Below are 144,179 nucleotides of genomic sequence, written 5' to 3' on the forward strand. Positions count from 1 at the left end.
TCCTATGATCCAATAATTCCACTACTGGGTATTTACCCATAGGAAATGAAACGCTAATTCAAAAAGATACGTACCTCCTGTGTTTATTGCAGCATTATTTACAATAGCTACAATATGGAAGCAACCCAAATGTCCATCAGTAGATAAATGGAAAAAAGATGTGAGATATATATATATATAATGGAATATTACTCAGCCATAAAAATAATGAGATCTTGCCATTTGCAACAATGGATGGACCTAGAGGGTGTTACGTTAAGTGAAATAAGTCAGACAGAGAAAGACAAATACCATATGATTTCACTTATATGTGGAATCTAAAAAACAAAACAAATGAACAAAAAGCCAAACAAATGAATAAAAAGCAGAATCAGACACATAAATACAGAGAACTGATGGGTGCCAAAGGGAAGGGGATGGGGACGAGCACAATGGGTTAAGGGGAGGGGGAGATACAGGCTTCCAGTTACGGAATAATAAGCCACAGGAATAAAAGGCACAGCATTCGGAATATAGTCAATGGTATTTTAACAATGTTATATAGTGACAGATGGTAGCTACACTTGCGGTGAACATAGCATAATATATGGACTTGTCAAATCATTATGCTGTACGCTTGAAAGCTAATGTAACACTGTGTGTCAACTATACTTAAAAAGAATTTTTTTTTAAAGTTGTGACAGATACTAGCTAAGTAATCTCTTTAATTATTCCCAGGAATTCGGGGAAATTACATTTCCCAACCTCCGACGCAGTTAAATTTGGAGGCATGTAACCAATCCTGGTCAACGAAATGCATAAAGGAAGCCAGTAAGGCCACTTGCCGGTGTGGTCCTAAAACTGCATGATCATCTCTGCTCTCTCTTCTCTTCCACAGTGATCAGGGAAATCACAGCTTCAAAGTAATAATGCCAAAAAATTGAATGATCTAGGGGCTCCTGGGTGGCCCAGTGGGTTAAGCATTTGCCTTCTGCTCAGGTCATGACCTCAGGGTCCTGGGATTGAGCCCCATATGGGCTCCCTGCTCAGTGGGGAGTCTGCTTCTCTCTCTCCCCTCTGCCCCTCTGCCCCTTCCCCCCGCCCCCCGGCTTTTGTGCAGGCTTGCGCTCTCTCTCTCGCTCGCTCGCTCTCAAATAAATAAAATCTTAAAAAAAAATAGAATGATCTACATGTACCTGCAGACTGTGATAAGTGCAGGAAATAAACTGTTTTTGTATTAAGCCTCCAACATTTTGAGATTGTTATAGCAGTTAGTAATGCTTATCGTGCTTATGTGCTAAGAAAGTTCTGATTGTTCTATCTTTTAATACTGGCAAAACAAAAGGTAGTAAAAATAATTTTGAAACCTTAGCAAAGAATTATACAAATTTATAGCCCATGAAGTGCCAGGGCATATTTCAGGTTCTGGCAGAATTCCTGATATGACTCTCTGTTACTCGTTTCTGGTTCCGTACATTTGGCTTTTTCTTTTGAGAAGCCGCCAACATCCTTTTAATATCCTGAGTTTTTTAGTTGGTTGAATGGTACCTATTCCCCACCCCACCCCCCAAAAAAGGCATGTTCACAACCCAATCCCCAGAACCTGTGAATGGGACCTTACTTGGAAAGGGGGTCTTTGCAGATGTCACTAAATTAAAGATCTTGAGATATGATCTTCCTGGATTACCCAAGAGGATACTAAATCCGATGACAAGTATCCTTGTAAGAGATGTAAAAGATATATAGAGAAGACCACGGGAAGAGGGAGGCAGACATTGGAGTTAGGCATCTGTAAGCCAAGGAACACCGGGAGCCACCAGAAGCTGCAGGAGGCAGAGAAGGATTTTCCCTTAGACCTTCCGCGGGAGCATGGTCCTGCCAACATCTTGATTTCAGACTTCTGGCCTCCAGAACTGTGAAAGGATACTATTTAGCTGTTTTAAACTTCCGAGTTTGCGGTCATTTGTTATGGCAGCCTTAGAAAACTAATACAGAGTTCACCTTCCCCTAGAGACTGACCAGAGAGTATAATGCAGCATCCCCAGTTGCCCCTGACCTTCTTCTAAGGAAAATCTCATGGGCTCTTTTGTCCTAATGGTTTTTACTGTTAATGACTACTGGAAATAAGCCAGGGAAAACCAAAAGTAGTAACTTGGAGAAATTACAAAGAAATCCTTAAAAAGCTCTGTGTTCTCTGAAATCTGATTATATGGCACCCAGAAGCCTGGGTGAACCTCTACTTTCTACATTTATTTATGAGTCAAGCTCACCAAATAGCCCCTTCCCTCAGTGATCTCCAAATTTTTCTTACCATATGGCTTGTATTTGCTGGTAGTACTTTGAACACACATCCCCATAAAATGTGTGCCTTTGTTTACATTTTTATTGTTATAAAACATACGTAACGTAAACTTTACCATTTTCACTGTCCTTAGCTGTACAACTGGGTGGCATTAAGTACATTCACACTATGGTGCAACCACTTCCAGAACTTTTTCATCATCCCAAAGAGAAATTCTATAACCATTAAGCTATAACTCTCCATTCTCCATTCCACCCAGCCTCTGGTAACTTCTATACTTCCTGCCTCTGCATTTGTCTGTTCTAGGACCCGATAAACGCGGAGTAGTACAGGATTTGTCCTTTTGTGTCTGGCTTATTTCACTCAGCATGTTTCCCAGGTTCACCCATGGTGTAGCATGTATCAGAATTTCATTCCTTTTTTAAGGCAGAATATTAACATTCATCTGCTGATGGACATTTGACTATTTCCACCTTCTGTCTAACTGTGAGTAATGCTGCTATCATTATCAGTGCTTTGGGAGGTATGCTTAGAAGGTGAGGGCTAGGTCATATGGTGACTCTACGTGTAACTTTGTGAGGAATCGCCAGCATCACCCCCCAACCCCCCCAACCTCCCCACCTCCCCCCACCCCCGGTTGGCAGTTTCTCTACATCCTCACCAACACTTACTTTGTGCTCTTTGGTAAGAGCCAACTTAATGGGCGTGATCATTTCTTTTTAATACATGTATCCATTGTACTATAAGTCATTGTCAATTATGAAATGCAAAAATAGAAAATCTGAATTTTAAACTTGAAAAATATATATATAATCTATATTTTTAAGGAAATTTAAATTTTATTAATGCTTCTCGGAACATTGTTTATGCTTAAAATTTAACATCAATGATTTTAGTGAACATAAATGATTAAATAGAACTTGTTATGTTTTTAAAACTCAGTTGAACGTTTTTGTGATGTTGCTGAGTTTTAATGGCTATTATCTGAAAAAAAGCTCTTTACGCAGATATTTAGATCCACATGGAGAAACTATGTAATTGGTTGTAAATCTGGGAGTTTAATTTTCAGTGTTTTTCTGTTAAAATACCACTAGCAAATTTTCATCTTTCTGATATCAGTCTGTTTCTTTGTGAATGAATCAGAAAATATCGCATTTTCTTATTATTACCAAATAGTTTCAAAACTCACTCACACTCTCTACTTGAAGGATATTTTTAAACAGAAAGTTTAGATTGGAATTTTTTAAGTTTGAGAGAGGAAAATTTGTACTTGACACATTTACATTGTTTTTGACAATAAAATCACGTAACAGCGGGAACATTTCCAAACACCCATTTCAGAATGCTTTGTTCATAGCAGGAGTTTCTTTTGAAAAGCAATTACTTTCTTTTTCATTGTTAAAACATCATTTTAAACTTGGAGGATAGATTAAGTGTGTTTATATTTTCAAGAAATGTCTGTTGGGTAGCATACTATTGACAACCACTTGTCAGCACAGAAGAGGACAGCAAATTCGGAACACTTGTCATTGTGTTTTAAAAAATGCAAAATACATCTTGAAGTTAAACAACATTTTAGTACTTTGCCATGAGCAATGTAATGTAACTGTTAAGGTAGTCTTTTCCCATCTCATTACAAAATCCACTGTTTTGTTTCTGTAAAACTAAGTGTACCAGCATTCTCTGTATCATGGAAAAGGCAATACTTCAGGACAGGATTGTAGTAAATCAAAGAGACAGGGGGCAATATCTAGCCCACTCCTTGGTGGGATTCCTGCTTTAATAAAATGCAAAAATGACCACAAAATATCTCCCTCCTAGCCTTTGCAATTGACCTTGCAATTTGACTTTGCAGCTCCTTCCATCAAGAGATAGAGACTACAGTGGACCCTAGAACGACACTGGAGATTAGGGGTGGCCATCCCTGTGCAGCTAAAAATCCACCTACAACTTTGGACTTCCCCAGAACTTAACTAGTAATAGCCTGCTGTTGACTGGAAGCCTTACTAATAACATAAGTAGTTAATATATTTTGGGGGACGTCTGAGTGGCTCAGTTGTTTAAACAACCAACTGTTGATTTCAGCTCAGGTCATGATCTCAGGGTCCTGGGATCGCGTCCCATGTCGGGCTCCCTGCCCTGCAGGGAGTCTCCTTCTCTCTCTCCCTCTGCCTCTCCACCCCTCTCATGTGCTCTCTCTCACTCACTCTCTCTCAAATAAATAAAATCTTTAAAAAATTAAAAACATTTTTTATGTTATATGCATTATATATGGTATTTTTACCACAAAGTAAACTAGAGAAAAGAAAATGTTATTTTAAAAAAATCATAAGGAAGGGAAAATACATTTATGGTACTGTGTTGTATTCATCAAAACAAAACAAAATAAAAAACCCTGCACAGTTTAAAACCATGTTGTTCAAGGATCAAATGTATTTCCCCTCCCCTTGAATCTGGGCAGCCCTGTGACTTGTTTTGGCCGACGGACTACGGACTACGGCAGGAGCACCAGGGTGCAAGTTTCAGGTCTGGGCCCCTAGACACTGAATGCTTCTGCTCTTGCCCCTGGAACTCTGCCCCCAGGTGATCAAGCAGGGGCTTCTTAGAAATGCAAATCTCTCCTCTCCTTCCCCTAGAGATTCTGCTTCAGTGGGTCTAGGGATGCACATTTTTATCAAGCCTCAGAAGCAATTCTAATTAGGAGGTCTTCAGATAACACTTCAGAAAAACCTATGAGTCTTGATTATGGAACAGCCTCAACTCTGAGCATATTATAAGAATCAAAAAATACCTATGAACTGAGGTTCACTCCTAGCCTAAAATGTGTGCCATCTTGGCAAAATTCCTGAGTTCAAATCTGACTTTGCATTTTACTAGCTCCCTGATCTTGAATAATTTCCCTAACCTCTCTAAGCTTCAGTTTTCCTATTTATAAAATGGGAATTTTATTTAGCTCTTAAGTGAGTTGCAAGAATGAAACGAGATAAGCACTCAACACAGAACCTGGTGCACAGCAGATGTTCAACTATTTATTATTTTTATCTCAGTCTTATATTGTTATCTTTAAGTACCTACTCCTCTCAAAGGGTTCATTTGCATTTCTGGACACCTCCAAACCCCTCAACAAAAACCCTGTCTCACACAAAGTTAGGCTCTGGAATCAGTCACACCCTGGTTCCTGTTCCAAACCCCACACCTATTAGCATGTGACCTTAAGACTTAACCCAAATGTCAGTTTTTGAAACTGGGACAAAGGTGTTACCTCATACCACAGGGCTATGAAGATTAGAAGAGTTAATGTATGAAAAGCCCTCACCCAGTGCCTGGCACATTGTAACCCACAGCAAATACTGCCTGTTAGGGTTATTTCTTCAGGGCTCATCCTCAGACATCCTGAAATTCCAATCAAGAAAAGACACCTGCAGGGGCGCCTGGGTGGCTCTGAAGGTTAAGCGTCTGCCTTCAGCTCAGGTCATGATCCTGGGATCCTGGGATCCTGGGATCAAGTCCCATATCAGGCTCCCTGCTCAGCGGGGAATCTGCTTCTCCCTCTGCCCCTCAACCCCCCTTGTGCTCTCTTTCTCTCTCAAATAAATAAATAAAATCTTAAAAAAAGAAACAAAGAAAAGACACCTGCAGTTTTCCAAGAAACCACCTAGAATAGAAACTCAATGGTAAGGCTGCATCCCAGGTGTTCTTAGAATCTGATGGGAGTATCCCGTAACATGGCAGGGTAGACCAATCAGAAGCAGAACCCCCAGGGAAGAGGAAAAAGAGGGACCTCCTAGAGGTTTTCCTGAGGCACCAACTCTGAAAGCAGACACCTCTGGTATTTGGAGGCGCCACAAAAGGAACAAACTTGGTCTTGCTGGACTTGCATTGTCCAAAGCTCACCTGTGAGAACAGTGAAGGTAAAGTGTGTGTGGCCAGCAAAAACAGGTCACAGCTGCAAGGCCCAGGGAGTCGTTTGGGTCCATGGTAAAGGCATCCTCCCTTCTCCATTACTGCTCTCAACACCTAAGCCGGGCCTCCAAGCCCGCTGTGGGAAAAAGCACAGCCCTTTACCTGGTCCTTCTGCCCCTCGCTCTTCGGTTCCCCCTTTCCATTCAGCACACTGTGGCCAGAGGTATTTACCAAACCCCGATTGCCTTCTTTTACACTCGTGGGTAAAAACCAATAGTGACTGCTCCTATTGGGTCCGAAGTAAAAGTTTCGTTCTTACTGCACTCGGGCTTGACCCTTCACGTGTATGAAATGACTCTTACTAAGAACATCAGCAATTCCCCAACTGCCAGAGGCAGGCGAAGGTGATGCTCTCCCAACATTCAGGTAGCCCAAGTTAGACAGCTTGGAGTCCAGCAAAATGCACGCGTACCCTGACACCTTACATCTAATCTCATTGCATTCTAGCCAGAATAAAACAAGATCCTTTAGGATGTTTTAATATGTATTAATAATAAATCCGATGTAGCTGATCATCTTCCAATATTTTGGGTTTTTTCACTAGTGTATAACCAGTGACTTTTTGTGACAAGATTTTTTCTAACACTTTTAAATCGATTTCGTTTTTTAAGGAAGTTCCCCAAACCAGAAGCCCTGGTTATCATCAAAAGTCACTTGCTTGGGGAGAGATTCTCCATAATCATATCCTGTGTCTTACTTCAGGAATGGAGGGTGGGACTCTTCCACAAGTGATTCTTGGCAGCCAAAAAGAGGCAGTGAGCTGTCTCTAGAGGTAAAGGAATGTCCAGACTCCATGAAGTGTGACAAAGTTGCCTTGCATTTTCCCAGAGCCTGAGGAAAACTCAAAACAACAACAACAAACAAACAACGATGATGACAACAAACCCAAAAGACAAAACTATAACACTGAAAAGCTTGCCTCACGTGTGAGCATTTTTCTGAGACTGAAGTATTCCTTCTTCTCATATTTTATAACCTTTCCACTGTGGTAGAATTGCCATGGAGGGGTGCCTGAGTGGCTCAGTCGTTAAGCGTCTGCCTTCGGCTCAGGTCATGATCTCAGGGTCCTGGGATCAAGTCCCACATCGGGCTCCCTGCTCGGCAAGAAGCCTGCTTCTCCCTCTCCCATTCCCCCTGCTTGTGTTCCTGCTCTCGCTATCTCTCTCTCTGTCAAATAAATAAAATCTTTAAAAAAAAAAAAAAAAAAGAATTGCCATGGAGAAAGAGAGAAATACTGAGAGAATAGGAGAATGACGTGGCTCTGAGGAGAAAAATGCCTATGTTGTGTCCCTGACACCCCAGCTGAAAGTGCGACAGGAAACATTACACTATGTGGGGCTGCACGGCTTATTTCCCTAGCGTTGGAGGGTCCTCTATGGCAGGATCAACATTGGGGGAACCTGGAGATGTCTACAGATACCTCATAATGCCTGTTAATTTTTCCTTTTTTTTTTTAAAAAAAAGATTTTATTTATTTATTTGACACAGAGAGAGAGAGAGAGCACAAGCAGTGGGGAGTGGCAGGCAGACAGAGAAGCAGACTCCCCGCGCAGCAGGGAGCCCGATGTGGGGCTTGATCCCAGGACCCCAGGATCATGACCTGAGCCGAAGGCAGATGCTTAACTGACTGAGCCACCCAGGTGCCCTAACTTTTCCTTTTTAAAGATAAAATCTCATTTAATTGATTACAAAGCGTCCAACTAAGACAGATAGGGCCATCTAAGAGAGTGTCTTGTCAATTCCCAGATGGAGTCTTGCACCAAGCAAACTGCAAACACTTGAGGAGGTAATGTAGGATCCAAAAGAAAAAAAAAAGCCTTAAAAAAATGTTCTTACTGGGGCGCCTGGGTGGCTCAGTTGTTAAGCGTCTGCCTTTGGCTCAGGTCATGATCCCAGGGTTCTGGGATTGAGCCCCGCATCGGGCTCCCTGCTCGGCGGGAAGCCTGCTTCTCCCTCTCCCACTCCCCCTGCTTGTGTTCCCTCTCTCGCTGTCTCTCTTTCTCTTGTCAAACAAATAAATAAAATCTTAAAAAAAAAAAAATGTTCTTATTGTTAGTGGTGGTCTTGTTCTGTTCCTTAAAAAGATTACATGGGCCCTCAGTATTTCAGGAATCCCTGAGAATTATTTATGGGAAAGCAAATATGTTTTAACCTTTTAGCAAAGGAGAGAAACGTATCAAAGCCCTCGTTCAGGAGAAAATCATCCTTGCTCCTCCTCTGCCTCTAGCGGAAAATATGGCAGTTACTTTCAACTTAAATATTTCTTAAAATGTCCAAAGGATCAGGGCTTTACTCTGTGATTCTAAACAATAACTTCTTCATAAACCACACTTCTGGAGCTGATAATCAGTTCCAAAGCTTATTAAAGTCTTTAGTTGGAATGCATATCCAAATCAAAACATTTAACCTTTTAAACAAACCAATTCAAAAGAACTTTCCACCATAGCTTTTATGGAACCAGATATCAACCTGGAGGGTACATAAGAAGGACAAAGTACATATTTAAAATGCAAATCCCTGGCTTCAACCCAGAGATACCAACCCAGAAGACTTCAATACAGATGGTTCAAGGCTACAATCTGAAAAACATTTCTTTAGACTTTAGACAACTGAACAGAAATTGCTAAATACCATCCATCCTATCTTGTTATAGAGCTTGTCAAGGAACCATTCCTGTCTGCCTACTGGACAGAAAGAAAGGAAATTTTGTATGGCTAGCTGTGTCCTCTCTCTCTTAAGAGGAAAGCAAAGCCCCCACCCCAACAGAACTCCTCTTAGGTCTCCTTGGCCCAAATTGGTTCCCTTGGCTGATGAACGCTACAAGGGAGGCTGGAAAAGCTGACAACAAGACTGTCATGATCAATCTAAGTGCTTAATGACCCGTCCCCTGGGGCTCGGCACATTGCCACCCTCAACACAATCAGGACCCTGTCTGTAAAGAAGGTGGAATGAAGACCAGACAACTCCTAGTGTCCACCTCGAAAGGGAGGGAAGCAAACATATGCTGAATACCTACTACATGGAAAGTTCTGGAACAAGTACTCAAACATTTTTAAATATCTCATTTAACATCATAGCCCAAACTCCCCTGTAAACAGAACTCTTTACTTTCACCATATCCCCTCTGCTGCCTTTCAGAGTTATCACAGTATAAGTCCTCATTCTAGACCCCTTTCCAAAAAGATTGCCTTTTAAAAGTTTCCATTTAATGTAATTTTAATCACTCAAAACTGAGTTTTCAAGTTCGTCTCTAAGCTATATTATCTTTTTTTTATTGAGGTTCTTTGTTCTCTTTTATTTCTAGCAGTAAGAGAAAACTTTTCATGAAAACCTTGGGCACAATACTTTTAATCCATTAGAGATATGAACAAAAGGAACCAAATCCCTTCCCTATTGTTCTGAAGATTTAAAAATATAAGGAACTTAGGACTCCCAGTACAGCTATTATTTGGTATATGGTGATTGCCTTGAGATTGGGACATTAAAATGTTTCTTTTGTTCTAATTTTTTAAAAGGAAACTAAATGCAAAGAAAAATGTTAATACAATGCACAGGATACAAATTAAAACACGCAAGTCAGGAAATGCAAAGGTGAATGATCTCAGAGGAACCTTAGCTCGAGGACACTGACCCCATGCATGAGGATCTGTCAGCACGACACATTTGGTGTTCCTGCCAATAAAGCTGACATTCTGGCCACCAACCTTTGTGAATCTGTAATTGCCTGGACAGTCATTATAAGTGCAGAAGTGAACAAACTACTACTGGAATTATTGCTTTTTAAAATTCATATTTATTTGTATTCTCTGCATTTTATCTGCTTTCAGAATATAATTCTTTGTATTCACAAATTTTTAGTTCCAACGACCAGAAGAAATGTTGCTGAATCGACAGGAAGCTAAAAACTCTGGTCTATTCAGTGAACGGTTCAGTCAACACAGCCCTAAACTGAGTCAGACTGAATGTCTGACAGTTGAATTATTTGGACGTTTTAGTGTCATAAACAACCGATCTCCCATAATAGAAGGCAACTGAGCATACATCACCCTAATTTCTTTGACCCCGTGGGGTTAAATCTGCTGTAGGGTCTGGGTCTCCCATAATAGGAGGCAACTGAGCATACATCACCCTGATTTCTTTGACCCCATGGGGTTAAATCAGCTGTAGGGTCTGGGTCTCCTCCCCTTAGCCATCTCCCCCTGCCGTCCCATTGCCCTCCAAGTCAGAGAAGGGAATGAAAGGGTGAGATACAGACCAGCAATGGTGGGGCTCGCTCCACTCGCCAAGCCTGTCCCCTCCTCTAGCAGAAGCTCTGCTGTCAGAACTCCATGCTGTAGAAATAATGGTCAGGCTAGAGCAGGGGTTGACTAAGTCTTCCTGTAAAGGGCCAGCAAGTATTTCCAGCTTTTCAAGCCAAAAGGTCTCTGACTCAACTACTCAGCTCTGCTCCTGGAGCACAGAAGTAGCCACAGACAATACTTAAACACAGGTGCGTCGCCATGTTCCTACACAACTTGATTAACAAAGACAGGCCGCGAGCCAGGTCCTCGTTGGCCAGCTCCTGATCTGGGGAAACCAGCTTTTTTTTTTTTTTTTTTTGTATTTTATCAAGAATACCGTCCATTTTATAGCTCAGTAACTCAAACTGTTTTTTTTTAATATACCCTGTCGCCTAATTCTATTTTCTATCTTGTCACCACTAATCTAGTTGATTCTATAATTTACCCTTCTAATCGTAAAGCTTCTAGTCCCTACTCCAAATTCTTTTCTCTTTACCTTCAACCACAACCCCCATTTCCCCAGCCGTCATCCGCTGGGGAGTACAACTGAGTCAGCATATATGAGCTGTAATACCTGTATTAATTAGTGATTGCTGTATAACAGAGCACCCCAAAACTCAGTGGCTTAAAACAACCACTTATTATCTTTCATAGATCTTTGGGTCAGCCGGTGAGTTAAGTCTCCTCTCACTTCTTTCTCATAATTTTCCTGCTTATTCTTGGTAGTTATTATTCCAAGGGAACTAATAAAATGATTTCATCTAAAACCCAAAAATTCATTGAGGTTTTAATTGCCTCAAACACGTATTAATCTTAGGAAGATTGACATTCCTATGGTATTGTCTTTTCACCGAGTACCATAGTAAACCGCTCCAATTTTTTTAGAACTTGCTTTATATCTTTTCATAACATTTTATAGTTTTATTCAACTAGACCCTGTTCTTTTCTTCTTAATTTGTTGCTAAGTATTTTACAGGTTGTGTGGCTATCATCACTGGGACATTTTGAGTTCACGAACATGGGAATTTTCCGGAGAAATCGGAACCCAGCCCCCATATCGGGAGGGCGAGGAGAGGAGGAACGAAGAGGCAGGCCACCCCAGAGTGGGGGTGGCAAGTTTAAGGAGCAAGGGAACTTACCAAGAAGGCTTGTCTTTGCTGCCCAAAGACAAGTAGATCTCCACATCAGCCCACCAAAATCTTAAACGATTATACAGAGGCCTTAACAGGATACACTCACATATACCATCCTGATAGTCCCCAAACACATGGCTCTCTCAAGTCTGCATCCTTGAAAACGGCTCCCACTCCGGGAAGGGCAGGCCACAAAAGTACGTTTCAAAGCAGAGGGGAGGGGTGAAGAGCCTCCAGTTGCCCCGGGGTCAGTTCCTGGTTCAGGAGGTCACGGTCTCCCAACAACCTCCTCCAACAGACGTTATCATCTGTTATCAATTATTATTAATATGGAGATTCTTGTTTTTGCACATTTATCTTACACCCAACCTCTTTATCGAAGTTACCTTTTAATTTCTCTTCTAGCAAAATGTTTACTGGATTTTTATTTCAATTCTCATTTTTAAATTTTTGTTTTTCCCTTTTTTTTTAAACTTAGTATCTTTTTTTTTAAGATTTTATTTATTTATTTGAGAGAGAGAGAGAGCACAAGCAGGGGGAGCAGCAAAGGGAGAGGGAAAAGCAGGCTTCCCACTGAGCAAGGAGCCCGATGTGGGGCTCGATCCCAGGACCCTGGGATCATGACTTGAGCGGAAGGCAGACGCTTAATGACTGAGCCACCCAGGCGCCCCGCTCCCTTCTACTTTCTTAATATTCTTTGCTATGCCAGTTATTGTTATAAGCCCTAAACAAAATAATACATATAAAGCACTTAGCACAGTGTCTGGCAAATAAAATAGTAAGCACTCAGTAAACATTTGCTATTAAGATTTTGATGATGTTTCTATAAGATAAATTTAAATTTTATGCTATTTTTTATTCATCATCCTACTCTTAGCTATGAGATCTATTTTTTTTTTTAAGATTTTATTTATTTGAGAGAGAGAGGGAGCACAGAGGGAGAGTGGGAGGGAGAAGCAGACCCCACTGAGCAGAGCAGAGAGCCCGATTTAGGGCATGATCCCAGGACCCTGACTGAGATCATGACCGGAGCTGAAGGCAGGCTCTTAACTGACTGAGCACCCCTTGAGATCTTTTGACTATATGAACAGGAAAAGAATCCCTATGTGGAAAACTCTGGGTAACAATATACAATTTTGGACTTCATATTCCTAATACCCTAATACGTTATATCCCCAGAAGATGAATATAATTAGCTAGTACATGACGCACCATTTGTAGGGTAATTCTAAAAGTGAAATATATTTAAGATTTTGTGCTTTGATCAGAGGTGTCAAACAAGCTGAACTCAGCTTTTATATGAAAAGTGTAACGCTTGTAAATGCAGCTTTAATATAACTAACGACCACATTGATTAAAGCAGACCTTCCTCATTAATGTTGAGAGTAAACTCCCTTTCTAATCCCAATCTCACACTCATTATTTTTTTTAAAGATTTTCTTTGTCAGAGAGAGAGAGAGAGAGAGAGAGAGCATGCACGGAGCAGGGACAGAGGGAAAGGAAGAAGCAGACTCCCCGCTGAGCAGGGAGCTCAACATGGGATTCGATCCCAGGACCTCGGGATCATGACCCGAGCTGAAGGCAGACACTTAACTGAGCCACCCAGGTGCCCCCCACTCATTAAGACATATCTTTCAATTCTGTTTCCCAAAGTGCTATTTTTTCAATGATTTTCTTTCTTTTGCATTTGAATGAGTCTATGCTTTAGACAAATGTGTGTATTTTTCTTTTCTCTCTGCAAAAATGTACTTGTTTTCTTAATCTAGGAAACACAGGAGAAGTAGGACACAAGGAAAAAGTGAGGGGAAAAAAGCATGGCTGAACCAGGAACAGTTTTGACTGCCTTAGATTTGTATGTGACATATATGTGTATTTAGTCACTTTGTTCAGTGGGCTAGAAAACGGTATTATGAGGCAAAGATTACAAGGTCTCCTCTCAAAGATACTAGTATCACTGTGTTTCTTGGCCAAAAGACTACATCTTTACATATAATAATAATAATAAAGGAGCAATGCATTGCCTCATATAATTCCTGACTATAACCTTCACTCTACAGATAAGAAAATTGGGGCCTCATAAGCTGCAGGTCACAAAACCAACAAGGAATTGGTCAAATTTTATTTCCAAGCCTGAATTCTTAATTCCAAAACTGTACTCTCCCTTAAGCTTGTTCTTTGGCTTAAGCCAAAACATCTAGATATCTAAGTTTTTAACTTTTTTCTCACTCAAAATTCTTTAAGGGGTCCATGTGAGTAGCCCATTGGAATTAGCTCACAACATATCAAAAGTTAAATTCCTCCATCTGCACCGAAGTAGTACACATATACGTGTCCCTAGATCACACAAAATAGCACCAGCCAACTCTGAGGTTGAAAGTCTTTTATGGCAAGTTTTGGGTACCCAGGCGGTGAATCCAGAGGTGTCAGACATAACTCGTCTTTCTCTTGAATTCCTCAAACTCGGTTGGTTTTTCTCGAGGAGCTGATTGTGCAGCAAGGCCCCAGCACGTTTAACAGATGCCTACGTTCTTTTAGGCAATTGGAGTAGTTGTGCTCTTGGGGGAGAACAAACACTTTTCAAAGAGGATAAGCCGGAGCTGTTGTGAGAAATGCAGAGGAAGCCCATGTTCTAGCTCATTTCAGTGGGGATGTTTTCCTTTTCTTGACAAAGGCAGATCATTCTAGATGTTCAATGTTGGTGCAGGTCTGGGAGGTAAAGGTCCCTGACGAAGTTTTCCATGTTTCCTATTTCACTTCCTCAAATCTAGGCCCTAAATTCCCTGGGAATCTGGGGAAGCAGAAAGTCAGGACAAGGAGGTGGCTTCGATCTTAACACACCCTGCTTAATCAGCCCTCAGGTACATATCTTTAGGGAGGCTGGCTCTTACCTCGGTCCAGAGAAGACTGACTGGGAGTGAAGTGGGTAGGATGTTCTTTGTGCAATTTATATATAATTATATTCAAGACAAGAATGTGTGGAGCAGGGAATGGAATCCAGCAGAAGCATAACCAAAGAGGTTTGTAGGCCCTCTAAGAAATATACCACACACGTAAGAGGGCCAGTGGCAAATACTTCCTTATTTTGTGAGCCAACCCACCCCTGGATACATATGTGCTCATAAAAATAGACCATATGTGGGGAGCACGACTTCTGAATTTTCCTTGATAAAGTATTTGAATGCTGACTTCCAAGAGATAGACATAATTGCTCTCCTCTTGGATGAAAATGAAACTCAAATATGTGGTCTTGATTACCAGAGTAGAACAGAGAATTGACAGATTTAAAACATTATATTTCTGCCAAGACTATTGCACTTTCTTTTCCTTCTTTAAAAAAAAAAAAAAAAAAAGTTTTTTTCCGTATCCTTTTCCAGCTGATGGATAGATAAAAACGGCACAGAGACTTCCAAGACCAGTTGGCATTAGAGGTTTGGTAGAAGAGTTGAATGTTTTAAAGATTGGTTTGGACTCTTTTTTATGAAGTGGGAAGAGGAAAAATTAAATTAAATGTCTGCATATATCAGAGTTGTATATTAAAGACACACATACCAACCTGTGGACTAGCGGAAATCATTGGGTGCTTTTATTTTCTTCCCATCTCTCTGGAACACACAAGTGGGTGGCCAATCCCAACGGCCCAGGAGCCTAGAATCACATTTTCATCATGTCCCTCTTTGGTGGGCTGGAGGCCATGGGGCACAGTGCGGACTAGATTCAGAAAGGACAATTACATGATAGAACAGAAAGTTCCTTTTTAGACCACATTTCACTCTAATGTTGTTAATATTAACTTTTCTTCATGTTTTCATCTTGATTTTATGAGTACATTTTTGTAGTTTTGAAAGGACAAGTTTCCAAAATGCCAAGTCATTTAAAAAAATGTTTTCTTCTATATTTTTAACTCTTAAAATATGCTGCTGACATTTTAACAGTATCAAGATTTTTACATGAAATACACATTTTTCTTACATGTGCTTATATTATAATCAGGGTTCTTGGTGGCAAACAATAGAAACTCCAGATTAATTTTGGTAGCAAAGGAATTTATAGGAAGGCTATTGGGTATCTTATAGAACTGATGGAAAATGCAAGAGAATGATGCTTGGGAAATGGTCAGGAATGAAAGGAGGCTGGTATGGAGGACTCATCCAAGGTCACACCACCGGAATATTGTAGATAGGATACTACTTTTGCACGGGAGACCCCATCCCCAGGGGTTCCACTTGACACTAACAGCCCCCAGAATTGCAACTTTACCACTGCCACCATGAAACTATGACTCGTTTGGTCTCTATTATCTTGGCATTACTTCCTACACAGTCAACATTTTAGGTAGGAATTTCTAAATCAGCCGAGGTGCTGTTATACCCTTAGCTGTTTGTGGTTGGAGAGGGAAAAATGTATGGTGCCCTTCAACCTTTGTAGGCTTATATAAAGGAGTTCTCCCTAAATAAAGAGATCTAGATAATGTAGCACCAAAAACATATCAACTGTCGCCTCTAATTGTTCCCATAAACATATCCATCCATATCCTCTACATCACCCACTAATGAATATTTTTATTCAGTATCCACAAGTGAACAAACCTATTCACTAGAAAATATCTACTCATGGTATCCATTCTATTTATCAACTTTCTCACTAACTGAATCCCTGTGTAATCCATTTTTACTTTTTTTTGCATTTTTCCTTCTATTTCTTTGCCTAGTGGTATTTTACCCCCATTCACCTTAATGACAATATACTATCTCCATGTATACTCTGCCATCTCTTTTTAATGCTAAATTTTTAAGACCAGATCATGATTATTTCATAGAAAGTATGATTAAAAATAAAAAATACTGGCATCCCCAGGGTGCCTGGGTGGCTCAGTCAGTTAAATGTCCAACTCGTGATCTCAGGGTCATGAGTTCAAGCCCTGCATTGGGCTCCATGCTACCTAAAAAAAAAAAAAAAAAAATACTGGGGCGCCTGGGTGGCTCAGTTGGTTAAGCAACTGCCTTCGGCTCAGGTCATGATCCTGGAGTCCCTGGATCGAGTCCCGCATCGGGCTCCCTGCTCGGCAGGGAGCCTGCTTCTGCCTCTGACCCTCCCCCCTCTCATGTGCTCTCTCTCTCTCATTCTCTCTGTCTCAAATAAATAAATAAAATCTTTAAAAAAAAAAAAAATGCTGGCATCCCAACCAAAATTGTATATCCTGCTCCTCAATAAACATCTCCACTTGAATAGTCTACTTGAGGATATTCTGCAAAAGCAAACTTGATATGCTGCCCCCTCCCCAAATGGACTGTCATCCCCCTAGCTCCCTCTATCAGGTCTCTATTACTGGTACCACCACATTAGGTGTTTAAGAATATGAGAGCTATTTGGGAAAACTGGTTGAGTTTCTGGATAGACTGAGAATGCATTATCATTTTCCCACTTAAAAATTCACTATGAAACACAGTGTAGAAACTATTAGATTCCAGTAATGAAAGATGCCTGTATTGGGGCACCTGGGTGGCTCAATCCGTTAAATGTCTGCCTTCGGCTCAGGTCATGATCTCAGGGTCCTGGGATCGAGCCCTACATCAGGCTCCCTGCTCGTTGTGAAGCCTGCTGCTCCCTCTGCTTTGTTCTCTGTCAAATAATAATAATAATAATAATAATAATAATAATAATAATAATAATAATAATAAGGATGCCTGTATTTTCCCTCCTCCATCAGAAACATTTCACAAGAAGGAAAGGTTATATGTAAACAAAACAAAAAGTATCACATAAATAAGAAGCCAAAAGTTTAATGTTTCTGAATAAAGAAAGTTCATTCAGGGCTTACACAGATCGTAAGAATAGATTACAACAGCTGAGAGATCAATAGCTTATTGGAAGGAAAGAAGAAAGCAGTTTATATTTTCAATGTAGAAAAAGAAAATCTAATTGCTACAGATGTCTTGTAAAATTCCCAAAACAAAGTCTAGCCAAGGTTATTGTTTAGTGGATTTTTTTTTCCTTTTTTCAAGGGATGAAAAATGAGATTCAATGTGTATACTATTGGTTACAACTAATATAACAGCTTGAAAAAATCATAAGACAGAAGCATAAATATAATATAAAAAGACAAGATTTTAAAATTGTACTGTAGGAATATTAACTATAATAAGTGGAAAAGTACATTAAAACCAGCAGTTTTTACTGTTAACACTAGTTCAAAACAAAACTCATAAGGCAGACCAAAACTGATGCTAGTTAAGGAAAGTGGTCTGTTTTTAGGAAGTGTATCCAGACAGAAACCACCACAAAGAAATGCCAACAGTAATTACATGGTCCCCTCTTGTTACTCAGTGAAGTGTCAAAGGTAGAGTGACGGGGTCAACAGCTTAAGCTTTCTCCAAGGATTTGTAGTATTCCATCAGCACAGTCCAGGCTTTGGGAGCCATGAAACCTTCTGGAGGTTTCTGGCCTTCTCGTGCAAGTTTGCGCATTCGTGTTCCTGAAATAAATTCATAGTCTTCATGGCTGAAAGAGAAAAAAAAAGAAAATGATTTCCCATTTTTAGAATCTTAGTGAAACTTTAAAAAGCTTTTGTTCTTCTGTTCATGGTAGATAAGCTTAATGGAAAAAAAAATCTGAATAAAACATAGTACTTGTAAAATGAATGATTGATCTGATTTCAGATTTGCCACTGAACAAAAAACAACATGTTCTCAAAAATTACCCATTTTTTGAACTAGGAGACAAATTTTAATTGAAATTTTTACTGAGATCATTGTATATTCACATGCAATATTCACAGTGAGAGCTCATGTATCCTTTACCCAGTTTCCCCAACGGTAGCATACCTTGCAAAACTATAGCATAATATCACAATCAGGTTATCAGTATGGACACAACCTACCAATCTGATTCAGACTTCTCTAGTTCTATCTGTGCTCTGTGTATTTAGTTCTATACAATTTTATCACATATGTTGGTTCATGTATCCACCATAGTCAAGATGTATTAACAATTCCAAAACCATGACCATCCCTTGGCTTGCCCTTTTATAGCCATACCCACCTCTCCCCGCTTACGTCCTCCTCCCCAGCCCATGCCAACTACTAACTTAGAACTAGAAATTCACAAAAACAAAAAGGTATTAAATCCAATTTAGCTATCACAGATTGAAAACTTTTTAGGAAATTTGAATCTGAAAGGTTAAATGCATAATGGGACATTAAGAGAAAAATTATAATTGTTTTACAGCAAAAGCAAGTTAAGTAGCAATAATGGATACTATCCCACTGGTAAGATACCATAAAAGTTGTGTTAGTTTTTCTCATCTTCTTATATTCAAAAACACACAAAGGGGGCACCTGGGTGGTTCAGATCATTAAGTCATGATCTGCCTTTGGCTCAGGTCATGATCCCAGAGTTCTGGGACCAAGCCCCACATCCCAGCTTCTCCCTCTCCCACTCCCCCTGCTTGTGTTCCTGCTCTCGCTGTGTCAAATAAATTAAAAAAAAAAAAAAAATACACAAAGGCCCTTAAACCAGTAAGCACTGAGCACCTATGGCCATGGCACATACTGTCTACCAGTAATTTCATCCTCTTCCTTCAAACAAGGAGAACCAACCTACATAGCAGACCAGGACCCATCAAGAGCTCTGGATCACTTAGGTTACCAGATCACAGGCTGTGTTTACTCCTAGTTAGGAGCTCTATGTTCCTTCCCCACTTCATTATTTGTGGAGTTAACCTGGAGATCGTAAATCATAAACTGCCACATGCTTCTAGACAGGTGCCAAGTATGTTTTTTTAACTAATAATCACACTGCCAGGAATCTACACTAAGGAAATAACCAGATGCACATCAATGTTATGCATAAAGGGAGCTATCTGTAAGTTGTTTCGGGATAGTAAAATATTGTAAATGACCTGAAGGTTGAAGGTTCTAAATAAATTATGGTACAGCGCTGAGTAAAATAATCGGGACACAAAACTTTATGTGCAATACAAATGCAATTTTGTTAAAATAGAGTGTGTGGAGAGAAGGCTACAAAGAAATACACCCAAATAGTGGTTATTTCTGTATAGTATTATCACAAGTGCTTGTAATTTTGCTCATGTTTTCTGTAGTTTTCTACAATGATTTTTATCAATTATCAATATCAAAATTAAATAAAAAATATAAAATATCAGAAATTTTATAATGAGTTTTATTTTTAAAAGTTTATTTTCAAAAAATCTCTCCCCAAAGTGACTTCAAATAATTTTTAAAAATTCAACCTTAATCAACCTGAAACCTCCATCATTTGGAATACTGCCCCTGAGGAAAGCAGCTACATGAGCTGCTGCTATAGCATTATGCTTCCTATTCTGGTCTCACAGTAGTTATAATGGCTATTAATCCATACTTACACAGCAGGCATTGATTAACAATAAAGAGTATATCTGAATGGTGCGAAGGACAAAGAAATATTTACTAACCAGTGCTCGGATACTTTATTAGCTTTCATTTCAGGAACTCAATAAATATTTGGTAAAATATAAAAGAATGAAAAGGTGTATGTATAGAAAAATTCTATGTGGTTCAATACAGAACCACATACAGTCTTAAATGAGTCACTACTCTTCATCTTCTGGCAAAAAAAAGGGGGGACCACAGGATTTTTTATTGCTGTGGTGAATCTGAGCTACTTGTATATTCCCTTTTATCTAAATCTAGATTACTCACGGCAGCGACTTCCACGTGACCTTCATAATGAGCTCTTCCATAATCATCTCCAGATCTGTCTTCTCTCCGACCTTGCTCACCTCCACTTTAAGCAGGGGAACCCACATACCACCTTCCTAACCTGGTTCATTTACTCTACCCAGGAGCTCTCAGACTGTGGTCTCCAAACCAAGAAAGACCAAGTACTGTGATTTCCTCATGATCCAAACTGTGTACCGGTCTCCGGTCGCTCTTTCTGCTTTTCTGATTTTGTCTGTGTGCTCAATGACCCCACTGCTCGTGGGGCTTCTAAACCTTGCAACTGGTGGTATTACCACCAGGCTCTGTGTACCTCTTTCATCCGGCCTGGCCCTATGCCTGCCCACAACTGTTAGTTCCTAAGATCCACATGACTCCTGGTCCTGAATCAAGTTCTACCTCTTCGATTCGCTGTTGGCCCCACTCCCCAGTGAGATACCTGACTTTGGTGAATGCCCCAACCCTCTTTGAAACATATCTGAAAATTTTATTCTGGAATACTATACATGGAGGATAGGAATACAAAATAGTGTGACTCATTTCATCAGTCACAGGAAAATCATCTCTTACCATTAAGCAGAAAAGCCGTACTTAAATTTAGGCATGCAACATCTTCCCCTAGTCACCCTGCCTGCTCTTCCTATTCGAATCCTCAACTACCAAAAGGATAGGAAGATATACATATGCATTCAGCTCAACATTTCAACAGCTCTCATCTGCTTAAGTAAAACTAAAACCTCTTTCAAATGTTATATAAATTTTCAGTGATGTTCAATAAAAATGAAAGGTTAACAGATATTGCTTAAAAGATGGATCCAAACAGTTTCAATCTACGGACTATCTCTCACTTCTCTCATCTGTTCAATGTGCAAGACAAGTCAGATCTTTTATAACATGCGGGCCCAGGCACATGGCTGGTTCCCCCAGCTGACATGGGAAGTAAGCCAACATCTTTCTCTTATACAAATGACAACCTAAGGGGAGAAAAAGAAATTGACTGTATGTGAGATGGGCCTAGAAAAGAAGCAAGACTGCGAGAGGAGATTTCAAAACATTCAGTAAGGCTGGGGTTAGAAACAATCTGTAAATTTATCAACACTAAAATGAAAACTGAGTTGGAGAAAACGTTAGGTAAGCTCTCCAAAGAAAGACTCAGCAAAAGGAAAAGCATTTGTCAAAGGAGTAGGAGGAAAACCAAGATGATACGGAGGTCACAGAAGAAGAGAAGTTCTAAAGTGTTAAGGCCACAGAGAGGATGAGAAAAATGACCATGAGGAAAAAAACCCTACTGGACTTACAAATCAGAATTTAAATCTTAAATGAAGAGTTTTAGTAGATGGTGAAGAAGAGAGACAGAGTAGTAAATTGGCAGAGATACAGAGTGGAAAAAAGAGGAGACCTGTTTTTTGTTTTTTTTTTTAAAGGAAAAGGGGGGCTTTAAGCAAGTATACAGGTGGGAAAAAGACTGAGAAAAGGGAGGATGAAAGCCAGGAGAGATATGAAAGATGCAGAAGGAAGTCTGGCATGAAGGACATAGGAAGGGGGGCTTTGACAAGGAGGAGCATCAGGAATGAAGGAAAGAAGAAACAGTGATGATGTGGGGTTAGAAAAAGATGAGGCAGTTAATGCAGGATGGTCTTAACCTTCTCAATAAAGCTGTGAAGACTGCCTTCAAGGGTAACAAGAAGCTGTGTGGGAATGGAATAATAATAGAATCCATCAACACTCCTGACTTTGACTCCAGGCCAGCCAGGTTACCCCTGAGGGCAGGGCTTAGCGAAGCCCAGATCAGAGAGGAAGCCAAGAGGGCAGAGCGGTGCAGAGAGCTATCCAACTGTATCTAAACATCCTCACTCCAACCAGATGTCAAATCAGTTCGTTTAGCTCCGGAGGTTCACTTATCAGCACCCTAAATGAGCTTCGCTGAGGAAAATTATGACCCTAGAGCTTTATGGCCACGTAAATTTTAAAGTTTGATTTCAACAAAGGAAACCTTGTGTCCCCTGCCTCAAGTGCTCGTTCTGGAAGGCAATGATAAAGAAGTGAGGACTCAGCTTGCGGGATGACTCTGTCCTGACTATTTGACGAAAGGAAAAAAGCCAGACCAATTACAGCCCTTTCTTCCCCACCCCCCGCACCCCCCCAATGCCAAACTGTCTGGAATCCAGAAGTTTGTTTGCATTCCTTCTGAAATTGCATTTTAAAACCAAGGTCCCTGGGTACCTCTTTCCCGGACACTCTTTCACACTCCATCTGCCCTGCATGCCACAAACATTTCTTCATCACATGAAATGGGAGTTTCTGCTCCCACAGGGTGGTGGTTCCACTCCACCCTGGCTACAGAAAACACATTTATTTTCCTCCGCCTCACACTTGTACTGTCACAGAAGGATTTTGCTTTTTACCAGAAGCCAGGTGCAAGGACTTGGCACAAGAGTCACATTACCCATAATCAAATGGTATTTTTCACAGTTCATCTTTAATTAGACATCACCTTACATAAATAATTAAGTCAAGTAAAAACTCAGATATCTGGGGAATAATCTAAAATTAGCTCTCCACTTTACCTGTGAGTAATCAGGAATCTGCCAGAAGCAGAAAAGGCTACTAAATAAATGACCCCGGCCGGGGCTTTCACTACAAAGCAATTCTAATTACACTAGTTAACCAATCTCCCATGGCACCTGAAAAAGGAAAACACAAGTATGTTGGATTTTTTTCCCTCTCAAAACCACTTGGTCATAGATTCTTACAATCCACAGCTCTTCAAGAAACAAACGGGTTCGAATGGCAGGGAGGGGGGGAAAAGCACACCATCTAGCAAGCTACGTGGGACCCTGTGGGTCGGACCAGCCTCTTGTCCCACGTGGGATGTACTAACCACATGTGGCCAGCATCTTGACTAACTGCAAAGTACAATGACTCTTGGCCACTTGTTGAAGATTTTATCTTTACAACCATCTGCTGTCTCTCAGTCCACATATGTGGCCATCAGAGCCACCAGCACGAGTTGCTCAAACGGACAAGAGCTGGGGTCAGCAGACGGCCCATCAAGTGTATCTTCTGAAGGTTCATATTCAATTAGATCGGCTTTTTAAAAAATGCTAACTGGACAATAAGCAGAGAAGCAAAGGGGAATTTCTTCTCTGATAGAACTAAAAATAATAGTGGTAACTTACAAGTGAATCTAAGAACTATTCTGGGTCTAATTAACTTTTCATCCAACTTGAAAGCAGCTCATATATGATACTATGTAGATCAAAACACTAAGAATTCTTAGGCATGAGGTCAAAAGTCATCTCTTCAAAACCAGATAAAGTTACTTACGGCTTTCTTTCCAGGAACTAAAAAGTACCGGCTAGCATAGTGCGTGACAAATTTAACAATTTTTAGTTTCAAACCAAAGACCAACTGAAACACAAAAAATTTAATTATCTAGAACCTACTTATACCAAAATCCTTAATTCATCATGTTTTCCTCCCAGCACCACTATCTTATAAGTAAAAGCTAGAGAACAGCTCCTATCAGACATTGAGTCAAATAACAAATTTCCAAGATTGTCCTAAAAAGTGTACTGAAGTCAACTCAGTTTTCGTTACCAAAGACGGTCATGAAACCTATAATCTACCACAGAAGGCAAATGGAGGTCTTTAACTGAGTGCCAAAGGACAGGTTTCAAAAGGACCCAAAAATACCTTAATGGGCAAAATGGGGTTTCTGTGCTTTCAACTGGGAACAAGAGCATATCCATTTTCACCTGCTTCTGAAAGAAGCCTCTGATTACTCAACAGTGGATTCCAATTTTCAGAGAGCTAAACTCAGACGCTCTCAGATACCCATCATCCAAATGAACTTATCTGGTATGAAGTACATGGCTGAACTCTGGTTATACGAAAACTTCCTTTCAGCAGACTGCCCCGGCCTCTTCTGAGCAGCACATTGATGTCCCTGGGTCCTGCTTCCAGTATATAGCCTACTTAGTTGTAGGAGGTTACAGAGAGAGAAGTAATACATTTTCAAGGGGTTTTTCAAAATTAGTGACCTAAACAGCTTAAGCATCCATGAGTTAACCAGAAAATCAGGTAAACCCAGGACACTGCGAGATAGTAAGGACAGTGCTTTGACCATATTAAATAATTTCCTTTATACTTGTCACTTTGTCTTGTGATTTGCTTTCTACTTTTGAGACACATGTGACTATCCTCATTTATTTAGAAACCAGGACTTCTATTACACTCAAAACATCCAGATCAGCTCCAAATATGAAAGTAAAAAGTCTGGAGAGATTAAAAAAAAAAAAAAGGAGCGTATTTTGGACTTGTGACTAATGATGAAATAATTAAAAAGAAAATAAGTACCCAAATATGCCGATATTATTACAAATCTTTGATTCTCAACAGAGGTAATTTTGCAACCTCACCTCTCCCTCCCCAGGGCAAGCATCCTAGAATGCACCAGACCCCCCCCACCCAACCAACAAATTACCTGGCCCCATATGTCAATAATGCCAAGATTAAGAAAGCCTGCTAAACGGCATGTGGTTAGGAAAGAAACTGATTTGATATTGTTATAATAAGGAAATCTCAGTCCTACCTCCAAAAAGGCAGAAAACATAAGAAAAATGAGAAGATCCCGAAGTCACAGGAAAAAGAAAAGCAGATAGAAAAAAAAAAAAATCAAGACACTAAACACAATACTTGTGGCTCTTTCCTCCCGGAACTCCTTGCAGTAAGAGAGATCAGGGACAACACGGCACCGCTCTACAGTCTAAGGGGAGATCACAGCCAGGCCTCAACAGTGCAACGTCTGAAGGTCCAGATGTAGAAACACTATACTCCATGTGCGCTGGACAAGGGGTGCAAGAGGTGGGACCAGGTACGACAAGAAGATGCTACCTAAGGACACGAGTGAGCTATGAGGAAGCCTCTAGGCCAATCTTGCTCTGCAGCAGAGAGGGGCCTTCGGCACTTCCTCGCTCAGCCCTGTGCTGTGCACACAACCACGCGGACTTGTGGTTCAGTCTGGTACCAGAATGAACAGTAAGGAGCCACTGCAATGTGTACAGAGAGCTTCTAATCGCGTGAAAAGATGCTCATGAAAAGTAAATAATTAAAAGCAGGATAAAAAAAATTCTATGTTATAAACTCAAGTATGTTAAATGAATGCACAGAAAAAGAGTAAAATCAAAGCACAGGAAAAAAAACCAGTGATGCCATGAGTGTTATTTTTAAATTGTTAATATTGTTTTCTTCTCCTTTTAAATGCTTTTATAATTTTTTTAAAGAAACATGGGTCTGTTTGGTGTTTTTAATTGGTTGACCACTGCGGGAACTCATCCTTTTCATTTGTTACCACCCAAAAATGCGTCAAAATCAGGGTACCCCACTCACCCAGAAAGAAGCAACTTTCTAGGAACAAAGGTTTGAAAAAGTGAGCACACGTGACTGGAGCCTATTTTCCTTCCACCAGGCTGGGGTATTAAGAGCACCTTGTATTGCTCTACTGGGAAACCCAGATTACTCTATCCTAAGCACTAAGGGAAATACTTTCCCAAGGTCTGTCCCATTTGCTCTTCATACTTTTTCTCTAGTACTTATAGTTATGTCCATTTATCTCCTAAGAGTAGTCAAAACTGGTCAGGGCTTTGGGGTAGAGAGAAGGAGCAGATCTTTGGCCTTTTTTGGTTCAAGGCTACTTTGGTGTCCCTGGCATTAAAAAAAAATAAATCTTTCATATAGTCTATTCCAGCACAGCAGAGTTCTAATTGGGACCTTACATTGTTGGTTACCCTTCAATGCGTGGCTCTCTCTCCTTGCCCCTACCTCTTCTCTCTTTCAGAGGTTACAACTGATTAAAAGCAGGACATGAGTACTATTGGGTTTTATAATGAAAATACCACAACATCTCCTTAGGATATTCTATTTATTCCTAGTATTAACAATGAGAGAAAAAAATTACTTTTATTTTACTTCTAGAAAACATAAGCTTCTCACTTCTCCAGAATGTTTTCCAAAGAGGGGTCTATGAAAAAATGAAGACAAATAATGTTACTACCATTAGAGGTCATTTGTACCACAAAAGGGATTTTGCAGATGCAATGAGTTACACTAATCAAATGATCTAAAATAGTGAAATTATCTGAGTGGATCTAACCTAATTACTGAAGCCTTTTGAAAGCAAAGACTTTTCTCAGCTGATAGCAGAAGGGAAAGTCAGAGAGATTTGAAGTATGAGAAAGATTCACCATGAAGGAGGTTCTCTTGCTGGGATGGAGGTGTCCACAACAAAGGACCTAAAATGGCTTCTAGGAGCAGAGAGCAATCCTTAGCCAATAGCCAGTAAGAAGATGGGCACCTCAGCCCCACAGCTGCAAGGAACTGAATTCTGCCAACAAGGATCATCTTGGAAGTAGATTCTTTCCAGAACTTTCAGATAAGAGCCCAGCCTGGCCAAAGAATCCAATGTAATCCACCCAGACTTCTAAGCCACTAAATTTGCGGCCATGTGTTATGCAGCATTAGAAAGCTAACACAATTAGCAACTTGGAAACACTGAAGTAAGCGTAATCACACAGAAACCACTAGAAAAGATGAGCTTTCCTGTGGAAGGCATACAAAAGAGAAGGCTGTATGAAAAAGCCTTGAGAGACGCCTACAATTAAGAGTATTTTTTTAAATAATACCGATAATATATGGATTAAGATCTACTCCAGCATTAAAACTATGAAAATACTCTATTGATAATGTGAAAATAACCAGACCGCAAACACTTTCATCCACCTGTCTCTTCATTTACCCACTTCCACAAGACACTCTCACTCATGTGTGCTCTTTTTGTTGAATCGCTATTGCAATAACTGAAACATAATTTTGCATTTTTCTACCCACATACAAAGATTTACTGCATAAAGGAGAAAACATTACAAATAACTGAATTCTTGGGGCGCCTGGGTGGCTCAGTCATTAAGTGTCTGCCTTGGGCTCGGGTCATGATCCCAGGTCATGATCCCAGAGTCCTGGGATCGAGCCCCCCATCAGGCTCCCTGCTCAGTGGGAGGCCTGCTTCTCCCTCTCCCACTCCCCCTGCTTGTGTTCCCTCTCTCGCTGTCTCTCTCTCTGTCAAATAAATAAATAAAATCTTAAATAAATAAATAAATAAAAATAAAAAACTGAATTCTTAAAGTTTGTTTGTAATATCTGAAAGAATGGGGTTTAATTTTGTAGTCCTAAAAAACTGAATTTCCTTGAGTCACTATTATAGCAAATATGAACCCAATTAACTTCCTAAGTAAAAACAGATGATTTTTATCATAATTCCTATCAATATCTTGCTTGAAATCTTCATGAAGTTTTTTTCTCCCTAAGCCTTGTTTTACACTAGTATTAATTAAATCAAAAGCTACAAAATCATTAATTACATAAAAGCTGGCATTGAATAACATCCATTAATCAAACATAAGACAACCTCATATGTGCATAATTAATAACTGTTTTCTCACTACATCAAAGACTATCGCCTTTCCACAAAATTTTAATCACTTCCCAACATATTCCCATCAACTTAATTATATTTGAACACAAATATAAAAAAATAAGAAAACTAAGGCAGTTTTAAGGCTTCCCAAGTTACAATTTATTAAGATTTGGTAACTCAAAAAAATTCCAAGAAAATGAGCCACTCACGCAACTAATATAGAATTCATCACTGGAAAATCTTATGAGAACTGATGTAATTATTTAGCTTTTGAATGATTAAAAGAGAGATTTAAAGCAATACTACACAGATTTAACAAAACACGAAAGTTATCAAGGGCTTCCCAGCACATCAGTCAATGACACACAGATGGGCTCTGGGTCTTGCAGGTGACTGAATCACCTGATCATGCATGGAAAGAAACCACAGTCATGAGACATCAAAACAAGATGTGTAAAAGAAAAGCTCAACTCTAGTTAGTTTTGTTTCCTTAACTCATCAGCATGGAAACTCACCTAAGTTTTAACTACCTGGCCACTAGCAGAATGATTCTATTTCTCTTTTCTCACTCTGTAATTAATCATTACTTTCAGAACAAGATTATGTTCATAACGTCTTGTACACAAACTGATCAACTGTATGCTGGATGAGAAGTCAAAGGTTTCCCAGCCCAGCGTTTCACCTCGGACACTCTATATGTTATAAATTTGTAGAAAGCAATGCTACCCTCCATCAAGGGTTCTCGGCTGGGGAGTCTTTCAAAAAAACTGCCGGTGTGTAGGCCTCTCCCCAGAATAAGTAAATGAGAATCTCTGATGATGACCCTATATAATTTTAACCACAAAAGGACAGGACTATATTAGAAACTTTTTTTTTTTACTTTCCTTAATATTTAATTTATATTTTTAGTTTTAATCACCTTTTGTGATAATATAGTCCAAGGTTTACTAAAATTGCTTTTATTTTTCTTAAAATTCTCTTGTTAAAGCTTCCGAGGCATCCCTTTGGAAGAAAAGGCCCATTTGCAACTCTCAGCACACCCCTCCTATAGCTGCATTGTTTGTAAGACTGTGAAATTGCACCGTGTGTGTGCATGTAAGTGTATGTACACACTCATATATATACACATACAAACAACATACACAAACATATATATTCTTAAAAAAAAAGCACAACATGGCCACGATTTAGAACTATTTCTATGTGTTGACAAATGCTGGTCTTTTATAAAAGTAAAAATGGTCTGGATTATTGTAAATTCTTCTCTTCGTGTGGTTCAGAAGTACACTCGAATGTGGGCCATATTTCAGATCTTCAGAAAAGAATAGTCTAGAAGAGCTCCTGTCTTGAAGTCCACATCTAGGCCACAGGTACAGTTAGGAGTTGCCTGCAGTTATATAAGCCTCTTCTGTTCATGGACTCCTAAGATTTTCCCATATTTTAGCTATAGTTCATCACTCTGAAAAGCCTGCAATCACCTAAAATTGTGCATTTGTTTTTCTCCAGAATTATTTAGACCATTAAACAAGAAGCCAAAAAAATCCCTTGAAGTCTACTGTAAATAATAGTATTTCTTTACCCAGACAATCTATCATTTATCACAAAGAAATTCAATGACACTGAACTTTATGTTGCTTTTAGAAACAAGAAAATTTTTTGATCTATAAAAGGTTTCTTTTTCTTTCTTGTCCCCATCATTACAAAATGGGCCACACCAAATGAGGACACAGGGTCAAGATCAGCATTATTCCTGAATACAGAATTAACTGTAAAGTATCATAGAAGAAAGGATGAGGGCTCTCAGATTAAAGGTCATTAGACCACGGTCAATTTTCAGTTAGTACCTGTCAGTAGAAGTAAATGTAAGAAAACATATATAAAAATACCTGTTCTACTTGCTGAACATGAATTGTAATTTGTGCTAAATAAAAGTAGGTATACTAATTTTGTGCTAAACAAAAGTAGGTATATACTGTAGGTATATACAGATGTAATTTGTACTAAGTAAGTATCAATCAACAAAACAAGTATCTGCTAAAATGTAAAAATAACTAGGTGCTACAGATCATGGAAAGAAGTACAGATTTTATTTTATTTATTTATTTATTTTTTAAAGATTTTATTTATTTATTTGAGAGAGAACACATGAGAGGGGGGAGGGTCAGAGGGAGAAGCAGACTCCCCGCCGAGCAGGGAGCCCTATGCGGGACTCGATCCCGGGACTCCAGGATCATGACCTGAGCCAAAGGCAGTCGCTTAACCAACTGAGCCACCCAGGCGCCCAGAAGTACAGATTTTAAGCTAAGATGGAATCAACTCATCCGCTGCCAACATTTTAGAGAAGAAACAAGGCTAGACAGGCACAGGACTCTCAAGTCACCAGTCGAGGACAGGGCTAGAACCCCTAACTTCCTATTCTAGAGCCTTACACTGCCACTCTACATTTAGATTGACATTGTCTACAGATAAAGATTAATACAGAAGGGCCATAGATACATGTTTGACACTACCAATAACCTGTACTAAAAGTTTGTTAGTTTTTTGCCCCTCCTAAGATTTTTGAAGAAAGAGGTTGCGCTCTTAGCGGTCAAGAGCACCAGGCTCCAGAAACACTCTCCTTGGGTTCAACTGCTGGGCTGCCATTTACTACTCTGTGGCCTTATACAAGGTATTTGAATTCTGTATGCCTCAGCTTCCTACTAATCTATAAAACAGGGATAATAACAATACCATAGGATATTGTGGGGAATAATTTGATACCTATAAAGCAATTAGGACAGTGCCTGTCACATAGGGATTCCACAAATATGAAATTCTCTCTCACTACATAGATTTTTCTGGGCTTACCGGAGTAATCATCACTAAGTCCCTGGACTCCTTTTATGTGCTCTGTACACAATACATAGATACGTAGATACGGCAGACACAGAAATGTCCATACTGCCCCGAAGAGCTCCACGACAAAATTCCTGAAATCATGAATCATGAAACCAGATTCAATTTTTATTTCTACTTCTAACTGCTAGCATATTGAGAAGTTAGTTTCCTAGGTTTGGCCTTTCTATGAAATGGGTACAACAAAGCCTGCCATCAGTCAAGTTACTATAAAGCTGAGACAATATGCCCTGGGAGCAGCTTAGAGCACAAGGTGTTTCACAGATCTGTGAATATAAAACTTACTGTTCAGAGTCATAGTAGTCCATACGCTTCTTTTTCTTGTTGTAAGCTGCAACTCGGAAGGGAACTATTTCCAAGGTGATTAGGCCAGGGGCCATTGTCAGCACTTTGGCACCATGAGTTGGCTCATAAAGATCCTTCCCTGTTTCTGGATGAGGCATGCCAGCAGGGTCTCGTCCAACAATGTAAAAATTGGCTCCTGCAACCATCCGTGCTCGGCAATGCCACTGGACCTAGAATAAAAGTTTTCATATTTGATAACTATGCTTTTATGTCAGTACTTAGAAGTAGTAAATGGATAATAAATGCATGCATACAGACGGCCCCAAACTTAAGGCCCCCAACTTTATGATGGTGCAAAAGTAATACACACATTCAGTAGAAACCATACCTCTAACTTCAAATTCTGGTGTTTTCCCAGGCTAGCAATATGCAGTAGAATCCTCTCTGATGATGCTGGGCAGGGACGGTGAGCCACAGCTCCCGATCAGCCACACAATCACGAGGGTAAACAACCCACACACTTACAACCATTCTGCACCCATACGATCTGTTTTTCACGACCACTCTGTTTTTTCACACTCAATACAGCATTCAATGAATTATATGAATTATTTAACACTTCACCATAAAATAGGCTTTGTGTTAGGTCAATTTGCCCAACTGCGCTAACATGAGTGTTCTGAGCACATTTAAGGTAAGCTAGGCTAAGCTAGATGTTTGGTAGGTTAGGTGTATTAATTGCATTTTTGACTTAATGTATTTTCAACTTATGATGGGTTTATCAGGACATAACATCATCATACGTTGAGAAGGACCTGGACTACTTATAGAATGAATATCAGTACGAAATCTCAACAAGTTTAAATATGTCATCTTGGGAAGCTAGACACAAAACTGGCAAGCCCACCCCACCAAAATCTAAAAGCATAAATGTGTATAGATGTTTATGTATATGTATTTATAAATATTTTTGGCTCTTTAAGAGATATGTAAATGTACATGTGTCTATATGTATGATTGTACATAACCACATGTCATTTATATATAGTTCAAAATCTAGTCTATTAGAAGTCAGGCTAGCAGTTGATCCTTTGAGGGAAGCAATTGGAAGGTGCTTCCAGGATGATGGTAATGTTCTTTTTTGCCCCCCAGATTTACTGAGTATAATTGACAAATAAAACAATATATATCTGAAGCGTACAACATGATTTGATAGATATATATTGTTAAATATTCACCACAATTAAGTTAATTAACACATCTATCACCTCACAGTTACCTTTGTGTGTATGTGTGTGGTGAGAACAATTAGGATCTACTCTCAGCAAATTTCAAGCATATAATATAGTATTATTAACTATAATCACCAAGTGCAACACTCGACCCTCAGAACTTACTCCTTATAATTGAAAACTATGCTTTGAATTGAAAATTACAAGATGGATCCTTCGACAAACTTCAACAAGTAAGAGCTTGTACCTAATCCATTTTGATGTTACCTCTAAGAGTCCCTGGTAATGTTCTGTTTCTCGATCCAGGATCTGGGTGCTGGTAATTAGAGTATGTTCACTATAAAAATTCACTGAACTGTACATAAACTTGTAAGGTACACACTCTTCTCTATGCTATATTTGAATAGATTAAAAAAAAAAAAGCTACCGGAGGAAAAGGATTTCAGTTTTATGAATCCTTACATACATTGGCACTGAGAAAACCCTATAGCTAAGTGACTCCTACCCAAGATACCCGGTAAGAAGAAAACCGGGTGTTGGTTGTGACTCCGCAGCTACGCTGCATCCAAAACTAGCTCTGAAGCTGATGCAGTCACACTAGCACTTGTTGAAAATTTTTAAAAAATTACTCATTTAACATCCAGAATTGTAGTACTTTAGAAGTTAAAGTAACCGTACAGAGATCATCATTCTGATTAACATGAAGAAACTGATCGCCCAAAGGTTAAGCGACTTCGTCAAGAAAGTGTAGAGGAAACCCAGGTCTAGAAATCTGGCCTCACCTCCCTTTCAGTGTTAAGCTCTACCACTTAGTAACCTACAAAACCATTTCTGGTCTAGGTGAAAATAAGATATAAATGATGACCACCCACACACCATTGTCATTTGCTCTCTCTTGACAGTTTGTCTTATACCAAGACATATTTTTATTGACATAGTTTAGAAAGTGCAAGAGCATAAGGACAATCCCAGACCCCACACTCAAACTGATCACCCTGAGGAGTTGCAGCTTTTTCAGTTGTTTCTAGTGATATTTACCTGTGTGTGTGTGTGTGTGTGTGTGTTTTTAAGATTTTATTTTTAAGTAATCTCTGCACCCAACATGGGGCTTGAACTCACAACCCCGAGATCAAGAGTTCTGTGCTCCACTGACTGAGCCAGTCAGGCGCCCCTGTGTTTCTAAATGGCACGTGTATACTGCTGATTTGACTATTTAATTTTAGATATTATATTACTTCTACATTATTTATATTTCCTAGTATGAAGATGCTTGACTCTTACTCCATTCTCCTCGTTCCCTATCCCATTTATCCAATAAATACAGTGATATCACCACTGTTGGTGAAATCAACACTTGTCTGTAAAAGGGGAATTACAATTGTATTTATCTCATAAAATTTGTAAGAAAATTAATATGAAATGTAAGGGCTTAGAATAGTACTTGGTATAAAGTACATAAAAAATGTCAGCCATTACCATCTTTACTTTATTCCCCTCCTTGTACAACTGTTTGTTCTTCCTAGAGTTAATAATTGTCTTGACTTTTTTTTTCACTCACCTGTTTTTCCATATACCTGTATTTCTAAGGACCTTATACTACCTTTCTTCCTGAGAACACAATTTAATATAATCCCTATTACTCCTTGCAGTGTAGCCATGTGGCAGAGTTTTGGCCAAAAGAATGACAGCCCAAATGATATTTGCCAGTTCCAAACATGGAACATTTAAAAACCTCCTGAGTACTATCCTAGTTCTCTTTCCCCATATGTTAGCTAAATAAAGAGGACCCCAAGGTCCTGTCACTCTATGTTTTCTACTATGCAGCATTACCACTGTTTGCAATGAGCTGTAATAGTTCTGTATGAACAAGATGGCAAAACACAATGGTAGAAGATCTTTGTTCCTCATATATGCCACCTCTTCCTCCAACCACCTTCAGATTCAGCGCTTCATGAAAATTCTGCTCATTCCCCTCTGCCCCTTCACTGTAGACACACAAGACCTTTGCTAGTCCAGACTCAGAATTTTTATCAAAGGGTCAGTCAAAATCAATCATCAATTAACTACTTTGCAGCTTCACTTAAGTGGAAAATCATTTCAGCCTCATGCAAATTAGCTGCTGCTTTCAGAGTTAAATTAAAAAGGGCAATCGAAGTTCTCTGAATTTAGGTGAACTTATTATGCTCATTAAATATTTATATCTATATACTTAATTCATTCAAGTACCAAATGGTCAATGAACCAAGGATGTATGGCTTAATTTGAACATGGAAGGAAGCTCAGATCATTTAATCCAACCCTCTCTGCCCTTTTAAAAGGAGAGGAAACCAAAGCCAGAAAAATTAGTACCTTACAGGATCACAAAGCAACTGGCAGTGGCCAGTTCTAACTTTGGCTTATAAAATAGCCAGGAAATTTAATTGCCTCTTTAATTTCTTCTAGAGGTTAAATGAGTAAATTAAAGGTAAACACAACAAACATGGACAGAGTCAACATTCTCCTGCAAGTGACTGAATAATTTTAATTTACATTCTAGGAAATGGTTTCCCTATGAGAATACTTTTTAAAACTGGAACAACCAGGAATAAGCAAATCACATGTAGCTCTTCCAAGAATGCCTGGTGTGAATCAACTTACAACCCACTGAAAAGATAATATGCTTTAATCAAAAGAAATGCAAGTCAGCCCATAGCCATCCCCCGTATCTGGTTTAGGAACACAGGCTTTTGAATCAGACTGTCCTAGATTTAAATCCTGGTTTTGCACTTTAATGTCAGAATGCCCTTAGTCAAGTTTGGACTTGAAACTGAAGCCTCGGTTTCCAAATTTATAAAATGGCAAAGGTAATGTTTAACACATCAGACTGGTGGGAGATTTCAAAACACTCAAGACAGCACTTAGCCCTCAACAAAGGACAGTCACAAACACTGCCACTGTTACTATTACTCTGTGAAACAGTCCATGACAATTCCGGTTGCATTTAATTGCTTCCTAGCCAGTGTTTCTAAAGAAGATTCATTTGCTCTATGAAAAAGATGACATGCTGCCTAGAAGGTGGTCACTAAAACCCTGTGAGCGCTGCCTGTTTCTCTCTCCAGCACATGAGGTCAAGATGTACTATCTTTTTATGCCCAGTGGCAAGCAGGTTTGGAATACTGAATGCATATGAAGAAGGAATACAGTGATGTCCACAGCTTTCCTATAACGTCTTCTAAGAATCTGTAAATGGCCAACCTAACAAGTGACTTATTTTCTACTTTACTTGCATCTGCGTGCCAAATAACAGATTGGCTTTTTTTCTGATTACAAAAGTAATTTAACTCCTATGTGGCAAATAGTGTTGGTTGCCTATACAAACAACTGATTTTTCTTTGCCCTGATCTATTTCTTGATGAAAGAAACCACAGTCTAGAAGATGAAAATGTCAGGTCCTTGTTTTTGCAGCCTTCCCTGCTGTACAGCCATACGGCCATACAGTGTGGGGATCTGAGCAAATAATGGGACCTCTGAGGAAGTCTGCTGGAAGAATCCGGAAAACCTTTTCCCTAATAAAATTCTCAACTCTCATTTATCTGAAAATGTCTTTACTTCACCTTTATTTTTGCTTGAATATAGAATTCTAGATTAACAGACATTTCTTTTTGTTTTTCTCTTAAAGATGTTACTCCATGTTTCTGGTTTGTATTGCTCCTGAGAAGTCAGCCATCATTCCTATTTCCCTACTGTTTCCTCTTCCTCCCTCCCTGCTTTGCCTTTTTTTTTTTTTTAAGATTTTATTTGAGAAAGTGTGCAAGCGGGGAACGGGGGGGGGGGGCCGCAGACTCCCCCACTGAGCATGGAGCCAGACAGGGGGCTCGATCTCATGACCCTGAGATCTCATGACCTGAGCTGAAACCAAGAGTCAGACCCTTAACCCCCACTTAACCAACTGAGCCACCCAGGAACCCCTATAGCTTTGCTTTTAAGGGTCCTCTTTATATCATGAAATTTCAGGAGACTGACTATGCCTAAGTGTAGTTTTCTTTGAATTTATTCTAAGATTTATTAGGTTTCTTGAATTTGTAGGTTGACTTGGAAAACTTTTAACCATTTTTTCAAAAACCTTTTCTGCCACATTTTTTCCCCCTCTCCTCTTTTCAGAACTCCAATTAAATATATGTTAGATGGCCTGATACTGCCCACAGGTCACTGAGGCTCTGCTCATTTTCCCATCTATTTTCCTTTTCAAGTTACTTTGATTGATCTGACTTCTCTCTCACTGACCTTTTCTTCTACTAACTCTAGTCTGCATTTACATCCATCCAATAAATGTTTTCATTTCAGATCTACTTTTTTAGTCCTTGACTTTCCATTTGATTGCCCCCCCCACCTCCTGCTTGCACACTTTCTCAAATAGTTTCCATATTTTTGAGATTCCTCATCCATAAGACCATATTTGCTTTTAAGAAGCTTTAATGCTCTTAATTGCTAATTCCTACATCAGCATCATCTCAAGGTATGTTTCTTGTGACAGCTTTCATTCTGGATTATTGATCACACTTTCCTGCTTCTTCATATTTGTAATTATTCATTGTTACTGTATACTGGACCTGTGCATGATTTCTTCTAAGGAGTCTGAATTGTGTTGTTTTCCTTTAGTGTCAACAGCTTCATTCTAGCTGGCAGGTAATTTATTGGCACCTTTTTTTTTTTTTTTTTTTTGAGGTTTATTTCTTCCTTGTTGGGGATGTCACTCTAGCATTTTTTTTTTTTTAAGATATTTATTTGAGGAGCACCTGGGTGGCTCAATCATTAAGCATCTGCCTTCAGCTCAGGTCATGATCCCAGGGTCCTAGGATCAAGCCCCGCATCGGGCTCCCTGCTTGGCAGGAAGCCTGCTTCTCCTTCTCCCACTCCCCCTGCTTGTGTTCCCTCCCTCGCTATGTCTCTGTCAAATAAAAGAATAAAATCTTTAAAAAAAAAAAAAAGATATTTATTTGAGAGCGAGCAAGAGCACAAGTGTGGGGAGGGGGAGAGGGAGAGGATCCCAAGCAGACTCCCTGCTGAACGCAGCGCCCCACTGAGGGCAGAGCCCCATGTGGGGCTCTACCCCAATGACCCCATGATCACAACCCAAGCTGAAACCAAGAGTCCAACATTTAACTGACTGAGCCACCCAGGTACCCCATAATTCTATAGCTTTTTGTGCCAATTATCAATCTATTGTCCCTTAACTCCAAATTCACCCTTTAGTACTCGCTCTGAGATAATGAATTGAACTCTTTAAGTATTTCTCCCTTTACAGTGAGCGCAGTGTTAAGTTTTATCAGTAGAGGGCATCATAGGGACATTGTAGGAGGAAGGGGGTGTCAAAGGTCCCTGTGTATGGTGATATTGAGTGGCACTCTGGTCCATGGACAAGCCCAAAGTACACAAGCCTTCAATGACCCCAAAGCCTAAGCCTGAGCGCAAGGCCCACCCCACTGCTCCCTTCTAGTGCAGATGCTGGTGCATTCCAAGCCTCCCACCAGCAGCAGCTCCCTGATTCCCACAGCTCACCCACCCACCAGCCCGTGCTCACCTGTGTCCCAGAGGGTTGTTTCTTGCATCCACCTCAATACAGGTATCACACTGTGAACTGCTCTGGCAGCAAGCAGGCTCCCTCCCAATGCCCCCACCCACTCTAAGCACCAGTCTGTCAGCCTCAGCTAGCCTGTTCACCAGAGGGTATTTCCTGCTTTCTGGTTTCTGTGAGCCCACTTGTGGTCCAGACAGTCCACTGAATTTCTCCACCATCTGGTGGGAGGAAACTGTCTTTTCCAATGAGGTCTGCAGCCCAGTCTTAGGGAGGGGGATCCCTTTTCCAAGTTTATCTTTCCTTTGGTAATCTCCCTCAACCCTAGGGTAATCTTTAGATTAGAGTTCACTTTACATTTTTATAATCACTCTCCTTTTGAAGATTAGTAATTCTTTAAACTTCCCCTGTTTAAATTCTAACTAAAATGGAGGTTCAACAATTACCTCACTTTCAAATAAGGTTTGAGAACTGTCTTATCAAAACCTTACACAGAATATGGACTACTTAGAATCAGTAACTTGAGTTAAAATAGATATTTGTTTAGAATTTCTTCCCAAAGTACATTTTGGGGGCTAAGGTTTATTCAAATCTCTTATTTCCATATTGTAATACAAATCAGATTTACTTAAGTTTTGCTGTCCAATAGTAATAATAGAGAAGTAGTTTATAATTCAAATTATAATTAACTCTTAAAGAAATGTAATTTATCTATGCAAATATTAATCCTATAATGCCTACTCCCTACCACCCATCACAGATTTATTAAGATACTGTGTGACTACTGAACCAAAAGATTACTGTTAGGAACCCAAATTATACATCTCCATACACAATATTTAAAATGTAAATTCCTTAGGATTAGAATTGCTCTTGATTTGTCCCAATATGGCCATCTTACCTAGAAGAGTGTCTCTTACTCATTTTTTTTCCTCTTACCTATTTTTAATTGACATCTCTTTTGATAAACATAAAGTCTCATTTGCTCCCTGACTCCATTAGAAAAATGGTATCCATCATCTATCCCCCTACTCCCAAAGATTTTGGTAAATTTTATTTTCAACAGTTTCTGAAACAAAAAATGAACAAACTTTCCAAATTTAAAATTATATTACAAAAACATATAACTGGACTATACTACTTACATAAAATACTGTGACTACTACACCATCTTCTCCTGCTCCAATTGAGAAATTCCACTATCCCAGAAGCCTGGCAGAGTAAGTATATAGCCTCAATTTTTCTTAATTACAAATATTGAGGGGGGCACCTGGGTGGCTCAGTTGGTTAGGCTTCCAACTCTCAATTTCGGCTTGGGTCATGATCTCAAGGTCATGAGATTGAGCCCCATGTTGGGGCTGCATGGAGCCTGCTTGGGATTCTCTCTTTCCCTCTGCCCCTACCTCCTCCCCCCTCCCCTTGCACGCTAGAAAGAAAAGAAAGAAAGAAAGAACGAAAGAAAGAACGAAAGAAAGAAAGAACGAAAGAACGAACGAACGAAAGAACGAAAGAAAGAACGAAAGAATGAACGAAAGAAAGAAAGAAAGAAAGAAAGAAAGAAAGAAAGAAAGAAAGAAAGAAAGAAAAACTGAGGATAATAAATAGAACAATTTAAGTCCAGCTTAGGTGACCTATTTCTTTATATATTCACTCTGAAATTTGCTTTTATGTAAGTGTAGTAAATTTTATTAAATTCAACATTCCATATGGCAAAACTCAAATAACTGATTTATAAAAGAATTTAGGCACAGAAACTATTTTCTTACATAAATGTGCAAGATTTCCTTTCCAAACTATCAAAAGTGTACTTATTTTAATGGTACAAAAATTCTTCACAAAGTCAAATCCATGACCTATTTTTGTTGGGTAAAAAATCTATACCTTCATTCATCTCACAAATTCCATGTTAAAATACCCCTCTCTCTTCTTTGTACACTATCACATCCTTCTAATATTAATCTATTTTCCTGAAATTCCCAAATCATAATGGCCTGTCTCCTGATGTCTCAACAGTAGGAATCACTTTACACTCTTCAAGTGACTGGGAAAATCTAGAGAGGCAAATGAAAAAGGAGGTTCATCCTTCCCATCATTAGATTCTGGGTCCTTATGGCTTTCTATCTTAATTGTGCAACTAGTACTAGTACTAGTACTATCTTAATTGTGCAACTAGTACTAGCTTCTACCAATTTCTATTACTCTGTATGGGCACCGAACAGTATTCAGTCCTCATAAGAGTCACATTGATGATGTGCAATGCAAAAATTACAAATTCTACTTAGATGTTTCATTCTCCAGCTTGTAGAAGAGAATTACAATTTACAATTACTCTCATCACACAATCTTAAGAGTTGAAAGGGAGTTTAGACTGTGGAACCCAAATCCTTCATTCTGCAAATCAAGAAATTGAGATGTGACATTCAAATTACAAGTTGTCCCAAAGATTCCCTTTATGTGCAAGAAATCTCAACTGTCTGAGTCTTTGAAATAACACAACTCAAATGTAAGAGATGTATTTGTTCAGAACCATCAGCACCCAAACTAATTTTTTTCTCATAAACTATGCTTCCTTGGCTGAGCCCAGCTTTGCAGATTAGGAGGATCGAGGGGGAAGAGAATAAATCCACCATGGCCCAGCCCCCCATCTCACTCCTGCCTCTCAAGCCCAGGGGCCCCCAAATTTGCTTTTGATAAAAGAAAGAAGTGCTTGATTTTGTTCTGCCTCTCCACCCTCTCACCAGTTATTATTTTAAGGAACCAAAGGTGGTAAGGCATTAGAAAACATTTCATGAAGTTCTTTACTAGGGTGAGAGAAGATCAAAATAGGTACCAATGACTGAGCTCCTAATATGCTAGTCACTGTAGAAAGTGTTTTATAAATATTATCTCATTTAATGGTTTCAGCAAATTTATCAGTTACTATTCCTATTTCACAAATAAGAAAACTGAGACCTGGCAAGTTTCAATAACATGTCTAAGGTGCAAAATGAACAACTGAAAGAGTATTATTCCTGGGTATCTACAACCCCCAAATTCATGCATACCTATTCTTACTGAGCCCCTCACGCTGTGTCAAGCCCTACAGCAAGACAGGACATCAGGAGGACAAATCCTGGTTAGCACTACACTTAGGGAAGGAACAGTATAGATTACCTAACTGCAGGAAAACTAGACTAACAGACAATATTGGAACATGATGCTGCTTCACTAAGAAACAAGAACAGATGCTGAGCAGAAAATCTATAGAAAAATCAGGAGGAAAAAAGGGGCATTTTCCCCCGTGAAAAGCATCCTAAAACATCTGTTAAATCTAATGCCTCTGAATTAAATTAGTAATTTCGGTTATCAAGAAACTAGATATAAACTAAAAATATATAAAATATAAAAATATATAAAAGTCTGTGTCAGACTACACAGACCCCCAAAATTACTTTCAAAATACATCAACAGACTCTAACTGCTTTTGTGGTACAGACCCACAACTGCTTATTGAAAAACCTGAAATCCAATTTTTTCCAGCTTTCTTCAGATATAATTGACATACGACCTTGTGTGAGTTTAAGGTATACAACAAAATCTATGTACATTTTGTGAACTTACCACAATTAGGTAACACATGCATCTGAAATTTAAAAACCTCTATGTACCTAGTTTTTAAAACTAATTTAGCAGCAAAACCTGATCAAGACCGACATGAAGTTAGTTGTGGGCTCTACTGATCCCACTTGGTGTGAAAAATCATTCACTGTGCCACAGAAATATTAATGTGCTTTATCTCCCAGGAGAATCAGGTAATACATGACCCCAAAGATCCTGGAGAAGGGCCTGTGTTGCACGACTCCAGAAACACGAATAAGATAAATGAGAAGACAAAATTATCAAAGGCCCCAAAGAAGACCAAAGTTGACAATTAAAACTGGGGAGTCTATGGCTCTTACAATTAGGCTTAAATCTCCAGAAGAAATGTCTCTTTAGGGCACTGGAACTCTTAGAAGTGCTTACAGGGAGGAACAGATTTAAATCCTAACAGACATCCTATTTAAGCTACAGATACTGGTATAAAGCACAGACTAATTAAACAAATACACTATCATCCAGGGGGCAGTATATTCCTACTGTCCCAGTGTAGGGCATCTGCTCCTCTGCACAGAAACAATTTCTATTAAGGAGTCATTTACTAATGCATGCCTAACTTTCACGGCAGAGAAATCCCTACGTCCAACTCTATGTTTCCTCCAAAGTTCAACGGGTTATCCTTATTCAAATGTCTTAACCCAAGGATAAGGCTTTTAGTGGCACATAGGCACATTCCAAAATGCATCATACTTTCAGCACGTTCACGCATTATTTATCCTTTACAAAAAGGGACTTAGCATTTTACAAGACAGGACAACCATAATCTCCTACAGTCGATGAATACCTCACAAAAACAAAAATGCACACATAGAACACCTTTTCAGCATTAGAAAAGTAACTCTCCCTCCACATGCTGCCCCCCACCCACCCAATTTCTAAAATGGAATTTAGGAATCAAAGCTATTAAATCTTTACAGACTGGAAAATCAGGGGCATCGTGTTGATAACCAGACAGGCTTCACAGCTGCTCATTGCTCTGAAAAGCATTTGTGCTAGGGAAACAAATCTGGTACCAATGCCTTCTAAATGACCTACAGAAAATGATTAAAGGAGAGTCATTGTTTTTATTTTATTATTATTAGTTGGCAAATAAGCATTACTGGCAGACTTTTTCCTGATGTCACTGGAAAAGCTACAAAAATGAATGTTTTTTTAATTACAAAAAAATTCTTCACTTACGGCTGTGAATAAGCCAAATAAGTCAAACACTCAAGGGGGGCACTTGAGAAAAAGAAATGGATAGTTTTCACAAGCCACTCAATCTAACCGTTTACATCCTGCCAGGTCATAAATCAGTAAAACATTTAAGGGTTTAAAATACAGAGAGGTTTACTAGAGTTTCTAGTTTGCTCTTTAAAAGTTCAGAAGTTAAAAACTGCCTTTTGCTCAGGTACCAGATCCAGTGCTTCCTGACAAGATCCACACCTCTTAGCTCCTAACTCCAAATAGAGATCTATAGGCAGATGCAATTTTAAGGTGCTTTCACACACTTCTAGAAAACCTGAGAGCTCTGTGCAGACACCTGACTTCTTTGCCCTCCCACCCACTACCCACCACAGGCCCCTTAGAGACTTCCAGGCGGCAGAGAGATCTGGAGAAAACAGCAGGCCATGGAATTAGACTGGCCTGAGTTTCGGTCCCAGCTCTGCAGTCATGCTTAGTGACTCTAGGGTCTCTCTGCTTGACCTAACTCTAGTGAGATTCCTCCAAGCCCTCAAAGCCCGACGACCTTCAGTGTCCATCCATGTAGGGCCTGTGTTACCCAGTTTTAGCAAAACTCTTGCTAGCAGAAACTCCCTATCCTCGACACGTGTTCAAATCCTTCTTCCCCACCACCCCCTAAGTGATATTTGATCAGCTGGCTTGCTTTCAGCAAGAATCCTGCAAGGTCTATTTAACCACAATCATCTCTTGCCTGTAATTTCTGATGTTTTCCTCTTGGTGATTTTCAATCCACTGAACACCCCCTACCACCACCACCCACTCTGCCCCTGTTTTTTAACAGCTCTACCTCTGCTTCCTCATCTGTAAGCTGAGAATAATAATCATACCTACCGTCTTAGTGTTATTGTAAGGATTAAGTTAGCTAATACAAGTAAAACCCTTGACATATTGCCAGGCAGATACAGTAAAAGCTCACTGAAAATGAGCTATTTTTATATTCTATTTCTCAATCACTATATATAAATACAACTCATTTACTGCTTCTCCATTTCCTCTTCAGTGAAGCCGGTTCAATGAAAACATTTTTGAGGCTGCTTAAGAAATAGTAAATTATTAGAAAATGTGTGGCTGAAGAGTCAGGCTAAAGGAATAAACTAACTAAAACGAAAAAGATCATCAAAGGGCGCCTGGGTGGCACAGCTGGTTAAGCGTCCGACTCTTGGTTCCGGCTCAGGTTGTGATCTCGGGGCGGTGAGATCCAGCCCAGGGTTGGGCTCCGCGCTCGGCCGAGAGTTGGCTTGCGACTTTCCCTCCCTCTCTCAAATAAATAAATAAATCCTTAAAAAAAAAAAAAAAAAAAAAAAAAAAAAGATAATCAAGTATGAGGAAATACTTATTTTCTCGTTTGGGAGAGTAAAATGGCACAACCACATTGGAAAATCCACTGCGAGCATTTACTAAGCTGAACAAACGCATACCCCACGACCCAGCAATGCGACCGCTCGGTATACAACGACATAAACGTCCACTAGAAGACATGCACTAAAATCTCCATCCCAGCGCTACTCTTACTAGCAAAGCACTGGAAACTGCCCACATGCCCACCCACAGTACTGGGTGGAGTCACATGACGAGTACTGAGAACGACCGACCTACAACCAACGATACACAACGAAGGCTGAGTTCGAGAAACACAATGTAAAGTAAAAGAAGCCAGACACAAAGAAGTATATGCTGCAGGGTTTCAGGTACACAAAGGCTGGACTGGACACTGAGGCAACCCTCAGGTGTCCGCCCCCACCACCCCACCCCACCCCCACCCCCCGGAGTAAAAGAGGACTATTCCCCAGCGTCTGGGACAGGGGCCAGCACACACTCAGCAGCTGTCAGCCCTCTTCAGAAACGGCCTCCGCGCAGACAGCAGCCGGGCCCGAGGGCACACCCCTTCCCTGGGTGGCCAATCGCTGCTCCACACCAGGGCATGAATGCCTAGTTCTTGTGCAACATGGAACATCTCTGCGGGCCTTTCCAGAACTCCACATGGGCAACTGAGGCTTCCACTAAGGCTGAACCACAGCTTCACTCTTCCCTCTGCCCAATCCCACTTCCTTTCCTCTCTTTCCTCTTCACAGGCGTTGATCCCAAGGGCTCTCGCCAATAAATTTCCCTAAGGCTAATCTCACTCTCAGAGTATCCAAGCTTTGGCACAAGCAAACTGGATCCGAGGTGAGAAATGAGGATACTGGGGACCACTGGGGGAGAACAGGGAGGGAACAGAAAGACAGGAAGGACAGCTTCTAGGATGCAGATAAGAGTCTTTTTTTTAAAAGTCTGGATGCTGGTTGTATGACTGTTCAAATGGGAGAAATCCATTTCACTGTACATCTATGAAATGTGTACTGTTTCCCATGTATACTATACTTAAATATGAAGTTAAAAGAAAGTGAGACAAACTAGAAAATGCCCTGGAACAGACCTTTCAACAATATTTAGTCCAACCTCCTTGTGCACCAGTTAAATAACCATTTATGGTGCACTCAAACATAACCCAGAGAAGTCTAAAGAAGCCTAGCCTGAGATTACAAACCATCTGGGGGCAAACCAGAACCATGCCGCCACTCCTCGATGGCAGGACTGGACTGTCTTCACCAGACCACGTCCTGGTGGGAAGCAACAGGCAGCAACTCTGAGCCACGGAAGGGCCTGCTGCAGCCAGCTCACTGACCAGTCAGCTATGCTTGCAAAAAACACAGCTCTCAGGGAAGCCAAAATGCTAGCAGCACCCCAAAGATACCTTTGTGTACCTTCACCTTTGAATCTTTCTTAAGAAACACACCTGCTTCTGAAATCAGAAGACGTGAGAATCTTTCCAATGTAGACAAGACAGCATGCTTTAATTCTTTGTGGTGTTCTCTCAGGAAAGAATAATCTGTTTTAGCACAGCTTGGCTACTTTTATTATTTATCTATCCTCTCATCTTCGCCTTTCTGAAAACAATTTTCAGTTTAGTTAAAATGTCATCTCTCTTCCCCTTTTAGATAGGGAATAAGAAACGAAACACAAAGGGGACAAAATATGTCCTGAATTGGGAAGGTAAATCCCTTTCCTTTCCCAGGTGGCCTATTCCTGACCCTGAACTTGCTTGGGTCACTCCCACTTTAAAAACCATTCATCCTATAACTCTGGAGAATTTGAGACCAAATGATTCCTTTAAAATGATGATGATGATGAAGACAGCACCAAAGGAACGGTTGGAGAACTACCGGAAGAAAATTTGTCACTTTATCTCCAGGACAATGTAGTTCCTCTTTGAAGAAGTCGTGATGGTGTATAGGAAACTTAAAGGGTGATCCCCTGCCTAATTCTCCTGAACCTTTGATACCAACAAAGAGGGAAGAAGAGTATGAGGAGCTTGACCTACTGAAGTTCCAATGCATTATTTAGACTGGATCTAAGAGAAGAGTCATATACATTTTAATCTTTGAGGGTTTTTTATTATTATTATCTTTTCTTTGTTTTTCTTGGATAAAGAGACAGTAAGAGCATACAAACCCACAACTAAGCTCCAGTGAAAATTTTTAGGCGTGAGCCTAAAGAATAGCCAAACACGCTTGGATTTCCTAAACTTTTTTCGAGAAAGACATCACAGAATATATAAAAACTATTTAGATCCTCTTTAAGAGGGTCTGCCTCCCAAATAATCTAAATAAATCCATCTCCCTTCAAGAGCTGAAAAAGAATGCAATAATAATGTGCATTCCATTCTTTATCTTGAAAATTCAACAAGAAGCTGGCTAGGAATTCCCCACACACTGTTTTTGAGGTCATTCATTTTTGAATGCCTATTCGGCCTTGAAGCAAAAACCTGATTAAGTCCTTGTCTATATGTATGGTCATAAAAAGATCTCACAACATTCTTTTTGACCACTAAATAGAACTCCAGGACCCTCTCCGCACACAGTATCAAGAAGTAATTTTACTTCCGACTCTATTATGCACCAGTCTCGCAAAACAAAAGATGAAAAATGTCTTCTGAATGTTTTTTAAAGGGTACCATGCTTACCTTCCCACTGAAATACCTTTGGCCCTTCCAAAATTCAGAAGCAGCAAAAATCAGACCCAATCTGTCTCTGGGGAAGAATGACAGTACTTTGTTAAAGAGCTGAGATGGGTATTACCAGAGCTCTGCCTGTAAACGGGGCCAAAAGTTTTCAGAGGCGCCTCTGTCACACCTTCCCAAGCTCACCCAGCCCTCTATCTGCAGGGAGCGTTCCCTCCTTCACAAAACTGGGACCAAGAACCACAAAAACAGCAAGAGAAGCCTCTCCCTGTCTTCCTGTTCCCAAGAAGACTGCTTTTGGGGGGTCACCTCTAAAGAATGTTCCTGAGGGGCGCCTGGGTGGCTCAGTCGTTAAGTGTCTGCCTTCGGCTCAGGTCATGATCCCAGGGTCCTGGAATCAAGCCCCGCATCAGGCTCCCTGCTCAGTGGGGAGTCTGCTTCTCCCTCTCCCACTCCCCCTGCTTGTGTTCCCTCTCTCGCTGTCTCTCTGTCAAATAAATAAAATCTTTAAAAAAAAAAATAAAATAAATAAAGAACGTTCCCGATAGGAGCATGAGAGTACTCCAGGCATGCTCAATGTCTGGAAGAGACCAACAGGTCAGAGGAGAATCAACACTAGTTGTGTTAATACATGTGGTTTCTGCTGCACTGAAAATCTTAAAAGCAGTCTACCTCAGTTGGCCCAGCATACATCATGGGAGATGGGAAGATGGCCACCACTGTTGTTTCAGGATTCAGGACTCCTTCCTCCAGCACTGCGGCATGCTGCTTCATACGCCACATCAAAGGAACATCATCATCCTTTGTCCAGCCACCAAGAGGGTGAAGGAGAAGGACAGGGCGCCGATAGCCCCTCTCTAGAAGTTGCTTATGGGTATCTTGCATTAACAGAGCATGTCCATTGTGCACTGGATTGCGTAATTGAAAGGCAAAGACAGCATCTGAAAAGAGAATTTTCAGAGTCAAGAATATAACGTCTTACCTTCCAGAGGACAAGCAATTCTTCCTGAAGTCTGATGGGATTAAGCAAACAGACGAGCCCACAATCAGAGACTGGTAAAAAACATGTCCTGCTTTGACCATTTACTCCAAGGCCAACTTGACCTATCCTTCTGCCATGTTTTTACTTTACAAATCTTACATGCCTGAGGATGTGTTAACACAATGGTCATAGATTTGCAACAACTGTTTTCTGCATTCGTGGCATGCGAGAATAACCACCAGACTTTCTGGTCCCAACTTCCTGGTTTAAGTGCTTACAATGGATGTAAGTGTTTGATCTGTGCCTTAATTACACACCAGGCCAATCCCTCCATAGGATCTAAGACACTGCTTTATTAAAGGGAGACAGATGGGGCGCCTGGGTGGCTCAGTTGGTTAAGTGACTGCCTTCGGCTCAGGTCATGATCCTGGAGTCCTGGGATTGAGTCCCGCGTCGGGCTCCCTGCTCGGCGGGGAGCCTGCTTCTGCCTCTGACCCTCCTCCCTCTCATGCTCTCTGTCTCTCATTCTCTCTCTCTCAAATAAATCTTAAAAAAAAAAAAAAAAAAAGACAGAAAGATAGAGAAATTTATAGTTTTAAAAATTTACTTACTATCCAAATATGCTCATTTATACTGATTACTTTGTTTGACTGGAACCCGACATTGTTTTGTGATGCCAGGTCTGGATTTTGGGTTACAGTTTAGCAACAACACTATCCCTTACAAGACCCACTGCTATTACCCGAACAATGAAAACTGCTGGATGAATTAAACTGGTTAACTCTGTATCTTCTGCTTACAACCCTGGCTCTACTCTGCATGGGGCCTGCTATCAGGAGACATTCTCAGAAAGCATGGTTCTTTGGGGTCACAGAGAATGTCACAGAACAGAGCGGTAACCCAGTTAGAAGAGCTCTGTATTTTATTGCCCTGCCAACATCTGGTATAGCATCAAGCCATGCTGATCCAAGCCTGACTCAGAGAGAAGAGTATCTTCCCCTCCCCTAACAATTTTAAGCCAAATAGGATAAACGTCTTCCCCAATCTGTTGTCAATTCTGACCCTCTTCTATCATGATGACAAAAGGCCACAGGAGGAAATCTGTAGCACCCTACTTGACCAGGGGTTTGGGGGTTTCTTGGGGGGGGGGACCACATCCTGTGATATTCCAAGATTTACAGCATTACTGTTATGCTTTGAAGTTCTCAAGTTACCTTTTAAACACGAACAAGGCTAGTTTTCACCCAAGAAATAGCTGATATAAGGTACAAAGAAAGTCCTGATACAAATATATGAGCATTTAAAACTATTCTGCTTTAGGGCGCCTGGGTGGCTCAGTCGTTAAGCGTCTGCCTTCGGCTCAGGTCATGATCCCAGGGTCCTGGGATCGAGCCCCACATCAGGCTCCCTGCTCAGCGGGAAGCCTGCTTCTCCCTCTCCCACTCCCCCTGCTTGTGTTCCTGCTCTCACTATCTCTCTCTGTCAAATAAATAAATAAAAATCTATAAAAAAAAAAATAAAAAAAAAATTATTCTGCTTTAAGGAGATGGGAAGAGGGGTACAAACCTGAAAATTTTTCTACCCTGAATTTACTTCAAATTTTGTTTTATATATGGATATAAAAAGATCCCCAAACAGGGCGTGCCTGGGTAGCTCAGCTGGTTGGGCATCCCACTCTCAATCTCAGCTCAGGTCTTGATCTCAGGGCCATGAGTTCAAGACCCGTGCTGGGCTCCACGCTGGGCATGGAGTCTACTTTGAAAAAAAAAAAAAATCCTCAAACATCCCTTTTGATCTTTAAGTAAAACTCCATAGCTCCCCCACCCCTGGGAGCAAGAAGCAATTTTATTTCCTGACTCTATTGTATATACTCCAGTCCTTCACAAAAGTACAAATGAAGAAGGTATAATTCCCCATTTAGGAGATTACTGCCTGACCTTACTTACCCACTCTGATTCTGGCCTAAGTCTTGTCACTCACTTAGCTCTCTCCTCTCTTCCCTTCACTTTATGCTACCCATTTTTTTTATTCTTTTTTTTTTTTATTCTTATGTTAATCCCCATACATTACATCATTAGTTTTAGATGTAGTGTTCCATGATTCATTGTTTGTGCATAATACCCAGTGCTCCATGCAGAATGTGTCCTCCTCAATACCCATCACCAGGCTAACCCATCCTCCCACCCCTCTCCCCTCTAGAACCCTCAGTTTGTTTTTCAGAGTCCATCGTCTCTCATGGTTCGTCTACCCCTCCGATTTCCCCTGCTTCATTCTTCCCCTTCTGCTACCTTCTTCTTCTTTTTTTTTCTTAACATATATTGCATTATTTGTTTCAGAGGTACAGATCTGAGATTCAACAGTCTTGCACAATTCACAGCGCTTACCAGAGCACATACCCTCCCCAGTGTCTATCACCCAGTCACCCCATCCCTCCCACCCCACCCCCCACTCCAACAACCCTCAGTTTGTTTCCTGCAATTAAGAATTCCTCATATCAGTGAGGTCATATGATACATGTCTTTCTCTTTTTGACTTATTTCGCTCAACATAATACCCTCCAGTTCCATCCACGTTGTTGCAAATGGCAAGATCTCATTCCTTTTGATGGCTGCATAATATTCCATTGTGTATATATACCACATCTTCTTTATCCATTCATCTGTCGATGGACATCTTGGCTCTTTCCACAGTTTGGCTATTGTGGACACTGCTGCTATAAACATCGGGGTGCATGTACCCTTTCAGATCCCTACTTTTGTATCTTTGGGGTAAATACCCAGTAGTGCAATTGCTGGATCATATGGTAGCTCTATTTTCAACTTTTTGAGGAACCTCCATACTGTTTTCCAGAGTTATGCTACCCATTTTTTTATAAACAGCCTGCTCACAGGCGCCTGGGTGGTCAGTCGGTTAAGCGTCTGCCTTCAGCTCAGGTCATGATCCTGAGGTCCTGGGATGGAGTCCCACATCGGGCTCCCAGCTCATCGGGGAGCCTGCTTCTCTCTATGCCCCTCCCCCCCCACTCATTTTCTCTCTCCCTCTCTCTCTCATTCTCTCTCGCAAAAATAAAATAAATACTTTAAATAAACAGTCTGCTCACAATAGACACACTTACTGAGCATCAATGTATCCTCCTCCTAGGCCAATGTGAGTCACTGCACTGATAGGGGGTGGGGGACAGACTCCAGACTCACACCGGAGAGAGAGGACTCTGGCCCAGCACAAGCCTGAAAGCCCCAGGGCCCCAGGAGACAGCCTGTTTGAGAGACCACTTACACACAGTGAGGTAAAGCAAATACGTAAGCGAGGATAATGGGAGCCAGGATTCTCAACTGCAGGAGATGGAAGGCATAAATACAGAAAGGAGAAAGGTTAGAATAGACTATGTGGTGCCAGATTAAGACTGAAAGTATCAGCGCGAGCTCACGGTTTTCAGTTACACTGAGGAGACAGGAATAAATATAAATGTGTGTTGGTACCTAAGTGCCTGTATGCCTATACATAATGTACATTTCTTAGCTCTATCCACTGAAAGGTCCTATAAGCAACCACTACCCAATGACAATGAGCAAACAAAAGCACAAATCTTACATTCTAAATACCGAGGGCGAAATGGCTGATTCTAGGGCTAGGGCAAGGAATTTACAACATGAGCTGGGACATCTTGTGTGTCATAAAGAAAGGAAGTGCTCGAAAAATGATGGGGACATGTCAAAAGTTTATAGCAAACCAGTCTGACCCAATGACTAACCCCAACGGCCAACCCAGGCCAAGTTAAACATCAAGATAAATAATAATAGTAATGAATTGTAACCTACTGAGTAATATAGGAATCTGTGAGTCCATAAAGAATAAAATAAATCAATAAACCATGGAGAGAAGGGGAAACTCTACCTTTCGGTAGAAGGCCAACTAATAAACATAGGAAGAATGACAATTAGAAAAATCACCATTTGGCCATATTTGTAATGTGCTAAAAAAACTAGTGGGTAAAAGTTTGGTAACAACAGGGTATTTATAGTTTCAAAATCTCCCCCCCAAAATACTTTTTAGTTATTAAGTACAAAATAACTTGTTAACTTTATAGCAGAAAATTCTGGCAAACACAATCTTAAACAAGAGACAAAAGTAAACTTTTTTTTTTTTTAAAGATTGTATTTATTTATTTGACGGGGGGGAGAGAGAGAGAGATCACAAGTAGGCAGACAGGCAGGCAGAGGGAGAGGGAGAAGCAGGCTCCCTGCTGAGCACGGAGCCCAATAAGGGGCTCAATCCCAGGACACTGGGATCATGGCCTGAGCCAAAGGCAGACGCTTAACTGACTGAGCCACTCAGGTGCCCCAAAAGTAAACTTTTTTTTTTTTTTAAAGATTTTATTTATTTATTTATTTGACAGAGAGAGACACAGTGAGAGAAGGAACACAAGCAGGGGGAGTGGGAGAGCGAGAAGCAGGCTTACTGCCGAGCAGGGAGCCCGATGCAGGGCTCGATCCCAGGACCCTGGGATCATGACCTGAGCTGAAGGCAGACGCTTAACGACTGAGCCACCCAGGCGCCCAAAAGTAAACTTTTTTAAAGAAGTTAACCTTAAAACAAAAGTTCAGGATGAATCAAAATTGTGAGCCACCAAATATGATGCACTGACAACTCACAACTGCTTTGATAGTATCTCTGACAAAATGTGTAATCTGAACCTAATCGTGAGGAAACCGCAGATAAATCCAAACTGACAGACATTCAACAAAGTAAATGATATGTACTCTTAAAAAATGTCAAGGTTGTAAAAGACACAATAAAGACGAAATGACCCTTCCAAACTGAAGCAGACTATAAAGAGACATGACTGAGTCCTAAACCAGAAAGGAAAGGTGGCAAAGAAAAAACCTGATTGCTGTTGGTTTTGCTATACTGGACCTTATTAGGACAATGGCATGATTTGAATGGAGTATAGGGGTTAGACAGTGCTACACCAATGTTATTTTCTGGATGTGGATGAGCATCCTACGGTTAGATAAGAGACTGTTATTTTTAGGAAATGCATGTGGACATACTAAGGGATAATGAGGCATTCTATCATGTCCACAACTTTCAAAGAGAGTAAGAACCAGAAAGCAAATGAAGTATAATGTTAGTAACTATGGATTCTGTATGAATATATAGGAGTTCTTGGTCCTATTCTGTATCCTAATTTTTCTGTAAATTTAAAATTATTTCAAAATAAAAAGTTAAAAAACAAAGTGAAAAAATTTGACAAGAGACATATGAAGCAATACAATGCAGAGTCCTTATTTAGATCCTGATTCAAACAATTAAAAAAAGTGACTACTATGAAATTATTAGAAATTTGAACATTGAGTGGATATTTGATTATATTAAGACTATTAACTATTATTATTATATTATTATTATTATTATTATTATTTAGCTGCAAAAGTGGTATCATGGCTGTCCTTTTTAAAGTCCTTACCTTTAAGAGATAAGTACTCAAACATGAAATAAAGGGGATATGAGCTCTGCTTCAGAATCACATGTAGGGGTGAGGTAGGGAGGGGGGTAAAGATGCAACAAGATTAGTTGAGAGTTGATAACTACTGAAGCGGGGCTAGAGGCACACAGGGATTCATTATACTATGATCTCTACTTACAAGTAGCTAAGTTTGAAATTTTCCATAACAAGTTCTAAAAGAGAAGATATATGCAGGGTACCAAAAGAAGCATTACTTTAGAACAGGGTTATTTATGGGTTCATATCATAAGTACACCAGTTTCTAGCCATGGACTGTGGCCTTTAAGGACTGAATTTCACTTCCTACATTTTTGAAATGGGGATGATACTAAGGTTATTGTTAAGAAGACAAAATAATATAAAGTACCCAGCATGGTGAGATGCATGCTGCGGTCCCTTGTAAATCTAAGTTCCTTAATTCAGTCTTTAAAAAAAGAAAAGAAAAGAGAAGAAGAGAAAAGAAAAGAGGGGCGAAAAGAAAAGTGGCTCATTTGTTAAGCATCTGCCTTCAGCTCGGGTCATGATTCCAGGGTCCTGGGATCGAGCCCCACATTGGGCTCCCTGCTCAGCAGGAAGCCTGCTTCTTCCTCTCCTACTCCCTCTGCTTGTGTTCTCGCTGTCTCTCTCTGTCAAATAAATCAATAAAATCTTAAAAAAAAAAAAAAAAAAAAAGGAAAAAGGAAAAGAAAAGAGAAAAAAACACATCTAAATATTCCTGGCAAGAAACCAAACCCACTGTTCTACCAGTGGCTGAAGGTCCACTCTGGTACAAACTAACACTCTCAGCTAATGTCTCCAAAGTGAGGACGTATTAGCTCTGTGCTCATTAGCTTTTGTCCTCCTTAATCAGGAACAGGCGTCCATCTTTGCATAGGACCCCTGGGTGTTACATCTCAGGTATATGAGGACTACATGCCTAGACTTCAATCAGGTCAAATCTGATTTTGTAAAATCACCATTTGGCAGGATTATTTATATGACAGGATGTGCAAAAGGAAACATATAAAATAAATGGTCTCAAATACACATATTTCACAGATCCTAATAATTTATCTATGTAGGCTTTCTTTCCAAAAAGAATTAATCTAGCTTCACACTGGACATTTAACAGATAAAGTGAAGATGGATGACTTAGGAAAAGTTCACATTAGCAGCATATAAAGGATTTTACTGCCAAAATTTCTTCCAGGTAGAATTATTTCCTTAATATCAGTTCTACTCAGAAATCCAATGACCATTTGATCTGTCTGCCCATTTTTTTCTTGCCAATATTACCAGGTCTTTCCTAAACTTCTATTCAATCCCTTTTAACTATTTATCAATGAATTGCACAAATGGTTTTAACTGTCTGTTAGGTCCAGACTGTATTTTCATCCCTACCATCTGGTTTCTCCACTAGAGAACCTACGTGGATGAACGATGTAATAAGAGTACCTGATCCACTGGAAGCTTACATTCCCAGGGTGCTGTCCCAACTAACACAACCCAATATGCATCACTATTAAATTTTCGTCCATCAATTTTCCATCAAGGATGGAAAAAAAAATTATGGGTCACAATGGACCTGGGGCCACTGATACTTATAGCCTCACATCCTCATCCTCTTTTTCTAAAGGACGGTGATTTCCACATTGTCACATGACTCTTGGTATCAAATATTTGCCTTTCCACTTATAATTCCTTAGGCTTAGTTTAAGACTGTTCTACCTAAGTCCATGGTTTCAACTGTGCTTGAATATGGGAGATGATCTACAAGATGACTGGAATTTAATACTGACATTTATGATCTCCATCTCTTTCTAGGCCCTCTGTCCCCATGTTCCTGGGAAAAGACCAGGAATTCTATTATCTTGACTTCTGGAGGGTACACTGCAAAGCTGCTGACACCATGTATAAAGCAAACCTTCTCCATAAAGAGCCAGAGTGAATATTTTAGGCTTTGCAGGCCATGGGGGTTTCCGCTACAACTATACCAACCCTGCGGTAGGGGTGCAAAAACAGCCACAGACAATGGATAACCGGTGAGACTGGCCCTTTCCCAATAAAACTTTATTCATAAAAACTGGCAGCAGGCCAGATTTGGCTTGGAGGCTGTTGTTTACTGACCTCTGCAAGACAAATGAAATGTGGCTGATAGAAGTCAAAAGAGCACTGCAACCAAGCAGATTGGTGTGAGCAAAAGCATGAAGACAGGAAAGCAGAGACGCATGTGGGGAACAGAGAATCATCCATTTTGTCAAAGATGGATCCAAAACCTGGCACAAGATTCTTATGGAGAAATTTGAATGCCAGCTTAAGGAAGGATACCGTGTACCGAACAGGGGCTATAAGCGAATCAGTCATGTTTTACAGAAAATCAGTCTGCACAGGACCGTGCAGGATTGACGTGGGGGAGGGCAGAGCAAGTAGAGAGACAGCAAAATTGGAAGACTGTGGCTGAGGAACATGTTCCCACGTTTCCACATAAAATAAAACTTCCACCAACTCTACCATCCATTCCACACACTCATTTATTCCCCGCCCCAGGATACAGACAGGCTCATCGGACGGACCACAACCTACACGCTGGTGAATGGGGGTCACAGTGCGGCAACAGTGAAGACAGGCGTACCCCTCCCTGAGACCGCTCCCCATCCCACGCTCCCCACGCCTGAGGTCACCAAGCACGGCTCTGTTAGTGGCTCCAATATGCGTCCTCTGACCAAAACTCTCCCCTAAGCCCCACACGGTCTCCCCACCTGCCTCCTAGCACACCACAGCCACCTGTGTCTCCAGCCCTGCCGGCCTCCCTGTGGGCCTCCAGGCCCCCTCCACCCCGCTCGCAGAGCACAGCACCATTATCCAGCTCAGGGCCTCGGAGTCCATTCCCTCCCTCAACCTCCGTGAGCAGTGAATCACCCTGTCCCTGCATCTCAGCCACACGGGCTCTACTATCCCTGTATCCCTGCGTCAAACTTCATCACCTCTTCCACCCAGACTCCATGCAGCCCCCAGAGCAGGCAGGGGCAGGGAAGAAACCAGTTTGGGACAGAATGGAAATTCCGTGCTAGATATGCCATCCTAAGGTAACAACGGTGAAACTGGTCCTGGGCCCAGGAGCTTACAATCCAGTCAGAGAAGAGAAGCAAGCATCCACTAATCAGAGAATAAATGTGTGATAAAAGCAAATATGTCCTTCAACTCGAACAGCACAGGACTGCATCTTTGTTTTCAGAAGATAAGTTTGGTGACAGGGTGAAGGATCAAGTGATGGAAGAACAGGACTGGATTCACTCAACCAATTCCTTCCTGCTGTTAATTCATGAGTATGAGACCCCTGCCAAATCCAAGAGACACCTGCCTGTCCTCCCCACTGCCTCTGACAATGCACCCAACCCCACATCTTCATAGCCTCAGGGCCTGCTAACTGTGACACCAGCCTTTTCTTTATCCTTTTAAGTAAAAACTATGAAACACTGAAGACATTTGGGAGGGGGTGGGGATCACCCATAAATGCACCATCCTCATATAGCTTTTTCTGGTTGTTTTGCTCAATCTCCTAGTTTTCTCCTCATATATTTGTTTTTACACACTTGTAATCATATATGTATGACATTTTATACTCTGCTTGGCCATTTTGGGTCAATCACCTGTTTCTGACATCTTGTGGTCCCTCTTGGAGCAATAGGTTCATTTGCTAGGTCCTATGAAGTTCCTCATGGACTCACTCTGGAAACTTACCCGTTCACCTGGATTCAATTACTGTGCACACACAGATGGCTTCTGTTAGCTGCATCTCTAATCCAGACGGTCCAATTCATCAGTTAGAGCAACTTATGACTGAAAGCATTTCAATATATACTGCCCATTACTGTCCCCATTCCCTCAATCCTTCCACCTTCACCATTACTCAAGCCAAACGCAGGTCTAACCCCCAAAACCTATCCCTTCTATACTTCATGTCTAAGGAAAGGGATAGCCCAGGGATAGCAGGTTCTATCCCTTTCCCTCCAGTCCAGCAGCCAACACACTACGGAAACCAGTATGGTCTGATCTCTTTCTTTCCAGAAGATGGGAGGGGAAGAAGAACAGAAGGTGGTTCTCCTGAGCATGTGCTGATTTGGGACAGCGGAAGGAAATGGCAACCATGAGTTGTTCCTGGTGGTGGGAAGAGGATGAGCAGAGTCCCCTGGATTCATGCAGGACCTGAGCCAAAATCAAGAGTCAGACGCTTAACCGACTGAACCACCCAGGCGATCCCAACAAACTACATTTTAATGAATGGATGGAGACATTAGAAGGATATTTTAGGTAAAGCTGGGAATGATACATGAGAAGGCTGAGGCAGAAGCAGAAAGTCTCTGAAGGCACTAGACTTTCTTGACCATAAATGGCAGTGAGCTGGAGATACTGTAATCCAAAATGTGGGGAGCCTCCATCAGTCTGGTCAAGGCATACTCAGATGAGGCTCTCAACATAAGTTAACAAAGCGAGTATTTCAAGAGTGCTGGTCAGGGTTAAGGGAACCCAAAAGGACTGCTGAGACCTCTGGGGACTAGCAGCTTTGCATCCTGTTACCACTCCTGAGGGCACTGGAAGGAGACAGTATTTCTGAAGCCGTGAGGAGGGGCAGTGACTGGAAGCTGGCTGTAGGGGCATGGAGGCATGGCCAGAATCACAGTGCTGAAGCAGGATGCTACTGGGGCAAGAGCTCCCCCAAACTTTCTGTATTCTTTGGTTACCTGCTAATGTTTCCCACCCGATGGAGGCAGAATACAGTCCACCCCCCCCCCCCAGGGAACCTACCCCCAACCCCAACACACAGACACAAGACAGAACAGACAGGAAAGGGAATGGAGAATAAGCAAGCACAGAGCCCAGCTGACAAAAAGCTTTATATTCAACTTTTTTTTTTTTTACTACAATTTGAAAGCTTTTCTAAGCTTGAGAATGGAAAACAATTTATTGCTGCCATACTTTGGGGTGTAAGAGTACTAGTCTGGGGGCGCCTGGGTGGCTCAGGCGGTTAAGCGTCTGCCTTCAGCTCAGGTCATGATCCCACGGTCCTGGGATGGAGCCCACATTGGGCTCCCTGCTCAGCGGGGAGCCTGCTTCTCCCTCTGCCTGCCATTCCCCTTGCTTGTGTTCTCTCTCTAATAAATAAAATCTTTAAAAAATAAATAAAATAAAAAATAAAATGTGTTTGTAAGTTCAACAACTCTACAAAGCCTTCTCAAAGATTTCTTCAACACTGTGATACCAGTACTAGCCTGAAAGAAGTTAGGTCAACTTCTCCCTTGGTAATCCGGCAAGAGAGCAATACTCTGTGTGCAATAAACACTAACTGGCTCTTACTTGGCTTAAGTGAGATCCGTTCTTCCTTTCCAGGACAGTGGTCAACCATCAGTGATTCAAAGAACCTGCCCTCTGGAACAGCATCACCTTCCAATCACTGATGTGGCTATCAAAGACCACTCGAACCTTCCAGCTACAGAACGGTCTCAGAACAGCAAAAGCGATCACACTAATGAACACAAGACAACAGCCCACGTGCGATATCAAAATTCTTCTTCAAAGATGAGGGGAGAAGAGGAAGAGGTGGGAAAAGAAACCCCTGGTAAAAGAAAAAAATAAAGATTCCGTTTTCTCTCCTTGCACTATGTACGTGACACAGACACCCAGCAGAGGACTTGTTAACGGCTCCCAAATTTAAGAGGGAACAAGAACTACAAAGGAAACTCCTGGGTCTGTTGCTTATTTGCCTTAGTCCAAAATGGAAAAGTAAACAAAATAATACCCACAATCTTTGTTGTCTGATGTAAGGATAACTGGCTCTCAGCTACTTTAAACAAAGTTGCAATCACTCATTATGCAACAAGTTCTCTAAATGATTTAAAATGTCTGGCTCCGAAAGAAGAGTGAAAAACAGATGTAATACTGAAGACTCCAATTATGAATAATTCCTTGATAAGACCCCTCACCAGTGCCAACAACTAATTTACTAACATGAATTACAGTTATGAATTCAAATTTTGGCAAAAAATTAAAGTAAATGAGGTGGGCTCAGCACATCTTCCATTAAACATATTCTTGTTCACCAGAAAAAAAAAGCAAAAGCCTGTATGTACTAAACCTTCAGATAATTCTGGTTGCAAATGAAAGAAGATCCAACTAGAAGTATCTTAAATAATTCAAACATACATTAAGTCTTTGAATTAGAAATCTGGATACAGAGGACAATAGGACTGGATCAGAAACTCAGACAGTCTAAGATTCTCATGGATTCTCACAGACAGAAAATAGTTACCAGAGCCCGAAACACTGTCCCTTCCCTGACAGCATCTGAAGCAGGAAGAGAAAAGACAGGGAAAGACGACTTTTTGTCCTAAGCCAGTTTCTCATCAAGAAGAAAACTCTTGGGGCGCCTGGGTGGCTCAGTCAGTTAAGCATCTGCCTTCGGTCTCCGGGTCCTGGGATCGAGCCCCATGGTGGCAGCTCTGCGTTCAAAGGCAAGTCTGCTTTTCCTTATGCCCCTTTCCCACTCACGCACAAGCGCGCTCTCTCTCACTCTCATAAATAAAATCTTTAAAAAAAAAAAAAAGAAGAAAACCCTTTTCTAGAAGCCCCTCGCTCTTCCATCTCAATGGCAGAAGAGACTTACACAAGGACCCTTAAATTCTCTTTTCAGTGAATGAGGTGCCCTCACTGACTTAGAGCAATCACGATATATTCCCCTATGACCGGGCCCAAAACATGTTAGCAAAAAAGAAGCAAACACTATAGTATGGGCAGGCATCAAGTGTAGCATTCAGAGAAACTCCTGCACAAGTAGTTTAAGCCATGCTTCAAATCCAGAGATAGTGAAGTTAAGGAGGGGCAGGAGGCCTGGGGTCCTATGCTCAGACACTGTATAGGGGCCAAGCAGAAATTGTGAATGAAACAGGCGGGCCGAGCAGGCGGGCTGAGTGGGAACTGCACAGCTCTGAACAGTTTGTGGCCTCCAGTTCCTGATCTATTTTAAGCTCTCATTTCAAATATCAGTAAAGTACAGGAGAGTTTAAGAATAAACAGATATTCTTTCTTTAACCTTTACACAAATACAGGTCAGCCTAGCTTCAGACTCAGAAATTATGACACGTTAACCTCTTACCACGGGCCAGGTACTATCTACAGTGCCTTACACAATGATCTCATTTCACTTTTTTCTTTTTTCTTTTTTTTTTTTTCAGAGAGAGAGAAAGACAGTGAGTATGGGGGTGGAAGGAGCAAAGAGAGAGAGGGAGAGAAGAGAATCCTAAGCAGGCTCCATACTCAGCACAGAGCCCAACATGGGGCTCAATCTCACCACCCTGAGATCATGAGCTGAAATCAAGAGACAGATGCTTAACCGACTAAACCACCCGGGCGCCCCTCATTTTGCTTTTTAAAATAAAATGTTATGCAGGGGCGCCTGGGCGGCTCAGATGGTTAAGCGTCTGCCTTCGGCTCGGGTCATGATCCCAGGGTCCTGGGATCGAGCCCTGCATCGGGCTCCCTGCTTGGCAGGGAGCCTGCTTCTCCCTCTCCCTCTACTATCCCCACTGCTTGTGCTCTCTCGCTCTGTCAAATAAACAAATAAAATCTTTCAAAAAAATAAATAAAATAAAATCTTATGCATTAAGTACTACTACTGTCCTCATCTTTACAACGAAGGAAGTGAGACTTGGAGAAGAGAGTAATTTCTTCACAACCACATGACTTCTAGGAAGTGAAGCAGGGACCAGAGTTCATAGAAGCTAGACGCAACTCCTGAAATAAGTGCTCTTGCCCAGCTTCTGTAGCCACTCGAAAGAGGGCGTCTGATTAACAAATATGGCTGGGTAGCCAGCTAGCTCCTTAAAAAGCCACCACATTAACTTTTCTCAGCCCTGCCCACTCCCTTTCTACACAGAAAATATTTTTAAAAAGCAGCACCAAGGTTTAGGGCTTAACCTCTTCTGTAGTGGATCTTTCAAATTCTTCAGATCTTAAAAAAGCCTCCCAAGCTCTAAAGTAATGTGGGTGTCTGACATGGGAGCTTGGATTTGTGAGTATGGGTGCACCAGAATAAACACATCATTCACCTACCTCTGTGTAAAAGACCTGCTAATCGCAAGCTGTGAGGTATAAAAATCCCTGTCCTGGAGTACTTTATAAAGAACAGCATCTACAGACTCTTCTCCTACTACTCCATTTCATGCTAATCCAGAACTCTGAAACCACTACTAACCTACTCTTCAACAACTTTTCCTGTTATCCGTTTAAAGTCCTTCTCTTCTACACCACAGGCTCCTGTCTTACTTACTTATAGATCCCCAACACTTGGCACCCTGGCATAAAGATGCATAACAAACATTTGCTGAATGAACAGCCAGTTCTATTCAGCTTTAGCATATAAGTTTTATAATACACAAATAAGGGCGCCTGGGTGGCTCAGTTGGTTGAGCAACTGCCTTCGGCTCAGGTCATGATCCTGGAGTCCCGGGATCGAGTCCCGCATCGGGCTCCCTGCTCAGCGGGGGCTCTGCTTCTCCCTCTGACCCCCTTCCCTCTCGTGCTCTCTGTCTCTCATTCTCTCTCTCAAATAAATAAATAAAATCTTTAAAAAAATAAATAAATAATACACAAATAAAAGGTCAATTTGTTATTGGCAACCATCTCCCATACAGTATACAAAATAACATTAGATCAAATTGCACCAATATAACAAAACTACCCAGGCAGGTTTAGATAGACTACCTCTCCAACATATTTCATCCTGCATTTATCTTTACTAAACATTCTCTTTTACACTTTAGTAAGCAGTGGAAAAATTCTTCTGGAAATTCCCCATCAGGCAGAGACTTCAAGTAGTCCCATGTTAGATAATGAGATCCATGTCTTACCAGCATTCATATCTTTAAACTTCTGCTTTAGCTCAGTAGGAGTGAAACGATACTGATCAAGACCATCATTCCAGTAAATTCGGTCCAAGACTTGAAGATCTCCTCCAATCAGCCAATCTCCTTGTTCCATAACCATCTAATAGAAAAGAAAGAAATTTTTTAAACAGAAACCAAGATCAAAATAAGTAAGAACATTTCTCACACGAGCTACATATAGTTGCAAGTTACCTTCATCTTAAGGCCAATGGTAAATCTGTTTGCTGTATCAACTGAATTGGGATTAGAGACGCTTTAAAATTAGAATGTAGGGGTGCCTGAGAGGCTCAGTCGTTAAGTGTCTGCCTTGGGCTCAGGTCATGATCCCAGGGTCCTGGGATCAAGCCCCGCACCGGGCTCCGTGCTCAGCAGGGAGCCTGCTTCTCCCTCTACCACTCCCCCTGCTTGTGTTCCCTCTCGCTGTGTCTCTTGTCAAATAAATAAATAAAATCTTAAAAAAAAAAAAAAAAGATCTTAAGTTTAAAAAATAAAATAAAAAATAAAATCACAATGTATTATATAACTTCTCAGAGGGCTCTGTGACACAACTATGATATTTACATATGAAAGGCCAACAAAACCAAAATGAGTAATTATGACTTGTTAAGTAACAAAAACATTCTCTTCACTGTTGTTGCATGCTGATGAACAGAAACATTTGTAACCCTGGGTCACCCCAGCCTCTGTGTTCTCCAATCCTAAACTTTTGAGCAATCCAAGTAATGATGATAGAGCTGGACACAAACACATACCTTCCCATCTCCACACCACCTCAAATTTCTCACAGCTTCACTCATGCTCTTTCCCTGCCATCTGTGAGGAGGGATGCTACCTCTGGGACCTGTCCATTTCCACAGCACAGCTAAAGCTCACCCTTCCTCCCCCACCCCCTCGCTTCAGTTTATGGGCTAATAATGCACCTAGACTGCTATGGTCCCTTCCTACCTGGCCTTGTTCGCTAGGAAGTCCTTCCCCATCCATCAAACCATTCATTCATTCAGTATTCATCGAGTAACTGGTACGTGCGCTGGTACGTGAGCTAGGCACTGCGGAATGCAGCAGCAAACAGGACAGAGAGAGGCCTCACTCGAACAGAGCTTGCATTCTAGTGGGACAGACCGAGCAGAAACCACACAAGTGTTGGCTAATGAAGAGTGTTACAGAGAAAACAACCAGGGCAATGGAGCACAGCTCCCAGGGATTAGACTCAATGACATTTCAGAGAACGGAGTCAGTGAAGGTCTCTCTGAGGAGGGTCGCATTGAATCCGAGATGACTAAAAGGAACCAGCCATGGAGATCAAATAGTTCAGGCAGAGGGGCAGCGCAAGTACAGAGTCCGAAGCAGAAACGAAGTCCTGGAGCTTTAAGTCCTTGAGGAGTGGAAAGAAGGCGAATGTGGCCCAAGGCCAGGAAAGTCAGAGCAGGGGGAGGAGTAGAGATAGAGCGAGAGAGACCACGAGTAAGGCCAGGGCCGGACCCCACTGGGCCTCACAGGCACATGGGTTTTATTCTAATTACAAGGTGCAACCATTGGAGAATTTCAAAAGGTGGTGTGATATGTTCAGATACAGATTTTTAAAGGCTCGCTCTAATGAGGAAGGACACTATACTTAAAGGGTTTATCCAACAAGAAGATCTGACAATTTTAAATATTTATGCCCCTAACATGGGAGCAGCCAATTATATAAGCCAACTAATAACAAAATCAAAGAAACACATCGACAATAATACAAAAATAGTAGAGGACTTGAACACCCCCCTCACTGAAATGGACAGATCATCTAAGCAAAAGATCAACAAGGACATAAGGGCTCTAAAGGACACACTGGACCAGATGGACTTCACCGATATATTCAGAACATTCTATCCCAAAGCGACAGAATACACATTCTTCTCTAGTGCCCATGGAACATTCTCCAGAAGAGACCACATCCTGGGTCACAAATCAGGTCTCAACCTGGTACCAAAAGATTGGGATTATTCCCTGCATATTTTCAGACCAAAATGCTTTGAAACTCAAACTTAATCACAAGAGGAAAGTTGGCAAGAACTCAAATACATGGAGGCTAAGGAACATCCTACTAAAGAATGAATGGGTCAACCAGGAAATCAAAGAAGAATTAAAAAAATTCATGGAAACAAATGAAAATGAAAACACAACTGTTCAAAATTTTTGGGATGCAGCAAAGGCAGTTCTAAGAGGAAAGTATATAGCAATACAAGCCTTTCTCAAGAAAGGAGAAAGGTCTCAAATACACAACCTAACCCTACACCTAAAGGAGCTGGAGAAAGAACAGCAAATAAAGCCTATACCCAGCAGAAGAGAAATAATAAAGACCAGAGCAGAAATCAATGAAATAGAAACCAAAAGAACAGTAGACGAGATCAACGAAACTATGAGCTGGTTCTCTGCAAGAATTAATAAGACTGATAAACCCCTGGCCAGACTTATCAAAAAGAAGAGAGAAAGGACCCAAATAAATAAAATCATAATGAAAGAGAGATCACAACCAACACCAAAGAAATACAATTATAAGAACATATTATGAGCGGGCGCCTGGGTGGCTCAGTTGGTTAAGCGACTGCCTTCGGCTCAGGTCATGATCCTGGAGTCCCTGGATTGAGTCCTGCATCAGGCTCCCTGCTCAGCGGGGAGTCTGCTTCTCCCTCTGACCCTCTTCCCTCTCATGCTCTCTCTCATTCTCTCTCTCAAATAAATAAAATCTTTAAAAAAAAAAAGAACATATTATGAGCAACTGTATGCCAGCAAATTAGACAATCTAGAAGAAATGGATGCATTCCTAGAGACGTATAAACTACCAAAACTAAACCAGGAAGAAAAAGAAAACCTGAACAGACGCATAACCAGCAAGGAAATTGAAGCAGGAATCAAAAATCTCCCCAAAAACAAGAGCCCAGGGCCAGATGGCTTCCCAGGGGAATTCTACCAAACATTGAAAGAAGAATTAATACCTATTCTTCTGAAGCTGTTTCAAAGAATAGAAATGGAAGAAAAACTTCCAAACTCATTTTATGAGGCCAGCATTACCTTGATCCCAAAACCAGACAAAGACCCCATCAAAAAGGAGAATTACAGACCAATACCCCTGATGAACATGGATGCAAAAATTCTCACCAAAATACTAGCCAATAGGACCCAACATTTAAGGATTATTCACCACGCCCAAGTGGGATTTATTCCTGGGCTGCAAGGTTGGTTCAACAACCACAAATCAATGTGATACAATACATTAACAAGAGAAAGAACAAGAACCATATGATCCTCTCAATAGATGCAGAAAAAACATTTGACAAAGTACAGCATCCTTTCTTGATTAAAACTCTTCACAGTATAGGGATAGAAGATACCTCAATATCATAAAAGCCATCTATGAAAAACCCACAGTGAATATCATTCTCAATGGGGGAAAACTGAGAGCTTTTCCCTTAAGGTCAGGAACACAGCAGGGATGTCCACTATCACCACTGTTATTCAACATAGTACTAGAAGTCCTAGCCTCAGCAGACAACAAAAAGAACGGCACCCAAATTGGCAAAGAAGTGAAACTCTCACTTTTTGCAGATGATATGATACTTTATGTGGAAAACCCAAAAGACTCCACCCCAAAACTGCTAGAACTCATACAGGAATTCAGTAAAGTGGCAGTAAATTGATATAAAATCAATGCACAGAAATCAGTTGCATTTCTATACACCAAGATAGAAGAAAGAGAAATTAAGGAGTCAATCCCATTTATAATTGCACCCAAAACCGTAAGATACCTAGGAACAAATCTAACCAAAGAGGCTTGAATCTATACTCAGAAAACTATAGAATACTCGTGAAAGAAATTGAGGAAGACACAAAGAAATGGAAAACGGTTCCATGCTCATGGATTGGAAGAACAAATATTGTGAAAATGTCTATGCTACCTAGAGCAATCTACACATTTAATGCAATCACTATCAAAATACCATCCATTTTCACAGAAATGGAACAAATAATCCTAAAATTTGTATGGAACCAGAAAAGACCCCGAATAGCCAGAAGAATGTTGAAAAAGAAAAGCAAAGCTGGTGGCATCACAATTCTGGACTTCAAGCTCTATTACAAAGCTGTCATCATCAAGACAGTATGGGACTGGCACAAAAACAGACATATAGATCAATGGAATCGAACAGAGAGCCCAGAAATGGACCTCCAACTTTATGGCCAACTAATCTTCGACAAAGCAGGAAAGAATGTCCAATGGAAAAAAGTCTCTTCAACAAATGCTGTTGGGAAAATTGGACAGCCACATACCAAAGAATGAAACTGAACCATTTCCTTACACCACACACAAGATAAACTCAAAATGGATGAAAGACCTAAATGTGAGGCAGGAATCCATCAAAATCCTTGAGGAGAACACAGGCAGCAAAACCTCTTCGACCTCAGCCGCAGCAACCTCTTCCTAGACACATCGCCAAAGGCATGGGAAGCAAGGGCAAAATGAACTATTGGGACTTCATCAAGATAAAAAGCTTCTGCAGAGCAAAGGAAACAGTCAACAAAACCAAAAGACAACTGACAGAATGGGAGAAGAAATTTGCAAATGACATATCATATTAAGGGCTAGTATCCAAAACCTATAAAGAACTTATCAAACTCAACACCCAAAGAAAAAAAAATAAAATCAAGAAATGGGCAGAACACATAAACAGACATTTCTGCAAAGAAGACATCCAAATGGCCAACAGACACATGAAAAAGTGCTCAACATCACTCAGCATCAGGGAAATACAAATCAAAATCTCAGTGAGATACCACCTCACACCAGTTGGAATGGCTAAAATTAGTCAGTCAGGAAACGACAGATGTTGGCGAGGATGCCAAGAAAGGGGGAACCCTCCTACACTGTTGGTGGGAATGCAAACTGGTGCAGCCACTCTGGAAAACAGTATGGAGGTTCCTCAAAAAGTTGAAAATAGAGCTACCCTACGACCCAGCAATTGCACTACTGGGTATTTACCCCAAAGATATAAATGTAGTGATCTGAAGTAGCATATGCACCTCAATGTTTATAGCAGCAATGTCCACAATAGCCAAACTATGGAAAGAGCCTAGATATCCATCGAAAGATGAATGGATAAAGAAGATGTGTATATATACACAATGGAATATTATGCAGCCATCAAAAAACCCAAAATCTTGCCATTTGCAACGATGTGGATAGAACTAGAGGGTATTATGCTAAGTGAAATAAGTCAATCAGAGAAAGACAAGTATCATATGATCTCACAGATATGAAGAATTTGAGAAACAAGACACAGGATCATAGGGGAAGGGAGGGAAAAATGTAAAAAGACGAAACCAGGGAGGGAGACAAACCATAAGAGACTCTTAATCTCAGGAAACAAACTGAGGGTTGCTGGAGTGGAGGGGGGTGGGAGGGATGGGGTGGCTGCGTGATGGACACTGAGGAGGGGTATGTACTATGGTGAGCACTGTGAACTGTGTAAGACTGATGAATCACATACCTGTACCCCTGAAACAAATAATACATGATATGTTAATTAAAAATAAAGCTAATTTGGTAAAAAAAAAAAAAAAAAAGAAAGAAAGAAAGAAAGAAAACATATTCAGAAAACAAACAAAAATTGTCCTTTTTGGATATATATGGGGGGGTATATATTAAATAACTCCATGATCAAAAGGAAAAAATAAAAAATAAAAAAAATAAAGGCTCGCTCTGGCTGTTCTGAGGAGTACAGACTGCAATGGACATGGAGGAAGCAGACTACAGCCAGGACTGCAGTGGACATGGAGGAAGCAGACTACAGGCCGTGACCGCCTAGGCTGGAGACCTGGAGAGCGTGGCCAGTACCAGTGCAAGTGGAGGTGGGCTGGGGACATCCTGCACAAGACCACCAGGCCAAGCTTCCTAAAGCGCCACTTGGTTTGTGACTCACTCCTGCTCCAAGGCTGCCTGTGACCTCTCCACTCCTAGCAAGGCACAAAAGACCTAAGACAGAGTCTAACCCTGACTCCTAACAGGTGCCTCTGTAGCTCTGGGCAAGTTGAACCCAGCCTAAGACTCCTCAGGATTCTACCTCCAAGGATCACTAAGGACCAAACGACAGAAATGTGGTTGGAAAAGCACAAAGCATAAATACATGTAAACCCCTATTATGACTAAACAAGATTTTAATATCTCAGGGTAGAACGCTAAGCCCCTCTGTCTTCTCAAGGTCCTCTCTCCTGCTTACCAACCAGTCATCTCTCAAAGGCATGGAGTCTTTGCTCCTCCTGCTCCCTAAAACTGAAATTCCGTTTCTCACAGTTCCTCCTATCAAAATCCTACTGGCTCCTCAAGGTTGCATACCAAGTACTAACTATCCTAAGAAGTTTTGCAGATTACTCTAAATAAAAGTAGCACATACACCAATAACTGCTCTCTGCTACAGATTATCGAAGATGGCTTTGAAGCCCGAAGTCCTAAGTGCAAATCAAACCCTCATCCCACCCTTTAGCTGTATAATTTGGTTAAGACATTTATCCCCTGTAATTTCTCCATATGTGGGATGGAAATGCCACCCATCCTTATAGGTTTGCTTTGTGGTTCAAGGAATTTACATAAGCGTGTTTTGTAAACTACTATTTGTTATTAATAACTGTAGAATTTTAACGTCGAAAGAATGTCTGACACTATCACTAATTCAAATTCCTTATTTTCTAAAACAATATATCTCCCTATTTTAAAAAGTTTATCACTTTTTATCCTTTATGAGATGAGATTTAGCATATTGACATGATCTAAACAGATGTCGTAAATATTTTCTAGATAAAGCTACTAAAATTTCAATTTCTTTTAAAGCTCAAAGTACACTTTAAAACAAGTGACAGAAATTTTACTTCAGTGATGACATTTCACATACAACACGTAAGATATATGAGGCCCTTTGGAAAGACAAATTGGATTTCACTGCTTTCATACCAGACACACAGCATTCAATTAAAGGCCCAGACAAGACAAAATCACCCTGCCATAGGCTCCCAAAGCACCCTGCCCTCACAGCCTACCTGTAAGTACATGATGTCTGCTCCCCACCAGACAGTAAGCTCCAACCATACAAAGACTGTGCCCACCGTTACATCAGTCCTATATTCCCAGAGCCAGCACCTAACTCAGTGCCTAATGTACAGAAGATGTTTAAAAAAGATTTACTAGGGGCACCTGGGTGGCTCAATCAGTTAAGCATCCAGCTCTTGATTTCAGCTCAAGTCATGATCTCAGGGTAGTGAGATCAAGCCCCACGTTGGACTCCGTGCTGGGCGTGGAGCCTGCTTGGGATTTTCTCTCCCTCTCCCTCAGCCACCCCCTTTTTACCTCTAAAAAAGATTTACTGAACAAATATTATCCGGACCAAAATGACAAGATCATGTGTTCATCACACTAATCTAAGATCCAGTGTCCATTCTGCCAAATATTAACAATTCCAGTGGAATCGTCAACATACAGGTAATGAATGCCCACACTTCGGCACAAACATTATTGGCACATCGAGATAAAATGCAGCAAGGTTTGCTCAGAACCTTGATGTAGGGGTGGTTCTTGCATGTTGTTCCCCATTGTCTGGCACAGCGCTCCTCCTTCCGGTGCTCAAAAAACTCCGGGTTGCGAAGAATAGCCACACGGCGGCCCTCGTACATCAGAGCAAATGCTGTACAGCCGTCCAGCCTCTCTTTATCTTCGTGAGTAGCCGGCAGAACTATAGGCACTGACAAGTTAATGACACCCCCTGCAGGGCACAAAAGAACATAAAGCACACAGCTTGGATTACTCAACAGGCCTCATATCCACCTTACACTCCAGCGGACACTCTTCAAATAATAGATTTATGAGTCCAATGACAGTATCTGGCACAGAAAATCAGGAGAGAGAACAAACAACTCCAGAGGTTAAAAAAAAAAAAAAAAAAAAAAACAGCAAACATTAAGAGCAGCAACACTGTGTAGAAATATACTTCTCACAATAATTCATGAAACTGTCTTTGGGGAGAAAAAAAATGGGCATAAAAATCACAGAAGAAACTGTTTAACAAGGAAGACTCAGCTGGTTACGCCTAATGTCACCCAAAATACAATGAGCACCTCCAATATATGAATAAGACAAAGAACAATGCTTCAGGGCCTTTCCAGGAAAATTGAAACCTTTCTGATAACTATATTTTGAGTGGCAAGTTAAGTATACTTGAGTATACTTGGGATACTTGGGTTTCCTTGAGATAGGAAGACAAAAACACCCAAAACGTATTTTTATTTCTTGGTTTTTAATCAGAATTGAACCAATGTCAGCAATTACTGGCCAAGAAACAAAGGAAGTCATCAGTGCCTCTATTTCAACCAAAATGTATGGTCAGTGAGACAAAAAGCACATTCTCAGTTTCCAACCTTTCAAGCTCTAAACGTTTTCTTTTTTGTTCATTGTGCCCAGGTTAGAAAAATAAAATGCACTCTCAAGTTCATATGTGGATCTTATTTACACACCTAGTAAAAGCATATTCTTTTGGAAATCATGGCATGCCTCTTACAAAAGATGTCAACAAAATCAACGATAACTGCTTGGCTGCTTTAAAGTTACCACCACTAGGTACAGTTTAAAAGGGAAAATTAACAGGTAGATTTGCACCAAACCCAGACTAAATCATTACTAAGGAGGCAGTCCACAAAGACTTTACCACTGGTTCCAAAGAAGAAAAATCAAAGAGCAGTATTTAACACTTTTATGTGATAAAGTTTGAGAAAAATGACTAGGAGTTATAATTTCTAGTATCAACCTCACTCCTTAATTAAAAGAAGTCACAACACAGAAGAACATGGTAGCAATTTAGTAGGGCTCTGTGACATTTAAAAATATTTTCTTTAATGTAATAAATTAATTTCAACAGTATATAAAGTTTCAGATAGCTGAATTGTCATTACAATGTACAATTTCTTTGGCAAACTGTTCTTTTTTTAGTGTTTTAAAAGAGGAAGAAGAACCATCCCTTTAACCATCTATTTCAGGACTCCTTAACTTGGACTCCCTGATTCCTTATTAGAACACTCAAGCATGGATTTCAATAGAGCAAAATTCAGTATAAATGTGCACTTTTCAGAGACAGACTTTCCACGGTGCTCAGGTGGATATAGCATAGGGAAACTATATTTGCTTTTTAAATCCATTTTCAGCCCCAACCCCAGGTTTTTCTTCTCTCTCTCAATAAATGACATTCAGGAAAACGAAGCAGGGGAAAGAAAAGATCTCACAGTTTGCTTAAAGTATTTAGTACTGATATAACTTAGTCTTAAAATGCTACCTCCATTAGACATCACCACTATTTTTTATAAATAGTGATAAATCTGTGTCATTTCTCTTCCATGCTCGATGTATACTATAGAAGTAAGGGGTCTTACCATCCAGAAGACAATCAAAATGAAGGCACTGCAGATACTCCCTCTCTCTCATAAAGCCATTCAGTGGGGTTGCCCACCCTTCTGCCAAGACCTGCACCCACTGCATATCCACCTAGTAAACGAGACAGGAAAGTTTTCTACTTCATATGCTTAGGAACAAAAGCAATAATAACCCTTAGGAGTTTAATTTTGAAAGCAATGGAAACAAACACCTCAAGAATGATTATAGATTATACAAATCTAATAAAGATTAAGGGCACTAGGAAAATGTGCATTTCTCCTAACAAATGTAAATAACATTAGGCTTCAAAGCATTTCTAATAAGGACAGCATCTCCTCCACTAGTGGTTCTCAAGCTTTAATATGTTATAAGAAACCCTCAGAAGGCCTTTATTAAAATAAAGATTGTTCTACCTCCCGAGATTCTATTTCAATCACTTTGCTGTGGGGCCCAAGAATTTGTATTTTTAATAGGTTCCCAGAAAATCTGAACAGTGATGGTCTGGAAATTAGACTTTGATAACTGCTGCCTTAAACTAACTTTACATAAAAATATTTATCAAAACAAGTGCTTCCTTGCTCTTTAAGATTTCTAGCATCTCCTACCAGAACGTTGAGGAACTGATGGACTATGTATCGTTAACGTAAGCTGGACATGCTCGTTTAACCGAGTGTGTGCGCATGTATGTGTGTGTGTGTGTGCGTGCGCGCGTGCACACAGCCGTGGCTCTCAGATGAGAAAGGATAAAGCAACTGGCCAACCGGTGTGCAGTAAGATGTAGCTTACTCTTTGTTCCCAAAGTATGTTGGTCAATGTGTCCCACTTTACAATCAAGTAACAGGTATTCCCCACCTCCTTCAAGTCACAGGAAAGATCATCTGCACAGACCCAATTGTGTCACTTACTTTCAAGCTTTCCTCTCATCAGTTATTCCTAAACCGCGGACAGGGGCCATTATTTGTCTCCACCAACATCCAATTCTAGATGGTATGTGTTACAAACCAAATGTCTGTGTCCCCCTCAAAGTCCGATGTTGAAGACCTAGTCCCCAGTGTGACTCTATTTGGAGACGTGGCCCACGGGGACGGGATACGGTTAAACGAAGTCCTAAAGCTGGGGCCCTTCTCCAACAGGTCCGGTGCCCTCACAGGTAGAGGAAGAGATGCCACCAGGGCTCGCTCTCTCCACTCGGCGAGGACGGTGAGGACGGTGAGGACACAGGCAGTGAGGGCTGTCAGCAAGCCAGGAAGACAGGCTCACCAGCGACCACGTCAGCCAGCAACCGGATCTTAGACTTTCCAACCCCCAGAACGGTGAGAGGACCAGAACGTACCCCATCCGGTCTAACGTCTTGGTGATGGCACACCAGGCTAATACTCTACTGACTTAAGACGGATTTTGCAATTAATTACTTTCCATCCTGCCATGCAAAGAACAAACCACTATATTAAAGGAGCTACTGTGTTTCCGGGTTGTAGAGTCTAACTGACCTGGATTCATATTCGTTCATTCTCATTCTCACAGTCTCTCTCTCCCTGTGTGTGTGTTCATTCCATGCAAAGTATGTCGGCAACAACATCTGTTCCTTTGCAACAATCACCTTCCTGAGTGGCTCTGCTCTCCAACCCTCCCTCTCTGCTCCCCCAGCATGTCTTAGCTTCTGGTCAGAGACCCAATCACACAGAGTGCATCAAGTAGTCTACTCCTCGTGGGGGATTTGAATAACTACTTAAAGAGGCTTTCTCTAAGCCCAGAAGTTTGTTGGTGGGCATTGTTTTGGTTTTTTTTTTTTCCACTTTAAGATTTTGGCGCTTCCCTGGGTGTTCTGGATTTTTACTAACCAAAATAAAGGCTGGGAAATTCAACTTCTGATCCAGGTTCTTAGCCCTTAATCTCCGCATTTTTAAAGTACATCTAAATGATACAGTTTAAAATCCCCTAATATTTGAAAATGATAAATTATAGTTTCCATTGTCACCATATCCAGTTTAGCTCAGTAGTTTTTTGGGGGGGGGGTGCGGGGCCTCTGGAGGTGGCACTCAATGATACTAGAGCTAAGACATACACAGAATTACTCTTACCAAAATAAGAAAGAAATTCAGCGTTTTGGCAAAGGATTATGAAACTTGTTTGGAGGAGAAAAAATGTTCATTTTAATTATTATATTTATAGTATTTTGAAGCATTAAGAACCCATTCTTTCTGATAAGCCGAAAACTTTACACAATCTTTGGTCTTTGCTATTTCAAAATTATTGGGGCATCTGGGTGTCTCAGTCAGGTAAGCTTCCAACTCTTGATTTCGGGTCAGGTCAGGATCTGAGTCGTGAGATGGAGCCAGGCATCGGGCTACACGCTGGACATGGAGCCTGCTTGAGGATTCTCGCTCTCCCTCTCCCTCCCCTCCCCACTTAAAAAAAAAAAAAGGTAAATATTATGACTGAAACTAAATCAAAGCCATGACATTTTGGAAATATGGCTTCACAAATTAAATACATTTCCCATCCCTGAAAATTGTGACATAAACTACAACTATCCCCCCTACCACCCACCACCCACACCATCAAACATAGTTATCAAACAAAATTTACAGATAATGACTATATATAAGGCTAAGTCACTTGGTATGAAAAGCAACAAAGCACTTACTTTATTAATCTGCAATGCTGGTAATGTCTCTGCATCTGTTTTTGCCAGATGGAGTTTATTTTCTGGCACATATAATTCTTTTACTTCATAAGAGGCATCCACAGGTACAATATCCTATACAACAAAAAAAGTACAATTAAGTGATTCAACAATTTAAAGTTCTCCAAAGGATGTCTTAATGAAAAAATTTAACATTTTAAAATGAGACTTCAAAAACGAAGTATAAAAGAGGGCTCTGAATGCTGTGCCTCCCCAGTCAACTTTCCTAATGTCGGTTGGTCTACTCTCAACACATAATATCCCACGTACAAGAAGTCCTTAAGCATCATGTCCCATAACCTAGTAACAAAGAATAAATTCCGAGAATGTGCCACATATGTCAAAATCAAGCAACTGCAAAGAACAGATGACCTCCAATAAAAAGAATTTGGGAACAAACAAAATCACTCTAAATATAATCATTTTCATCTTTAACACGTCACAAAACCCTTTTAGTTCAGCTTTCGTATGCGTCTTTATCCCTACTGTCACTAACACCACCTTCTCAGTCATGCCACATGGTACTCCTGAATGTGTCAACTTTACTCCCACTGCTGTGGTTTGAGAAACAGCACTTTTTGATCCTATGTGAAATGCAGTCTAGAAGTTTTTATCTGACCTCCGAGTGCTCATTTACACAACACTGGGACAGTGCTTATCTCTAAGAACACACAAGAAAGAATGTATTTCTGATTACCACAACACAGCTCCTTAGGTGATCTTTACAAGGCTTGCTCACACTTGTCAGACCCCGAGGAATAATGTGTTTAACTGCTTCAACTTTTTTTTAAGCCAAATCTATTAGGTCACCTTTATAAGGACACAAAATTGGCAATGATTAAGGGCTCATCTAAGCAATACTTTGTTAATCAAAATAAGTTATTCTCAAGGGAATGAATAGATAAGCCACAGACTGGGAGAAAGTATTTGCAAAAGGCATATCTGAAAAAGGACTGTTCTCTAAAACACATGAAGAACTCTTAACTCAGCAATAAGAAAACAAACAGCCCGATTTTTTTAAAAAATGGGCCAAAGACCTGAACAGAAACCTTACCAAAGAAGATATACAAATGACCGATAAGCATATGAAATGATACTCCACATTATGTCATCAGGGAAATGCAAATTAAAACAAGATACCACGACACACCTATTAGAATGGCTAAAATCCAAAATACTGACAATGCCAAATGTAGGTGAGGATGTGGAGCAACAGGAACTCGCACGCACTGCTGATGGGAATGCAAATGGCACAGACATTTTGGAAGACAGTTTGGCAGTTTCTTACAAAACTAAACACACACCATACGATCCAGCAATTGTGTTCCTTGGTATTTACCCAAATGAGCTGAAACCTATGTCCGCACAAAAACCTGCACAGATATTTAAAGCAGCCTTATTCATAATTGCCAAGACTTGGAAACAACCCAGATGTCCTTCAGTAGATGAAGGGATAAACTGGTACATCCAGACAATGAATGCACTTTTAAAAAGGAATAAATTTATCAAGCCATGAAAAGACATGGAAGAACCTTAAATGCATATTACTAAGTAAAAGAAGCCAATCTGAAAAGGCTACCTACTGTATGATTCAACTATACGACGTTCTGGAAAAGGAAAAACTATGGAGACAATAAAAACATCAGTGTTGCCAGGAGTTACGGGCGAGGATGGGCTGCAGGGAAATAAAGGGAAGAGGGGATTTTTAGGGCAGTGAAACGATATAATACTACGACAGTGGTAAATGTCATTATACATCCGTCAAAACCCACAGAAGTACAACCCTACGGTAACCTATGATTTTGGGGTGACAATGTGACATAGTAGGTGTATCCACTGTAACAAATGTACCACTCCGGTGACGGGTGTTGATAAGAAAGGCTGTGCTTGTGGGGGAGGGGAGCAGGGGGTATATGGGAACTCACTCTACTTTCCACTCAGTTGTGCTGTGAACCTAAAACTGTTCTAAAAAATAGTCCATTAAAAAAATGCAAAACAGGGGCACCTGGGCGGCTCAGTCATTAAGTGTCTGCCTTCAGCTCAGGTCATGATCCCAGGGTCCTAGGATTGAGCCCCGCATCGGGCGCCCTGCTCCACGGGAAGCCTGCTTCTCCCTCTCCCACTCCCCCTGCTTGTGTTCCCTCTCTCGCTATGTCTCTCTCTGTCAAATAATAAAATCTTTAAAAAAAAATGCAAAACAACAACAAAAGCAATTCAAAATGAGTATCAATGGAAGAACCAGATTTTCGAAGACACACCTTGCTATTTTCCCAAGTGTGAGAAGAAACTTCCAACTTCTATTTGGACTTATATTAATTACTTCATATTAGAGGGGAAAAGCAGTAATATATGTGTATCAAAGCTAGATGATCTCATGAAGGGCCTGGTGCCACTACTCAAGCAGCCCCTATGGGTTCTGAAAATCTAGAAAGATTGATTCTCCCACATTTCTCCTCCAAATTGGAACAAAAGAGACACAGTTCGGCATCAGTTAAATCATGTGTCAAAATCAGTCTGCTCCCATTGGTAAATTCAAGGCTTCTGATCATGATAAACCCAAGAATAAAGAGAGTAAACATGAAGGAAAAGAGAAAAGAACTAATAAAACTTAAATACAGGAAAGAAACACTGCTTGCTACAATACTAAGTTTAGCTAATTGTTCTGGTGTACAGACATGAAGGGTACTTTCTGGGGGCCCCCTTTGTCCCTCGAGCATTCCACTGCTCACAGGAGGAGGAAAGTGGAAAAGGGAGTGTCTAAAACATAAACCATGCACGGCACTTCATATACCTTCCCTGCTTTCTGCAGTGAAGCTTCCAGCAGGCACCCGCAACTGAAGGGTATCCATTGTGTTTACAGGGCAAATACTACATGAGGGTATTCAAGACAATGGTGAAGGAAGAATGACCCCTTCCACCAGCTGCCTCTATTTCCTCTTCCTGTAGATATAAATACTATACAACTTTGTATTAATGAGGTAGATTACTCCCTTTTTCGTTTCCTCTCCCTGCTGAACGCAGAGCCCAACGCAAGGCTTGATCTCAGGACCCTGAGATCATGAACTGAACCTAAACCAAGAGTGAGACGCTCAACCGACTAAACTACCCAGGCACCCCGAGGCACATTATTTCTAGTAACGCCAGGCTAAAGAGGTCATGTCTTCAATTTGCCAACAGACTCAAAGAAGTGGTAAATATATATACACAATTTATACACAATGCTTGATTTCACTGTGTACCTGAAGAGGAAATCACATATAGAAAAGTCCCTTGTTTTCTTTGTATGTCACTTTTATCTCAATAAAACTGGAAAGAAAAAAAGACTCTTCTTATAATCTAGCAAAAGAAATAGCTTAAGGTAGTCCATTCTGTGCAATAACAAGGAACAATTCCAGGAATGGTTGTTAATACACTTATTTTAAATTAGAGGAGTAAAGAGAATTTTGAATTGAGAAAAACAAATCATCCCACATATGGTTATCATTGTCATTTCTATATATTCCCTTCCCATTACAGGGGTTTCAAGAGTCCGTACAAAACCTATTATTTCATCGACTTGAAAATAAAAATTCAGAATCAACTCTTCCTACAAGAACAATAGGACATGCATTAAGAGAACTGAACGCACCCTATCTGTTCAATTAGCTTCTTGGATATGTAAAGCGCTCAAAGACATCTTGAGACATACCCATCTTTCCAGCTGTAAAATAAAGAACTGAAATCCTCCACACTTGGAACAAAGGCTAAAGTTAAATTACACAAAAAGTCAGACATTATTAGGACTTTCATGAGGAAGAGTGTGATAAAGTTCCACAAAACAGACTTAAAATCATTAATCACAAAACATTAGGGGCACATCTTCAACTAAAACAGGGCAAGAGAAAGCAACAGGTGTCTATAGGTTAGTTATTTCTGATGTTTACACCTAAGATTTGAGTTCAAACTCTACCACTGCAACCTTGATCAGGTTACCACATCTCTGAACCGATCTCTTTCTCAGCTGATTAAAACAGATATATATGCACATACGTTACAGGTCTGTTGTGAAATTCAGGAAATTAAAATTCCTGAACTGCAGGGACTAACATTAGCTGGATGCTTAATGACAAAACCAGCGTTGTCCCAAGGGCTTCCTAGGAACGAATTCATTTAATCTTCATACAATCCTACCTAGGAAGATAGAAGTATTTTCCTTGAACAGATTTGGAAATTGAGGCTCAGAAGAGGTTAATAACTGGCCCTGAATCCCTGCTATTCTGTCTTCCAATGCACTTAACACACAATAAATACTCAATACAGCACATGTGCCACATTCCAGGAGCTGTTCTAAGCACTCTACATATATTAACTCAGAGAATCCTCAGTAAAATTCTAAGACAGGCACTATTATTACTTCCCATCGCACATACAAGAGAACTGAAGCCAGAGAAATTCGGTATTTTTTTCCAAGGTCACGTAGTTAATTGATAAATGTTAGAGCTGGGATTCCAACTGAGGTCCCAATACTATTCTCCTCCAAAAAAATAAAAAATAACCATTACTGTTTCTCCCATGAAAACAAGCTATGACACATTTTGTCACACAAATTGTCCTTAGTTTATCTTCATGATTCTATTAAACATTTACAATTCCCAGGGTTGTTGGTATGTGATCTTTGTGTGTTGATAAGGTTCTAGACAAAAAGTAAAGAGAGCGCCGAATCCTAACCACTAGACCACCAGGGAGGCTGACAAAAAGTAAAGATACTCAATATTGCAATTAGGCCTACACATTTCTAGGAAGGGTAAGCGAGCGATTTTCAAACAACTTTTCAAACCTCATCATTGTAAATACATTGAAAACCTCCATTTCCACTATGTTGGACCCCTCAGAACTTCAAAATCCAGAATCCAAAGCCGGGTAACAAATGAAAGAGGGACTCCAGGGAAGATAAGAATTTCACTGACACCCAACAATTCTACATAAAGTTTTCTTTGCCATCCCTGGAGCCTACGTTACTGTAAGGATAAGAGATCTTTTTTATGTTGTAGGGGTTGACTATTCTCCTCTTCCACTACATTTACCGCTGATCGTTGTCAACAGTTTCGGAGGGCCAGAGGAGAGCATCTGACAGACTAATCTTTTGATCTTTCTTGGATACAACAGGGCATTTTTAGCGGGTTTCCTAAGCCGGCACCACTAGATTCAGCTCACAAATACTGATCGACAGCAGCAGGGACCACGGCCCACTATGATGCTCCAGGCACATGGCTGGGGCTGTGCTCCTTGTCTCTACCCTGGAATCACCCCTCTCCAGAACCACATTGGAGTGTACACCCAGGTATGTCAACCTACTCCCCCTGAAGACATGTTCGAAGTAAGAACGGAGAACTAACAAATGTTTCTATATATCATCTCTTCCTTCCAACCATATCTTAAGTTAAGAAAACAAATACACAAATAATTTGTGAGCAAATCTGTGTCTCCAAGAGGACCAGTTTGAACAAGAAAGAATATTATCTATACCATGAGTTCAACCAAAATATTTTTCTGTTTTGTGCACTCATATAAGCCATGAACCCATCTGGGATGAAGACATTTTTAGTTAATGTGCTGCTTTATATGCATGAACGTAGAGGCTATAATCACTTCCCTTTCAAGAAAGGGTGAATTTTTTTATTTTGAGTCAAAATAATTTTTTCATTATAAGCATTACACACAATTGTTCCCTTTTCAAAATTCAAATCCAGCAATATTTTTAAATGAATTTTAGCCTCAAAACTTAAATACAAAATTCTTCTGATGCCTAACTAAAGTCAAAACTAAAGTTCAAGAGGTTGCTACTGTTTCTCTTCTAAAAAAAAAAAATACATCAAGGGACATAACAGCATGAATCAAGAGGCACACAGAACATTTGCTCAAAGGGAAGGAGTTCTATATAGATTCTAGTGTAGAGAGAAGAGAACTCTCTATCAGGAATACAAAAAAAGAACTTTTTAAATGTACACACAGCCAGTTTCTAGCACATTCTACCAACAAATCTTTCAGTTCCCAAAACCACTATTAAGCATCTAAAAGGAGCAAAACCACCTCAAAGTGAGACAAGATATCTGGACAACATAATGTGAAGTCCCAGCCACATGAGCGGTCCATTTTATTTGGGATTCATTAAGATTTCCAGAGACACAGTCAGCTATTAGAAAACAATGTGTTCTTCTTCAACATGTACATATAAAACCTTTTATTTCACAGAATTTCCTTTAAAGCAAAAATAGACCACAAGCCAGGCCTGGAGCAAGTGTTTATATACCTAAACCCCTCACCACCAATCTTGAGAGCACTGCAGTCACCCAGCATTTATGGGTGAAAGGAATACAGGGGGGCTCCTGAGTCGGGGGCCAGTAAACAATTCACATGCTACCATTAATCACGGAGGTCAAGAAATATTTAGATATTATGAATGTGTAAATATTAATTCTAAAATGTTACGTAGGTACTCAAAAATTTTTTTTGCTTGACTGATGAAACACAACCTAAGAGCTAACATATACTGTTATCTGTAATCTTTGTTCAAAAGGACAGTTGTTAGTTTTTATCTGGAAACCCACAGATGGAACAAACATTCACTACCTGAAAATAATAATGTTCTTGTCTTCCCTTTTGAATCTTCCTAAAGAACTATGAACATGTTAATAAACACGATGATTTCACATTCTAAGTTTTGCCTTTAAGTATTTTTCTGCACTTTTTTCCTGAGCCAAATCTGCTCACCAGATTTGAAGGCTAGAGCTCATTCATATTTTATGTAACTATTAAATTTCTATTATCTAAACTACGTGCATCCAAAGCATGAACACCAAACGACATTCTGGCAACACTTTAAAACTGAGCTGCGAAGTCAGGTTTTTATGTGCAGTATAAAATCCATTTAGAGCACCATTTCATAAAAAGACAAACCTTTAAATAATTTATAGCACTAGTAAATCTCAAGTTCTTAGTAGATTTAAAAACAGTATTTAAAATATCACTTTAGATTAAAACCAGCAGCAAGAAGCCTATGTCCTTATGTCAAAACACACCAAGTTAAAATGCAATACCAGCAGGCCATCTAGTGACCATCTAAGGGTTCGGGGAAAAAACTTAAATCCAAAAATCCTCAATATTTTTCAGTGTCTTCTATTTTCTTGAATAAAAATACAAAAATATGCCAACTGAAGCACGTTAAGAAAATGAAGATACTCTGACCAAACACTGAGAAATTAAGTATTTATATAAACAAACACATTTCCTTATCCCAATTATATTACACAGGCCAGATCGAACGAGAAGACAGACAATGCAAAGATGACTGAGGATACATAACATTACACTAACCAAAATACCCATCATCCCAAAATACCCATTGTACAGAACATTAAAAACATATTTTTCTTGGACAGTGAAACTTAGAGTAAAGAACATTAAAAAAGCAATACCTGGTAGAATTCATTTCAGGAGAGTCTCTCCAAAGCAATACCAAAGCATCAGATAGAAAAATTCCTTGCCTATCATGGACACAGCACTTCTCAAACATCTGTGTTCTCTAGAAAGCCCGAAACCAGGCTACCCTCTCTGCTTAAAAAGTTTCCTATTTAAAAAAAAAAAAAAAAGTTTCCCATATATTACAATGGGAAATACAGATTTAGTCTTTGTCCCTGGTTCCTGGCACAGAGCTCTTAAAACCCTTGGAATCTCCTGAGTGGTTAAGGGGGTGTTTGGTGTGATGATGTGATGACTCCAGGCTAAGGGGCTCCTCAAAAAAGACCACACCATACTTAGGTGAGAAGGTTGGAACTTTCAACTCCATCCCCAGAACTCTGGGCTGGGGTAGAAGCTGGAAACGGAGTTCAGTCACCAATGGCCAAAGACTTAATCATGCCTCTGTGATGGAACCTCTGTAGAAACCCCTAAAGGACAAGTTCAGAGAGCTTCTGAGTTGGTGACAGTGCCCACAGACTGCAGCAGGCATCATGGCTCTCCCTGCCCCATTACCTTGTCCTATATGCCTCGTCCATTTGCCTGTTCCTGAGTTGTATCTTTTACAATAAACTGGTAATGGTAAGTAAAGTGCTTTCGTGAGTTCTGTGAGTCAAATTATTGAACCAGGCTGTGGGGGGTCTGGGTCGCCCGTGAATGGGCAGCCAGCCAGGCAGAAATGCAGGTATCTGGGCACCCTACTCACAGTGGGCATCTGACGTAGAAGCAATCCCGTGAGACTGAGCCCTAATCTGCAGTGTCCGAGCTAACTGTGGACACTTGGTGTCAGCACAGAATCAAATTGCTGAACCAGTTAGCATCAGAGGATCAGACAGTTGGAAAAAAAAAAAAAAACCCTCAAAAGTCTAACAAATGGAGCCCAAGAAGGAAATAAAATGTACTTAAAATAAGATTTTGTTTTATATGGCTTAATAACCCAAGGCACGCATTTACCATTTAGATTTAGGTTTCAGGACCTAAGTAGATTAATCCATCTGGCACGACGGGCCCCAGCTCTGCAAGGTATATCAGGTAACCGACAATCACTTCCTACTTCGCACTACACAGAACAAACATTTCACACTGACCGGAGACAGGCACAGGCAGTTTACTTCTTTACAAGGTCAACATTCCTTCCCACCCAGACGGTGCTGCCTGAACTGCTCTGAAGCCCTTTGAAAGTATTCTAAAAATATTAACTCCTTCTAAGACCCAATACTCTCAAGTTCTCAATCCCAACTACACTTCGGAAAAAAATGGTCAAGGCATGCGCAAGAGAGCCACAGGAAAGACTGAGGTTTCATAAACAAACTGGAAATGGAAGGAATCCAGGTATAAGGAAGGGCAGTGTAGGAGAGAGTGAGCCGCAGCATCCGTCTCGCTGTGTTCAAATCCGACACTACCCCCACGGCGCTGTCCTGGGACACACAACTTCACCTCTCTGAGTCATCTCCCATCAGTAACCTGAGGACAACTGTAACTACTTTTCAGAGTATTTTAACACACTACATGTAGGAATGCTACTAAAACAGCTACTAAAGGCCTTGCCTCTGTGGGAGTTCTTGTTGGTTTCCATCTCTGCCCGCGACATTATCGTCTAGCGCACACAATTATAGTCTTACATGTAATGCTGGTTAGGGCAGGACCTCTAACCTTCATATCCTCACTCCTCGCTTTCACCCCTGCACTCTGCATCGTTAGCCCCTTCACCTCCGCATCTAGCTTTGTGAGCTTAGCTCTACTCCATGAGCTCCCATAACCCACCTTTGGAAAGCCTCACAAATGTCTCTGTGATGACAATGAAGTTGCACAGTATGTGCCACCCTGGGTCACCAGGGACAGGCTGCTTCGGAAGGTGCACACTGCACTAAGTTCCCTTGTGATCAGGGTGCGGCGGGCAAAGACCCCTTGTATCACCAGCTAACCATCAACTCCGAGCTGAATGTCAGGTATTCACTGGCTTACCTACATGCCGTAATGCTCATGTGAGATTCAACTCTCAACAATCAAAGGAGAATAAATGCCAGAACAGGAGTAGCCGTGTTCTTTACTCTAAGTTTCACTGTCCAGGAAAAATATGTTTTTAATGTTCTTTACAATGGCTGTGTGTATGTAGGTCTTCTTTCAACTGTGTTCCTAAATTTTTTTTCATGCTTTAAAAGAAAAAATTGGATTAATTTATACTGTCATTCGAGTCTACAACGATAAATAATGGTGATAAGGACCAAAAATTAAGGTCCATGATGCAGGAATTTTTACTGTTTAATTCACTGCCACATCCCCAGTGTTTTACAACAGTACCTAGCATGTAAGGCACTAAGTATTTGTTAAATTAACTAAGGGAATCAACCAAGTAAAACACAGAAATACATACTTTCAATGGGAAAACCCCAAAGGAGGGTGGTACCAAAAGAAAGCAATTGCATTCTGCCCCTCCTCTCACTAAAAAAAAAAAAAAAAACAAAAAACAAAAAACGAAGGAAGAAAGAAAAGAAAAAGGGGTGCCTGGGTGGCTCAGTTACTTAAGGATCTGACTCTTGATATCGGCTTAGGTCATGATCTCAGGGTCGTATGATCAAGCCCCATATCAGGCTACACTCTGGGCATGGAGTCTGCTTGAGATTCTCTCTCTCCCTCACCGTCCCCCTCTGCCCCTTTTCTCTCTCTCAAAACAAAAAAGCAACTGCATTAAGGAGCCATTTGCATCTCTTCTGTCACCATCGAGCTTTACGATAAAAATAAATAATTTTTCAAAAGAAAATTTCTCCACCTTAAACAAATATAACCAGAACACCTTTCTGGTTGTAGATTTAATTACATTGCACTTTAGGTATAATGAGAACACTGTTCAAAGTAAAAGCCAGACGCATTTGGAAATGAATCCTAGGAAATCATACACCTGGAATCCTAGGTATAGAATCCAGTATGTCCATGAGCAAGTTACTTAATATCTCTAAAATACTTCAGAGGTTTACTCTGTGAATAAAATCAGAAAACACATATAAAGTACTCAGCACAAAGACCACTTGGAACCTGTCACAGTAATTAGAGTGAGAAGTGGTTAGAAGCTAAATTAGGAGAAAGGCCACTTGCCCTCAGATTCTAACAATCAAAACAAATATTTTAAAAGCCACAAGGCTCCACATATATGACCTTTATAGTAAGTACTCAGTAAATGTTAGTTTTTTCATCTATCCCTCTTTTTCAAACCTTGAAGGAAACTGTCCAATTATCAGACTGTAGCAGGCATAATATAGAGTACATCCATATAAAAAAGCAATTAGTATAATCATTAATTAGGGGCAAACATCAGAAGCAAGGCTTTAATTAAAGTCACAGAGTCAGGGGCGCCTGGGTGGCTCAGTCGTTAAGCGTCTGCCTTGGGCTCAGGTCATGATCCCAGGGTCCTGGGATCGAGCCCCGCATCAGGGTCCTTGCTCCACAGAGAGCCTGCTTCTCCCTCTCCCTCTACCTGCCGCTTCCCCTGCTTGTGCTCTCTCTCTCTGTCAAATAAATAAATATTTTTTAAAAAATAAAAATTAAAAAAATAAAGTTACAGAGACTAAGGAAAGCAACAGAATGAATGAATGAATAAATAAAGTGGCAGAATAAATTAAGGACAATAATATGAAAATATGCAGCTTGGAGCCAAACTATGGGGAACCCTGAACACAAATCACCTTAATTCTATAAACCATGGGAAAATCAATAAATTCTTTAGAGTAAAAAAAAATACAAAAACCAAAACAACTAGACTACACTTGAGAAAGAGGGTTCTCTGAACAATACAGGATGGCATAAAAGGCATATGGAACTGGAAGCAGGGTAGCCAGTTAAGGGAATATCAGGTAGTGTGAGCCTAAAATTGTACAGGGACAGTTTGCCCTCAAGTTTTAAGCACTGGGGGGAGGGGGAACTGCAAAGTCCAAGGCACGACAGACACTATGTGAAGTCTGTATTTTCATTTCACAGAATCATGGTTAAAACCCAATTTCTGACTAAATACAGTGTGGGATCCTGGGTCAAATCCTAATACAGGACAGGAAAAACTTGTGAAAGCCACATAAGTGTGTGCTTTAGTTTACAGTATCTTCCTGGGGTTCATTTCTTAGTTTTGAGAAATGTTCTACGGTCATGTGAAACATTAAAGTAAGAGGAAGCCGGGTGAAGGATATACAGGCACTCTCTGTACTATTATTAGACTTACAGAAGAGTTGCGAAATTTTTTCAAAATAGTTTTTTAAAACAAGAACAGCAAAATCATCTGCTCACTACAAAAAAAAAAAAAAAACACTCTATATAGGTGAAGTATCAAACCCAAAGGACGCTATTCTACCCCAGGCCCCAAAGAAGTGGTTGGGAATGAAAGGGAAGATGTAACAGAAGGAGCTACGTGAAGCACCCACCACACATTATGTTTAATAACCCCATATAAGTGTCTGAGCACCTGGAATTATCTGTAGTTCCTAAAATGGCTTCAGAGATTCCTGAGCCCCCTATGCTATATATGAGAGTATCTGTATATTTTCCTGAGGTTCTATAAAACACTTAAAAATCACTAATTAGATATGAAAACTAGAGAACCCAAACTAACAGAAAGTAAAATTCTGTATAGCTTCCCAACATTGATAAGACAAATCTCCAGCTTTAAAAAAAAAAAAAAGGATAGGCTCAATGTACAAAAACTGCAAACAAAATTACAATCCAAATAAAAAGGAAAAATACTGGAAACACAGACAACCCCGAAGAGTAAAAGCAGAGCAAGAATAGACGGTTTGCTGAAAATTAAACAGAGATTCCAGGATAGAACATCACGTAACAAGAGGAAAGGCCAGCTAATCTATGAAATCGTAAACGTTCCTGAACCCATCACAGAGCTGAGGTGCTACAGAGCTGAGCAGTACCAAGAACTGCTTCCAAAGAGTGACAAGTCCCAGCAAGAAAAGACAAGACCTATGAACATGCCCTTCAGGTGCGCATGGGAGGAAGAAGTGGCTGCAATAAAAGCAGGAAAGAAAAAAACAGCTAAGTGTTTTTAGCACTCTTCAAGGCTGAGTGAGGACTAGTGTGACAGGTTCACATACCTGGGAACCCGTCACCAGGAGTTCTATACTCACTCACAAGCACATCATTTCACTTACTCAGCTACAATGTTTGGATAAGGGAGGACTCACATTAAGAAGGTGAGTCCCAGGTTAACTACCTGGCAGGTATTTTACAATATGAAAAAAATTCTAAGGCTAAACATTTTTAATATATCCAGACACAGGTAATTTTTTTAAGTTGTATGTCTAATATATCCAGTAAGAAATACTAGATGAAAGAGGTTTATGGTAATAGGATTTCAAAAATCAAGAGGGCAGGGGCGCCTGGGTGACTCAGTCATTAAGCCTCTGCCTTCAGCTCAGGTCATGATTCCAAGGTCCTGGGATCGAGCCCCGCATCGGGCTCCCTGCTATGCGGGAAGCCTGCTTCTCCCTCTCCCGCTCCCCCTGCTTGTGTTCCCTCCCTGGAGTATATCTCTCTCTGTCAAATAAATAAATAAAATCTTCTCCCTCTCCCACTCCCCCTGCCTGTGCTCCCTCCCTCGCTGTCTCTGTCAAATAAATAAATAAAATCTTCTCCTTCTCCCACTCCCCCTGCCTGTGCTCCCTCCCTTGCTGTGTCTCTCTCTGTCAAATAAATAAAATCTTCTCCCTCTCCCACTCCCCCTGCCTGTGCTCCCTCCCTCGCTGTGTCTCTGTCAAATAAATAAATAAAATCTTTAAAAAAAAAATCAAGAGGGTGTTCAGATGCCTAGGCCACAGTTAGAGGACAGAATGGAACACAATGACGCATCACCGTGTACCACGTCAGGAGTCCCTGCACAACACTAGGCGGCAAAGGTGAGGACATCCAGGGGAAGGGAGTGATACTGACACACAAAGGCCAGATCCTCCCCAACTAAGTAAACTGCATGGCCCTCCGCTGGGACCAGGGAAGTGTGAAGATAGGAGCAGGGAAGAAAAGAAAAACAATTTCTAAAAACTGTAACTGGACTAAACTCTAAGAGAACCATGGACCTCACGGAGGCCTGAGTGCTCGGGAAAACAGCCAGCCTCTTTATGTTTATATATGCTCAGGAAGGCACCAGAGAAAGATCTTTATGTCCTGGAACCTTTCCCTTCCTAAAACTCAACCATCCTTATCATCATGTTGCACAAGGAAAATCCGGGCACTCTCTTAGAGTCGAGAAAAAGTTAGCTACATTATGTACCTCAACTTAAAAAAATATAATAACGTCAAGTTGTAGAGCTAAATAATCACGGCTGAATGTATTAGGTATCTGCGTGGTAAAATTACTGGCAGAAGAGATAAAAGAGCGTCTGGCCCTCAAGCGTCCTGTGGTTCTGACCAGGATATTGCACATGTTGTATACAGTGGTGCCCCCACAACACCTAACACAGGGACATACACACACTCAGAAAACTGTCAGCACCATAAAGAACCTGAAACACAAACGGTACTCCGTATCAACACCACCTGTTTTTTTGGCAGGCGAAAGAGTACAAGACAAATACATTTATTGAGGATTCCCTCTTTGACCTACCCGTTCTTGTAGAAGTTCCACCACCTGCTGGACACAGTCGTTCACATCACAAGAGTCTGTCTTCAGCACCAATTCAGGAGCCTCTGGCTTTTCATACTCAGAATCGATTCCAGTGAAACCTATGAAAGGAACCAGGTGCGAGAGGGGGGTGGAAATTGAGACAGGCTTATTTCTTCATTGCAAGTCTCTGCTCCGTCAAAGTTTGTATTTATGCTGTCCCTTCTGAGTTACAGGGTTATGGTACTGAAACTTCTTTCTTGGGAGAAGATTTCTGATTAAACTTTCATTTCGCCTTTAAACACATATAGTCGATTCCCATTCGCAGTTCAATAATGTTTCACAAACACTAAATTAGTGAATCCTGAATCACGGGCTCCTAGGGGAAACATGGGGTTAGGTTCCTGCAAGCTTCAGTCATCATAAAATTTTTTGACCCTTCTTTGTGGTACGAAAGCTGAAACACGAAGGCCGAGTGTCATTTTGTTCAACCTCCGCTGGGAACACATACTTGGGGTGGCTAAAACTTTTGCCACTCTGCATGTGTCCACAAGTGACTGCCAAAGCACCGTGAGTACTGATGTGGGGGTTAAAAAACTTTAGTGAGTAGAAAAACTTGCAAGTATGGACTCTCCAAAGGATGAGGACTGATTCTTCTTCTTCTGCGCCTAAATGCCTAAACTGCCAATGGAGAAATAGGAATGAATACCAAGGGATCCAGAGCATCTCAATTTCTCCAGGGGAATATAGGATATTATAGTACTTAACCCCTGGGCATAAGCCAAACTCAACAAGGTTTTCTTCCTCTCCATGCAAAAACTGACACCAAAGTTTATCTGTCCATTATATTCACAGGGATTATCTATGGCCAAATTGAAGCTCTGCAGGCTGCTTCTGCCACCAGGATTAAGTGTTCAGGCAAGACAAATTAACTACTACTAGCTTTAGCAAAACATAAATAAGAACGGTAATCCTGTTGTATCACGAAATATACTCCACAACCAAACATAATTAGTTTAGATATTAACCCCTATTTAGATTTTCCCTTTAAATATGCGTTACCAAGGAACTGCCAAGAAAGAATGCATGATGTTTCTCAAGAATGGGCTAGCTGAGCTGAACATATGCTGTTCCATCACCTCATACATAAGTCACTTAAGGCCAGTCTGCCTTGCAGTGCTTAGGTCAACCTTGGGGTAGAATGGTAAACATTAATTTAAAATCATTACTATTCAGAGGAACAGTCACCAAGAGAGTTCTAAAATATATACTACAAGTCTACAGCCCACTTATTTTTTTCTATTTCATATTTCTAAGTATCACATGAAGTCCTGAATCCAAGAAGGAGATGTCTGCATTACCAATATTCCTAAAAGAGTCACAGTAAAATAGTTGGGGAAAAATAATTCTGATCAAAACAAAACACTAGTTGTTTGTTTGTTTTTTAAGAGAGAGTGTGTGTCTAGGGGGGAGAGGCAGAGGGAGAGAGAGAATCTTAAGCAGTCTCCACGCCCAGTGCAGAGCCCAATGCAAGGCTTGATCTCACAACCCTGCGATCATGACCTGAGCCGAAATCAAGACTTGGACACTTAACTGACTGAGCCACCCAGGTGCCCCTAGAACACTAGTTCTTAAGCTTCAGTTCTCAAATGCACACAATGGAATCGCCAGGTCCCACCCCCATGAGATTCCAATTTCACTGGTATAGCTTTGGCATCGGATTTTTAAACGTTTCCCCAGGTAATGCTAATGTGCAGCAAACCTTGAAAACCACTGTGTTGGAAGACCTGGCTTAGCATTTTAGAAGTCCAGGAATTCCCTTCCTAGCTAATTTATCCTGCGATTATAATAAATGTACACGTAAGAACATTTATATTTAAGCAGATAATAACTATGAGTAGTAATCATGAAAATAATCTAGCATTAGAATGGCTGACACGGGATGCCTGGGTGGCTCAGTCGGTTAAGCGTCTGCCTTCGGCTCAGGTCATGATCCCCGGGTCCTGGGATCGAGTCCCGCATCGGGCTCCCTTCTCCGTGGGGAGCCTGCTTCTCCCTCTGCCTCTGCCTCTCTCTCTCTCTCTCTCTCTCTCTCATGAATAAATAAAATCTTAAAAAAAAAAAAAAAAAAGAATGGTTGACACAGGGATACATTTACAGTTTAGTAAATGTCACATAAAGGCATACAAAAGCCGAGGTCCGCTGAATGTATGCAATCTCTTCTGTCCTCAAACATTTACCACCACAGCTCTGAGACTGCATTGACAGGGAACTTTCAAGCACTATTCTGACAATGAGTAAACGATTTTTAAAAACAAACAACTCTACAATCAGAAACTCTAACACCATGGCAAAGATAATGTTTGTACACAGGCACACATATATATATTAACCTAAGGAACATTTTATCAATGTCTACTCAGAGGATTTTGTTTTTTAAGATTTATTTGAGAGAGAGAAATCGTGCGTGCACGCGCACAGCAGGGGTAGGGACAGAGGAAGAGGGAAAGAATCCCCTAGCCAACTCCCACTGAGCATGGAGCCCAACCACGGGGCTCAATCCCAGGACCCTGAGATCATGACCTGGGCCAAAACCAAGATTCAGATGCTTACTGACTAAGCCACCCAGGTGTCCCTAGTCAGAGGAATTTAAAAACACTCAGGAAAATAAACAAGTAACACAGAGAAAACTAAGCTAATACAATCACACTCCCAAAAAGAGAATGCAAATTGTAAATGACTCAAGGTATTTTGCATGTGACCTTATTCATCTTTGCATCCCAGCACCAAATATATACCTCAGAAATGGAAAGCACTGATCAGTGTGTGTTGAACATCCAATTTCCACTCCTTCTAATCTATCCAACAAGCATTTACTATGTGTGTGTCAGGCATTAGGCTTTGGGCCTCACACTGGGCTAAACTCTTAATGATAGAAAAACAGTCAAGATGTTACCCCTGTTGGGGCGCCTGGGTGGCTCAGTTGGTTAAGCGACTGCCTTCGGCTCAGGTCATGATCCTGGAGTCCCGGGATCGAGTCCCGCATCGGGCTCCCTGCTCGGCAGGGAGTCTGCTTCTCCCTCTGACCCTCCCCCCTCTCATGTGCTCTCTCTCTCATTCTCTGTCTGTCAAATAAATAAAATAAAATCTTTAAAAAAAAAAAAAAAAAAAAAGATGTTACCCCTGTCCACAGTAGCTTACTCCAGAGCGAGAGAGACAAATCTACCTCTCTCACCAGTCCATCCTTGCAAAAACAACAAAATCAACTACAATTAAAATAAGATTTAGACTTCAGGATCCCAGACACATCACTTCGTTTCTCTTTGCCAAATCTTTACTATGAAAAACTGAAGTGAAAACTGGCCATCAACAAACAGAGGGTGATACAGATGATAAAAAGAGCTAAACTGGTTTCCCTCCCCATGTCGTAAATTATTCAGGTCAGACAACCTGTTGAGTCAAAAACTGCAGCCTTAATGGGTGAAACTGCATCTCCATGGTGGCACAACTGGATGTCAGGCTGGCCTAAGGAACCAGATTTCACACAGCAGGTGGCACTCGCCCCAACCGCTAATGTGTCCCCAGGTCCAACTAGAGAAGAGCCCAGAATAAAAAGAATTGCCCTTCCTGTTCCACCTTTTCTTATGCAGGGCCAGAAGCTGAGTGACAAAATCTCGAATTCGCAGAGCCCCGGGGAGCTCCTATGATCGTCCCAGGCTATCATACTCCCTCTATTGGGAACACATCAAAGTTACCTGCATGAATCATTGATCCCTACACAGTGCTGACTGGGTAATCGGTCCTTGATTTTTTTTTTAATGCTGGCATTTCCTCTGTTAACAATAGAACAGAATTAGGGCGCCTGGGTGGCTCAGTTGGTTAAGCAACTGCCTTCGGCTCGGGTCATGATCCCGGAGTCCCGGGATCGAGTCCCGCATCAGGCTCCCTGCTCAGCAGGGAATCTGCTTCTCCCTCTGACCCTCCTCCCTCTCATGCTGTCTCTCATTCTCTCTCGCGCAAATAAATAAAATCTTAAAAAAAAAATTAAAAAAAAAAAAAAACAATAGAACAGAATTAATATCCAAGTATGTCTTGAGGATAAATACGACTGGTATCAAAGGCCACAGCAGACAGGTTCTTAATGTCTCTTATGTCCAAATGTTCACCACAGTTGAAACTCTAGAAGCAAACCATAAAATCTAAAAAACAAGGTACTTCTATTTTGATGGAATCAGCAATATATTAATTCAACCTAATTCAACAATTGTACACAGAACGAATAAGGGACCATTCCAAGCACCACGATATAAATAAGAACGAGACACTGTCTTTGCTCTCAAGATGTTTCTAATGCAGGCATTTTTCCCATTAGCTATGGAATTTCCTTCATTTTCACTGGAACAAAAAGCAGAAGGGACAGCAGCTAGCAACTGATACTCAGTCTAAAGTTAGGCACCTAATTATATCAAGTAGGTTTCCAGCAGTCCCTGAGGTCCCAACCTTCTAAAACTCTGTCCTGTGAGTAGGATTCCAATCTGATCAACAATACCTGAGTACACACAGCGCCAGATAGTGCCGGTAGGCCTCAGAGACACAAGAGTGTAGTAAGACCCACTTTTTCTTCTCAAGGAGCTCCAAGTTGTTTGAATACTGCCAATCTCTTAGTAAAGATGATCCGTCTCAAATATGATAGGCTAAAATATGCAAGCATATTTTATGCTGGCTGGCTCAGTCAGAACACGCAGCTCTTGATTTCAGGATTGAGTTCAAGCCCCACGTTGGGTGTAGAGATTACTTAAAAAATAGAATCTTAAAAAAAAAAAAAAAATGCAAGCAAAGAGGAACTGGAAAAAAAATAGTACTTACCTTTAATTTCTCCAGCCCGTGCTTTTTTGTAGAGTCCCTTGACATCCCTCTGTTCACAAACGTGCAGAGGAGCATCAACAAATACTTCAAAAAAAGGTAAACTTGCACCCTCATGAATTTGCCTTGCATTGTTGCGATCCTTAGAAAAAAGACATACAGCTGAGTCAGTGGAAAATAAATACTAGACAAAACCATTTATATTTTAAAATATAAACTGAGGGGCGCCTGGGGGCTCAGTCAGTTAAGCCTCTGACCGACTTTGACTCAGGTCATGATCTTGGGGTCCTGGGATCAAGCCCAGCATCGTGCTCCACACTCAGCAGGGAGTCTGCTTGAGGATTCTCTCTCTCTCCCTCTGCCCCACCCTCCACTTGTGCACACACGCTTGCGCTCTCTCTCAAATAAATTTTTTTTTTTAAAGATTTTATTTATTTGACAGAGAGAGACACAGCGAGAGAGGGAACACAAGCAGGGGGAGTGGGAGAGGGAGAAACAGGCTTCCCGCGGAGCAAGGAGCCTGATGTGGGGCTCGATCCCAGGACCCTGGGATCATGACCTGAGCCCAAGGCAGACGCTTAACAACTGAGCCACCCAGGCACCCCCATATATATATTTTTAGATTTTATTAATTTATTTGAGAGAGGTCCTGGGATCGAGCCCCGCATCGGGCTCCCTGCTTGCCAGGAAGCCTGCTTCTCCCTCTCCCACTCCCCCTGCTTGTGTTCTCTCTCTCGTTGTGTCTCTAAAGATTTAAAATATATATATATACACATATGTGTGTGTATATATATACGTGTGTGTGTGTGCATATATATATATAGGGTGCCTGGGTGGCTCAGTTGGTTAAGCATCTGCCTTCCGCTTGAGTCATGGTCCCGGGGGGCCTGGGATGGAGCCCCGAGTCAGGCTCCCTGCTCAGCGGGGAGTCTGCTTCTCACTCTGTCTCTGCACCCCCCCTCACTGTGCTCTAATAAATAAACTCTTTAAATATATACATATCTATAAACTGAATAAAAATTAAATCTAGGAAATTATAAGGTTAATATACCCATTCTTTGTAACTCTTTTAAAGGGTATACTATTCTAAAAATCCAAGATATTGGGGAGTTCCAGGAGGGAAAACAATAGATGTCCCATAAAAATTTCACCAAGGGGCACCTGGGTGGCTCAGTCGGTTAAGCGTCTCCCTTTGGCTCGGGTCATGATCCCAGGGTCCTGGGATCGAGCCCCACATCAGGCTCCCTGCTTGACGGGGAATCTGCTTCTCCCTCTCCCTGCCCCCTGCTTGTGCTCTCTCTCACGTGAGCTCTCTCTCTCAAATAAACAAAATAAATTATTAAATCTTAAAAAATTAAGAAAAAAAAATTTTTTTTCACCAAATTTCTTGAGGAACCAAAGCCAAAGCCCAGCCTGAATGCAGGAGTGCATCAGGCCTCTCTCTCATAACACGTTCAACCTCAGCCTGAGCTGGCTTGAAAGCAACTTCACTTCCCAAGAAGACCATTCAGAACCCTGAGGGGGGTTTATTCACTTGCCAAACACAAGCTCCTGTGGCCACTTCTCATCTCAAGCATTCCCAAGACTTTACTTTTCTGCCCTGCCCCTAAGCCCCTAACCAGTAATCATCTTCATCGCTCCGAATGAAGCACGAATACGCCCCATCTCTTCTCCGCTACATAAGCGTGTCTATATGCCCACTACCTTGGTCTCGCTCAGTCCTGCCACTCCCCGCTTCAGATTCCAGAGCCCCATCCCCTGATCTTGCTCAACCCGTTATCCCTACTCCATCTGAAATCTTCAGCCTCTGCCCTCTCGGCCAGCTTTTTTCCCCGGGGCAACAAACAAGTACAAGTCACTCATCCATGAAAAACAAGAGAACTAACAAATCACACAAAATCCCTTAATCACGGGTACTCTTCAGCCCTTAAATGACAGGACTTTCTGCTGTATCTCACACTACTAACCCTATGTATGCCGACGATGCTACCCCCTGACCATTCCTAATGCATGCTCCCCTGGGCTCGTCCTACTTTCCCATCCCTCCAATACTGCTGTTGCCCACAGTCCATCAGGAACCCACTGCTCACATTAAGTCCTTGAGCACTTTTCTCAGCTGCCTTCACGATGTCAACTACAACATATACACCAACACTTAAGCCTGAGCCCTGCCCTCTCTCCTGAAATTAAACACGTTTCCAGCTTCCTCCTAAATATACCCACCTGGAGATCCCACAGCTACCTCAAACTTAGCATGTCCATAATTGAGTCCATTCTCTCTTCCCCCAAGCTGGAATCCCGCCTATACTAACCAAATCAAAGATGACAACACTATTCACCCAGAATCCCAAGAGCTGTTCTGGTTCCTTCCCTTTGCCCCACACCCCCACCCCTGGCATTCCGTCACAAAGTCCTTCAGATTTTGCCTCTAAATATTATACCAACCCAGTTTGCATTGCTTCCCTGCTCCCTAGTTCACCTCATTCCTCATCTGGTCAATTGCTACACCCTTTTAAAAGTCTGTTGGCTTCTAGCTTTGATCTACTCAAAGCCATACTCTAACACTGTCCCCTGAATGACAGACGATGCAAATTCAACCATGTCACTAACTTTACAGAGATTCCCCACCACCGTCAGGGTAAAACACAAACTTCTTAGTGGGAGGCTTCAGGCCTTCTATACCTGGCCCCACCATTCTCAGTCTTGCACTTGATGTTCTATTAGTAATTAAAGGCTGTTTGGGCCTTATGCCTTAGCCATCTCCCCTGCCAGAAACCCTCCACTCCTCTCTTCTGCCTAAAGCAATATGCATCTCACAGCACCGATCCGTGGTGCAGTCCTCTAGGAAGCTCACCCTGCATCCCCAGAATGATGGAGGGCCCTTGCTTCCTCTGGCTTCTGGGAGAACCCACTATATACCTGTCATAGATCTTATTCTGATACTCTGATTCTCTTTTCATTAGCCACAGCATGTAGCAGAATGACTAAGTAGTGACCTTATTAACTGATTCCAGCTGTCCTTTTAAATGAAGGGGTTTCCAAGTTTCTAGCCATGGCTCTCTTCTCATTCTATACAACTCCTCCATATACTCAACTTCAACTAGGTTTCAATTTACAGTTAATGATTCCTAAATCTATCTCAATTCTACACAGCTCTCCTGAGCTCCAGAACCAATGTTCCAATGACCCACTTAGATACGCCACTAGGATTTCAAACCTAACCCACCTAAAAAGAAATAGTCATCTCCTCCCTTCCCATCCTGTATTTTCTACCTCAATCATTCCATCTTCTATTCAGAAAGCACCGTCCTTCATGTTCACCCCAAATTCAGCAATCAACCAGGCACCACATCCTACTGATGCTACGGGCTCAAGAGCCCTCAAATGCACCCTCTCTTTTCCATTCCCATTGTTGTTGCTTGAATTCACTCCAAAAGCCTCTTCACTCATCTCCTATCTCCAGGCCACTCTTATTCCGGGCTTCAAAGGGGGCCTTACTGAAATGCAAACCCAGAGACAGCATTCCCTAGTACAATTTCAAACTGTTTAGTCCCCTGTGGGGCAAAGTTCTGAGCAGTGAAGGTTTATCATCGGACCTCTGTAAATCGCTCTACCTTCATCTCCCCTCACATTCATCCTGCACCGCAGTCATTACATCTACCTACAGTCCCCCGAAAGATCGAATTCCCTCACATTTCCATGCTGCTGCAGACCCTGTACCGTCTCCTCTGTCGAAATAGCTTTCTCCCTCCTCTCTCACTGGTATGCTCTGATTCCTCCCCACAACTCAGTTCAAGCAGCACCTCCTCTGTGAGTCTTCCACGGCATCTTTCATAGATACTTACCTCATTGCCAGCTGCAACGTACTGTAACTGTTCACACCTCTATGTTCCCACCAGACTAGCTAGGAACTATCAGGTTTACCTTGCGAACCAAGATGTCCTAGTTCAATGGTGACATGGAATAATACACATATCCTCTATTATATGGTTTGATGCAAATATCACAGATTTTGACACATCCTAAGCATAGTCCAAACCCCATTCTTAGTGCTTTGAGAGATGAGATCAACAAAATTTTACTTCATACTATGGAAACAAGGGAGCCAAAAAGGAGATCAGCATGTACTTTAGAGACCCAGCTGACAGCTCTCCAAATCCCGTGTTACTCTCTCCTCTTCCAAGAGTTGCACAAAGTCCCAAAAGTGCAAGAATATCAGTTATTATATTACTATGAAAACTTCATATCCAAGGATTCAAGAACTCAAACTATCATTCTCTTCTACACTTCATTATCTAGTACACTTTAAACTGATATACTAACATTGTTCCCAATGTTTCAGGAAAATGAAAAGTAACTAGTCCTCACAGGACCTTTCAGGACTCCTGCCATGGTTCAATTAAGTGAATCTTTGTAATTAACACTCCATCTGATACTTACCTATAACTCTAACAGCTCATATTTTGGTGTTGCTTTTAAAAAAGTCTACGTAACCATCCAAATTCACAATACAGTACTAGAACTGTGCTATTATTTGTTATATTTACTGAATACTTACCACACACCAGGCACTGCGCTGAGAGCTTTGGATGCATGATTTACCTAATCCTCAGAGCAACCCTATGAGGTAGGCATTGTCTGAGCTTATGAAAGTCAAGTCAACTGGCCAAGGTCATAACAACAACTGGCAGAGCTGAATTCCAACCCACTGTTTCTGGCCCCAAAGCCCCTGCCTTTAACCACATAGTAATTCACCTGTTCTTTCACATCTGAGTTATGCTGTCATTTAATAAACACTAAATATCTACTGTGTTCCAGGAGCTGGACCTGGCATCAAGATTATAAAGACAAATAAGATGTAGTTTCAGCCTTCGAGGAGCCAGTGGATTTTAGAGGTTATGAGGCATGGTGGGTGAGAGCATGGATTCCAGTGACACTGTCTGGGTGCAAATCCTTGCTCTACCATGTACAGTATGTGATCCTGGGTAATTTACACCTGTCTCCTCACCACTGCCTTTTTTTTTTTTTTTTTAAGATTTTATTTATTTGAAAGAGAGAGTGAACAGGGGGCGGGGCAGAGGGGGAGGGAGAGGAAAAGAGAATCTCAAGCACACTCCACACTAAGTGCAGAACCCGACGCAGGACTCAATCTCAGGACCCTGAGACCATGACCTCAGACAAAACCAAGCGTCAGACGCTTAACCGACTGAGCCACCCAGGCGCCCCACCTCTGCCTTCTTCACTGGCTGTGAGCACTAAAGGAGTTAATTCATAGTATACAGCTGGTGTTCAATAAAGGTTAGCCGCTATGATTTTTATCACTACTACTACTATTGCTGCTGTATTAGCACCACCAATCAACGATACCATATGAGAATGATGGTGTGTTACAGGGAAACAATGCGTTATGGCACAATTATAAGGGCACCAAAGACAGGTGTCCCACAAAGCCCAAAGGACAAAGGGAAGGTACTCAGGAGGAGGAGACACCTACCCTGAGTCTCAAAGCACAAACAGGAGTCAAGTGATGTGGAGAAGGATCGGTGGAAGAAGAAGAGTGCCTTTCAGGCAGGGGAACAAAAAAATCTCCCGGTGAGAAACAACATGGTTTTTTAAGAGAAATACGAAAAAAGTGAAATGGTGCTAAAATAAGAGGAAGAATGTAATAAAAGAGGAGACCGAAGATCTAGAAGCAAAGTAGCCATAGTCAGGCACATGTGAAAAAACTGAAGACTTTCCCTGGTGTCGGACACATGTTGAGTATTTACTATGTGTTTACTGAATTGAAAAGTCAAGCTTGAAATAATTTGGCCACTGGCTTGAGGTCAACAAGTCTGCTTATACTGGGAAGGGAGGGGTCACAGCAGGTTTTATCAAAACTGAATTTACTCAGAAAGTCACAGCACAGAAATGCCGTAGGTTAATTTAAAATAATTAAAATAAAATAAAGTATTTGCATTGAGCTTCAAAGCACAGGTCAGTTTTAAACTGTTCGTTCTACCTGATAGCATACTCTCAATGACATGAGAACAGCAAGAGCACAAAAGCCACATACCTGAGTATAAGGTGATATAAAACTCGTGATGCATACTAAGCCAGCATCTGCAAACAGCTTAGCAACTTCTGCAATGCGTCGAACATTCTCCTCTCTGTCTTCAGGACTGAAGCCAAGATTCTTATTGAGACCCTGACGAATGTTGTCACCATCCAAAGTGTAGCATGGGATACCGTGGCACACCAAGTACTCCTCTAAAGCCATGCTCACTGTGGTCTTTCCTGCTCCAGATAAGCCTGAAAGTGAACAGTCCAAGCACAGTTCAGATGCAGCATTAGAAGGATAACCACATAGTAATAAAGAATTTAAATCACAGCTTTAATTACATTCATTATTCATAGCCATCTCTCAGTAACACTTTTCCCACATTTCTCTATAAGATTTACATCTTAGCTAGAAAAACATCTGTAGTTCAAATAAAATAAGCATTTATGTTTTTTGGGTTTTCTAAATTACAACAGACATTTATTTAAAGTAATACATTTGCAGCTCAAATAGTTCGAAACTGCACATTTCAGGTTTACCCAACTTCTTAAAAATATTTGAGGAGAGCTGCAACGACAGATTTCAACTCCATGATTACTTCTTCGCCTACTCCTCTATTTTCTTTGCCGAGCAACTTCGTTCAGATGGGGTTCAAGGTAGAATTGATCCTGCTCATATTTTGTCCACTGCTCATTACGCAAGATCTGCTGCCTCGTGGTCAGATCCAGTGCTCTCTCAGTGTGAAACACCCTGTGGTTATACAGGTTCTCAGGAAGCCTTATGGCCTCTTTCACATCATCATTCTCATATACTGTATCATCTCACATTAACTCCAGCATTGTGATACCATTTCTGAATACCCTCTAGCCACCAGCTTGTTGCTGCAAGGCCTGTTCGCCACTTTGACCCAAGACTACAGCGTTGCCTACTCAAGCATTTATGTTTTTAATAACTCCTGTCTATGCCCAAAGGTATTCTAGAAATTACTCAGTTTCAGAGGGTATTCACTTTGTTCTCATTACCACTATTCCAATGCTACATGCCAAAGTAAAAACAGAGTAGTATGCCCAAATTATTTCTAGGGAGGTAAGAAAAAGGACAAAAGTAAGTAAAAATAAACATTATAAAGTTATTTCTATATCCCAGAATCAATACATTCCACAGACTACCATGATAAAAGTACCTGGGAGTCCAATTTATAATATAATTAACCTTGAAAGAACATCCTTACCTCAACTCACCTTCCTCTACCAATGACGTTTACTCACTAAACAACAAGGAAAAGGAAAGCATGTATGTATGCACTAGAACATGCCATCTCGATGAGTATGCAAGCACAGAATTCACAACTAAGGTAGTGATGAGGCAAGAGATAAAAACGGAAGTCTCACGTACTGATTCCTTTGAAAGAAGTCATGATGGTAGAAGGCTAACTTAAAAAAAAAAAGTGGATTATGTGTTAGGAGGATCAATAGTATTAACTGCTTTATACATTAAAAACTTGTATGTTGGGGAGCCTGGGTGGTACAGTAGGTTGAGCATCTGACTCTTGGTTTCCACTCAGGTCAGGATCTCATGGTCACTCAGTGTGGGGTCTGCTTGAGCTTCTCTCTCCCTCTCTCTCTGCCCCTCCCACTCATGCTCTTTAAATCTAAAAAATAAAAATAAAAAATAAAAAACCTTGTATAGCGGATCTTATTTTCCAAAGATGGCTGCAACAGAATTTCCCACCCTGCAACCTCTTTGACCATGTAACATCGCCACTGTGACATCAAGAGGTAGAGTCTAATTCCCTGCCCTTGAATCTGGGCTGGCCTTAGGATTCACCTATCATGAAAAAAATGCAGTGAAAATGACAATGTGTGACTTCCAAGGCAGGGTCAGAAAAAGCTGTTACGCAGTTTCTCTTTGGACCCTCCATTTGAGAGAAGCCCGCTATTAAATATACCGAGGCCACCATGCTAGCAAGATCACGACTAGGTGGTTCAGCCAGCTAAGCCCCCAGCTGACAGGTAGCATCAAGCGAGTTAGTGATCACCGACTCCAGCAGGTGAGCCTTTAGACATCAGGGAAAATCACCCCGCTGAGCCCTCCTGAATTCCTTACCCACAACATGGTAAGCAAATTAAAACGGTTGGTTTACACCACTAGGTTCTGGGTGATTTGTTACACAGCAACAATAACTGAACAAACAGATGGAGGCAGGGGGTTCTGTCTTTTGTTGTTTTTAACCAGCAGCTGAGCACTAAGTATGAGAAGAAGAAGAAAAAAAAAAAAAACAATCCTGAAACCTGAACTCTTAGACTTTATACAAGACAACCTAAATGATAATAAAAGTACCTATTTATACATACGTGTATATATATACTCATTTTATGTATGTATTTAGTTTGAAACAAAGTAAAGAGAGAAACAAAAAAAAAAAGAGACTGCTGAAAATTTAATTACTGACACAGGAAGTTTCATTGATGATGATTACAGGGAACACAGACAAAAAGGCAAAGAAATTAAAGCAGAGGAAATTAATACACAATTACAAGAGAGAAAATCCAAAACTAGATAAGGAAAATCAGTGTACCTGAAGAAAAGGAACCAAATGTACTGGACTGACTAATTCCCCACCCCCCCAAATTCATACACACCGGGAACCTCAGAATGTGGCCTTAGTTGTAAACAGGGTCTTTGCGGATGTAATTAGTTAAATTAAAATGAGGTCATACAGTACTAGGATGGGCACTAAATCCAGCGATGGGTATCACTACCAGGCCATGTGAGGATGAAAGCAGGGACTGGAGGGCGCCTGGGTGGCTCAGTTGGTTAAGCGACTGCCTTCAGCTCAGGTCATGGTCCCACGGTCCTGGGATCGAGTCCCGCATCGGGCTCCCTGCTCGGCGGGAGGCCTGCTTCTCCCTCTCCCACTCCCCCTGCTTGTGTTCCCGCTCTCGCTGTGTCTCTCTCTGTCAAATAAATAAATAAAATCTTTAAAAAAAAAAAAAAGAAAAGAAAGCAGGGACTGGAGCACGACATCTACAAACCCAGGGAGCACACAGGACTGCTAACAACCTCCAGGAGCTAGGCAAGCGGCCTGCAGCAGCAGATTCTCCCTCAGAGCTTACAGAAGGAACTAACCCCACCAAAACCGTCATTTCAGACTCCCAGCCTCCAGAACTGTTAAGAGAATAAATCTCTGGTGTTTGAAGCCACACCGCTGTGTAAAATAGTTTGTTACAGCAGCCCTGGGACACTAGTACATGTAAAGATATAAAGGAAAGTTCATCTGAAATAAAAATCTGAGAAAAAGCAAACTGCATTCCAAGAAAATGGCAAACAACTCAAAACAGCTTGACGGATCCTGGTTAAGCTACTGAATTGCAAGAAAAGGGAAGAAATCTTTACTTCCATTTCCAACAATATTGTCAAAAAAAAAAAAAAGGGGCGCCTGGGTGGCTCAGTTGGTTAAGCGACTGCCTTCGGCTCAGGTCATGATCCTGGAGTCCCGGAATCGAGTCCCGCATCGGGCTCCCTGCTCGGCGGGGAGCCTGCTTCTGCCTCTGACCCTCCCCCCCTCTCATGTGCTCTCTCTCAAATAAATAAATAAAATCTTTAAAAAAAAAAAAAAAAAAGATCAACAAAGGCTACGGAAGATTTGATAACATAATTAACAAACTTGATCTAAGGAACATATGTAGAACATTGCACATGTCAGGGAATAGATGTTCTTTTCAAATATGTATTTACGAAAACTGATTATCTACGAGATCATAAAACAAGTACCAAAAAATCTGAAAAACAGTATTTATAAGCATCACAAGTGGTCAGATCAATGGAATAAACCATGTTCAAGGAAAGGATTACCCAATATTGTAAAGATCAATTTTCCCCAAAATTGACCTTTATTTTTTTTTTTTTTTAAGATGTTTATTTATTTATTCATGAGAGACAGAGAGAGAGAGAGGCAGAGGGAGAAACAGGCTCCCAAGGAGCAGAGAGCCCAATGCGGGACTCAATCCCAGGACCCTGGGATCATGACCTGAGCCGAAGGCAGACGCTTAACCATCTGAGCCACCGAGGTGCCCACAAAATTGACCTTTAGATACAATGTAATCCCAAACTAAATCCCTACCAGATTTTCGAGGAACTGGTTAAACCAATTACAAAATTTACACAATAATGCAAAGAGCCCCCCCCCCCCCAAAGGTTAAGATATTCCTGATGAAGAATAAGGTAAGAGGACTTACTTCACTGGACTTCAAGACTTATATAGTAAGACAATGTGGCAATAAAAGAGGAATCGACCAGTAGGATAGATCAGAGAGCCCAGAAACAAATCCACACATAAGTGGAAATGTGACATGACACCTGGCATTGCACAAAAAAAAGGATGACCTCATCAATATACGCTCGAGACAAACGATTATCCACATGGAAAAAAAAGAAAATAGATCCCTCCCTCACATACACACAAAAATCAACTACAGATTGATAAAGGGCCTAAATAAGAAAGGTAAAACTTCTAAATAAAGGAAAAGAAACAATTTTTCTGGGACCCAGATGAAAAAAGGAAAGCTCCTAAAAAGGAAAAAAAAAAAAAAAAATCAAATTAGTCTCACACCTCTTCACATCATTTAATACCAGAAGACAGTGGAATAATGTTTTAAGAACTTCAAGACAAAAAAAGTATGAAGTACAAATCAAATATATATTTTACCCAGTCAAATCGTCGTAAAAGACAGGCAGACATTCTCAAATATAAAAACTCAGAGAATTCAAAATCCAGTGAGCACTATCTTACAAAAACAATTTAATGATGAAATATAAACACTTAAAACTGGACCCAGAGAAAGAGCTCATGATTGAACAACGCCATAATAAAAGAACTAATGGTGAGTTGATGGATATAGAATCAATTTACTTACAGAACTCAAACACAAACAATTATGAAAATTTTAAATTTAAGATTAAGAATTATGAAAATTTAAGAATGTGTTACAGGGGTGCTTGGGTGGCTCAGTCATTAAGCGTCTGCCTTCGGCTCAGGTCATGATCCCAGGGTCCTGGGATCAAGCCCCACATCGGGCTCCTTCCTCGGCGGGAAGCCTGCTTCTCCCTCTCCCACTCCCCCTGCTTGTGTTCCCTCTCTCGCTGTGTCTCTCTCTGTCAAATAAATAAATAAAATCTTTAAAAAATAAATAAATAAATAAGATGCATTCGGGTTTTTCCCTTTATTTCAACAGCAATTCTGTAAAGAACAAAAGGAATTACCAAAAGGAAATATGTTACAATTAAGCAACATTGTTAGTTACATGTAGTGATGTTCCAAATACAAGAACAGCTCAGAATTTAAATAAATAGGCTTCATCCTGGTTCAAGGCTACTTTTGAAATTAACTAATTTCTCTCTCTTGACCGTACCTGTCAGCCAAACTGTGCAACCACGAAAACCACCTCGGGTCCCCACGACCTGACCTCTCTTGTTCCTGCTGACATGATGAGCTTGATAGGTGACATTAGTTGCTCTCTGCATCCCCTGGAAAAAAGAAACAAAATTCTGATTCACCTGAGTCCTTTAAAAAGTAAACACATATTCTTCGCTGTCACTGTTCTGTATAACATGCCATAAGCAAAGAAAAAGATTAAAGCTAACAGCTTTCTTTTCTTTGTAGTACCTAGTATGGCCTTTGATGCTTTACATACACCACTGAATTTAACCTGTGGTTTTACAAATGAAGATATTAAACCTGAGAAAAGTTAAATGGCTTGACCGAAGTTCCCATAACAAGGGAAGGCTCTCCAGAGCCCAGTCTTCCACTCACTGAATCATTCATTCAACCAGTATTTACTGAGGCCCTACCAGTTTACCAAGTGAACTAAACACAGGGTCCCTGCCCTCACTGAGCTTACATTCCACTGGGGAGACAAAGCAATAAAACTTTATTGTAATATCAAAGAGTAACTAGTGCATCACAGAAAATAAAACAGGGTATGACTGGAAAGAGGGATCAGGGAGGAGTGCCTCTTTAGACAGGCTGATCAACAAAGGCCTCCAAGAAGGTAGCATCTAAGCAGACTCCTGAACAAAGTATGGAAGGTCTGTAGGTATCATGAAATGCACGATGGGAAAAAAAAAAGAGATGCATTGTTTATTTGTGGTTATTCCACAAAAAAAGTGGAATGCAATTTTTCTTCCAAATTATCTTCTTAAACAAAAAGAACATAAATTTACACAGGCCTCAAAGAATCTGAATAGCCATTTCTCCAAAGAAAAAATACAAATGACAAATTAGGCAGATTAAAAGATGTTCAGGGGCACTTGGGTGGCTCAATCAGTTGAGCATCTGACTCTTGATTTGAGCTCAGGTCACGATCTCAGGGTTGTAAGATTGAGCCCCACATGGGTCTCCACACTAGACGTATGGAGCCTGCTTGGAATTCTCTCTCCTCTGACCCCCATTCTCTCTCAAAAAAAAAAAAAAATTCAGTATCATTAGCCATCAGAAAACGGCACATCAAATCAAAACCACAAGGAGATACCTCTACAAACCACTAGAATGGCTATAATCAAAAAGACAGTAACAAGTGCTAGTGACAATACTGAGAATTTAGAATCCTCATACATTTGCTGGTGAAAATGTAAAATAATAGAGCCACTTTGGAAAACAGCACTTTCGCAAAATGTTAAATATACAGTTACCATATGACCAAATAATTAAACTCACAGATGTATACTCACAAGAAATGAAAACACATCCACATAAAACATATATACCAAGTTCACAGCAGCATTATTCATAAAAGCCAAAAAGTGGAAACAACCCAATTGTCCATCAATTGAAAATTAGATAAAATACTTTAAAATTTATATATCCATTCAATGGAATATTATCTGGCTGTAAAAAGGAATGAATTTCTCAAACTCATTACAATTTGGATGACCCTCAAAAACATTAAGCTAAGTGAAAGAAGTCAGTCACCAAGACCACATATGGTATAATTCCATTTATTTGAACTGTCCAAAACAGGAAAATCTAGAGACAGAAAGCAGATTAGTAATCGCCTCAGGCTGGGAGACTAGGGGCCAAGGGGCAGGGGGAGTAACTGCTAATGGGTACAGGGATCTTTTATGGGGTGACAGAAATGCTCTAAAATTGTTTGTGATGACAACTGCACAACTCTGTAAATATACTAAAAACCATTTAAACCATACACTTGAAGCAGATGAATGTATGCAAATTATATCTCAATAAAGCTGTTTTCTACAAAAAAACAAAAAAATGAATTAGAGTCTCTATTTTATCTTCCTATGGAGCAAAAACGTAATTCAGGTTCTTTTTTTATATTTATTCATTTATTTATTTATTTATTTGAGAGAGCATACACCCATGCATATGGCAGGGGCAGGGGGTTGGGGGGGCAGAGGGAGAGAATCTCAAGCAGACTCCCACTGAGCACCAAGCTCCACATGGGGCTCTATCCCACAATCCCAAGATTATGACCTAAACAAAAATCAAGAGTCCGACACCTAACCGACTGAGCCACCCAGGCGCCCCTAATTTAGGTTCTTTTTAGCAGCATGTCTTTATAAAATAGATATGTGACAGCATTTTTTTGAAAGGTGTTTGTATTTGATACTGCTTATCTTATTCAACATTCATTCAAAACTATTTACTGAATGCATACTACATGCCTGAAATTCTTCTAGGTGCTGATGAAACAAGAGTGAACAGTACCAATAAAAATCACTGTCCTCATGGGACTTACCTAGTCCTCCCGCCTAGTGCAGTGGTTCTCAAGGTGTGGCCCCTGCAGAAGCAGCTTTTGCATCTCCAGGGAACAGTTACAAATGCAAATTATCAGGTCCTGCCCCCAGGCCAAGGGAATCAGAAACTCTGGGGTAGGCCCCAACACTCTGTATTTGAAAGCCCTCCAATCGTGGGGCGCCTGGGTGGCTCAGTCGTTAAGCATCTGCCTTCGGCTCAAGTCATGATCCCAGAGTCCTCAGATCGAGCCCCGCGTCGGGCTCCCTGCTCAGTGGAGAGCCTGCTTCTCCCTCTCCCACTGCCTGCCTCTCTGCCTACCTGTGCGCTCTCTCTCTGTGTCAAATAAATAAATAAAATCTTAAAAAAAAAAAAAAAAAGAAAGCCCTCCAATCGATTATGAAGCAAGCTCGAGTTTGAAAGCCACTGGATTAATGGGAGAGCTGGGGGAAAAGATGAATAAGTTAAGGCAGGAATAAGTATCAAAAAGAGAAAAAGTCAATAAAGCAAAACTGTGAAGAAATTTCAGAGAAGTGACGTTCAGACAGGGTGGCCAGGCAAGGCTTCACCAAAAAAGAGGACACTTAACACCTGTGATGACTTCTGGGGGAAGCATCTCCACACAGTGTGCAGAATGAGCACAAGAGTGAAAAAGTGACTAGGGAAATCTAGAATGGTTGCTGGGCAGTCCTAACAACTCACATGAAGCCAACAATCATCAATTCAAAGCAAAACCAGTCACCAGGACCATGTTTTCCGCAGCCGCATCAGGGACACAAAATGAAGCAGGAGCAATTGGAGTGGATCCAACTAGAGCTGTAGTCTGGCCCAGGGGTCTTCAAAATGGGGAATAAACAGCCTTGCAGCTATAGAAGCATGAACTGTGGAGGGGGGGGGGTTGGGGGGTGTGTGTTTTGTTTTAGAAGTATGAACTTTATAAAGGAATGTATTTCTATCCAGATCTTCAACTTCTGGATGGTACTCCTTTCTAAAAATGGTCTGCCTGAGGTGCCAGATCTCTTTGCCCACCTCTCCTTCCCTGATCCTCCTAGTGTACAGGACAAAGCATCTCTGCCCTTCTGAGTCCTACTATCTCTCATTGCAGAAAATCCTCTGGGGCCAAAGGGTAATCTGACAATTCTTTGAATAGGTGCACCACAAAAGCTGTACCCCTCCTCCACTAATCATCGCATTAACAAATGCATTTCCAATAAAATTATGCTCTACATGTTCAATAATCATTTCTGAAAAATTGTAACGCGGGTCTCCCTAGCTATTTCTTTTCGATGAACTAATGAAGCAAACATTACTTTCCAGCTCTACATTTCCAAGATCTTAAACAAAAACAAGGTTCCACACATGGAAATCCTCACCTCTTGGGAATCAGGGACACCTCTTCCCATGGGTCACTAGTTTCAGCTCCCAGCCCAGGTGCCTGGGTAGAAGGGAGTGGAGTCTGAAGGGGGGGGTTGAGGGAGTGGTTTTGAGGAGGGTGCTGGATAGTTAGCTGCCTACACTGACAGAACCTGTTTGACTGGGGTCATTTTGCTTTGGGATTTATTCCAAGTTATTCTGCTTTGGGGCAAGAAGAAACATGCATCTAATGAATTTTAATTCATTCTGGCCCTGTAAAATAGCTCCTGTTTTTCTTTTTAAACTGAGTAGAATGCATAAAATTATCTGAGAATGGCTGAGGATGTGGTTTGGAGAAAATACAAGATAAGCACAGGTTGTTTTAACCACAAGAAAAGAATGCTACCTCAGGGTTCCTTGCATCCTACCTTTAAAAAACTCTGGTAGCAGATATGGCAATCTAAGGAGGCTTATTGTTTGTGCGTGTTTGAGATTTTTCATATTAAAAAACAATCTTAAAAAAAAAAAAAAAAAAGATTTTCTACAACCTCCCACCTCCCAGTTTCTCAGAATAAATCAAAGAGCATTTTTTAAAACTACTGGAAAGGCAAAGTGGTGGGATTATGCCTGAACTTTACTGAGAATCTAAAGGCCACTTCCACAAGCAATCTTCTTTCAGTCCCCCTTCCCTTCTTTTCCACCCATGCTAGCCAAATCCTTCCTATAATTCCGCCCGAAAGAAAGGACATTAGTGAGTCACTGAAGGGCGAGTGAGTTATTTCCTTCCAATTCCACACTCCTACTCTCGGTCTTCAATGGCCTAGCTTCTTTCCACAAGATGGAGAAATCAGGCTTACAATTTCTTTCCTATGAGGCTGGGTGGGTTGTAGAAATATTTATGTGGCTTGGTACGTACACCCAGGCAGTCCCTGTAATAACTTACTGCCTATATGATTTGTTCTTTAGGGACCGTTTTATACTTTCAGCTGTCTTTCTATATATATATATTTTGACTTCCTTGGGAAGGTAGGTCAAGCACTTGAGTTACAGTTCTATCTTCCCCAGCGCCCAACCTCTTTCCTTGTGCTAGTCAGTGCTCAGTAAAAGTTAGATCTGAGGCATTTATTTTAAAGCATGATTTGTTTTCTCTGTATAACTTGCAAATGAAATGATGACTGACATTCAGAAACCTTAAGTTTAGCAGAAGTGGGACAATTCATTTCAAGAGAATTTACTCACTTTCTACGCTTGGGGTTAAACAACCATCAGTCCTGTTACTAGGCTAACATCACCAGGCCTCTGATATTTGTGGTGCACATTTTCTACACATTCTACACACTTCTGTCATGACGCACACAAGTGGCCCTGTGTGCCTTTTTGACCCACCTTAATTTCCACATGGGTGGTTTTATTTTATCCACTTCCCTATGGGAGAAATTAACTTCTCCTATGATGTCTTTTAAAGAATTGTAATGCCTTGTGAGTTCACTATGATTTGATGAACAACTCTGCCTTCTTAAGTGAAATCTGTAAAAGCACAGAGCATACACCAAATATCAAGCATAATTCTGGACTCAACACCCATCACCCACCCCACCACCCACCTTAAAATGACTGCTAAACAGTTTGCTCCTCCAAGAGAATCTCTGAAATGATTAACAGTCATGTTTCTTTTATGTCTCAACACAGACTATGGAGAGATGGCAGAGTATCCTGTGAATAAGTTGAAGAGATGGTCAAGTACAAAGAGAAGCAGCCTTTACTTCACAGAGTTACTGACCAATTAGTTCAGTTACTGATAACTGAAGTTAACCTTTTGAACAAGCTAAAGACGAACAGCAAAAGAGAAGATCATACATTCCTGGAGGCTGAGAAAATCTGAAAATGCTATACTTAAAAACTTGCTACTGCAAAACACGTTGCACACCAACACTGGAAGGATGTTTCTGGTCAGAAAGTGAATCTACCCCAGGCCTCCTGAATCAAAACTAAGTTACTGGCAGGCTTTCCTAATTGCTGTCAACTATCATGCATGTGCTCTGTATATACATGACGGCTCTCCAACGGGTCTGTTTTAAATATTAAGTAACCTTTAAACATTAATGGAGATTTTTTAAAATGTCAATACCTTTAATGGAAGGGCCCCTGGATGACCTCCAGGTGGAAAACCCAGCTCTAAGAGATTCCTAGAAGATTCCTAAGACTATCTGTTGATCGAGCCCTTTTAGATACAATAAAATAAAATAAAATAAACATTTCAGGGAATGGGGCACCTGGGTGGCTCAGTCATTAAACGTCTGCCTTCGGCTCAGGTTATGATCCCAAGGTCCTGGGACTGAGCCCCACATCGGGCTCCCTGCTCCTTGGGAAGCCTGCTTCTCCCTCTCCCACTTCCTTCTCTCGCTGTGTCTATCAAATGAATAAATAAAATCTTAAAAAAAAATTTTTTTTGGGGGGGGGCAAGAAGAAATACACTAACATCTACCTCGAAGTTGAAATTAACTACTAAAACCATAGGCGAGTACATACAAAAATGTGTACACGAATGTTCACGGCAACATTACCCATAATAGCCAAGGAAGAGAAACAACTCAAACGTCCATCAAGTGACGAATGGATAAACAAAATATAGCATATATCCATAAAGTGGAATATTATCCAACCATCTAAAGGAATGAAGTTTGATAACATGCTACAACATGGAGGAACCTTGAAAACATCATGCTAAGTTTAAAAAGCCAGACACAACAGGCCATACATTTTATGATTCCATTTATAGGAAAGTCTGGAAGAGAAATCCAGAGACAGAATGTAGACTACTGGTTGTCAGGAGCTACAGAGGAGGAAGGGGTAGGAAGGGGGAGGAAGGGGAATGACTGCTCATGGGTATGGGATTTCTTTTCGGGGCAATGAAAATGTTCTAAAATTAGATATTGGTGATGGCTGTACAACTCTATGAATATACTAAAAAACAATGAACTGTACACTTAAACATATGAGAAATAAAGGCACAGGGAAGGGATGCAAGCATGAAAAAAACTAGAGAGAAGAGACTGAATAATGGCTACATTCATCTAAAAATTAGAAACTGGACTTCTATAGATAATGTCTAATATTCCCACTATTTTTATTGTTAAAACTCACTTGGTAAAGAACTGTACCCTTAAACGATATTTCACAGAAATAATTACCACTTAAGTAAATACCAAAAAGAAGAATTATTCTCTTCACTTAATTTACTTAGTAACTTGCTTTCAAAACAATTCAGGGTTGGAGTTTGACTATTCCGTCACTGGTATGCTATAAATAATTGATCTGTCTCAGAGCAAAAGACGGTGACTTCCAGGCTGGTGGATGAGAAAATGGTATTATCAACTAGATTTTACTTGAAAATTACTAATTTTGCATTTCACAGTTATGCAGTTTTTTCCCTTTTTCTTACTCAAAGCAAAGAATAAAATAGTGTTTCTCAATTTCAGCATAATAACTTCTAGAACCAGGTAATTCTGTTGTGGGAGCTGTTCTGTGTACCGTGGGATGTTTAGCAGCATCTTCTATCCAACAGATGCCAAAAGCCCCACAGTGCATGCGTGCGCACACGTTAACAATCAAAAATGTCTCCCGACATTGTCAAACACCCCCCTCGGAGTGGCAAAATTTTACCTGGTTGAGAACCGTTGGAGTAGAGAACTACCCCTCAAAACTCAAATGTAACAGAGCCAGGCAGAGCTTATTTCACAATTCACATTTAGAGACACAACTCTGCTAAGGGAAGGCTAACACTGCTGGTACCCTGCCAGAAGCCAGGTCTGCAGAATCGCCCAGAAGCATGATTCCAAAGAAGCCACTATCTCTCGAAATTTCCTTGCCCCGAAAGAAAGTAAAAATGAATCCATAAATACATAGAGAGTAGGAAAAAGTGTTGGCGGCTATCCCAAAGGAACTTTCTAGACCTGCCCTGTCCAATACAGTGCTCTAAGACCCTGAAAATGTTCTATACTCCACTGGCCACTAACTACATATGGCAGTGCAGAACATGCAGCAAAGGAAAAGAATTTTTTATTTTACTTAGTTTTAGCTAAATTTCAATTGCCACAGGTGTCTGGCAGCTATCAGATTAGACAACACAGATCCAGACCTTGCCATCACTCTTCTTGTTATTACTGTTAGTCAACATTAAGAGTCCATTCTTAGTAGAAGTCCAGCTTTCCCTCTTCTTCGGGCAATTTTTCCAGCAGCATCTCCCTGGAAGATCAATACCTGCCCCTGAACACAGGCCAATGTTCTGAAGAATGAATATGCTGGCCTCTTCCTCAGCTTTTCATCAGCTGTATGTTCCATTTCTAAATGCTTGTTTCTATTCTGTTCCACCTCGGTTTTCCCCAAAATCCAGAGTGGGCTACTGGCCTTCTATGAAAGGCATCTAGCAGTATAAGGAACAAACTGCTCAAAAACGGAGAACTGGTAAAAGGGAAAATTAGCTTATTCATTTGTTTGCCTTTTAATTAACTCTTTCCCAGACAGAATGCAATATCCACGAGAGCAGGTAGGGCTCTGTCTTTTTACCACTGCATCCCTAGCACCTAAACAAAGGCTTGCACAAAGTTGGTGTTAAATATTTTTGATTAATAAATAATAACAAGAACACCTTAAATAGTGCTCATGTGCCACGCACCACCGTCGTGCTTCAAATATAGTGACTTATTTAAACCTTACTATAACCCTAGGAAGGTAAGCACTATTATCTCCACTATAAGCTATGTTTTATTAACTACATTATTACCTTTGAGGACAGTGAGGCAGAGAGGCGTTAGGTAATGTGCCCAAGATCCCACAGGTGGTAAATGACAAAACTGTAATTTGAATCCTACCACATATGGAGTTTATTCTCTAACTTAAGCGGTACAGAGATACTTATGTTATCTAGGCTTTTAATATCGGAAGCACCGAAGCTTACTCTGTAGCACACTCCTTACCCCCATCCTGCTGTATGAGCTGCGTGTAGACACAGAACATCCGTAATGAAATCTCACTACATAATACATGGTAACAGCAGCGTGCAACATGATACAGGGTGCACAAACAATTCGGCAACGTGCAAGAGTATGTGCACACAGAAGGCCGCGCCGTATGGTAAAGCAGCCCACAGCTCTGAAGATTTTAGTAAGTGATAAAGGTTACCAGGCATCCCAGGCAGAAGTTAAGGGCTTGTGTAAAACCATGAGGAGTAAACTCTCCTTCAGTGTTTAACTATCATCCCTGTTACCCTAGCCCCCAATCACTTCCCCATTTCCCAGCATGTCACTACCTTTCTCCCCATGTCCCGGGATTAAATCCTCAGTATCAACTTTTAACCCGCCGCCCTCTTTCATCCCCTAATTCCGGTCAGCTCCTTCTTACTCTTCTTTGAATGTTTTTAATGCACCTATTCCACTATTCCCACTACCACATTAGCCCAGCCCTTTGTACCCTCACACTTGAATTCATACCAAGAATAACTTAAATAGTGCTCATGCACGAGGCATGCTTCAAATCTATTAATTCATTGAAACCTCACTATAACCCTGTCTGTTCTCCAGGACTTTGACATCTGGACTCTAGCAGTATTTAATTTCCTCAGTAGCCCAGTCTTCCTGGAAATCCAATTTCGTCATGTGATGGAAACTTTAAAGGCGTATGGGTTCTTCACACTAGTGTCCATTAGTTAACTTACGTATGTGAAAGGGAAATACGAGGGATTTTTGCCCCATCTCTATTGGGGCAAAAAAAAGACTTCTAAGGCCCATAAAATTAAAAATTCTAGCATCCTCAAAAATCTCCTATGGAATTAAGTCTTAACTCAGCAACCAAACGTTAACAACTGCACAACCTAGCCCCACCCTACCCATTCAAACTTATTTCCACTCCTCAATAAAAATTCTCCAGAGTAGGAGCGCCTGGGTGGCTCTGTCGGTTAAGTGTTCAACTATTGGTTTCAGCCAAGGTCATGATCTCAGGGTGAGGAGATTGAGTCCTGCGGTGGGTGGCATGTTCAGCAGGAAGTCTGCTTGAAGAGTCTCTCCCTCTGCCCCTCCCCCCCACTCGCTCTCCCTGGACCTCTCCCCGTCTCTCTCAAATAAATAAATAAAAATCTTAAAAAAAAAAAAAAAAAATCTCCCGAGTAGTTAAACAGGTTTCTTCATTGTTCCTGGAGTAAAAATAATATTAATTCTTATTCCCAGCCCCCTTATTCCTTCAGTCCCTCTCTGACTCACAAATCTGAGCACATTTCTCCTCCATAAACCCTCTCCAAACACCCAGGATAAACTAACCTCTGCACTAAATTGCAATAAAATGCGTCTTACACCACTCACTGTGGTGTGATATTCATCACCTGGCAAATGCCACCTACAAGCCCAACCAGGCCATGAGCAACTGGAAGGCAAGCACGGAGTCCCTCATTTTTCATCTTCTCCAAGAGCAGCACAAGTCTCTACAAAGAACACACATCTATTTGGCAAAAGTTAATAAATAAATTATGGATGTTATAACTGAAATTATCTGTAAATACCCTAATTTAGCCAACCTATTTCCCTAACTAGGAAATACTTCAAGGTACAGGAACAATACTAAGTTACATGGTACTGGTTTCACCGCACCTTCAAATTCATTATCTTCGTTACTCCTCAAAACAGCCCAGTGAAATGCACACTATTACACCCTTGTTAAGTCGGCTAAGGTTTAAAGACATAGAGTGTTTTTCCTCAAGAGCACTCAGCTACTAAATGGCAAAGCTGGAACCAGCGACCATGCCAGTAGTCCAGTGCTCTTTCCAATGTTGTAATTCACCTTCTATCTCCTTTCCCTCCTTATCACATAAGGTTAAAAGGAGAAAGGAATCACATGAGAATCCTTGGTAACAAGAGATACGGTAAATTCACGACTTCAAATGAACATTTGCCTGAAATGGCTTTTTTTTCTTTGACTCATCAAGGGTAATGATGATTTGCAAGGTTGCATTTAAAATTAAACCTCGTGATCGTATTGTACTGTGAAATAAAAACCCATCTAAACTTAAAACCGTTTCCTTTCCTGACTCCGAAGTTGGACACCCCCCTCCCCCTCTCCCCCCTGCAATCTGCTCTATACTTACAAAATCTTAAGGCCGTTGATCATCAAAGAATTAAGGAAGGAAGCAACCTTCTGAGAGCACAGCACTTGACCTTCAAATCTAACTGGCAGTTCTTTTTTTTTTTTTTTTTTTTTGAGAGAGAGAATGAGAGACAGAGAGCATGAGAGGGAGGAGGGTCAGAGGGAGAAGCAGACTCCCTGCCGAGCAGGGAGCCCCATGCGGGACTCGATCCCGGGACTCCAGGATCATGACCTGAGCCGAAGGCAGTCGCTTAACCAACTGAGCCACCCAGGCGCCCGCAACTGGCAGTTCCTGCTAAACGTTATAAACCATTAGTCTTCCCATACCTTACTGTCTCCGGAAATCGAGTCCTTAAGACTCCATGTTATTTGTTAGACATTCCAATTTAATACCGAGCCACAAAGAACCTCAGTTCAGAGCAGTCTCAACTCATGAATGGCCACATTGTTGGGTACTCTCCCTTCACACTGAAACTCAGAAACGGAAAGACGTGGAGATGGATCCAAACGTGGGCTAAGTGCACTGGCAGAGCCAAGAAAAACTAGAACGCACCGAATGCGCCCGCCTTCGCCTCCTCCGCAGACCTTCAGGCCACTTCAAGGGGTGCGGGCAGCATCCCCCGTCGGGGGTGCACGCTTCAGCAGCCGCCAGCTCACTCCCAAAAGATTCTCTTCCAGGTCTCTTCTGAGCCGAGGAGCTGGGGAAGAGGGCATTCTTCCCCCCCAGAAGGTGGGTCGGACCGCACACCACGCCCAGCCAGAGACCCCAGCCGCGCCAGCCCGTCTGGCACCCCCAGCCCCCGCAACACCGCCCCAGCTGGGAGGCGCCACGGCCTCGGGTACCATCCCCGAGCTCCAGGAAGGATGCAGAGGTGGCGGGAGGGAAGCAGCGGCTCCGGAATGAGCTGCAGCCACAGCCTCCCAGAGCCTCCTTCGCTCCTCTGCCCCGACTCACCCAGTTCTGCGCATTATTGCTCAGCTTGACTTTCTTGCACAGGCTCCCAGGGACCTCCATAGCCGCAGAGTGCGCTCGGGTGCGGGGATCCTCAGCTCCAGGAGGGTAACAGGAGGAGAGGAGAGGCCGGAGGGGGCGGGGCGGGAAGGCGGGCCTCCTCGCGCTGGGGTCGGCACGCGCTTACGTACGCACGCGCTCGTGCTCGTGCCTCCTGCGTGGCGCGTCGGCCGCGCCTCCGAAATGGGTCTGGAGCAGAGGTATGTGGGGAGGGGCGAAGCGGCGGGCGCGAACCTTAGGCCGGAGTTGGGGGCGGGGCTTTGGCGCTCGGAACGCGCGCGACGCTCCTCCCTCTTGATTCTGAGGAGGGGGCGGGGCCTGAGAAGGTAGTCGTGGAAGTTTCCTGGCTTCTCCCCGGCTCGACGTCTTGTGCTGCGCAGGCGCTGAGGCTGGAAACGAGTCCCAGGCGCGTGCCGCCTACGAAAGGGCAAGGGAGATACCTGGCTCTCGGCGTTTAGCGTGCTTGGCTCCCTTGCAGCTGATGCTGGTTGGGAGAAGACGTTGATGTAGTCTCTTGCCCCTGTGGCTTTTCCTCCTTAATCCTGGCCACCGGTCTCGTGTCTGCCCAATCTGTATCCTTGTCACCCTGGCCCCCCTTTACCCACCTGGCCACATTTAAAAAAGGGATTTTACAGCCTCGCAAAGGGAAGAAATGATTTACCGGACGGCTCATTGGCCACACGTTCTTGGTGGCTTTAAAATTCTGCTCGGCGGCGCACAACTTCAAAAAACAGTCAGTGCCCCATCCTTGGTCATCAATGATTAGTATCTTGACTGGGATTCGTGGTTATCTGCAAGGTGCCTCCTTCCCCACTTGGGAGACCTCTCTTCATATCAGGAGATTTCTGTCCAGTAATTCTCACCGGGTAGGCCAAAAGGGCCCCTATATTATTAGCTTTTCCGGAAATTCTTAGAGGACTGAAACCCAGGCTTATTGAAGGCTGCTGGTTACCACAGGTTAGAATGCCCACCTGTGCAGGACATTTTCAAATTTACCTAATTATTACAAGGCTAGTTCATAGGAAAAAGCTGGGGTATGTGGGGGCTTCCTCCACGAGTTCTTGCCCCCCTCCCATTACTCTTAAGGACTTTTCCCACAGCTTACCCCTGGCACAAAAACAGTTGTTTGAAGTTCTCGGTAACCCAGTACTCTCCACCTCCCATCCTCCAGGCTCCCGGCCCCCCCCTCCCCACACACCATCTTCAATCACTAAGACCTGAAGCTATTGCTTCTTAATAGCTAGCAAATCAGTTCTCTATTTCCCCCACTGTTACTGTCTTTTATTAGGCCTTGCCCATGTCCAAGACGAATCACAACTAGTACCCTTAACTAGGCATCCTCCCACCTGTGCAGCTGCTGGCCACACCCCTGTCACACACACCATTCTTGAATTGCTGTCCGAGTGGTACTTCTAAAATGGAAATCTGACTTTGTTTACTTGACCATGTAAAATGTCAGTGGTTCCCTATAGCTTTTTCTAGGGGATGTTCAATTTGAAGTCTGTATATAGAACTGAATTTCAATATAATTCTCAATTCTGCCAGTAACAGGAATGAACTTGGAAGTTCAAATGAGAACACAGCACCACATGTGGAATCAGCCATTTTTCCAGCAAGTCCTACGAAATGATATTTAGAGGGAAATTATATAAAGACATCGCAATCTGGGCTTCTAGTTGTGCTTATTGCTTCTCAGTCCATATTTCTGAGATTTTCCAATGAAAGACATTTTTAGGGTTAAAATATATTATGAGTTTACTTTGATAGTCTCAGTTCAAATTCATGATTCCAAGCATCAGTCATGCAAATGAGCCTGTAACATCTTGTTAAACTGGAAACAAGGAAATTATCAAAAAACACTAGAATTAAACAAACAACAACAACAAAAACCACAGGATTATGTCAAAAGGACTCAGAAGCCAACTTCAAGAAGTTTTCTCAAGTCAAAGATGGCATAATTAGAGCAACAAAGGGATAATAACTATAAGGTATTGACACAAAATATGTTTAAATGTAGATGTTGATATGCTGATAATGATTATAATTAAAAGAGAACCCATTGTCATCTTTGGAGGATGCTAGGAAACCAACTCATTATTTTGAAAATTGATAAATAAAGGGAAAGAATTAAACATTTACCCTGCCTTCTCTGCATTAACTGTAAGTCAGGTAATGAAAAAATTGATGAGAGGGGCACCTGGGTGGTGCAGTCGGTTAAGCATCTAACTCTTGGTTTCAGCTTGGGTCGTGATCTTAGGGTCTTGAAATCAAGCCCTATGTCAGGCTCTGTGCTGAGCATGGAGTCACTTGAGATTCTGTCTCCATCTCCCTCTGCCCTTCATGCACTCTCTCTCTCTCTAAAATAGATAAATCTTTTTAGAACATTGATGAGAGGAAGTTCTCCTTGTAGAAATATAGCTAATAAATGAAGAAGGAAAGAGAAGATTATGATATCACCATTTTTACCTTCTAATGAAATAATGGATAAAGACAATGATGTTCATGGCTGTTAACATCATGAAAATAAAGAACATCAGAACTTTTTTGCCTCCTGATGATTTTTTTGCCTCCTGTAGTATTAATGCCCCCTTGCAATCAAACCTGATCCTAATCAAGCTTTCAGGCCTAATCACCAGTTTACAGTTAATGCAGAGGAAAGAGGAAGATGTAAAATCACCATAAATGCAAGCAACCAAATCCAAACTGTGGAAAACCCTACATCATAATGACCTGATTCTTAAATAGTTCAATTAAAGGGGGAAAAAAAAACAAAGAACTGAAGATTAAAAGAAAACCTAAGATTACTATTAAGCAATTAAAATATATGGAATTTGGGGTGCCTGGGTGGCTCAGTTAAGCATCTGCCTTCGGCTCAGGTCATGATCCCAGGGTCCTGGGATTGAGCCCCAAGTTGGGCTCTCTGCTCAGTGGGGAGCCTGCTTCTCCCTCTCCTCCTCGCTCATGCTCTCTCTTGCTATATCTGTCACTCTCTCTGTCTCTCTCAAATAAATAAAAATCTTAAAAAATAATTAATTATATAATTAAATAAAATAAATGGAATTTATTTGACCACTGACTCAGATAGAGAAAAATTTTTAATGTATATAGCAAGAGAGGAAATTTGAAGAGTCCCTGGATTCTTGATATTAAAGCTTACATTTTTTGGTGATAATAGCTTTGTTGTTATATTTTTTAAGGAGTAATTTTAAAGCTACATATTGAAGGATTTATTGATAAAATGGCAATGCCATAAGTTTTCAGAACCAAAATGGGGCTCTTGGAAATTAAACACAAGATAGCAGGAGTGGAAGAAAAGGTGAAGATATCTCGCAGAATGCAGAGCAAAAATCCTCTAAAATAGAAATAGAATTTTTAAAAGAAAGAACAGTCCAGGAAATCCAACATCCAAATATTAGGAATTCCAGAAAGAGAAAAATCACAGGAAGAAATAACCAAGGAAATTATTCAACAAAATATCCTAGAAGTGAAAGACTTGAGTCTTTCACTGACTGTCCAGCTCAATGGATAAAAATTGAACATACAAAGCATAGCACCGTTGTTTGGAAACCCTACAAGCTTCCAAGGAAAAGGAGAGTTCAAAAACAAAGAATCAGGAATGAAAATGAATTGAGGGTACCAAGAAAAACACTGAGAGCTAGAAGACAAATAGAACAATACCTTCAGAGTTCTGAAAGAAAATAATTTCCAACCTAGAATTTGGAGTTATACACCCTTTCTCAAGGAAATAGTGGAAGATATGCTCCACTTAAATGGAAAAAGGGAGACATGGCATTCAGAGAACAGAAGTTTCCACACAGGAGACTGCCCAAAGGGAATTCCCAGGTTGATGGTGAAGGAAGATCCGGGGATGTTAGCCATGTACTGGGTCTAGAGGATACTCAGTCAGAAGGCTCTCCAAGGAGTCGGAAGGCCCTTGGAGAGCCTTGTTTAGGAAGACAAAATTAATAGAGCTTCTGATGGAAATGATCATACTGAAAATGATTCAGACAACTGAAAAGGAGTTTGGGGGTATATTAGTGATAACTACTTAGAAATGTAAGTCATCAAAAAGGACACATTTATCACACCCTTTTTTTCCCCTTAGATTTTATCTATTTATTTGTCAGAGAGAACAGCAGGCAGGGGGAAAAGCAGGCTCCCCGCTGCACAAGGAGCCCAATGCGGGCCTCGATCCCAGGACCCTGGGATCATGACCTGAGCTGAAGGCAGACATTCAACTGACTGAGCCAACCAGGCATCCCTATCAAACCCTTTCCACACAAACTATTTCAGGGTAATCAAATAGTTGATGAAGAACAGTTTATACTGATAAAATTTAACTAATAAATGCAGAAGGAACATTAGCATTTTAAAACCACCATTTTTGATGGGTAGTAAGGAGGGCACTTGTTATTATGAGCACTGGGTGTTGTATGTAAGTGATGAATCATTGAATTCTACTGCAGAAACCAATCTTGCACTTTATGTTAACTACCTAAAATTTAAATTATGAAAGAAAGAGAAAAGAAAAGAAAAAAGAAATAAAAATCACCATTTTAAACACCTGATGAGGTAATTAATATAGGCAATAATCATTAGTGTCTGCTAAAAGTATTCAGTGAAAGATAGTGTGATGGTTAACTTTGTGGATCAACATGAATAGGTGACAGGGTGCCCAGATATTTGGTTAAACATTATATTGGGTAAGTCTGTGAGGGTACTGCTGGATGAGATTAACATTTGAATCAGTAGACTAAGTAGATTGCTCTCTCTCTAATGTGGGTGGGCCTCATCCAGTCAGTTGAAGATGTAATTAGAACAAAAAGATGACTCTTCTGCAAGTAAGAGGGAACTCCTCCTTTACTTCTTTGAGCTAAGACGTTGGTCTTTTACTGCCTTCAGACTTGAACTGAAACATTGGTCTCTTGGGGGTCATGCCTGCTATCTTTCAGACTGGAACTTAGGCCATCAGCTCTTCTGATTCTCAGGCTTTGGGACTTGGAGTGGAACTGTACCATCTGCTCTGCTGGGTCTCCAGCTTGCTGACTACAGATCTTGAGACTTCTCAGCCTCCATGATCACGTGAACTATTTCCTTATAATAAATCCCCATCTATCTATACTATTGGTTCTGTTTCTCTGGAAAACTCTAATAGGAAAGGGAATTTTATAATGGAGGGATCAGGCTGATACCACCTGCACCCACTTAATCAATTTTAGCATCTTCTAAAACTGGGACACCAGATATCATGTACCCTAAAATGTGATATAATAAGAAATAGCACTAATTGTCTTAATTTGTGTTGTTCAAGAAGCAGGGCATGGAAAGGAGGATTTGAGTACAAGTCATTTATATCGGAGGTGAGCCCAGGAAGCACCATTAGTAAAGGGGGAACATGATATAGGAACATGAAGGCAGTCAATAAAGCAGCCATTGTGGGTAACTGGAGCTTAATCCCACTGAGTAACTCCGAGAAACGGTGTTGAATACGTGCTTCAAAATATATTACCTGAGAGGAGAGAGCTGGTGTATTATTACCACTCCCTTCCATCATTCTTCAAGGACTACTCCTAGGAAGTGGAATGTTCATTCCCTGGTAATTTTGGATTGCATTGCACGTAAGTAGAGAGGGCACTGGTCCCAAAGAAAGCATTCATGCAAAGAAATGGAGGTTTATTCACAAGTGGAAGTCAGGATGGTATGTTCCACAATAGTAAAGGCTGAGAGGATGTACATGCAGCGCCAGAAGTGTTGGCTATAACCACTTACGAAGTATTCTTTAGAAGACAAAAAAAAAAAAAAAGCAAAGGCATATGTCTCTACTCTTTCTTTTTTTACATAAGAAGTTTCTTATTTTTAAGAAGAGTAAAAACAATAAAGAACTCCACAAAGAAAACCACACACACACATAAGGAAAGAAAAGAAAGAAAAAAAAGAAACTATCTTCAGGGTAAAACTATCATGGTAGAAAGGAAGGATGGTAATAGTTTTACTACATGGCTCAGCTCTAAATCACACATACTTGGTCATAGTAATGTAAACACATGCACGCATGTGTATGGTGGTGACAGAAGAAGAAAGAGGGATAAATCTTCATTTTCCAAGGTGAGAAACCAATAGATATTGCCTAAAACATGAAGACCAAGAGTAACGATACACCTATTAGTTCAAGATATGGAGATATGTACCAAGAGATTTACCTGAAAGACTTTAGAGTGCTTGCCTCTAGGGAGGGAAAACTGGGGGAGGAGATGAAAATGACCAGGGATTTGCTCTTTGTCTTAAAATTCCTTATAGAATCATTTGAGTCTAAACTATTTGGATATATAATTTTGACACATACATACAAAAAACTTTTTTAAAAGACTGAATTAAGGTCAAATGAAGTGAGCATGTGGGAACAACCCTTAAGATGTTTGGCTTAGGGGCGCCTGGGTGGCTCAGTTAGTTGGGCATCTGCCTTCTGCTCAGGTCATGATCCCAGGGTCCTGGAATCGAGTCCCACATTGGACTCCTTGCTCAGCGAGAAGCCTGCTTCTCCCTCTCCCTCTGCTGCTCCCCCTGCCTGTGCTCGCTCTCTCTCTCTCTCTCTCTCTCTCTCAAATAAATAAATAAAATCTTAAAAAAAAAGATGTTGGCTGAAAAAAAGAGCAGAGAAATGAGACAGAGCTGAAGAACAATACAGAATCAAGGTAGGATATTTGAAAAAGAAAGGATAAACTAGAGCAAATTATATGCTGATGAGAATGACCCAACAGAAAGCAAAGGTAATTAACTGATGGATGGAGGTCCTTGAGGGTTGGAATCCAAGGCACAAGTGAAGGTGGGCCTTTGACACGGAGTAGGTAATCCCTGCAAAATAAAGTGAAAAGAGAAGATAGGCACAGATGCCAGCCCATTTATATAGGAGGTGGGAAAATGAGAGACTTTCTACTGAGGATCTTTATTTTCTCATGTAAGTATGAGGCAAAGCCATTAATGAGAGAGGACCATACTTTGAGAACTACTACTCTAAATAATGAATGGGCGTCTCTAGATACCTGAGAAACTTACCCTCATAACATACTGTACATTCCAACAGTCATCACGACTGAAAAGAGCAAATTAAATATTTTAAGCTAAACCAAGGAGCTATAAAAATTAGGAAACCCAGGGGTGCCTGGGTGGCTCAGATGGTTAAGCGTCTGCCTTCGGCTCAGGTCATGATCTCAGGGTCCTGGGATCGAGCCCCGCATCGGGCTCCCTGCTCAGCGGGAGGCCTGCTTCTCTCTCTCGCTCTACTACTCCTCCCTGCTTGTACTCTCTCACCCTCTCTGTCGAATAAATAAATAAAATATTAAAAAAAAAAAATTAGGAAACCCAGGGACGCCTGGGTGGCTCAGTTGGTTAAGTGTCTGCCTTCAGCTCAGGTCATGATCCCAGGGTCCTGGGATTGAGTCCCACATCGGGCTCCTTGCTGAGCAAGGAGCCTGCTTCTCCCTCTGCCTGCCTCTGTCTCTCTCTCTCTGATAAATAAATAAAATCTTAAAAAAAAAAAATTAGGAAACCCAGAGCAAAGTGTATTGTAACCCTTTCAGGAACACAGGTATTCTCGGGAAGAGGGTGATAGTTATATAAAAGCTTGGTAATATCATATCGTAAGTCACTCACCTGGGTAGTAGCAGAGCATCAGTCTCAGAAGATGGTCTGGGATGGACAGAACTTAAAAGTTGCTGCACAAGCCAGAGGTAATGTGTACGAGGATCCCATTCACCCTCTACCCTCCCTATTGTTAGTTCAAGCCCCACCAACTGAGAAACTGGTGGGATGACTTGGAGGCAAGCAGGGATATTTTATTTCTCTCTGGAAGGAATCACTGAAGATTCTGGAAAATTCCCTTCCTCCTACTCACTTCAAGTCTCTGGGCCTGCCAGAAGCTGGTTTGTAGAGAAAATCACCCTCTGGTCAAGGCAGTTCCATTTCTTCACATTTTGCTATGTGGAGAAAATACATGAGGGTATCTAAAGATATATTTTCTCCAGCAGGGGGATTTGATTGAATAAAGAACAAGAGAAATAGGACTGAAAAAAAATCCTTGAAACATCACCAATTTCATCTGAAGCATTTCCGTGGTGGTTATTGCCATTTTTTACCTTAGAAAAAAAGCCCCCAAACAGTGAATTTCAGAAGACAGTTTACTAAAAATTGTTATGTTTTGAATTATGGTTTGTTCATAATTCAAAGGAGATCTTTTTCACAGTGAGTAGAAATAACTTGCTAGAATTCTAGGTTTTCTACTAATTAAAAGACTTCGGGTAAATCATATAACTTCTGGGGTGAAGTGGGGGCATTGGTTGGATAAATTTATCTCAAGGAATTCTTTCAGTTCTAAAATCATTCTAGGTTCCTTTTTTTTTTTTAATAAATGTCTATTTTAATGTTTTTCACAACAGAATAAATACTTCTCTTGATGACTGCAGATACGTAAGGCTGTTTGGTAGTATTCAGAATCACCACAATAATGGTGATCTTCCTGATCGGTGTGTAATCTTAAGTAATTATAAGGAGTTACTTCTCTGAAACTGCTGTCAAACCAGCAGGACTGCATTTATGCATCCATCATTTTCAGGGTTGTTGGTAACCTGGGCATATTTGCCCCAAATAACTTTGCCTCCTTGTGTCACAAGGCCCAACTCACTCACGTTCACCTCAATTACAGTGCCTTTGGTAATAACACCCAAAGTTGTATATAGTGGGGATGAAGGATTCTTTTTTACACCAAGTATTGGCAGGCAAAAGGTGGCTTTCAATTCAGGATGTGTTACATAGGCCTTTTTGAAACGTAAGCCCATTGGTCTAATGAATCTTTCATATTTAGGTGGTTTTCGAGTAAAGCCGTCTCCAACAAAGCAGACTTTAGTGACCATCCTCTTCCATGCTTTCTTCTTTCTCTTTCCTGTTCTAATAACTTTTAATACTTCTGTTTCTCCCTGGGCACGAACTTTGGGTAAAGGAACTTCCCATTTTCCCGCTTTCTCTTTTCGTTTTTGTTTAATCATATTGGAAAGTACTTTGGCTCGAGACCGTCCCTCTCTGTCCAGTAGATACGCAGGTACTGCTCCTTGTGGAGTCTTTTCATCATTCTTTTGTTTGGTGTTTCTCTTTTCATGCATCTTGATAGTCTTTTTCATTTGTATTTTCTCAGCGTGGCGCTGTTTATGGTAGAGCTTAGCTTTCAGACCAATCATCTTTTTTGCCTTCTTTGAACGTTCATGAGCCTCTCGACCTTCTTTCTTTCTTTTTTTCTCATGGTAATCCAAGCGATAGCCATATCGCTTCCGGTGTAACTCAATATATTCATTTTGTGGCATGGTGATGGCTGCAGAGGCATTGGGTGCAGCTGCCTGGGAGCCAAGAAGCTCTCAATTTTCGGGTCTCCTAGACCCGCGAACTGACGCCACGCAAGCCGCGACGGGAAAGAGCTAAAATTATTCTAGGTTCTTAATTTAGGTGTCACCTGTACCTGAAAACAAGAATTTAATCAAACCCACAAATTATCTTTAAGCACCTTACTGGGTAAAACATTGTGTTGATAATTTCTGTATGTTAAAGTAGCTGAGTAATAAGTAATGGGAAGCAACACCCAACACAGCATATATTCTTTTCCCTAGGTTCTTTCAGCATAATTATGATGGAACTCATCCATGTTGTTGTGTATATCAATAGTTTATTCTGTTTTGTTGATGACTAGTATCCTGTTGTACGGTGTTAGGATTTTGTTAAATTAACATTTGTTAAGTAGAGCACAGGTGCTGGATGGTAAATTGTGGCTCAACAACAGAACACAAAAGAAATAAAGAAGTTTAGGGGCTCCTGGGTGGCTCAGTTGTTAAGCATCTGCCTTTGGCTCAGGTCATGATCCCAGGGTCCTGGGATCAAGCCCCACGTCAGGCTCCTGCTTCTGCCTCTCCCACTCTCCCTGCTTGTGTTCCCTCTCTCTCTGTCAAATAAATAAATAAAATCTTAAAAAAAAAAAAAAGTAAAGTATTATATTAACCTGAAGGACTAGGTAGATATTATCTGGAGCCAGAGAAGTTTACTATGGGGACAACACATGCTGAATTGGCTCAAAAGTGTTTTCAGAGTTACCTGGTCCCCTCTGACCACTCTTGCCATGGGCTGAGAGTGTGGAAGCCTCCCATCACTGCAGTACAGACTGATTTCCAACCTAACATCCCCAAACCAAATAGCACTGGCCTGCAGGGGAGGGTGAATAAACACAATTGGACTACTATCTTATTTTAAAAAAAAAAACAACTAATGGGGGCACCTGGGTGGCTCAGTCGTTAAGCGTCTGCCTTTGGCTCAGGTCATGATCCCAGGGTCCTGGGATCAAGCCCCACGTCAGGCTCCTGCTTCTGCCTCTCCCACTCTCCCTGCTTATGTTCCCTCTCTCTCTGTCAAATAAATAAATAAAATCTTTAAAAAAAAAAAAAGAAGTTTTTTACTCATAGGTCTTTGAGGAAGTACATGGCACACTTTGAGGGGCCACACAAGGCAGGGTGCAGGCAGAGAAAGAGGCAGGACCTGGGGCAAATGCCTTTATTAGGATCCCAAGGCGGAATCCTCTGGGGTTCCCCGGCTAAGGCCAGATTTATTAATTAAAATCAAAGAGAGCAGGATTTCTCATATGCTCTGCAGGGGTCTCATCTTTTTTTTTTTTTTTAAGATTTTATTTATTCATGAGAGAGAGTACAAGCAGGGGGAGGGGCAGAGGAAGAGGGAAAAGCAGGCTCCCTCCTGAGCAGGGAGCCCAAAGAAGGGCTCGATCCCAGGACCCTAGGATCAGGACATGAGCGGAAGGCAGACGCTTAACTGACTGAGTCACCCAGGCGCCCCTGTGGGGGTCTCATCTAAGGGGCACATAGGGGAAAGTCCTGGAAGGCAGGGGAGACTGTTGACCACAAGGGCAGTTGGGGAAGTCATATCAGGAACTTCCATTTGCGTGTGACTCCGTGGGCTGTTATCTAGGGTATGTGCTTGCATGAGGGGCTGGTGTCAGTGTAAGGTCCCTGCAGGTCCCTTGGCCAAACAAAATAGAGGCCAAGGCAGCAATACTGTGGAGTGGTTTAGTTGAACTCAAAACGTGTCCATATGCCATGATTTGTTTATTCATCTACTGAAGGATATTGAGGTAATTTCAGTTTGGGGCACTTGCAAATAAAATTGCCGTGAACATTCATATACAAGTCTTCGTGTGAGTATATGTTTTCTTCCCCACTCCCCCCTCCCCAACCCCCAGGGGAAAAAAATCTAGGCATATCAATATCAGGGGAATGACTGCACCATATGGTAGGCTATGTTTAATTTTTTGAAAAACAGCCGAAACCATTTTCCAAAGTGGTGGTACAGTTTTATACTCCTGCTAGCAGTGTATGAGAATTGTAGTTGCTCCACGTTCTTGCCAACAGGTTGGTATGGTTGGTCTTTTTTAATTTAGTCATTGTAACAGTATGCAATGGTATCTCATTATAGTTTTAATTTGCACTTCCCTAATGACTAATGATGTTAAACATCTTTTCATGTGCTTATTTGCTATCTGTATAGCTTCTTTGGTTAAGGGTCTGATCAGATCTTTTGCTCATTTTCTCATTGAATAGTTTGTTCTCTTATAACTGAGTTTTGAAAATTCTGTATATATTCCATCTCAAACATTTTATTTTTCATCTCTAGAAGTTCAACATAGGTCTCCTTTTATTTTATTTTATTTTATTATTTTTTTTTATTTTTTGAGGGAGGGTGGGAAAGACAGAGGGAGAGGGAGAGAAAGAATCACAAGCAGGCTCCACGTCCAGTGCAGAGCCCGACACAGGGCTCAATCTCATGACCTGGAAATCATGACCTGAGCAGAAATAAATAGAGAGCCGGGCCCTTAACCAGCTGAGCCTCCCAGGTGTCCCAACATGGGCCTCTTTTTAAAAATGTGTCTTCCATGCCTCCATTTCACATGAGCAATCTTTCTCCTACCTGTTTAAATATATGTAAAATAACCATGTTAATGTCCTTATCTACTAATTCTGTTTTCTGTGTTTACATCTCTTTGTATTAATTCATTTTTCTCAGTCTAGGTTATATCTTCCTCTTTCCCTGCCCCTTTCCTTCTCCTTACCAGACCCCTGATATTGTGAATTTTACCTTGTTGCATATTGCATATTTTTGTAGTCCTATAAATATTTTTCAGCTTTATTCTGGGTTACAGTTAAGTTACTCAGAGATAGTTTGATCCTTTCAAGGCCTCAGCCTATGACTAATTGTGCCCCACCACTCAGAATACCATTTTGAGTACTTTGCCCAAAGCCACAGTTTTCCACTCTGGCTAGTGGGAACACGACCTATTTTCTGCTGGTTGTGAGCTCAGGGTATTTTCCCCTTTGTTCCTTTTGTTTTTTGGGTTTTTTGTTTTTAAGATTTTATTTATTTGACAGAGAGAGACATAGTGAGAGAGGGATCACAAGAAGGGGGAGTGGGAGAGGGAGAAGCAGGCTTCCCGCCGAGCAGGGAGCCCGATGTGGGGCTCAATTCCAGGACCCTGGGACCATAAGCTGAGCCTAAGGCAGACCCTTAACGACTGAGCCACCCAGGTGCCCCCCCACCTTGCTCCTTTTGGATGGTATTTTTCTCTGTCCTACATTAGTTTCCTCATTTGCCTTTCCCCCAGTGTACTTTCTGCCTCTCTGGAGCTTTCTCTGTGGTAGCTCAAGTACTCTATCCTCTATTTCCCTGAGTCCCAGCTTCAACTTCTTCACTCCACAGGACCACAGATTTCTGCCTGGGTTCCCCTCCCTGCACTGTGGCCAGGAAACTCTCTCCAGATAGTAAGCTGAGGCAGTTGTAAGGCTTACCTCCTTGTTTCCTGGTCTCTCAGGGGTCACTGGCCTGAACTGCCTTGTATCCAATGTCGGGAAGCCATTGTTTCATTTATTATTGCAGTGGGCTTTGTTCATTGTTTCTGGTGGGAGGTTACATCCAATCACTGATACTTTATATTCCCAGAAGTAGAAGTTGCTTTTTTTATGTGGCTACTTGTAGAGTAATAACTTCTTTCCTTTTTTTTTTTTAAGCTTCACCATTTAACTCATATCCCTAGACAGTATAATTTAGTCTTGACAATTTTAAAAGTGTGCTATGTCCTTAAAATGATTTTATTTTTTGAAAGATTTTATTTATTTATTTGAGAGAGAGGGAGCGTAAGAGAGAACATGAGCAGGGAGGGAGAGAGAAGGGAGAGGGACAAGCAGACTCCCCGCTGAACAGGGAGCCCAGAGTGAGGCTTGATCACAGGACCCTGAGATCATGACCTGAGCCGAAGTCAGGTGCTTAACTGACTGAGCCACCCAAGTGCCCCCTTTAAAATGATTTTAATCTGTATATGTACTTCTTCATCATTTTCATTTCCTTATAGTGCCTCTAAAGGGGAGTAGGGTGTACCTAAGTAAATTTGGAAATAGGTGGAGTCTGAAACTAAAGGCAAAAGGAACTGCACGTAAGTGCTGTGCTAGTTGATAAAGTCATTCCCATAAGGGGACAGCTTACCAATTCTGATACTGCTATGCAAGTGTAATGGAATTAAACAATTATGTAAGTGGATGGCACAAAGTAGGAGCCAAGTTTCTCACCATTAGAGTGAGAGTCAGATAAGCTGGGCGGGGGGAGGGCAGGGAGAAGAGGTAATAGATTTGGTAATGGATTTGAATTGGACACATTAGTAAGAACTCATGTTTAGCTTAATACAGATGCAGGTGATTATGTACAGAAATATTTATAGATATGTGTATATACGTAAGTGATATACGTGTTTCTTTGCTCTGTTTGCTGAGGGGACTCAAAGGAAATAGCACCCCAGTAGATTGAGTCCAGATCTTGGTTTCTAATACCACTTCCAATCAAAGGAACCAGGGTTTTGGGAGAAATGGCTGATTCTAGGACTAGTGAAGAAATATACAAGATGAGCCTGGAACATCTTGGAGTGCCCAAGTGTTTTTGAAGTACAAAAAATAAAAAACAAAAACAACAAAACAACAAAACACCGCATTCCTGTAGGTCTGACAAAGGAGCACAGAAGCCAAGTGAAAGAGCTCACAATGGCCAAAGCTGGAAAAAATTTGAGGAACAAAATAAAGTAGTATAGAATTATCACAAGTATAAAATAAATATCTGAGTCCATATTGACACATAAGTGACTGAATAAATGTACAAATGGGGAAAAGAGACAAATATCCCATGCAGAAGGATTCCAAATAATTTATGTAGATACTCAAATCGCAAGGAGAGGGAGCATAAATTTCTACTCCTTAAATATGGGCTGTGCTCACTTCCTCTACATTATGGAAATGGAAAACAAACCATAACTTCACAGTGAAGAAACTTGACAAATACTACCTCAGACAGGTAAGCAAGATCAACATCAACAGTGATAAATCACATTGATTGTGTGTAGTCTTGGTATGATGTGATGAAAATGACACTTTACCCTGTGATCTTCCTCCAAAAACCCATAAGCCCAGTCATATCATGAGGAAAACATCAGACAAATTCCATTAGATAACCTACAAAATACCTCACCAGTATTCCTTAAAACTGCCAAGGTCACCAAGAACAAGGCAAGTCTGAGAAACTGTCACAGCCAAGAGGAGCCTAAGAAGACATGACAACTAAATGTAATGTGGTGTCCTGGATGGCGTCCTGGGAAAGAAAAAGAAATTAGGTAGAAATTCAAAAACTAAGGAAATCCAAATAAACCCCAGACTTTAGTTAATAATGTATCAGTATTGATTCATTAAGTGTAACAATGTTTCTTACAAAGGTAAATGCTAACAATAGGGAAAACTGAGTGTGGGGTATCTGCTTAATTCATCTGTAAATATAAAACTTTTTTAAAGAATAAAGACTATTTTTAAAAAAGGAATCTTGACACCAAATGCTCAATCCCCAAATGGTCCGCATCCACTGAGCCTGTCCGAACAATAGCAGGCAAGTTCTGTTTACTCCTGGCCTCTCAACCCAATTCTCCCTCCTGAAAATTGCAGCGATGCCCACTGTTTGACTTGGTGTTCGGATGTCAATACTCTGTCTCTTCTCACTGACATTCTAGACATGCATTTCTGTGGACTTAATCTGAGTTTTCTGGTGCTGTTCACCACTCACCACCCTCACCTAATAAATACCCTAGGGAGTGGTTGCATTTTGACTCCACCATAGGCTTAGACCAAAGGCCAGCAATCCTTTACTCCTTCTTTCCCACCGTTCCCTAGAAGAGCTCTGCTTTAGTACGTAGTGAAATTTGCATAGTTTCAGCTTCCCTGGTGTCCATGTGCTCTTTCCTTCTGCCTGCACCTTCCTCCTATAATTAATTTTTTCATATTTTTTTCTGGTGGTCAGTGGGGGAAAATAACACGTCCAGAACTAGAATTTTCATCACATATTTCTGAGATCCTTTAAAGAAACATCCTCACCTATAGCCAGTTTCTTCTGCAGCTATTGCTCAAAGAGTTTCCTACAACAGTTGAAAACACTGAGCAGTTTATTTGCCAGCTGACTCTGTCTTGCCCACTAGTAGTACTCGTATTGTGTTTGCATGCTCGCGAGGGCCCATGTCAGAGTGACACTACTCCCCTGACTATACAATTGAATAGAATGTTTTCTCATTCTGAATAAGAGAACATAGGTCTCACTCCCTGACATCATGTACTAATTAGACTCTTTCAGATAGTGAGAAATAGAAACACAGATGGCCACCTTAGATAATGGGGTTTTATTCTCAAGATGGGAGAAGAAAGGGAAAGAAGAGGAGTTTTCAGCAGCCACACAAAATAAGATAATAAAGAAATAGCACCAAGGGCACGTGGGTGGCTCGGTCAGTTAAGCATCTGCCTTCAGCTCAGGTCATGATCCCGGGGTCCTGGGATCGAGCCCCGCATCGGGCTCCCCGCTCGGCAGGAAGCCTGCTTCTCCCTCTCCCTCTGCCTCTCCCCCGCCTCCACCCATGCGTACGCTCTCTCTCTCTCTCTCTCTCTCAAAGAAATAAAATCTTTAAAAAAAAAAGAAAAAGAAATAGCACCATAGTTCTCTGTAGAGTGGAAACTCCTTTATTCTTCACTTCTGCTTCTACTAGTTCTACCTCTACCAACTAACTGATTTTTCTCACAAACTACCCAAGTGACAGGATCTAATTTGATCTGCCTATCACAATCCAACTTAGGCTACCCCTTCTGGTAAAAGCTCTCATGCCAGCATCTTTTAAGTTGCTGGCTAGCCTACAGATATGTGCCTCCAGCTCAGGTGTCCATCTGGAGTCTAATCACCTGCAACCAGGAGATGGGGTTCTGTAGTCTAAGGTACAGCAATTCATTCATTAGAAAGCACCTAGATGAGGGTTGTAGGTCTGGAAGAAACTCAGAATCATACACTCTCCTCTCACAAAATAGACCTATTTTCCCAAAGTTCCTTCTGTTGGAAATACCCATTCTTTGTAATGTCAAAGTGTGTTTTGTGGAAAAGGGTCCTGTGATAAATCTGATTCAACAAATATTTATAAGCGATTACAAAGTGCCAGGCACAGTTCTACGCACTTAAAAATGTGCGAGAAATGTGGGTTAAACAAAATAAATTTTGTGTGCAAAATCCTTCTTTTAGCATGCCATTATAAGCTCAAGAGAAGGGCTATAGTTTGCACTGTCTCCCAAATCTTTTAAACCAGGTTCTCTTTTTTCTGAGAAGCATTGCTTAGGCCTCAGATTACATCGAAAATACATCTTGAGAAATGCTTGATTGTATGACTGAGGTTCCAGGAAGTGATGTTGGCAAGGACACATGTGCTGTAGTAGCTGGTCTTCACAAGGTACCTCCCCTCCCCGAATGAACCACCCCTCCTGGTATTCACCACCTTGTGTCATCCTCTCTCACACTGAATCTAGGCTGACCCTATGACTTCCTATAGCGAACACATTGTAGTAGAAGTCACTGTGTCAGTTCCAGGCGTAAGCCTGACCGTTTAAGAAACGTGGCTACCTCGCCCAAAGTCCTACATGAAGAAGCCACCTGGAGAAAGAGAGGCTCTGATACTACATGGAAAAGACCAAGGAATCCAACCAACAGGGAAGACCAAAGCCCCAAATATCAGGCTCCAGTGGGAACTATACCAGCCAAACCTCATCGTTCAATCCATCCTAACTAAAATGGCGGATGTGTGTGTGAAGAAACCATCCTGGACATTCTGGTCCACAAGCCATGGCCAAATCCCAATCCACAGAACTGTGAGGCATAATAAATGGTGGTGGTTGTTTTTTTTTTTTAAGATTTTATTTATTTATTTGACAGAGAGAGACAGCGAGAGAGGGAACACCAGCAGGGGAAGTGGGAGAGGGAGAAGCAGGCTTCCCGCAGAGCAGGGAGCCCGATGCGGAGCTCAATCCCAGGACCCTGGGATCACGACCTGGGCCGAAAGCAGATGCTTAACGACTGAGCCACCCAGGTGCCCCTAAATGGTGGTTGTTTTAAGCCACTATTTTGAAATAGTTCGTTTGAAAGGAATAGGTAAACAAAAATATATAAAAAATAATTTAAGAAATTATTGCATGAACTTAATATATTTTGTCTAAATTATGTTCATGATTACATGTGTCTGTTTCAGAAATGACCCATTTTAGAGGAAATATAGGTATTTATCTATATATCTATCTATATTTATTTATAGACCTACCTATATAGGTATTTATCACTGACCTTTTATTTTCGGAAATAATCACTTTATCAGTAAAAATTAAAAATCAAATAAAGGAAGTTTTGAAATATTTAATCACAGAAAAGCCCATTTAACTGTGCATACTTCTTGCAGTAAACAAAATTAAAATACTTCATACAATAAGGAACTAAGAAAAAATTGAACTTGAGGCATCCATTTGTTTATAATTGGCAAATCTAATTTAAAAGCACATCTGCTCCGTTTAGCCTGCAAATATCAATAGCAATTAGGAAATTATAAATTCCTAACATTAAAACAAGATCCTAATTTCAGTCAGGGAATATTATCCTTTATTTAAAGCTTGGGGATACTAATTACTTACTAATTATTTACAAAGGATAAAATGTTAAACACAATCCTCTTTCCTCCTCCTCCTTTCCCCTTACTTTCTGCTCTGCCTTCCCCTCATCCCTAATTCTTTTCTTCCTAAATGTGCAGAATACTGAGTAGGTCACACTAGCCTGAGTGTTTTTGAAGTAAGATTCTGAGAAACCCATGCATTCATTTCAAACCAGCCGCTCAGAAGGCCAGACCTGGTGTTACTATAATAGCAAGAAATCATCCCCCACTTTAGGATTTGTCCCTTTCTAGGTTGGGCAGTGTAGCAACATAAAATACATAGGATCCTATATCAGAGCTCTTCACGCCTTACATAAAAGTTGTATTCTTGGCTGACTTTATTGGACACAGCTCCCAGATATTCACATGGAAATTATTCCATATAGGTATTTGAGTAAATGAAATTCACGAAAGCAGGGTTGTAGAATAAGAATTTAAATATTTAGGAGTTAAGTTTTTATTTTGGAATTACAGAAGCACATTTCAAGATAATATGAAAAGACACACTAAATAACAGCATGTCCAATAAAACACAAAGTTAATGTTGTTAAAGGAAAAACTGGAAGAAAGGAAGGCATTGTGGAGCATCAGAGACAAAGCTCTTCAAACTAATGTTTCATAGTCCTTTCTATGTTTGTGTCTTCCCAAAATTCTCATATTGAATCCTAAACTCCAAAGGTGATGGTGTTAGGAGGTGGGGCCCTTGGGGGCTGAGGTTATGAGAGTAGAGCCCTCATAAATGGGATTAGTACCTTATAAAAAAGACCCCACAGAGATCCCTAGCCCTTTCCAACACGTGAGTGCACAGCAAGAAAGCACCAACTATGAGCCAGTCACATGGCCCTCACCAGAAGGAAACCATGCGGGTGACTTGATCTTAGACTTACAGTCTCCAGAACTGTGAGAAATAAATGTCTATTGCTTATAAGTCACCCAGTATGTGGTATTTTGTTATAGCAGTGCAAATGGACTAAGACAGTGCTTATTTCTATTGTTTCTCCACGGCACTCATTTATGTCTCAGGGTGTAATTTATGCAGAAACACAACTCAAGAACCAGAGTCCATAAATATTCAGGTATAGTTCCTTTAATGAAATATTTCCTATAAAGATATAAATTGGTGATAGTGATCTGTTTCCTTCAATACAAAGGTTTCTCTTAAGATTAGTATAGTAGGATCTGATTTATGATTAGAAGACAAAGGACAATGGGACACCAGGGTGGCTCAGTTAAGCATCCGACTCTTGATCTCAACTCGGGTGTCAATGTCATGGTTGTGAGTTCAAGCCCCAGGCTGGGTTCCACGCTGGGCATGGAGGCTACTTAAAAAAAAAAGAAAGAAAAAGAAAAGAAGACAAAGGACAATTAAACCAGGTACCGCAAGCTAAAAGATGAAACAAAGTACAGTAGGGTACTATTGTTACTTGACAGAACTCATGAAATCTTACCGGAGATAAAGAGATGAAATTCTGCCCGAAATTGTAATATTCCTCTATTAAATATGTGTTTACACCCCAGCATTTACCTTGGGATAGTAAAATGTAGGAAAAAGACTGAAAGGTCAAACCTGAAGAGAATGAAGTCACATACGCTAAAAAGAAACAAAATACATGCAGTTAACACTATGCTGACATCCAAACACTGGGCTGCAAGAAAGAGAAAAATAATTCTGTGTCACATTCAAGAGTAAACCCAGATAAAGCAAAAATTACAGAGAAATATATGTAAGTACGTTTTATTTCTCATCAAATCCTAAAAAGGTCATTTTATCTGAAGAGAAGGAAACCAAGATGAATAAAATCTTTGATATATTTACTCCATTTTCCCTTACTGTGTGTGTGTGTGCGTGCGTGAGCTCACACACTGGAGTGTGGTGGGAGGTGTGGAGGTGGGAGATGGGGCTGGTATATACATACTGTATAAAAACAAGGCCAAGTTTTTTCATTTGGACATATAAATGTTTGTTAAAGCAGAATTTTTAAGGAAAAATCTGTGCTTACCAATTAACTATTTTCTTTAATCAACAAAACTAGTCAAGTCTTTTGGTTGAAAGCGACTAAAATAATCTAAATGGATTTAAGCTGAAAATGACTGTTGGCACAGCTGGTTCTAGGTGCTCAAGGGTGTGTGGACTGTTTCTGTCTATCCCTTGGCTCTACTTCCCTCTGTGTCGGCTTTACACCCAAGAAAGTCTTTATCAAGAAATATCAGTTTGGGGCGCCTGGGTGGCTCAGATGGTTAAGTGTCTGCCTTCGGCTCAGGTCATGATTCCAGGGTCCTGGGATCGAGTCCCGCATCGGGCTTCCCACTCCTTGGGAGCCTGCTTCTCCCTCTGTTTCTCTCTGTCTCTCATGAATAAATAAATAAAATCTTTAAAAAAAAAAAAAAAAGAAAAGAAAAGAAATATCAGTTTGGGGAGCCTGGGTGGCTCAGTTGGTTAAGTGACTGCCTTCAGCTCAGGTCATGATCCTGGAGTCCTGGGATCGAGTCCCACATTGGGCTCCCTGCTCAGCAGGGGGTCTGCTTCTCCCTCTGATCCTCTTCCCTCTCGTGCTCTCTGTCTCTCATTCTCTCTCTCTCAAATAAGTAAATAAAATCTTAAAAAAAAAAAAAAAAAGAAATAGCAGTTTGATCAGCAGCGACTCAAAGCTGATGTCCTAGCCTAGCAACCACAGATGAAAGAGAAGAACCAGAGAGATGCCAGAGAGCCCGAGAGAAGTCCTAGGAAGTGTCCTGGGACTGAGTCTCATTCTTCTGTCCTGGACAATGTGCCTACCTATTCTAAATTAATCACAGGGCTTGGGAGGAGGGATGCTATATGGTACGTTCTGTGGCCAAACTCAGTCATAAGTCTTCTGGAACTTGGGCAGGAGTAGCAGAGTAGGGATGTTATCCCACAAAAACCACAGGGAAAGACAGGGGGAAGGAATGACTTACTGAGGGAAGTTGGGGGTTCTTTTACCAATGTAAGGAGGAATGAATGAACACTTGGCCACCAACATCTTCATATTAACCTGCCTGATTTTTTCTTTCTTACAAAGGTACGTAACAGGTGGGGGGGTAAGGGGTCCAGCTATGTGTGCTTAATAGTAATTTGAATTCTAGACCAGGGAGCGTTTTGCCAGTGACAATAAAAATAGATTCAAGAAAAGGTTAAGGACTATGGAAATGACAACTAGGTCTCAGAGAAATGTGCCACCTGAGCAGCTGGTCAAAGAATCGTACCACTGAGGTTTTGAAGTTGATTCCCTTTGTGAGCCTTTTCTGGCATACCACCACCCTTTGAGAACCCTTTCTCTGTCTGGGCAATTTCCTGCCTTTTGATCCACTTCTCCAAGGCAGAAGCCAGAATACTCTCCCACACTCAACTCACAGCTCGGTTGCAGGCATGGAACCTAGGTTCCTCAATCACACACCCCCATGTGGGACATCAAACCAGAAATGAGCTACATGACAAGGCAAGGACTGCAGGAAATCCTTTGTTGTTGTTTATTTGTTTTTGCCAAGGTGACAGCTTAGATGTCATCTTTCACTGAAAGAGGACTTTACCTACCTTTAACTACCTTCATTTTGACCTCAGTCTGTACTTTTTAACTGAGTAAGTTCTTCTTCCCAGCTTATGTTTTAACTGAGTCAAAAGACCTCATGGGCAAAGCATCCTCTGATGGGAACCCAAACTACCCCTCAAGTAATAATGACTGCCTTGTAAGACTCTGCAGAATTGACCCCAAGACCAATAATGATCTATCTGACCTTCATGGCCACCTGCATGTACCCACCAACATTTGACCCACATTTTCCTTATATAAATTTAGAAGTATTTGAAGACAGTCTTTGAGACATTTGTCCCCTGTCTTCCTGGTGCTGTCCTCACGGAAATGATCCCTTTCTTGTTCCATCACAACAGAGCCTTTGTATTTTGTCAGCTGCAAGTAGTCTAACCTGGTCTGTTTGGGACACCCGGAGCCAGGTGCTCTTGCACCCTTGGGCCCTGATTACATCATGATCAGAAGGCAGATGTTCTGGCATCTCATGTCTAGAGTGAGTGGCATGCATTATAGCATCTGGTTTCATGGAGTGGTTACTGGCACAATCTCACAATGTGATTTAGACATTATTTTTCTGAAGTGCCTAGCCTCCAAACCTGGCTCTCTAGTCCTCTAAAGATTCTCTGAGCCATCTACTTTTCCTTGAGAAATGCCTCTTTTCTGGGGCACCTGGGTGGCTCAGTTGGTTAAGCGACTGCCTTCGGCTCAGGTAATGATCCTGGGGTCCTGGGATCGAGCCCCGCGTTGGGCTCCCTGCTCCAAGGGAAGCCTGCTTCTCCCTCTCCCACTCCCCCTGCTTGTGTTCCCCCTCTTGTTGTGTCTCTCTCTGTCAAATAAATAAATAAAATCTTCAAAAAAAAAAAAAAGAGGACACCAGTCATACTGGATTAGGGCCACCCGAATGACCTCATATTAACTTAATTACCTCTTTAAAGACCTTATCTCCAAATATAATCACCTGCTGAGGTATTGGGGGTTAGGACTTCAATACATGAATTGGGGTTGGGACACAACTCAACTCATCATAGTCACCATAGTGGGCTGGTGATCAGAAAGAGGATCGAGTTGAGAAGAAATTTACCACTGCTACTAAAGAAGAAGCCAATATACATACTTTACAAACAAGAGTAGAGTACTATAACATTTTTATTTTATTTTATATTTTAAAGATTTTAAAATATCAGAAATATGTCAGAAAGAGGGAGCACAAGCAGGGGGAGCAGCAAGCAGAGGGAGAGGGAGAAGCAGGCTCCCCGCTGAGCAGGGAGCCTGACACAGGACTCCATCCCAGGACCCTGGGATCATGACCTGAGCCGAAGGCAGATGCTCAACCGACTAAGCCACCCAGGTGTCCCATTGTAACATATATATGTACTAAAGACATATATATGTACTAAAGTTTGTTGAGAGCATAACAGATGTAAAAGGAAAAATTGAGCACTTGTTGGATGAGTTTACCAGTGCTAACCCCAGATCCAGATAATAAAAATAATAAAATTTTGTCAAAATTATTTAGATATTTGACTTAACTTTCTATCTAATGTTATATAGTGACTTCAGCCTAAGTTCTGTAGTTATTTTATTTAATTTTTTAAAAATTTTATTTATTTGACAGAGAGAGCACAAGCAGAGGGAGAGAGAGGGAGAAGCAGGCTCCCTGCTGAGCAATGAGCCCGATGTGGGACTCGATCCCAGGACCCTGGGATCATGACCCAGGCCAAAGGCAACCGCTTAACCGACTGAGCCACCCAGGCATCCCTGTAATTATTTTAAAAGGAAGAATAGCAAATGGATTAAAAGCATGGACATTGGAGCCAGCCCCTTGGTTTAGACAAAGCACAGCTTGTACCTCAATTTTTTCATCTTTAAGTGGGGATTACTAACAGAGTAAATATAGAAGTCAAATATGTATTACATGCAAAGCACTTAGAATAGCTGGCACTCACTAAACACTCAACAAGTGGGAGCTTTTATTATCTAAAAAATCCCTCAAAAGTTATAAACATAAAATACATTTTATTTTTTAATTTCCCATCCAATATATTTCAATGGCCAATTGCACTATTTTCCTGCCACTTCAAAGATTTGACCCTCAACCTTCTCCTCACGTTTTTTTATTCTCCCTAAAGGATCCTGTGTATTTGCCATTTTCTCCTCCCATTGTCTATCCTCATTCGTTGCTGTCCTCACATGTATGTAATACACACATCTTTAGTAACCTCCTCCTTTCTTAATTTTAAAAACTGCTCAGTTACCTCAGGAAACTCTCTCTTGATCTCTGGTTCCAATGTCAAAGAGTCAAGATCTTAACATTTTGAAATAATCTGTCCAGATTACACTAATTTTATGGTGCCAATTCAAAAACTGAACACTAGATGGCAACATTCCTAAATTGTGCTGTTTTCCTAAGGCTTGGTTTCCGAAGCCTCAAAATGGGAGTGTATAATTCTTAATTTCTTAAATATTTTGGCTCTAATTTAAAACTAGAATAAGCCTTTGGATATCTCAATAAAGGAACTCTAGTGGCTCATTCTTGAGAATTAATTATTCCTATTTATACCTTGTATGATCACTAATTTTTACCTTTTAAAAAAAGTTTGAATCTTGCTTGGTTTTTTCCTTAAAATAACAGAAATATAAGTTGTATCTATTTTTTTAGTTATGTCATATTCTGTTTGTGGAATTTTAGGTAAATTTAGTTCTTTGACATACTAGTAGATTTTTATTTAATCTCACAGGCATCCAGAAATAATATTTTACATGATAGACATAACAGAAGGATACACACATTTTTCTCCATTTTTTATGTTTTTCTTATGGAGCGTTGAGCTTCGGGATGGGAAAACAATAGCTGTGAATTTCCTCATAGTGAGGATGAGAGAGAGCAGAGGTACATTTTCTTTGAAAAGGGAATTACTGGGGCACCTGGGTGGCTCAGTCGTTAAGCAAACTTAAGCGTCTGCCTTCGGCTCAGGTCATGATCCCAGGTCCTGGGATGGAGCCCTGCATCGGGCTCCCTGCTCAGCTGGAAGCCTGCTTCTCCCTCTCCCACTCCCCCTGCTTGTGTTCCCTCTCTCGCTGTGTCTCTCTGTCAAATAAATAAATAAAATCTTTAAAAAAAAAAAGGATATTATTACATAAATCTTCTAATTTTCCTTAGGAAATTAAAACATTAATTGGGATTTCATCTCTTGTAAAATGTAAAATTTATTAAATAAAAATACATTTATTGTTTTTAAAGGAAAGGAGCTTTTAATATGAAGTTCATTTAGGACTCCAGGAAAAAATGGATATGAATAGTGAACTAAAGAAGAAATGCAAAATGTCAACTACCACATGAAGAAAGTTGAAAACCACAAGCATTAAAAAAAGCAAAAGTAAAATTTTCTTTATCTAAAAAGAATGTTTGGTTTCCTCCCTCTTATACTGAGTATTAGAATATAGTGACAGCTCGAGTTTAAATCCCAGTTCAGAATCTGCCTGCTATGTGACCTGGATGAAATTTTTTGACCTCGTTGTTGCAATTTCCTGATCTGTGAAAGAGGATTAATCAGGAAAATGAGGGTTAAATGAGTTCATTTAAATAAAGTTCTTAACAGAGTATTTCATTGAAATAATACTTTGGGGATACAGGCTTAAATAAAATGTTATTAAAAAAAATTTTTTTTAAGATTTTTATTTATTTGACAGAGAGAGACACAGTGAGAGAGGGAACACAAGCAGGGAGAGTGGGAGAGGGAGAAGCAGGCCTCCTGTGGAGCAGGGAGCCCGATGCAGGGCTCGATCCCAGTCCCCTGGGATCATGACCTGAGCTGAAGGCAGACATTTAACGACTGAGCCACCCAGGCGCCCCTAAAATTTTTTTAAAGAGGGGCGCCTGGGTGGCTCAGTCGTTAAGCGTCTGCCTTCGCTCAGGTCATGATCCCTAGGTCCTGGGATGAGCCCCGTTCCGGGCTCCCTGCTCATCGGGAAGCCTGCTTCTCCCTCTCCCGCTCCCCCTGCTTGTGTTCCCTCTCTTGCTGTGTCTCTCTGACAAATAAATAAATAAAATCTTTTTTTAAAATATTGAAATAAAAAATGAAATTATTTAAATTACAATGGAATTAAACAATGAAATTAAAGATAAGCAGGCAAAACAAGACTAACAGGAATAATCTGACCTGAAAAAGAAGCAAAGTATTTCTAGAAATGTAATGTTAAAATTAGAAAAAAGTCGGGGCACCTGGGTGGCTCAGTCGTTAAGCATCTGCCTTTGGCTCAGGTCATGATCCCAGGGTCCTGGCTCCCTGCTCAGAGGGAAGCCTGCTTCTCCCTCTCCCATTCCCCCTGCTTGTGTTCCCTCTCTCGCTGTGTCTCTCTCTGTCAAATAAATAAATAAAATATTTTAAAAAATAAAATAAAATTAGAAAAAAGTCTATAAGCAAATTAAACAGGTTTTAAGACACAAAGAAATAAATTCAGAGACATCATTAATCATCATAAACATAAATGAACTAAACTCACCAGTTAAATGATGGATTGTTCAATTGTATTTAAAAATCCAGCCAAGGGCGCCTGGGTGGCTCAGATGGTTAAGCGTCTGCTTTCGGCTCAAGTCATGATCCCAGGGTCCTGGGATCGAGTCCTGCATCAGGCTCCCTGCTCAGCAGGGAGCCTGCTTCTCCCTGCCTCCGCCTCTCTTTCTCTCTCTCCCTGTCTCTCATGAATAAATAAATAAAAATCTTAATAAATAAATAAATAAACAAATAAACAAATAAATAAATAAAATAAAAATCCAGCCAAATACTGTTTAGAAGAGAGGGACATAAAACATAAGGACATATAAAAGTTAAAAGTAAAAGTAAGTGAAGGGGCGCCTGGGTGGCTCAGTTGGTTAAGCGGCTGCCTTCGGCTCAGGTCATGATCCTGGAGTCCCAGGATAGAGTCCCGCATCGGGCTCCCTGCTCGGCAGGGAGTCTGCTTCTCCCTCTGACCCTCCCCCTGCTCGTGCTCTCTCTCTCTATCTCATTCTCTCTCTCACATAAATTAATAAATAATCTTTAAAAAAAAAAAAGTAAAAGTAAGTGAAAAGACATACTTGGCAAGTACTAGCCAAAGGAAAGCTTGGTGGCATGTTAGCATTGAAATAGATTTTATAACCAAATGGAAATCAAAAAACCCAAAACATTATTAAGGAAGATTGAGTTCATCAAGAAGATATAATACTTTTAATTTTGTATGCATCTGATAAGACAGGCTTAAAAATATAGAGCAATAAGTAATAGACTTACAGGAAGATATTAACAAATCTACCATGTAATCAAAGATTTCAATATCCATCCATTCATTTTATTCAGTAAATACGTTTGAGTGTCTACCTGCTAGGAAGTCCTACTCACTGGTGACATGGCTATGAATAAAACAAAAAAATCCTCAAGCTTTTGTAGCTTATTTTATAATGAAAGGAGAGAGCAAAATATACAAATAAATACAGTAAAACCTTGTAAAAATATACACTAAATTTCATGAATTCTGAGATTATAAAATGGAATATTTGCTCCCATCTACCACCCAACCCCACAGATAGAACAAAGGGAGGAAGGAGGATAAAGTTCTTACCTTCTGAGATTGGGAAATGGTATAGGGGACAGGTAGAGTGGGGGGAGCCAAGCAGAAAAATAACATGAAACCCAGAGGGGAGGTGGAGTTTGAATCCTACTTACTCAGTAATCTCCCAACTCATTATTCCCAAAGTGGACCCAAAAAACTGGCATGTTGGAGCCAGGAATTTCCTGGAATCATTGATGTTTTCCTCAAGTCCAGTCAGCTACAGACCTGGAGTCGCTCCCATCAATGCGTAAACTGGAGTGGATAATCACCACCAGATGGTGCCAAACTGCAGTGGGGACCAGGATGGATGTGAATAGTGAAGCTAAAGCCCCAGGACTGAGCAGGTTCTCCTACTCATTTTATTAATCTTACACTGAAAGACAAGGAGAAAATAAATCAAAGACAAAAGTTTGGAAAAGAAGACAAAGGACTTCATTATTTCACAAATGATATGATAGTCTCCATAAAAATCCAAAAGACAACTTAC

General features: G+C 41.0%; 2 protein-coding genes across 2 annotated transcripts; both read right to left on the bottom strand.

Annotated features, from left to right (window-relative positions):
• Positions 1–17,421: 17,421 nt before the first annotated feature.
• PAPSS1 (3'-phosphoadenosine 5'-phosphosulfate synthase 1) lies at positions 17,422–116,660 on the bottom strand. The gene is made up of 12 exons (XM_045880622.3): positions 116,381–116,660; positions 104,600–104,714; positions 99,204–99,439; positions 93,152–93,290; positions 88,289–88,407; positions 74,167–74,280; positions 71,519–71,630; positions 69,656–69,861; positions 62,042–62,177; positions 47,344–47,612; positions 31,026–31,255; positions 17,422–18,155 (listed from the first exon to the last, which is right to left on the bottom strand). The coding sequence occupies exons 1-12, from the start codon at positions 116,438–116,440 to the stop codon at positions 18,017–18,019; spliced, it is 1,875 nt and encodes a 624-aa protein (XP_045736578.1). The 5' UTR covers positions 116,441–116,660; the 3' UTR covers positions 17,422–18,016.
• An 8,164-nt stretch (positions 116,661–124,824) lies between these two features.
• On the bottom strand, positions 124,825–125,891 carry LOC123847565 (ribosome biogenesis protein NSA2 homolog). The gene has a single exon (XM_045879402.2). It carries the CDS (start codon positions 125,785–125,787, stop codon positions 125,005–125,007), a length of 783 nt encoding a protein of 260 aa, XP_045735358.1. The 5' UTR covers positions 125,788–125,891; the 3' UTR covers positions 124,825–125,004.
• Between the last annotated feature and the right edge of the window lie 18,288 nt (positions 125,892–144,179).

This window comes from Mirounga angustirostris, unplaced genomic scaffold, assembly GCF_029215605.1.
Source record: "Mirounga angustirostris isolate CCGP_5_RB_7025 unplaced genomic scaffold, mMirAng1.0.hap1 SCAF_2, whole genome shotgun sequence".
NCBI classification, from domain to species: Eukaryota; Metazoa; Chordata; class Mammalia; order Carnivora; family Phocidae; genus Mirounga; species Mirounga angustirostris.

Coding starts and splice junctions, on each gene's coding strand:
- LOC123847565 (XM_045879402.2), bottom strand. CDS start 125,787: ATGCCACAAAATGAATATATTGAGTTACACCGGAAGCGATATGGCTAT.
- PAPSS1 (XM_045880622.3), bottom strand. CDS start 116,440: ATGGAGGTCCCTGGGAGCCTGTGCAAGAAAGTCAAGCTGAGCAATAAT. Junction 71,631..74,166: donor CAGCATTGCAGATTAATAAA/GTAAGTGCTTTG, acceptor CTCGTTTACTAG/GTGGATATGCAGTGGGTGCA. Junction 62,178..69,655: donor AGAACCACCCCTACATCAAG/GTTCTGAGCAAA, acceptor CTTTTCTATTAG/ATGGTTATGGAACAAGGAGA.